We start from the raw sequence: 144,179 nt of genomic DNA, 5'->3' as shown, positions 1-144,179 counted from the left end.
AACCCACCCTTTAAACCTACACCCTGACCCCCCAAACCCTAATCACCCCCAGCCCCCCAACCCACCCCAAAAACTAAAAATACCCCGAGCCCCCACCCCGCCCCTAAAACCTAAACACCCCAACCCACCCCTTAAACCTAAACCCTGAACCCCCCTCCCCCCTAAACCCTGACCCCCCTCCCCCCTAAACCCTAATCACCTCGAGCCCCCCACCCCCCCAAAAAAACAGCCCCAGTCCCAGCCCAACGTACCTCATCCTTCATTGCATCGACTCCGACTCCCTTCTTCTGTACCTTAACCACCCATGTGCGTGCTTCAGACATGCGTGGTTAAGGTACCAAAACCAGGAAGTCGTGGAAAACGAAAGCATTGTTTCGCTTTCATCTTTCACGACTTTGTGGTTTCGGAGTCGTTGTTCCAGGTGTTTCCTTGTTTACTCACCTGATTTTGGTTACTAATGTATATATTGTGTATAATACTTACCTCCAGTAGGAGTATTGCCTGTAAGATATTTTTGGCCTTGTGTAGCTAAAATAAAGTACCTTTTATTTTTGGTAACACTGAGTATTGTCTTTTATTGTGTATAAGTACTGTGTGACTATAGTGGTATTGCAAGAGCTTTGCATGTCTCCTAGTTCTGCCTTGGGTGCTCTGCTAATGCTACCCCTAGACGGCCTAAGCTGCTAGACACTGTCTACATTTCACAAAGGTGGATCACTGGATCTGGTATAAGGTGTAAGTAACTCTGATACCCACTACAAACCAGGCCAGCTTCTCACATGGACCCTCCAGTAATTCTACAAACTGCAAGAAAGAAGCCAAGACGAGTTCTGCAACATTATATCTTGAGCTCCTGTCAGCAACTGCAACTGTTTCCAGATTGTGCATCCTCAAAAGACAGCCAATCTTCAGACTGCACCAGAAGAACGAAGGAATCTCCCTTGAAGTGAATGAGTCACTTCCCTGCTTCAGAAGGCACCCCTCTGCAACGACGACTGGCGGCGTGGGTCCCCTTTCCTGATGAAGTGCGTGGATCCAGCAACACGTGTGGTGGACTGAAGTGGTCCTGACGGTCCTAAGGTACAGTTGTCCAACTTTGGGGGAGGTAAGAGCTTGCCCACGCAAGACAGTACCCCGGGCACGGTGTGTTTTGCAGCTGCCAAGGCTTGTGTGTGACCTTCCACACAGCACAGCTCTGGTTCCTAGCAATCCTTCCTGCGACGCACAGCTTCCTGAGTGGTTCTCCGTTGGTGTGTTGTGTAGTGCTGTGTAGGAGGCTGACCTGGTTTGTAGTGGGTACCTTGGGTATTTACACCTTACACCAGGTCCAGTTATCCCTTTTTGGTGAATGTAGTGGTGTTCTAGCAGCTTAGGCTGATAGAGGTAGCTTTAGCAGAGCAGCTTAGGCTGAACTAGGAGACATGCAAAGCTCATGCAATACCACTTATAGTTACACAGCACTTATACACAAGTAAAGACAATACTCAGTGTCACCAAAAATAAAGGTATTTATTTGGGTGACACAGTACCAAAAATATCTTAGAGACAATACTCCTTCTGGAGGTAAGTATTATACACAATATATACATGTGAGAAAGTAGCCTCTTTCTAGCCTTGTTACCCCCACTTTTGGCCTGTTTGTGAGTATTTGTCAGGGTGTTTTCACGGTCTCACTGGGATCCTGCTAGCCAGGGCCCAATGCTCATAGTGAAAACCCTATGTTGTCAGTATGTTTGTTATGTGTCACTGGGACCCTGCTAGCCAGGACCCCAGTGCTCATAAGTTTGTGGCCTATATGTATGTGTTCCCTGTGTGATGACTAACTGTCTCACTGAGGCTCTGCTAACCAGAACCTCAGTGGTTATGCTCTCTTTGCTTTCCAAATTGTCACTAACAGGCTAGTGACCAATTTCACCAATTCACATTGGCATACTGGAACACCCTTATAATTCCCTAGTATATGGTACTGAGGTACCCAGGGTATTGGGGTTCCAGGAGATCCCTATGGGCTGCAGCATTTCTTTTGCCACCCATAGGGAGATCTGACAATTCTTACACAGGCCTGCCAGTGCAGCCTGAGTGAAATAACGTCCACGTTATTTCACAGCCATTTACCACTGCACTTAAGTAACTTATAAGTCACCTATATGTCTAACCTTCACCTGGTGAAGGTTGGGTGCAAAGTTACTTAGTGTGTGGGCACCCTGGCACTAGCCAAGGTGCGCCCACATCATTCAGGGCAAATTCCCCGGACTTTGTGAGTGCGGGGACACGCCTACACGCGTGCACTATACATAGGTCACTACCTATGTATAGCGTGACAATGGTAACTCCGAACATGTCCATGTAACATGTCTAAGATCATGGAATTGTCACCCCAATGCCATTCTGGCACTGGGGAGACAATTCCATGATCCCCAGGGTCTCTAGCACAGAACCCGGGTACTGCCAAACTGCCTTTCCGGGGTCTCCACTGCAGCTGCTGCCAACCCCTCAGACAGGTTTCTGCCCTCCTGGGGTCCAGGCAGCCCTGGCCCAGGAAGGCAGAACAAAGGATTTCCTCTGAGAAAGGGTGTGACACCCTCTCCCTTTGGAAATAGGTGTGATGGCTGGGGAGGAGTAGCCTCCCCCAGCCTCTGGAAATGCTTTGATGGGCACAGATGCTGCCCATCTCTGCATAAGCCAGTCTACACCGGTTTAGGGATCCCCCAGCCCTGCTCTGGCGCGAAACTGGACAAAAGAAAGGGGAGTGACCACTCCCCTGACCTGCACCTCCCAGGGGAGGTGCCAAGAGCTCCTCCAGTGTGCCCCAGACCTCTGCCATCTTGGAAACAGAGGTGTTGCTGGCACACTGGACTGCTCTGAGTGGCCAGTGCCATCAGGTGACGTCAGAGATTCCTTCTGATAGGCTCTTACCTTTCTTACTAGCCTATCCTCCTTCCTAGGTAGCCAAACCTCCTTTTCTGGCTATTTAGGGTCTCTGCTTTGGGGAATTCTTCAGATACCAAATGCAAGAGCTCACCAGAGTTCCTCTGCATCTCCCTCTTCACCTTCTGCCAAAGGATCAACCGCTGACTGCTCAGGAAGCCTGCAAAACCGCAACAAAGTAGCAAAGACGACTACTGCAACCTTGTATCGCTTCATCCTGCCGGCTTTCTCGCCTGTTTCCTGGTGGTGCATGCTCTGAGGGTAGCCTGCCTCCTTCTTGCACCAGGAGCTCTGAAGAAATCTCCTGTGGGTCGACGGAATCTTCCCCCTGCAACCGCAGGCAACAAAAGACTGCATCACCAGTCCTCTGGGTCCCCTCTCAGCACGACGAGCGTGGTCCCTGGAACTCAGCAACTCTGTCCAAGTGACTCCCACAGTCCAGTGACTCTTCAGTCCAAGTTTGGTGGAAGTAAGTCCTTGCCTCCGCATGCTAGACTGCATTTCTGGGTACCGCGTGATTTGCAGCTGCTCTGGCTCCTGTGCACTATTCCAGGATTTCCTTCGTGCACAGCCAAGCCTGGGTCTCTGACACTCTAACCTGCAGTGCACAACCTTCTGAGTTGTCCTCCGGCGTCGAGGGACTCCCTTTTCTGACTTCGGGTGGACTCCGGTTCACTCCTCTTCTAAGTGCCTGTTCCGGTACTTCTGCGGGTGCTGCCTGCTTCTGTGAGGGTTCCCTGACTTGCTGGGCGCCCCCTCTGTCTCCTCATCCAAGTGGCGACATCCTGGTCCCTCCTGGGCCACAGCAGCATCCAAAAACCCTAACCGCAACCCTTGCAGCTAGCAAGGCTTGTTTGCGGTCTTTCTGCGTGGGAACACCTCTGCAAGCTTCTTCACGACGTGGGACATCCATCCTCCAAAGGGGAGGTTCCTAGTCCTCTTCGTTCTTGCAAAACACCAAGCTTCTCCCATCCGGTGGCAGCTCCTTTGCACCCTCAGCTGGCATTTCCTGGGCATCTGCCCACTCTCGACACTGTCGCGACTCTTGGACTTGGTCCCCTTGTTTCACAGGTACTCAGGTCCGGAAATCCACTGTTGTTGCATTACTGGTGTTGGTTTTCCTTGCAGAATCCCCCTATCACGACTTCTGTGCTCTCTGGGGGTTGTAGGTGCACTTTACACCCACCTTACAGGGTCTTGGGGTGGGCTATTTTTCTAACCCTTACTGTTTTCTTACAGTCCCAGCGACCCTCTATAAGCTCACATAGGTTTGGGGTTCATTCGTGGTTCGCATTCCACTTTTGGAGTATATGGTTTGTGTTGCCCCTATACCTATGTGCTCCTATTGCAATCTATTGTAACTTTACACTGCTTGCATTACTTCCTTTTGCTATTACTGCATAATTTTGGTATTGTGTACATATATCTTGTGTATATTTGGCATCCTCATACTGAGGGTACTCACTGAGATACTTTTGGCATATTGTCATAAAAATAAAGTACCTTTATTTTTAGTATATCTGTGTATTGTGTTTTCTTATGATATTGTGCATATGACACCAGTGGTATAGTAGGAGCTTTGCATGTCTCCTAGTTCAGCCTAAGCTGCTCTGCTATAGCTACCTTCTATCAGCCTAAGCTGCTAGAACCACCTCTTCTTCACTAATAAGGGATAACTGGACCTGGTACAGAGTGTAAGTACCCCTTGGTACCCACTACAAGCCAGGCCAGCCTCCTACATTGGTGGCAGCGGTGGGATAAGTATTTGTAACTACTTACCACTTTGTCATATTGTACTTTTCATAAGAGAAAAATATACAAAACAAGTTTAGTGTATGTACACCTAACCAGAAAGTTTTGCTTTTCTTCTCTTACACTTTCTGCTAAGTGCTGAAAAGTACTCCTAAACTTTCAAAAAGTTTCAAAAAGTTTTTTTTTCCTGTTCTTTAAAAAGTCCTGAAACTTTTTCTCTTTTGTCACTGTCCCTAAACCTTCTTCTATCATGTCTGATGTAGGAACTTCTCTTAAAATGGTCAATACAACATATGACAATCTTAACTTTAAGAGCCTAAGGAGTCTCTGCATTGATAGAGGTTTAGTGGTAGGAAAGAACCCTTCTAGAGAATTTCTGTTTAACATGCTCATTGAGAATGATAAGGCCCAGGTTGGCCCTTCATCTGAGAAGTTGGTAGATAGCTCACACTCTGACTCAGGGGAGCCCCTTGAGGGAGGTGTACAGGGTTCTCTTCCTAATCTGCCCCTTAGCAAACCACATAGCAATGCTGGTAGTAATAGAAGCTCTCATCATAGTAGGGATGTTTTAGTTCCTGAAGGCCAGGTTGTTAGAGTGCAAGCTGTTAGGGACAGGTCTCCCTCTGTTAATTCCAATATATCTTCTGTGTCCAAGCATTCCCAACCCACCCACCCTGAAGACAAAATGTTAGAAAGGGAACTCAGCAAGTTGAGAGTGGAAGAGACCAGACTGAAGCTTAAACAGCAACAGCTGGCTCTAGACAGGGAATCCCTAGTTCTGGAGAAGGAGAGACAGAGGTTGGGGTTTGGACCCCATGGTGGCAGCAGCAGTATTCCTGATAGCAATCCTGTGAGAGAGCATGATTCCAGGAATCTGCACAAGATAGTTCCCCCTTACAAGGAGGGGGATGACATTAACAAGTGGTTTGCTGCACTTGAGAGGGCCTGTATGGTACAGGGGGTCCCTCAAAGGCAGTGGGCTGCTATCCTATAGCTATCTTTCAATAGAAAGGGCAGGGATAGGCTCCTTACTGTTAGAGAAAGTGATGCCAATAATTTTGCAGTTTTGAAGGATGCACTCTTGGATGGATTTGGCTTAACCACTGAACAATACAGGATTAAGTTCAGAGACACCAGAAAAGAGTCCTCACAAGACTGGATAGACTTTGTTGACTGTTCAGTGAAGGCCTTGGAGGGGTGGTTACATGGCAGTAAAGTTTCTGACTATGAAAGCCTGTATAATCTTATTCTGAGAGAGCATATTCTGAATAACTGTGTGTCTGTCTTGTTACACCAATATCTAGTGGACTCAGATCTGACCTCTCCCCAAGAATTGGGAAAGAAGGCAGACAAATGGGTCAGAACAAGAATGAACAGAAAAGTTCATACAGGGTGTGACAAGGATGGCAAGAAGAAAGATGGTGAGAAATCTCAGGATAAGCATGGGGATAAGGGTAAAATCAAAGATCCTTCTTCACATCCTAAACACTCTTCAGGGGTTGGGGATAAATCTAATTCTTCCTCTTCTTCACAACATACACACATTAAAAAGCCTTGGTGCTATGTGTTTAAAAATAAAGGCCATTGGCAAGGGGAAAAGTCCTGTCCAGGTAAACCCCCTGAGCCAACCACCACTAATACATCAAACTCTAGTGCCCCTAACAGTAGTGGTAATAGTGGTGGGACTACTGGCAACAGTCAAAGTAAGGGTGTAGTTGGGTTCACTTATGGGTCCATCATAGAAACTGGGGTAGTCAGTCCCAAGACAGTTTCTGTCACACCTAGTGGAATTGGCCTTGCCACACTGGCTGCTTGTCCCCTTACAATGGATAAGTACAGGCAGACAGTTTCAATAAATGGTGTTGAGGCCCAAGCCTACAGGGACACAGGTGCCAGTATCACTTTGGTGACTGAAAACCTAGTGCCTCCTGAACAACACATCATTGGACAACAGTACAAGATTATTGATGTCCATCAACTCCACTAAGTTTCTTCCCTTAGCTATAGTTCAGCTTAGTTGGGGTGGAGTTACTGGCCCTAAGCAGGTGGTAGTGTCACCTAGCTTACCTGTAGACTGTCTCTCAGGTAATGACCTAGAGACCTCAGGTTGGGCTGAGGTAGAGTTTTATACCCATGCAGCCATGCTGGGTATCCCTGAGGAATTGTTCCCTCTCATTTCTACTGAAATGAACAAGCAAAGGAGAGGAAAAGGCCTAAAAACTCAGGATCCTTCTCCAACAACAGGTAAAAAGGGTATCACAGTATCCCCTACCCACCCTACCATTCAGGATACCATTCCTGTGGTAGGAGAAACCTTTCCTCGGGTGGTACCTGTACCAAGCGAATCATCAGCTGGCATAGCTGTACTCCCTGAGGTGGAAGTACCTCTCTGTGGGATAACTAATATTGGTGAGAAAAAGAGCACCATTTTAGTTAACATGGAACATCCCTCCAACCCTCCCAGAGAAACTTTAGTGCAGAAACCCTGCACTGCCTCACAACACTTAGGACAGCAGCCCTGCCCTAGTGTGGAGCTCATAGGACAGCATCCCTGCCCTGCTCCAACTCAAGAGAAACAGCATCCCTGTTCTCTCTTACAGCCATATGGACAATGTTTTTGCCCAGCTATGACTTTACTGAGACAGCATCCCTGTCTGGCATTCCCATTACTAGAAATAGGTCCAGTGGACAATTCCCACTGTTCTAAACTAAAACTTACTGATAGAAACTCTGAAAATATATCTTGACATTGTTGGTTAGCTAAAAAACTTCAAACAGGGTGGTTTACATCCCCACAGGGAAGTAACCATATAGTGGATGATAAAGGGACTAACCAGTCTATTGCAGAGCTACTCTCCTCTTATCACCACTTAGACAATAAAGTCTCAACTGGCCAAGGTTAGCCTTATTGTCCTTCGTTTGGGGGGGGGGGGGGGTTGTGTGAGAAAGTAGCCTCTTTCTAGCCTTGTTACCCCCACTTTTGGCCTGTTTGTGAGTATATGTCAGGGTGTTTTCACTGTCTCACTGGGATCCTGCTAGCCAGGGCCCAGTGCTCATAGTGAAAACCCTATGTTGTCAGTATGTTTTTTATGTGTCACTGGGACCCTGCTAGCCAGGACCCCAGTGCTCATAAGTTTGTGGCCTATATGTATGTGTTCCCTGTGTGATGACTAACTGTCTCACTGAGGCTCTGCTAACCAGAACCTCAGTGGTTATGCTCTCTCTGCTTTCCAAATTGTCACTAACAGGCTAGTGACCAATTTCACCAATTCAGATTGGCATACTGGAACACCCTTATAATTCCCTAGTATATGGTACTGAGGTACCCAGGGTATTGGGGTTCCAGGAGATCCCTATGGGCTGCAGCATTTCTTTTGCCACCCATAGGTAGATCTGACAATTCTTACACAGGTCTGCCAGTGCAGCCTGAGTGAAATAACGTCCACGTTATTTCACAGCCATTTACCACTGCACTTAAGTAACTTATAAGTCACCTATATGTCTAACCTTCACCTGGTGAAGGTTGGGTGCAAAGTTACTTAGTGTGTGGGCACCCTGGCACTAGCCAAGGTGCCCCCACATCGTTCAGGGCAAATTCCCCGGACTTTGTGAGTGCGGGGACACCATTACACGCATGCACTATACATAGGTCACTACCTATGTATAGCGTCACAATGGTAACTCCGAACATGTCCATGTAACATGTCTAAAATCATGGAATTGTCCTCCCAATGCATTGGGGAGACAATTCCATGATCCTCTGGGTCTCTAGCACAGGACCCGGGTACTGCCAAACTGCCTTTCTGGGGTCTCCACTGCAGCTGCTGCTGCTGCCAACCCCTCAGACAGGTTTCTGCCCTCATGGGGTCCAGGCAGCCCTGGCCCAGGAAGGCAGAACAAAGGATTTCCTCTGAGAGAGGGTGTGACACCCTCTCCCTTTGGAAATAGGTGTGATGGCTGGGGAAGAGTAGCCTCCCCCAGCCTCTGGAAATGCTTTGATGGGCACAGATGCTGCCCATCTCTGCATAAGCCAGTCTACACCGGTTTAGGGATCCCCCAGCCCTGCTCTGGCGCGAAAGGAAAGGGGAGTGACCACTCCCCTGACCTGCACCTCCCAGGGGAGGTGCCCAGAGCTCCTCCAGTGTGCCCCAGACCTCTGCCATCTTGGAAACAGAGGTGTTGCTGGCACACTGGACTGCTCTGACTGGCCAGTGCCATCAGGTGACGTCAGAGACTCCTTCTGATAGGCTCTTACCTTTCTTACTAGCCTATCCTCCTTCCTAGGTAGCCAAACCTCCTTTTCTGGCTATTTAGGGTCTCTGCTTTGGGGAATTCTTCAGATACCGAATGCAAGAGCTCACCAGAGTTCCTCTGCATCTCCCTCTTCACCTTCTGCCAAAGGATTTGACCGCTGACTGCTCAGGACGCCTGCAAAACCGCAACAAAGTAGCAAAGACAACTACTGCAACCTTGTATCGCTTCATCCTGCTGGCATTCTCACCTGTTTCCTGGTGGTGCATGCTCTGGGGGTAGCCTGCCTCCTTCTTGCACCAGGAGCTCTGAAGAAATCTCCTGTGGGTCGACGGAATCTTCCCCCTGCAACCGCAGGCAACAAAAGACTGCATCACCGGTCCTCTGGGTCCCCTCTCAGCATGACGAGCGTGGTCCCTGGAACTCAGCAACTCTGTCCAAGTGACTCCCACAGTCCAGTGACTCTTCAGTCCAAGTTTGGTGGAGGTAAGTCTTTGCCTCCCATACTAGACTGCATTTCTGGGTACCGCGTGATTTGCAGCTGCTCCGGCTCCTGTGCACTATTCCAGGATTTCCTTTGTGCACAGCCAAGCCTGGGTCTCCGACACTCTAACCTGCAGTGCACAACCTTCCGAGTTGTCCTCCGGTGTCGTGGGACTCCCTTTTCTGACTTCAGGTGGACTCTGGTTCACTCCTCTTCTAAGTGCCTGTTCCGGTACTTCTGCGGGTGCTGCCTGCTTCTGTGAGGGCTCCCTGACTTGCTGGGTGCCCCCTCTGTCTCCTCATCCAAGTGGCGACATCCTGGTCCCTCCTGGGCTACAGCAGCATCCAAAAACCCTAACCGCGACCCTTGCAGCTAGCAAGGCTTGTTTGCGGTCTTTCTGCGTGGGAATACCTCTGCAAGCTTCTTCACGACGTGGGACATCCATGCTCCAAAGGGGAAGTTCCTAGTCCTCTTCGTTCTTGCAAAACACCAAGCTTCTCCCATCCGATGGCAGCTCCTTTGCACCCTCAGCTGTCATTTCCTGGGCATCTGCCCACTCTCGTCACTGCTGCGACTCTTGGGCTTGGTCCCCTTGTTTCACAGGTACTCAGGTCCAGAAATCCACTGTTGTTGCATTGCTGGTGTTGGTTTTCCTTGCAGAATCCCCCTTTCACAACTTCTGTGCTCTCTGGGGGTTGTAGGTGCACTTTACACCTACCTTACAGGGTCTTGGGGTGGGCTATTTTTCTAACCCTTACTGTTTTCTTACAGTCCCAGCGACCCTCTATAAGCTCACATAGGTTTGGGGTTCATTCGTGGTTCGCATTCCACTTTTGGAGTATATGGTTTGTGTTGCCCCTATACCTATGTGCTCCTATTGCAATCTATTGTAACTTTACACTGCTTGCATTACTTCCTTTTGCTATTACTGCATAATTTTGGTATTGTGTACATATATCTTGTGTATATTTGGCATCCTCATACTGAGGGTACTCACTGAGATACTTTTGGCATATTGTCATAAAAATAAAGTACCTTAATTTTTAGCATATCTGTGTATTGTGTTTTCTTATGATATTGTGCATATGACACCAGTGGTATAGTAGGAGCTTTGCATGTCTCCTAGTTCAGCCTATGCTGCTCTGCTATAGCTACCTTCTATCAGCCTAAGCTGCTAAAAACACCTATTCTACACTAATAAGGGATAACTGGACCTGGTACAGAGTGTAAGTACCCCTTGGTACCCACTACAAGCCAGGCCAGCCTCCTACATTGGTAGCAGCGGTGGGATAAGTATTTGTAACTACTTACCACTTTGTCATATTGTACTTTTCATAAGAGAAAAATATACAAAACAAGTTCAGTGTATGTACACCTAACCAAAATGTTTTGCTTTTCTTCTCTTACACTTTCTGCTAAGTGCTGAAAAGTACTCCTAAATTTTCAAAAAGTTTGAAAAAGTTTGAAAAAGTTTCAAAACACCAAGCTTCTCCCATCCGGTGGCAGCTCCTTTGCACCCTCAGCTGGCATTTCCTGGGCATCTGCCCACTCTCTACACTGTCGCAACTCTTGGACTGGGTCCCCTTGTTTCACAGGTACTCAGGTCCGGAAATCCACTGTTGTTGTAATGCTGGTGTTGGTTTTCCTTGCAGAATCCCCCTATCACGACTTCTGTGCTCTCTGGGGGTTGTAGGTGCACTTTACACCTACCTTACAGGGTCTTGGGGTGGGCTATTTTTCTAACCCTCACTGTTTTCTTACAGTCCCAGCGACCCTCTACAAGCTCACATAGGTTTGGGGTCCATTCGTGGTTCGCATTCCACTTTTGGAGAATATGGTTTGTGTTGCCCCTATACCTATGTGCTCCTATTGCAATCTATTGTAACTTTACACTGCTTGCATTACTTTCTTTTGCTATTACTGCATAATTTTGGTATTGTGTACATATATCTTGTGTATATTTGGCATCCTCATACTGAGGGTACTCACTGAGATACTTTTGGCATATTGTCATAAAGAATAAGTTATTTACCTTCGGTAACGCTTTTTCTGGTGGATACAATAACTACCTGTGGATTCCTCACCTAAAGAATTCTCCCCTCGCGCCAGTCCTCAACGGAAATTTCTTCTAGCTCTGCACGTCGACGATGACGTCACAATCGCCCGATTCCACGCAACGCCACATGACGTCATCGAGGCAATAAGAAGCCCTCGTCGACGTGCAGACGTCAGTTATCACCATTTTTTACGTGCCATAGAGGCGAACAGGTTAAACCTAAAAAGTACACATTCATCCAGAATAGATGAAAATAAAACATTTAATATAAAACTCAATAAAATTCACAGTTATGAATGCTCAATCCGAGACAGAAATAAATATATATATGTATAACTCAAGTCCAAAATGCCCCTTTCACTATCTTAATGTGCAAAGCAAAAGTATATACAATGAATACAACTATATACATGAAACAGCTATATACATATATTACAAGATCAAGGATGCGCACCCAAAGAGATCTTGGTTTGACCAGTCAGGCAACGGGGAGGCGGGTGGGACCGTGAGGAATCCACAGGTAGTTATTGTATCCACCAGAAAAAGCGTTACAGAAGGTAAGTAACTTATTCTTCTGATGGATACACCTACCTGTGGATTCCTCACCTAAAGAATAGAGTCCCCAAGCAGTAAAACCTCCGGTGGTGGGTGCCCGAATGGTCAAACCAAGAAATCTTGCAGCACCGAGCGAGCAAAATGGCCATCCCTCCTAACCTCAGAGTCCAAACAGTAATGCTTGGCAAAAGTATGGAGGGGTGCCCAAGTTGCTGCCCTGCAGATGTCAGCCACAGGAACACCTCTAGCCAAAGCTGATGAAGCTGCTTTGGCTCTGGTGAAATGGGCACGAATCCCCACAGGTGGATCCTTCTTCGCCAAAGAATAGCAGATCTTAATACATAGAATGACCCACCTGGATAGCGTTCTCTTGTGGACCGCTCTACCTTTCCTCCTTCCCACGTATCCAACGAAGAGCTGTTCATCCTGTCTGAACTCTTTCGTCCTGGCGACGTAGAAGCTCAGAGCTCTTCGCGGATCCAGCCGGTGGAGCCTCTCTTCCTCTTTGGATGGGTGAGGTGGAGGGTAAAAGGAAGAGAGGGTAATCGACTGCCCCAGGTGAAAGGGTGTAACAACCTTCGGTAGGAAAGCCCCCTTGGTCCTCAACACCACTTTGTCCTTAAAGAAAGAAAGGTATGGGGTTTCCACCGAGAGAGCCTGAAGCTCGCTAACCCTTCTGGCAGATGTTATGGCCACCAGGAAAACAGTTTTAAATACCAGGTACCGTAAAGAACAAGAATGCATTGGTTCGAACGGAGCCCCCATAAGAAAAGTTAAGACTAAGTTAAGATCCCACTGAGGCATAACGAATGGCGTGGGTGGATACCTATTAGTGAGTCCCTTTAGAAACTTTAAAACAATTGGGCGCCGCCCGCCATGCGGTTACCGCCGAATGACCGCACCGCGGTCAAAAGACCGCGGCGGCCATTCCAACTTTCCCGCTGGGCCGGCGGGCGACCGCCAAAAGGGCGCCCGCCAGCCCAGCGGGAAAGCCCCTGCAACAATGAAGCCGGCTCCGAATGGAGCCGGCGGAGTTGCAGGGGTGCGACGGGTGCAGTGGCACCCGTCGCGATTTTCACTGTCTGCTTAGCAGACAGTGAAAATCTTTGTGGGGCCCTGTTAGGGAGCCCCTGCACTTCCCATGCCAGTGGCATGGGCAGTGCAGGGGCCCCCAGGGGCCCCACGACACCCGTTCCCGCCATCCTGTTCCTGGCGGTAAAAACCGCCAGGAGCAGGATGGCGGGAAGGGGGTCGGAATCCCCATGGCGGCGCTGCAAGCAGCGCCGCCATGGAAGATTCCCTGGGCCAGGGGAAAACCGGCGGGAAACCACTGGTTCCCCTTTTCTGATCGCGGCTTTACCGCCGCGGTCAGAATAGCCCAGGAAGCACCGCCAGCCTGTTGGCGGTGCTTCCGTGGTCCCCGGCCCTGGCGGTCATGGACCGCCAGGGTCGGAATGACCCCCTTGGTGATTTAAAGAAGGACGGTTGATCAGGAAGGCACAGAAAAGCAGATAGTGCAGACAGATATCCTTTAACAGTGGCAATTGCAAAACCTTTCTGTGCCAGATGGAGTGCAAATGACAAAATGTCAGATAAACCAGCTTTTAAAGGATCTAAACTATTCTCTCCACACCAGCTTGTAAATTTAGCCCAACGATTAGCATAGATTGACTTGGTGGAGTGTCGCCTGGCAGATAAAATAACTTCCACCACATCTGGAGGGAGAGAAAATGAACTCAGATTGCCCCGTTCAATCTCCAGGCATGAAGATGCAGGCTCTGGAGGTGGGGGTGTAGAATCTGCCCCTGCGAGAGGAGGTCCACCCTGCAAGGGAGATGGAGCGGAGGGCACTGAGAGAGTTAGAGTAGGTCCGAATACCACACCCTTCTCAGCCAATCTGGAGCTATTAAGATGACTTGAGCTCGGTCTTGGCGGATCTTCCTGAGATCTCGAGGAATCAAGGGTATGGGGGGAAACGCGTAAAGCAACTGTCCCTTCCAGGACATCTGAAACGCGTCCCCCAAAGCTCCTTGAACCGGATACTGGAGGCTGCAAAATAGCTGACACTGCGCATTCTCTTGAGTTGCAAACAGATCTATTTGTGGATATCCCCACATCCGGAAGATACCCAGAACTAGATCTGGATGAAGACGCCACTCGTGATCGACCGAGCTGCGTCGAATGAGAATGCCTGTACGCATGTTCAGGACTCCGGCCAAATGATGTGCAACTAAGCAGATCTTGTGATCCTGAAGCCAGGACCAGAGATGAAGAGCTTCTCTGCAGAGAAGATACGACCCCATTCCTCCCTGTTTGTTTATATACCACATCGCGGCCGTGTTGTCCGTTAGAACTTGGACTGATTGACCGCGAATGGAAGGGAGGAAGGCCTTGAGTGCCAGACGTACTGCCCGCAACTCTAACAGATTGATATACAACTTCTGTTCCCCCGGAGACCAAAGGCCTTTGATCTCCAGGTCCCCCAGATGAGCTCCCCACCCTAGAGTGGAAGCCTCCGTTACCACCGTGGCCACTGGAGGAGGCAGCGAGAACGGCCTTCCTTGAGACAGGTTGTCGACCGCTGCCCACCATCGAAGATCCTCCGCAGTGTCTCTGGAGATCTTTATTGAATCTTCGAGATCCCCTTTGTGTTGAAACCACTGCCTGCGGACGCACCACTGGAGAGCCCTCATGTGCCAGCGTGCATGAGTGACCAACAGTATGCAAGAAGCGAACAGACCGAGCTGACGAAGGACCTTGAGGACTGGAACTACGGCTCCATTTCAAAACATTGGAATCAAAGCCTGGATGTCCTGAACCCGCTGGGACGGAGGAAAGGCCCGATTCAATGTCGTGTCCAATACTGCCCCTATGAACAGGAGGCGTTGAGAGGGCTCCAGGTGAGATTTGGGTACATTGACTGAAAAACCCAGGTCGTACAACAATTGAGTCATCGACTGGAGATGGCACTGCACGAGCTCCGGAGTTTTGGCCTTGATCAACCAATCATCCAGATAGGGAAACACAGCTATCCCCCCTTCTTCTGAGCTCTGCTGCTACCACCGCCATCACCTTCGTGAAGACTCAAGGTGCTGAAGTAAGACCAAAGGGAAGGACCGCAAACTGATAATGCTGTGATCCCACTACAAACCAGAGATACTTCCTGTGCGATTTGAGGATCGGAATATGAAAATACGCGTCCTGCAAATCGACTGACACCATCTAGTCTCCTTCGTTCAACGCCAAAAGAACCTGTGAGAGGGTCAGCATTTTGAACTTTTCCTGTTTGAGGAACCAATTCAAAATCCTCAAGTCCAAAATCCGTCTCAGTCGACCATCCTTTTTGGGAATCAGAAAGTATCTTGAATAACACCCCTGACCCCTCTCTTGCTCGGGAACCAACTCTATTGCACCTTTTTGTAATAGGGATAATACCTCCTGCTGTAATAGGAGAAGATGGTCTTCCGAACAGAAGGATGGGCGGGGAGGGAAGGTAGGAGGGAATTCCCGAAAGGGAAGAGCATACCCCCTCTTCACAATGTCGACGACCCAGGAGTCCGATGTTATGACCTCCCACATTGGAAGAAGAGATGCAAGTCTCCCCCCTACCGGAGACGAATGGACAGGGAGTGGTGGAGGACTACGGCTGCTTTCCTTGCTGCACTCCTCCCGAAGAAGAGGAAGAGGCAGAGTGCTGCAAGGTGGCTCCTCTCGTACGGACTCTGCCCCTGCCCCTGAAGGATCTGTAAGGCAGGGTAGAAGTAGATTGTTGTGGTCCTTGCAATCTTCCCCGAAAGGAACCACGTCCAAATCCCTTAAATCTCTGAAAGCCTCTAAAGGAGGATGAGGCCGACGACTGGAGTCCCAAAGACCTAGCAGTCGCTCTGCTTTCTTTAAAACGTTCCAGGGCAGAGTCAGCCTTTGTGCCGAAGAGCTTCTCTCCATCAAACAGAAGATCAAGGAGAGTGGCCTGCACGTCCGACGAGAAGCCAGATGACCGAAACCAAGACTGCCGCCTAGAGACTATGGTCGTGCCCATAGCCCTGGCCACCGAGTCCGAAGTGTCCAATCCAGACTGGATCACTTGCGTCGCAGCCGCCTGAGCATCCGCTAATAGTTGCAGCATCTCCTGGGACAAATTAGGGTGGCCCTTAGCCTCTTCCATAAGGGCATGGATGTAACGCCCTAGTATGCATGTGGCATTGGAAGATTTTAGGGCCATACTGCAAGACGAAAATGTCTTTTTAGCAGTATGGTCCATCTTTTTTGACTCCCTGTCCGCAGGGGCCCCAGGAAACGAGCCAGGAGAGGATCTGGATGAACAAGAAGCTTGCACCACTAGGCTCTCCAGAGTTGGTTGTCTGGTAAGAAACACCGGATCCCCAGGCGCCGTCCTGTACCGCCGAGCCACCGCCCTGTTGACCGCAGCGGTGGACACAGGTTTCAGCCAGATATCCTTAATGGGGTCCAGCAGAGCCTCATTGAATGGTAGAAGAGGCTCAGCAGAAGCAGACGTCGGATGGAGGACTTCTGTTAATACATTTCTCTTGAGCTCCATGGTAGGAAGGGGAAGATCCAAAAAGTCTGCAGCCTTACGAATGACTGCGTGGAAAGAAGCAGCTTCCTCCGTGACCTCTCCAGGGGAAGCCAGATCCCATTCCGGGGTAGTGTCTAGGCCACTAGCTGAATCCAGTCCCTGGAAGTCACCAGAGGGCTCTATAACTTCACCTTCCTCCAGGTGTTGCCTCGCGTACTCCTCTTCCTCCAAGAGATGAAGAGCCAGGCGTCTTGACTTAAGTCTTGACTCCAAGCCTGGAGTCGACAAGGCATCGGCCGATGCCGAAGATCTTCGTTGGCGCCGAACCTCGGATCCGTCTGAAGCCGGAGGCTCCAGATCCAAAGGGTTCTTAGACGTCGATCGGATCCGAGGCGAATCTGACGGCGCCGTAACAGGTGTATCCATCCTGGGCGACGTCATAGGCATCGGCGCCGCTTCAGGTGCAGCAGATAAAAACGGGGTGAACGGCACCGACCTGTAAGACGCCGGAACACCCAAATCAAAGGCCAGAGGGCCAGACGGACCTGCATGACTTCCACCCGGCATCATGGAAGTAAAGATGTTATACATAGCGTTTAAAAACGCTGCAGGATCCGATCCCGGAGTCGGGAAAGCCGGGTACTGCTGCTGCTGCACCGGCGCCGACAAAGCTGCTGAAGAGGGTCCAGGTAACTCCTGGCCAGGAGAACCCTCAGGCCTCTGGGGAGGCTCAACCTCAAAGACTGACCCGGGTGACGTCGGGGTCGTCGGAGTTGGAGGGGTGACGGTCAGGCTTATCTCCCACGTCGGACGACGCCGAGCCGACGGAGAAGCCGATCTAGATCTGGACCATCCCTTGCTCGATCGGCGCCGAGATCCATGATGGCGCCGAAAGTCACTATGATGGTGACGAGACCTCGAAGATCTCGACGAAGACTCCCTCCTATGACGCCTCTCCTTCTTCTTCTTGGACGGGGCCAAGAACAATTTCGCCTCCCTCTCCTTAAGTGCCTTAGGGTTCATGCGTTGACACGAACTGCATGCCTCGACCTCATGGTCGGAACTAAGGCACCAGAGGCAGTTTTCGTGGGGGTCGGTAACCGACATCCGACCCCCGCACTGGCTACAAGGTTTGAAGCCGGATTTTCTAGGCTGCGACATCGTAACCGCCGTTGGAAACAGTAGCTCCCTGTGAGCATCGAAGAATTAACCGTCATTCGGGCACGGAAAAAAGGGAACTGACGTCTGAACGGCGACGAGGGCTTCTTATTGCTGGATGACGTCATGTGGCGTTGCGTGGAGTCGGGCGATTGTGACGTCATCGTTGACGTGCAGAGCTAGAAGAAATTTCCATCGAGGGCTGGCGCGAGGGGAGAATTCTTTAGGTGAGGAATCCACAGGTAGGTGTATCCATCAGAAATAAAGTACCTTTATTTTTAGTATATCTGTGTATTGTGTTTTCTTATGATATTGTGCATGTGACACCAGTGGCATAGTAGGAGCTTTCCACTTCTAGTTCAGCCTAAGCTGCTCTGCTATAGCTACCTTCTATCAGCCTAAGCTGCTAGAAACACCTCTTCTACACTAATAAGGGATAACTGGACCTGGTACAGAGTGTACGTACCCCTTGGTACCCACTACAAGCCAGGCCAGCCTCCTACAGTACACTAGACACCAAAATTAGACAAGTAAATAGTCATATAACAATGCAAAAAGTTGGAAATCCTATAGAATGCAATGGGAGAAAATAGGTCTAGGGACAACACAAACCAGATACTAAAAAAGTGGAATGTGAATCAGGAATTCCCCCCTAGACAGGTGTAGTGTGTGCAGAATCGCTGGGAGAATAACAATACATTAAGGTAAGTAAATAACACACTACACCTCGTTTTTGGGATTTTGCAGCAGCCAACCAAGTCTGCAAAGAACAAGTGTTGGATTATTGGATCTGAAGACCTGCAAAGGAAAGGGACCAAGTCCAGAAGTCGAAAGAAGTTCCAGGAAGGACAGAAGCCCCTGCCAACCCAGAAGAGGGTGCAAAAGAAGAGTCCCCGGTTAGATGAAGACTGCAGAAATGCACCCTAGGAAGCTGCAATCGGGTTCCTGCATGATGCAAAAGATGTCCCTTGGCGTGAAGATCGTTGCAGATGAGATTTCGTGTTGGAAGGCGCCAACAAGCCTTGGCTACGGCAAAAGTGCGTTTTCATCAAAATGGCACTGGATGGACCCAGGAGGGATCTGGGGGCCTCACCTCTGTGTGATGAGGAAGAGGGGTCTCTCAGAACTTTAGAGAACCCTTAGGATGCCAGCCTGCACCCCCAGAAGCCGCAGGATCCGGGTTCAAAGGAGGTGCAAAACTCAGTTGATGGAGCACAACAAAAGAAGGCCCCACGCCGCCGGAGAACAACTCAGCGAGTTGAACGTCACAGGGTAGAGTGCTGGGGACCTGGGCTAAGCTGTGCATGAAGGAATTTTGCAAAGAGTGCACAGAGGCATCAGGAGGCAAAAAGACACAAAACACAGGTGTGCCGTCGTCCTCGGGGAAGGCAAGGTCTTACCTCCTCCAAATTGCGTCAGCAGGACCTCAGGACAGTCTATGTCGATGATGTCTACCCTCTGTGTCCTTAGGAGCGCCCTCGTCGCCGTGAGAGGAGTCCGGTCATCGCCTTGGAAGGTGCCTGCTTGGAGCAGGGGAGTGACTCCGTCACTCCACTGGAGATTTCTTCGGTCCTTCTGGTGCAATATGAAGACGGGGAGTCCACAGAGCATGCACACCGTGGAAACTGTTGCAGTTGCTGACTTGGAGCTGAGGTTGCTGAAGAAAAGTGTCTCTTGCAGACACTTTGTTGCAGTTACAGTGTTTCATGGAGCAGGCTGTGGTTGATCCGAGGTCAGAGGATGCTGAAGTTGTTGCAGAGGATTCCTGAAGGAAACTTGAAAGCAGAATCTGAAGAGAACCCACACAAGAGACCCTAAATAGCCCTGAGAGTGGGATTGGCTACCTTATAAGGTATGGACCTGCTGGCACTGGCCACTCAGAGCCCTCTAGAGTGCCCCCACACCTTGCAAAGCAAGATGGGTGAAGTCTGGGACACACCGGAGGAGCTCTGGGCACCACCCTTGGGGTGGTGATGGACAGGGGAGTGCTCACTCCCCTTTCCCTTGTCCAGTTTCCTGCCAGAGCAGGGGAGAAGGGGTCCCTGAACCTGTGTAGACTGGTTTATGCAAGGAGGGCACCATCTGTGCCCTTCAAAGCATTCCCAGAGTCTACTCCTCCCCAGCCTGTAACACCTATTTCCAAATGGAAAGGGTGTAACACCCTGCTCTCAGAGGAAATGCTTTGTTCTGCCTTCCTGGTACTGGGCTGCCCAGACCCCAGGAGGGCAAGGATGCCCTCACACGTAGTAATGTTGCATCAACCTTCTGCAAGTGAAGGTTAGACATATAGGTGACTTATAAGTTACTTAAGTGCAGTGAAAATGGCTGGGAAATAGTGTGTGCACTATTTCATGCAGGCTGCAATGGCAGTCCTGTGTAAGGGTTTGTCTGAGCTCCCTATGGGTGGCAAAAGAAATGCTGCAGCCCATATGGATCTCCTGGAACCCCAATGCCCTGGGTACCTAGGTACCATATACTAGGGACTTATAAGGGGGGTCCAGTATGTCAATCGAAATTGGTAAATGAAGTCACTGGCCTACAGTGACAAATTTAAAAGCAGATTCTCAGTGACACAGTTAGGCACTACACGGTCATACATATTAGGCCACAAACTATGAGCAATGGGGTCCTGCCTAGCAGGGTCCTAGTGAGACGGGCAGAACACACTGACATATAGGTCTTTATCTATGACCACTGTGACACAGTAAAAACACACTGACACACATTCTCAAACAAACCAAAAGTGGGGGTAAACATGCTAAAAAGAGGCTACTTTCTCACATGCTGCGTGGGCCTCCATTTGCACCTTCTTTGTCCCAGTGCTGTGGGACTCCTGTGCGTGCTGCCTGGTCTTCTGAGGGCTCTCTGAGTTGCTGAGAGTCCCCAATGTCTCCTCCTCCTGGGTAGAGTCCACCTGAACCCTCCTGGTCCAGGGCAGCCATTTTCCGCTAACCGCGTGCTTTGCGTGTGCCAAGGCTTGTTGGAGGAATCCAGCGATGCAAACCAGACTGCAGTCATCCATCCGGCTTGGGACATCATCTGCATCAACCAAGAACCTGCATTCTTCTTCTTGGGTGCAGTGCTGACAGTTCTTCTTCACCGGTGGTTCTTCTTTTGCACCTTCATCCAGGTTAGCAGGCGCTCCTGTTCTCCCTGGACTCTTCAGTGCTTCTTGGACTTGGTCCCCTTCTTCCACAGGTCTTCAGGTCCAGGAATCCATTGTTGGTGTCTTGCAGTATCTTCTGGTTCTTGCATAATCTTTTATCACGTGTTCTTGTGTGTTCGAGGAAACTTACTGTGATTTACTCCTGCTTTCCTGAGCTCTGGGGTGGGTTCTATTACTTACCTTTTGGTGTTTCTTACACTCCCAGCACCCCTCTGCACATTACACATGCCTAGGTGGGAAACCGACTTTCGAATTCCACTGTTTTATTATATGGCCAATTGCTATCTATTTTGATTTTCACTATTTGAACTGTTTTCTAACTCTTTTTACAGCTATTAGCTCATTCTAGTGTATATACTGTGTATATTACTTACCTCCTAAGGGAGTATAAGCTCTAAGGTATTTTTGCCATTTGTGTCACCAAAATAAAGTACCATTATTTTTGTAACACTGAGTATTTCTTTCATGTGTTTCAGTACTGTGTGACTACAGTGGTATTGCATGAGCTTTGCATGTCTCCTAGATAAGCCTTGACTGCTCAGCTACAGCTACCCTTAGACAGCCTGGCTTCTAGACACTGACTACATTTTACTAATAAGGGATAATTGGACCTGGTATAAGGTGTAAGTACCTTTGGTAGCCACTACAAACCAGGCCAGCCTCCTACAGTGAGTGAGTGCATGTATGGCTAACTGACTGAGTGTATAAGTGTATGTATGGGTTTCTGACTGAGTGCACAAGTGTATGTAGGGGTGAGTGAGTGACTGCAAGGGTGTGTGAATCTGTGACTGAGTGTATGTGTACTGTGTGAGTGAATAATGAATGAGTGAGAGCATGAATGCATGTATAGGTGAGTAAGTGAATGTGACAATGGTGCATGAATGACTGAAAGAGTATGAGTGCGTGTGTGGATGACTGAGTGAGTGCATGAGTGCATGAAGGGGCAAGTAAGTGAGTGTATGTGTGCATGTATGGGTGAGTGAGTGTGTGTGTGTGTGGTGAATTGATGACTGAATGTATGAGTCCATGAATGGATAAGTGAGTGCATGAGTACATGTCTGAGTGAGTGAGTGACTGCAAGAGTGTGTGTATGAGTGAGTGCGTGCATGGGTGCATGTATGGGCAAGTGAAAAAGTGCATGCGTGACTGAATGGCTGTGTGAGTGCATGTATGGGTAAGGAAATGGCTAGTTGAGTGCTGTATTGGTGACTGAGTGTATGAGTGCATTTATGAGTGAGTGAGACTAAGTGTGCATTTTTGTGTGAGTGAGTGTATGAGTCATGTATGTGTGTTTGAGTGAGTGTATGAGTGCATTTATGGAGGAGGTGAGCAACTACATGAGGGCTGTATGGGAGACACAAAGAGCATGTCAGCATTTATGGATGAGTAAGTGAGTGCATACGTGCATGTATGAGTGAGTGAGTAGGTGTATGAGTGAGTTGTATGAGTGTATGTATGGGCAAGTGAGTGAGTATGTGACTGGTGCATGGAATAATAACTTAAAGGTGAGAGCACAATTCATTCCAGTGTTACATTATTGTAAAAATTAAGCAGTATTTTGGTAACTACATCCAGAAGGATTGTAAGGTTATCAGAATATTATTACACATCATTTCGATACATGGTGAAGGGGTGCATAAGGGTGTGAGTGGGTCTGCGAATGGGTGCATCAGGGTGTGAGTGGATCTGTGAATGGGTGCGTGACAGTGTGAGTGAGTCTGTGAATGGGTGCATGAAGGTGTGACTGTGTCTGTAAATGGGTGGGTCAGGGTGTGAGTGGATCTGTGAATGAATGCGTGAGGGTGTGACTGGGCCTGCGAATGGGTGCATGAGGGTGTGACTGGGTCTACGAATGGATGTGTGAGGGTGTGACTGAGTCTGTGAATGGGTGCATGAGGATTTGAGTGGGTCTGTGAATGGGTGTGTGAGGGTGTGATTGGGTCTACCAATGGGTGCGTGAGAGTGTGACTGGGTCTGTGAATGGGTGCATGAGGGTGAGACTGACCCTGCAAATGGGTGGATGCGGGTGTGACTGGATCTATGAATGAGTATGTGAGGGTATCACTGGGTCTGCAAATGGGTGCGTGAGGGTATGACTGTGTCTATGAATGGGTGCGTGTGAAAGTGGCTAAGTCTGTGAATGGGTGCTTCAGGGTGTGAGTCAATCTGTGAATGGGTGAATGACAGTGTAAGTGAGTCCGCAAATGGGTGCGTGACAGTGTAACTGGGTCTGCGAATGGGTGTGTCAGGGTGTGAGTGGATCTATGAACGGGTGGATGAGGGTGAGATTGGGTCTACATATGGGTGTGTGAGAGTGTGAAAGGGTCTATGATTGGGTGAGTGAGAGTGTGACGGGCATGTAAATGGGTTTGTGAGGGTGTTAGTGGGTCTCTGGGTTCATGAGGGTGCGCCTAGGTCTGCTGATGGGTGCATCAGGGTGTGAGTGGATATATGAATAGGTGCATGAGGGTGTGACTGGGTCTGCCAATGGGTTCATGAGGGTGCGCCTAGGTCTGCTGATGGGTGCATCAGGGTCTGGGTGGATCTGTGAATAGATGCGTGAGGGTCTGAGTGGATATGTGAATGGGTGTGTGAGGGTATGACTAAGTCTGCAAATGGCTGCATGATGGTGTAAATGAGTATGTGAATGGGTGCGCAAGGGTGTGAGTGGATCTCAGAATGGGTGCATGAGGGTGTTACTGGGTCTGTGAATGGGTGCATGAGGGTGTGACTGGGTCTGTGAATGAGTGCATGACACTCTAAGTGGTTCTGTGAATGGGTACGTGAGTGACTGAGTGGGTTTGAAAAAGGATTTATGGCTCCCTCAGTGGTTCTTTGAATGGGTGCCTTAGTTTCCGAGTGCCACTGTGAGTGAATGAATGAGTGTATGGATGACTGTAAATCTGCAACACTGGAAAGAGAGCACAGCCCTGATTTACAATCTTTATTGAAAAGGAAAATGAGGTGAAAAGGGAGACATTTTTAGCCAATAGGCTGCCACTTAAAACATGAAAGAAAAACTGGCACCGTGCCTTTAAGACCCTCCAAGCCCACATGTATCTCATCATGCCTCAGAGGGGACAGTTAGGTCAGTTTGTTTTTACGGTGACATAAAATTTTGTGCCAGAGTGTGCAAGAGCTGCAAAAAACAAAATTCGTTCAGGGAGGTGGGAGGGTTGCTTTTGACTTTGATGAGGATTCCCCTAAACGAGAAGGATAAATTACTGACCCTTAATCCTAGTTCTCATCTAGGGGAATCCTCATCAAAGTCATAAATTCTGAATATTATCGCCCATACGTGGAGACTCCGGAGCATATACCAAACATATATTTAAAAATATATTTCATACAAATATGTATATACATATATATATATATATATATATAGAGAGAGAGAGATACGTAGAACACATATCTAAATATTTATGCAGCCTGTAGTAGAGGCTAAGAATGCCTACTTACTTTCCATTTTCCTTTAATAAACAAATAAAAGTTGAGGAGACATCCAAAGGCATTATTAGCTGATAGGCTGCATTAAAAGCAATAGCAAGGAAATACTGGCACTGTGCCTTTATGACCCCCAGGACCTCCCTTCTCCCATCATGCTTCAGAGGAGAGTGTTAGGTGACAGTTAGATCAGTAATTTACTGCAATGATATGAAGAACAGAACACAGGTATGTATGAACGGCTGCATGCAAGATTCGTCCAAGGAGGAGGGCGGGTTTCCTGATTTTGATGAGGATTCCCCTGGAAGAGAACTAGGATTACAGGTAAGTAACTTATCCTTCTATTCCAGGGGATCCTCATCGGACAGAATACAAGAAACTACTATCCATCTGGAAATGGTTTGTTTGGAGGAGGCAATGCCCGTCCTCATAGGGCCATAGTTTACAAACTGGTGGTAAGGCAGTCTAATGTCTTTGGTCTTGTCCAGAAAGAACTCTAGTACTCTCTTTAGATCTAAAGAGTGTAACGCTCTTTGCGCTGGTGTAGTCGGGTGGAAATCAGATATTACTTTGGGAAGGAAACTGAAGTGAGTTCTCATCACTACCCTGTTGGCATGGAACAATGTGTAAGGCTCTTTGGCACAGAGAAACTGAATCTCACTAACTCTGCCTGCGTGCTGAAGTAATAGCGACAAGGAAACCAGTCTTCCATGTAAGGTGCTGTAGGGAAGCCATATGCATCAGTTCAAAAGTTGGACCCATGAGTTGTGATAGTACCACATTCAATTTCTAAGGAGGAGAGCGGGAACAAACAGGAGGGAACACCTTCTTAAAACCTTCTAGGCAACCTTTAACAACAGGCATTTGAAAGAATGATCTTTGAGAAGGCCATTTTCTGTAAGCAGTAATTGCTGCAAGATGCACCTTAATAGAGGAAAACTCTAAACCTGATCTTGCTAAATAGAGGAGGTAGGTTAAAATGACATCCCCCTGACCCAGAATTGGATAATAATTATTTTTAATATACCACATGTAAAACCTTCTCCATTTAAAGGAGTAAGAACGTCTAGTCGCAGGTCTTTTTGACTCCTGGAGAACGTTCATGCTTTCCTGGGAAAGACTTAAGTGTCCGTATAGCAGGAATTCACCGCCCTCCTCAAGAATCTCTTGACAGTCTTGTCTGCTTCTTTTGTTGTTTGTCAGTAAATCTAGAATTAGTCCGAAAGAGCTCTGTCATGACTCCCTAATAAAGCAGAGGTGCTGGCAACTTCCATACAGGATGTGGAAGTGTTACACATCTTTTTGCCTAGTGAATCAGTATCTTTGCTGTCATTGTCTGGAGCTATTGTTGACGAGGATCCTTTTGCATGAGTTTTTCGTGCTGCTACAATGATCACAGAATTCGGAGGAGGATCAGCTGGTAGAAAAGTAGGATCCTGGTAAGGAGCCTTGTATTTTTTAAGAATGCAGGATGGAACAGCTTGTACAGATGTAGATGTTAGGAAGACTCAGAATCAGAGGTAGAAGAGGTGTAGAGGCCATTCTATGGTGGAGGGTTTCAAAGATGACGGATGACGAGGTATGAGGAGAAGCAATACCAATGTTCAACTTCACTGCGCCTCTAATAAGAACGTCATTAAAAGTGACAAGATTGTCCACCAGGAAACCCTTGCCGGAGGTGACTCAAATAATGTTGCCGAGTAGTCTCTTACAATGAACGAGATGTCGTGGACCAGAATATGGTCCTATGTCTTCTGTGAGATGTGGACCAGTGTGAGAGCATAGATCTGGTTGGCGCTGTCCTATGTGGAGACCTAGACCTTGTTCTCTGAGTTCGAGGAGACCTGGTCGGTGATCACCTAGTATGTGGACTTCTAAATCTCCGTGGTGTTATTTCTTGCACCTGAGGCCTCGATGCAGGTGAAACAGGAGAAAACGTACAAGGCAGAGCACGTTAAGGTGAGGGTGAATGTATAGTGACTTTGGATGGCGAGTAAATCTGGGAGTAATCAGACCCTGGACTCTGGTGAATGTCACTCAATTTATTGAGAGTTTCCTGAAGTGCCATTGATGAATGAGTAGTCACTATAGGTACAATTGTAACTTCTGGAGCCAAGGACCGGCATCTCGATGTCGTTATCTTTGAGCGCGATTTCGAACAGATCTCTATGTGACGTCGTCGCTCTCTTGACGATGATGGTTGTCGCAACGTCGGTAGATGCTTTGACGTTGTAATGGTGGTTAATGCAGCCGGTAGCAACGTTGAGTGCTGATGCAACCGCGATTGACTCAACGTCGAGCATGTGGCAGCCTTGCAACATCAACCTTCCCTGTGAAGACATGTGCCTCAACGACGAGTGTCTTGATGCCGAGGAATGGTGTCTTGAAGTTAACTGTTTCTTAGTTGACAGTGTCTTCGGCGAATGCCTCCACTATGATCATTCCGCCGCCAGCCTCTTTGACGTCGATGGAGGTAGTACTGGGCCCCTCGATGACGACACTGATGCCAAAGGTGATCATATAGGTATCTCCCTTGCTGCTGACTTCCTACTTGTTGACAGCAATCGAGAATTATATTTTTTATGTGCTTTTTCTATTTTCCCTCTATGTTGATGAGAGGAGGGCTCTTTTAAGTAGGTTTTTCATCCCCCAAGGCCACTTGAAGGTTTTAACTTTTCTCTCTCTTGCATGGCATGTAATCTTCTCTTTTCCGTATCCTTTAGGGTCCTCTTTGAGAATTTTTCACAATGATAGCATGTCTCAGGATAGTGTGAAGGAGGGAAGCAGACAATGCACAGAGTGTGGGTCAGATAGTGCCATTTTCCTGCCACAATAAGGGCAGTTGTTGAATAAAGATGGCATTTTGTGACTGAAAAGAAAAACATTTCAGTCAGAAAAAAAGTTAAACGTACACAGGATACTTTAAACTGTTGAATGAAGAGATAATCCTTGGATTTTGAAGGTACTTTTCTGACAAAAAGTCAGGAAAACTGAACAACTAATGCTCAGGGGTCCTCACTGAAGGAGCCGGTAAAAGAACTGACCTAACTGTCACCTAATAGTCACTTCTGAGTCATGATGGAATAGATGAGGACCTGGAGGCAAGGCACAGTGCCAATATTTCCTTGTTATTGCTTTTAACGCAGCCTATTGGCCATGCCTTTGGATGTCTCTTCAACTTTTGTTTTAATAAAAACTGTGATTTTTTGCACTCTATGCTCTCTCTCTCTTTTTGCCTGTTGTCAGTGTGCTTAGACTGTTTTCACTGAGATCCTGCTAAGCAGGACCCCAATGATTTTGCTCGCTCCTCTAAATTTGGTACTCTTTACACACAATAATTCACATACTGGTGTAGCCCTTTAAGTACCTAGTATATGGTACATAGGTACCCAGGGCATTGGTACACCAGGGGGCCACCCACGGGAGCTCATGCAAAATGTGTCTGCAGGCCTGCCATTTGCAGTCTGTGAAAAGGTGCATGCACCCTTTCACTGCTGGTCACTACACCAAGTCACTGTAAGTCACCCCTACGGTAGGCCCTTCCAGCCCTAAGGGCAAGGTGCAGGTTCCTGTGTATGTGGGAACCCCTGCAGGAGCAGAGGTACCCCTAGGAACTCCAGTTCCAATTCCCTGGACTTTAAAAGGGCGGGTAAGCCATCCTACCTGTGTACTGGCCATAGGTTACTACATATGGTCCAGCTACATAATGGTAACTCCGAACCTAGGCATGTTTGGTATCAAGCATTTCGGAATCATACCCCAATACTGATGCCTGTGCCTGTATTGGTGGCATGGTCCTACGCACTTTGGGGGCTCCTTAGAGGATCCCAGAGTATTGCTCCTACAAGTCTTTCAGGGTCTGCAAGCAGCCCACGCTTTTGCAGCCCCTCAGATAGGATTCTGCCCTCCTGCTTCCTGACGACCTCGAGCATAAGAAGGCGGAACAAAGGATTTCCTGTGGGAGAGGCTTGCAACCTCCTCCCTTTTGGAAATAGGTGTTACGAGGCTTGGGAGGGATACCCTCCCCACACCACCGCTTTGCTTCAAAGGGCACATTTGGTGCCCTCCTGGCACAATCTGTTTTTTACCAGCCAGGGACCCACTGGTGCGAAACTGCACAAAGGAAAGGGGAGTGACAATTCCCCTTCCATCACCACCCCAGGGGTGGTGCCCAGAGCTCCTCCAGTTGGCCACTTACTTCTGCTATCTTGAAAACAAAATGGACAGAGGCCCCTAGAAGCATCTGACTGATCAGGTTAGGCCGATGATGCCAGGGACCCCCTTTGGTAGGTGGTCATCTTGCAGAGTGACTAAGCCCCTTTTTGGGCTATTTAGGGGCTCCCTTGAGTGTGGGTTCCCAGATTTGGCATGCAAGACTCCACCAGGACTCCTTCACAATGACCTCTTCTTCTCCTAGCCACCGGAACCGCTGCTGGACACCACAGGAATGGAACAAGACTGCAACAAGAACAAGACCTTTCCCTCCAACATTGTTTCTGCGGCTCCTCTCAGCAACTTACAACATTTCCACGGCTGTGCATCCCGGTCGGCAAGAATTCCAAAGCAGCAAGAAGGAATCTCCCTTGGAGTGAAACACTCGAGCCCTACATCTGCAGGAACCTTAGGAAACAACATGTGGTTGCTGGCATCTGGACCTGAGAAGATTCTTCAACATAGGTGGTGGTTCTGAGGTGTCCTCTGGGTCCTCTCTGCCTTCTGTCCAACTTGGGAGACGGTGAGTCCTTCCCTCTTCCTCCAAGACAGAACCCCTGGGCAACACAACTGTTGAAGCAACCAAGGCTTGTTGACTCCTGCCCCAAGGAATCTTCAGGCTCCAAGTAGCCCCAGGCACCAGCACTCTAACTCTGCAAGGACAGTCTCATCTCTGCTGCTCCAGCAACATGGGACTCCTCTTCAGGTGTGCTGCCTGGGCCTCACTGACACTTACTGTGCCTGCCGCCATTGGGTTGCTCATGAGGGCTCCGACTGCTTCTGCTGGCTCTTCTGTCTTCTGAGGGTCAGCCCACACTCCCTCCAAAGGTGAGTCTCCAGGAGCTTTCTGGTTCTCTTCTACTCTGCAAATCTCCAACAGCTCCTGCTCCAGTTGCATTTCCTTGTGCTTATTGGTGGTCTTCCTGACCACTGACCTGTCTGCTATCCAGCGACCGTCGAGGGACAGCTCCTAGGTGACTTCAGGGACTCCTCTGCAGATCCTGGACTCATCAGCTGCACTTCATCCACCACCATTGGCCCTGTCTTCACCCACAGAAGGGTGAGCACTGCCTCCTGCCCCACCTGGACACTCCTGCATAAACTTTACTCTGTCCCGTTCTTTTGCAGGTCCACTTCAACCAGAATTCACCATTGAGTTCCACTGGCCTGGTCCTGTTTTTGCAATATTCCATTTACAGGTCCCCATGTTAGCCTATGGGACGACTAGGTAACTTACCCCTGCTCTCCTGGTCGCTTGGGGTCTTCTAGATACTTACTATTTGGGGATGCACTTTCTCCCAGCCCTTGGCTAACTACTCTAATCCTCTGTGGAGGACCTATTCTCACTTTCCACTTTTTACTGTATGGTTTGGCCTTCCTATAGGGCCCTTGCTATATTATGTTGTTTCCTAAAACTTACCTGTGTATATTTTGTGTGTACTTACCTCCAGAAGGGGGTTTGCTGATGTGTAGAGGCTGACCTGGTGTGTGGAGGACACTTATGTTGTTGGCATGTTGGCACCTTATACTTGGTCCAGGCAACCCTTATTAGTAACTGTTACAGTGTCTAGGAAGCCAGGGCTCTCTTTTGGTAGCTGTGGTGAGCTACCAAGACTTATCTAGGAGGAATGTCAAGCACTTGCAATACCACAGCAGTCACAGAGTTACTTAACACACATGAAAGGAACCACACAGTTTTGCAAAAATAAAGGTACTTTATTATAGTAACACTGGACGAGAATACTATAGGCAATCCCCCCTCTCTGGAGGTTAGTCTACACAAAATATACATATGTAAGTACTAAGGATTAGCATAAAGCCGTTATAGCAAGAAATAGCAAGGGCCCTCTAGGGAGACCAAACCATATACTAAAATAGTGAAATGCAAGAATGGGTCCTCCACCAGAGGATATAGAGTAGTTAGCTAAGGGCTGGGAGAGTGTGGAACCCCAAGAGGTGAGTATCTAAAAGACCCCCAGAAAACAGGAGAGCAGAGGTAAGATACCTGGTTGCTCCATAGGCTAACATGGGGACTTAGAATTGGAACAATGCAAGAACAGGACCAGACTGGTAGAAAGCAATGGTGTATTCCGGATGAAGAGGACCTCTAAAAGAAGGGGACAGAGTCCAGTTCAAGTAGGAGTGTCCAGGCGGGGCAGGAGGCAATGCCCACCATTCTGTGGGTGAAGATCCGGGACGGCGGTGATGGGCCAAGGTCAGCTGCGGAGTCCAGGAAGTGCAGAGAGGTCCCTGAAGTAATCTAGGACCTGTCCCTCAACGGTCGCCAGATTGAGGACGGGTCAGTGGTCAGGAGGAACACCAAAAAGCACAAGCAAATGCAAGCTGTTGCTGAAGAAGATTTGCAGGGCTGGAGAGGACCAGCAAGGTCCTGGGGACTCCACCCTTAGAGGGGAGTCTGGGCTGACCCTCAAAAGACAAGAGAGCCCACGAGCAACACACTGGCAGCAGACACAGTAAGTTGCAGTAAGGGCCAGGCAGCACACCTGAAGAGGAGTCTTATGTCACTGGAGCAGCAGAGAGAGGAGACTGTCCTTGCAGAGGTAGGGTGCTGGAAGCCAGGGCTACTTGGAGCCTGAAGATCTCTCGGAGCAGGAGTCAACAAGCCTTGGTGGCTGAAACAGTTGCGGTGCACAGGGATTCTGTCTTGGAAGAAGATGGAAGGGATTACTGTCTCCCAAGTTGAACAGAAGGCAAAGAGGACCCAGATAACCCCTCAGAACCACCACCTGTGTTGGAGAATCTTTGCAGGTCCAGAGAACAGCGGATCGCAGCAGCCAGAGGTTGTTGTCTTAAGTGGCTGCAGGTGCAAGGGAGTGACTCCTGCACTCCAACGAAGATTCCTTCTTGCTTCTTTGGTGCATCTAAAGTCTTGCCAATTCCAGACGAGGCACAACTGTGGAAATGATGCAAAGCACTAACAGGAGCCGCAAAAAGTTTGCAGAGCGAGGTCATCTCGGTGATACAGTCTTGTTCGTTTCCTGTGAAGTCCAGCTGCGGTTCCGGTGGCCAGGAGCAGTAGAGGTTCTTGCAGAGGAGTCCTGGTGGAGTCTTGCACGCCATATCTGGAGATCCACCTGCAAGAGAGTCCCTAAAAAGCCAAAAAAAGGGCTTGGCCACTTTACAAAGTGACCACTTATTAAAGAGGGTCACTAACATCACCTGTCTAATCTAACCGCTCAGACATACCCAGTAGCCTCTGTCCATCTTTGTTTCAAGATGGCATAATCATGTGGCTACCTGGAGGAGATATTGGCACCACCCCTGGATTGGTGATGGACACGGGAGTGTTCATGCCCCTCTCCTTTGTGTAGTTTTGCACCAGAGCAGGGACCATGGGTCCCTGGACTGGTGCAAACTGGATTATGCAAGGAGGGCACCAAATGTGCCCTTTAAAGAAAGCCGGTGGTGCTGGGGAGGCTACCTCTCCCCAGCCTTGTAACACCCATTTTCAAGGGAGAGGAGGTTGCACCCCTTTCCTACTGGAAATGATTTGTTCTGCCTACCTCTGCTTGAACTGGTTAAGCAGCAGGAGGGCAGAATCCTGCCCTAGGAGCTGCAGCAGTGGGTGCTGCTCGCTGGCCCTGAAGACTGGTAGGAGCAATATTAGGGGGTCCTCTAAGAAGCCCCCAGAGTGCATGGAATCATGCCACCAATACTGGCTTCAATATAGGGGTATACTTCTGACATGTTTGATACCAAACATGCCTAGGTTCGGAGTTACCATTATGTAGTGACCAATGGCCAGTACATAGCTAAAATGGCTGCCCCTCACTTACGAAATCCAGGAATTGGAACTTGAGTTCATAGGAGCATCTCTGCTCTTGCACGGGTGTTCACACATACAGGGACCTGCATTCTCCCCTTAGGGCGGAAAGGGCCTACCACAGGGGTGACTTACATTGACCTTGTGTAGTGTCCAGCAGTGAAAGGGTGCATGCACCTTTTCACACAGGCTGCAAATGGCATGCCTGCAGACACAGTTTGCATGGGCTCCAATGGGTGCCATATTACATGCTGTAGCCCATGGGGTACCTGTGGTGTACCAATGCCCTGGGTATACCTAAGTATCATATACTAGGGACTTACAGGGGTACACCAGTATGATAGCTGTGGGGTGTTAAGGGGTACCAAGGCTACCAAATTTAGAGAAGAGAGCACAATCACTGGTGCCCTGGTTAGCAGGATCCCGGTGAAAATTGTCTAAGCACACTGACAACAGGCAAAAAGTGGGGTAACCATGACAAAAAGAGTGACTTTCCTAAACCCTCGCCCTCCTCCCCACTCAGATGAAGGACAATAAGACTAACCTTGCACAGTTGAGTCTTCATTGTCTAAGTGGAAATATCTGGAGAGTCCATCTGCACTGTAGAGGTTACTCCAAGGACTATGTGAGAGAAAGTACCCTCTTTCTAGCATGGTTACCCCCATTTCTGGCCTGTTCATCAGTGTTTGTCAGTGTGTTTTTACTGTCTCACTGGGATCCTGCTAGTCAAGACCTCAGTTCTCATAGTTTTTGGCCTATATGTCAGTATGTTGTACTGTTTTGTCAGTATGCTTGACTGTGGTACTGGAGTTCTGCTAACCAGAACTCCAGTGCTTGTGCTCTCTCTGATTCCAAATGTGTACTTACATACTGGTAACCCAGTATTCCACTTCAAATTGGCATACTGAATCCCCCTTATAATTCCCTAGTATATATATTACCTAGGTACCCAGGTCATTGGGGTTCCAGGAGATCCTTATGGGCTGCAGCATTTCTTTTGCCACCCAAAAGGTGCTCATACAAACACTTCTTCTGCCCGAGTGAAATAGTGTAAGCACTATTTCACACCATTTTCACTGCACCAGGTCACTTATAAGTCACCGATATATCTAATCTTCTAGGTGCATAGTACCTGTGTGTGAGGGCACCCCTACACTAGCAGAGGTGCCCCCACGTCGTCCAGGCCCATTCTTCTGGACTTCATGAGTGCGTGGACACCCTTATAAGTGTGCACTACATATAGGTCAACACATATATTTAGCTTCACAATGGTAACTCCGAATATGGTCATGTGAGGTGTCTAGGATTGAGAAATAGTACCCCCAATCTGATTCTGGTATTGGGGGACCAATTCCACGCACCCTGGGGGCTCCACCATGGAACCCCAGTACTGCCATGTCAGTCTTCTGAGGTTTTCACTGCAGCCCCACCTGCTGCCACCTCACAGACAGGCTTCTGCCCTCCTGGGGCTTGAGCAGCTCAATCCCAGGAAGGCAGAACAATGCATTTCCTTTAGGAAAGGGGTGTTACATCCTCTCTCTTTGGAAATAGGTGTTACAGGCATGGGAGTGGTATTCTTTGAAGGGCACAAATGGTGCACTCCTTGCATTATCGAGTCTACACCGGTTCAGGGACACCCAGTCCCTGCTCTGGCGTGAAATTGGACAAAGGAAAGGGAAGTGACCACTCCCCTGTCCATCACCACCCCAGGTATGGTGCCCAGCACCCCTCCAGAGTGTCCCTTGGTTCTGCCCTCTTGTTTTTAGGATGGTCAGGGAACTCTGGGAGCATCTTTGTGCCCAGTGCCAGCAGGTGACGTCAGAGACCCTTCCTGATAGGTCCATACCTGGTTAGGTAGCCAATCCCCCTCTGAGTGCTATTTAGGGTTTCTCCTCTGGGTGTTTTTTCAGATTCGTTTTTCCAAGATTCCAGCAGGACTCCTCGGCAACCTCTGCTTCACCTTCTACCGTCTGATCAACCGCAGAACTGCTCCAGGAACTCTACAATTGCAACAAAGTATCCAAGAAGGCTACTGCAACTCTGTAACTTCAGTTCCTGCCAGCAACTGCAACAGTTTCCAGGTCATGCACACTCCGAGGACTGCCTGTCTTCATCCTGCACGAGAATCTCCCGTGGTGTGACAGAGTCACTTCCCTGCTTCAGCAGGCACCTCTCTGCAGTGACGACCGGTACTCTAGGTCCCCTCTGCTGACGATGAGCGTGGATCCTGGAACACAGGTGGTGGACCAAAGTGACCCAGACTGTCCAAAGGTCTAACTGTCTACATTTCGTGGAGGTAAGAGCTTGCCTCCCCGAGCCAGAGAGTACCCCTGTGCACGGCGTGTTTTGCAGCTCCTAGGGCTTTTGTGCGCTTCTCCAAGGAATCCTTTGTGCACAGCATAGCCCAGATCCCCAGCACTCTATTCTGTGACGCCCAGTTCCCTGAGTTGTTCTCCAGTGGCGTGGGATCCCTTTGTGTAGTGCTGTGACGACTGCTATTTGCAACTCCTTTGTCCCTGTGTCCTTGGAGTCCTGTGGGTGCTGCTTGGTCTTCTGAGAGCTCTCTGAAGTGCTGGGAGCCCCATCTGTCTCCTCAGTCCGAGTTGCGACCCCCAGCTCCCTCCTTGGTCGAGGTAGCGCCTTTTCCCACCAAACGCGTCTTCTGCATTAGCCAAGGCCTGTTGGCAGAATCCAAGGACGAAAACCAGCCTGCATTCTTCTACTCGATGTGGGACATCTCTTGCACCAAGCAGGAACCCGCAGCTGTCTCCTTTGGTGCATTTCTGACTTTTCCTTCTAACCGGAGAATCCACTTTTGCACCTTCATCCGGGTTAGCTCCTGTTCTTCCTGGACTCTTCATCTGTTCATGGACTTGGTCTTCTCTCTCCACAGGTCTTCAGGTCCAGGAGTCCATTATTGGTGTCTTGCAGTTTTGCTTGGTTTCTGCATAATCCTTAACCACAACTCCTAGTGTGGTCTGAGGAAACTTGCTGTATTTTACTCCTGTTTTCCTGGGCTCTGGGGTGGAGTACTTTATTTACCTTTGGTGTTTTCTTACACTCCCAATGCCCCTCTACACACTACTCGCCTAGGGGGGAACCAACTTTCGCATTCCACTATTTTAGTATATGGTTTGTGTTGTCCCTACGCCCATTTTAGTCTATGGTGATTTTCACTATTTACACTATTTTATGACTGTGTACTTACCTGATTTTGCTTATTAGTGTATATTTTGTGTGTATTACTTACCTTCTAAGGGAGTATAGCCTCTAAGATAGTTTTGGTCTTGTGTCACTAAAATGAAGTGCCTTTATTTTTGGTAACACTGAGTATTGTCTGACTACAGTGGTATTGCAAGAGCTTTGCATGTCTCCTAGTTCAGCCTTGGCTGCTCTGCCTACAGCTATCTCTAGACAGCCTGGCTTCTAGACACTGCTTACATTTCATTAATAAGAGATAACCGGACCTGGTATAAGGTGTAAGTACCTGTGGTACCCACTACAAACCAGGCCAGCCTCCTACACTATGTTCCACTGAATAGTCCATTCCCTGTATAGATATGGACCACCTCAACTATTTGGGATTTTCACCTTTCATTTGCTTAAGTCATAGGAGGATCTTGTGGTCTGCTTGAACAAGGAAATGAGTGCCATACATGTATGGCCTCAGCTTCTTCAACACAAAGACCACAGTAAAGGCCATCGTCTCAATGGTTGACCAACACTTTTCTCTGTGAGTCAACCTTCTACTTACAAAAGCAACAGGTAGATCCTGGTCCTCTTCATTAAGTTGAGGAGGTACTGACCCTAAACCTACCTCAGAAGCATGTGTCTGTACAATGAATTGTTTTGAATATTGTTAGACCCTGAATCCTTGGCGTGGTCTCCCCTGTCTATTTTGCCTCTGTGTCCCATATTTTTTTCTGTGTGCTGGTCTCTGATTTGCTGTTGTTGGTACTCTGGGCACTTTACCACTGCTGACCAGTACTAAAGTGCAAGTGCTCCTGTGTAAAATGTAGGTGTAATTGGCTTTCCCTGATTGCCACATTTGATTTACTAGTAAGTCCCCAGTAAAGTGCAATAGAGGTGCCCAAGGCCTGTAAATCAAATGCTACTAGTGGGCCTGCAGCACCGGTTATGCCACCCACATTAGTAGCTCTGTAAACTCGGCTCAGACCTGCCACTGCACAGTCTGTGTGTGCAGTATTAACCTGCCAATTTGACCAGACACATGTACCCACTTGCCAGGCCCAAACCTTCCCTTTTTATACATAAAAGGCACCCCTAAGGTAGGCCCTATGTAGCCCCATGGGCAGGGTGTAGTGTATGTTAAAGGTGGGACATGTACTGATGTGTTTTACATGTTGTAACAGTGAAATACTGGTAAATTCGGTTTTCACTGTTGCAAGGCCTATCTCTCTCATAGGTTAACACGGGGGCTGCCTTTCAATAATTTTAAAGTTCAGGTTCCCTTTGGGAGCAGATAGAAATTTTGAGTTTGGTGTCTCTGAGCTCACAATTTAAAAATACATCTTTGGGTAAAGTTGGTTTTTAAATTGTCAGTTTGAAAATGCCACTTTTAGAAAGTGGGCATTTTCCTACTTAAACCATTCTGTGACTGCCTGTTTGTGGATTCCCTGTCTGGGTCAGACCGACAGTTGGCCTGTTTGTGAATCCCCTTTACACAGTGAGACAAAGGGAGCAGGGGAGTAACATGCATATCCTGATAGACAATCTGAGCTAGAGTGGGGGGAGGAGTGGTCACTTACACCTGAATGGGCTGTGCCTGCCCTCACACAATGCAGTCTCTAACCCCCTTGTGTGTGTTGGGGCCTGGCATGGGCAAGGCAGGATCTGGTGAACAACATAGACTTTCCTTTGAAGTTTGCCTACTTCAAAGGCAGAAAGAGGTATAAGCAGTGGACCTAAGACCCCACATTTTCAGATTACTTCTGGGATCAAGAGGAACCTCTTGGAGTTGGAGGAGGAATACTGCCTCTTTGCCTGTGACTGCGCTTTGCTGGGTTGGCCTGTAGTTGCTGCTTCTGGCTGTAAGAGGACAAAGACTGGACTTTGTTGTGCATTCCTGCTTGTGAAGAATCACCAAGGGCTTGAGCTGAGGATGCCTCCTGTTTTGAAGTCTCAGGGCCATCAAAGACTTCCTCTGCCAGCATCTAGACTCATTGCTGAGACTCCTACCCTGCCAAGTGGTGCCTCATCCAGTCCCTGGGCCCCTGAAAGGTGTAGCTGGTGGAAAAGGACTGAAAATCCACGCACAGAACGCCGTGCGGGGAAATTTTTGAAGCACCATCTGCAATGCAGCTGATCAATGAGACACTGTCGGCTTCGCAGCTGAAATCGACGCTCCACCTGCATCGCGACTGGGAAATCAATGCATTGCAGCTGGAGAAACGACACACATCACCCGCCTGCAGCTACTGCTAACAACACAAGCTCCACGCAGCACAGTTTTCTAACACTGAGCGACCGGATTTTCCACGCATCATTCCCTGGGCGTTAAAGTCATCCCGACTCCACGCGGATACGAGGTGCCCCGTCCGCAAATCAACGCAGCACGACCAGAGAAGAAATGACACACGGCCTCCCTTGCAAGGAAGGAATCGACCCATCGCTGACTTTTCCAACGCATACTCGCCTGTGCCGCTTCATTTTTGACGCAAACCAGGTACTTTGTGCAAGATTATTGTTTCCATTGTTTTCAATGGAGCACAACTCTTATTCTTTTAAAATTCATATTTTGACTTGCGTATGTTGGATTTTTGTTGTTTTGGTCTTGTTTGATTTAGATAAATATTAACTATTGTTCTAAACTGGTGTCCATTTTGTAGTGTTTTCACTGTATTACTGTGTGTTGGTACAAATACTTTACACATTGCGTCTGAGTTAAGCCTGCCTGCTCGTGCCAATCTACCAAGGGGGTGAGAGGGGGTTAACCAGGTGTGTTTCTTCTTTGCCCTGACTAGAGTGAGGGTCCTTGCTTGGACAGGGGGTAACCTGACTGCCAACCAAATACCCCATTTCTAACAAAGATGTTGGGATTGGACTTGTATTTGTACTTGACATATAACGATTAAGTGTGCACTACTGTTTTCAGTGTGGACGTTTACGTGACCACAAACTACTTGTATTTGCTTTTTCTCTTTTTGGACTTTTTCTTGCTTCTATATTTTTGGTGATCTTTTCTTGAACTTTTCATTGGGAACTCTTTTTTTCTGCCTTGGAACTTTGCACTTTTGATTTGCCATCACGTCTTGATCTGGAGATGCACCAGCTGGAGCTCTTTTTGAGTTAGGGAATCTGGACAGTTACACAGTTGCTCAATTGAAACAGTTCCGTAAGGGTCTTGCCTGTCCCGTTAAGAGTTTTACCAGGAAGGAGGAGCTGCAAAAGGCACTGGGGGCCTGGGTGACAGCCAAAGAGGCTGGGGGCACACAGAGGAGGAGGAGGTGCAGAGTGTTCACAATGGTGTGGGGGATGTACCTGTTATGCCTGGGGGAGGGTCTCCAGGGCAAATAGCAGTGTGTCATCCAAGGGTCTGACTTCTGAAGGGTTGCAGGACGGACAGGCAGAGAGGGCTCACCAGCTGGAGTTAGAGAAGCTGAGGATGGCCATAGAAGAGAAAACAATACTCCTGGCTCAATAGCTTAGTTTGAGGAAATTAGATCAGTGGAGCCAGTCTAGTAGAGATGGAGGCAGCAGTACCACAGTGCAGCCTGAGAGGAGGCTGCACATTCATAAAGACCTAGTGAAGGATTACAAGAAGGAGGATGACATATACTTGTGATTTAAGGGGTATGAGTCTGCTCATCTGGTCCCTGAAGCACACTGGGGGGTGGGTCTGTGGAAGCACTTTGAGGTAGAACTGAAGGATACTCTGACATCCTTAGGGGATCCTCAGGGGCTCACCTACTCTATTATGAAGGACACCCTACTCACAAGATATGGTCCCACCCCTTAGCAGTACAGGGATAAGTTTAGGTCCTACAAAAAGAAGGAATACCAAACTTGGCTGGAATGTGTTGACTCTTTTTGCAGGTCACTGGATGGTTGGATGAAGGGCAGCAAGGTGACAACTTATGAGGGACTCTACAATTTGATTGCTTGGGAGCATTTGTCCATTCTTTGTTTTCAAGAGCTGCACCAGCACCTAATTGACAGCAAGCTGACTGACCCCCAGAAAGCGTGCACAGGAAACTGACTGGTGGGAGAGCACCAGGGTCCATGAGAGGTATGGGGGACACCATGCCAAGGGTGGGCAAGGTCCCCATCAGAAGACGTGGGGGATATGGGCACACAGGGGGAGTTCTCTAAAGGGCCCCAACCTAATCCCCAGGGTAAGGAATCCATAGCCCACAGTAGAAAAGAAGTCATGGATCTCTACAGTGAAACCTGCAGAGAAGGGTCCCTGCAAGAGCTTTGAATGTGATCAGGTGGGTCATATGAGGGGGGACCCCAAATGACCCAAGTGGACACCGGCACCCACTAGTGCATAGTCACAGGGTTTGACCAGTGTAGCTCTTGGGAAGGAATTGGTTCCAGGTGGGTAGGAGCAAGCTGAGATTACCCTTGTCTCACTAGGGGACAGTGAGATGGTCCAGAGGACCTTCATGCCTGAGAACACTAAGAAGTACAGGCAGTGGGTGACCGTCAATGGACTGAGGGTGGAGGCTCTGAGAGACACAGGAGCCATTGTAACTACAATGAGAAGTCACCTGGTGTCTGAACAGCAGGTAGTTACCCATGCACTTCACCAAGTAGTTGCAGTGGACAACTCAGAGTATCTGTGCAGAGTGGTGCAGGTTCCCTTTGAAATGGGGGGGTCCTCAGGTTCCTTGAGGATAGCTGTGAGTCTAACCATGCCTTTAGATTGTCTGCTTGGCAATGACCTGGGGATTCGCCTTGGAAGGAGGTGGAACACAGGTCTCACTTGGAGATGTTAGGTCAGCCCGGGTGGGTGTGTGTGTCCACCCAGTCAATGGCAGCCTGTCAGGCTGATCAGGAGACCCTGGAGCCTGAAAGGGCAGCACAGGTGTCTGTCAGAAAAAGGAGGTGGGCCAAGGGGTGTGGGAAACCGGCTCCAGAAGTTCACACGGTCCAGGAGAAGGATGAACCTGAGGGAGAAGCCCTGGAGCATACAGGGGAACAGATGGCTGAGCTGAGGGAGGTCCCTGAGCTGACGCAGTGGCAGCAGGAAGGGGGACCCACCAGGGAAGCATTTTGTAAGGCACAGAAAACATGCCCTACTCTGGAGGGTTTGCGGCAGCAGACCAGGTGTCTGGCAAGGAGTCTGGATCACATCTGATCTATTTGGAGGATGGCCTCCTCTATAGTGAGCCTAAGGTTCCTCAGCGTGGGTCCGCCCGTGTGCTGGTGGTACCCCAGTGCTTCAGAGCCTTCCTACTGGGTCTGGCTCAAGATGAGCCCTTAGCTGGTCATTTGGGGCAGGACAAGACCTTTCAGGGGCTTGTTACCCACGTTTACTGGCCCCAAATGCGTCGGCACTCAGATGCCCACTGTAGGTCTTGCCAAACTTGTCAGGCAATTGGCAAGAGTGGGGGGAAATGTAAAGCTCCCCTCCAAACTTTCCCTGTAGTCAGCACCCTCTTTGAAAGGGTTGCCATTGACATTATGGGGCCTCTGGACCCCAAGACATCTATGGGCAATAGGTTAATTCTGGTCTTGGTGGACCATGCAACCCGGTACCCAGAAGCCATTCCTTTGAGATCAATCAATGCCCCCGTGGTGGGACATGGGTTGATGAGTCTTTTTACCCAAATGGGGTTCCCCAAGGAAGTGGTATCTGATAGGGCTACCAACTTCATATCTACGTATATGAAGTCTCTGTGGAACAAGTGTGGGGTGACATAAGTTCACCACTCCTTACTACCCCCAAAAGCAATGGTCTGGTTGAGAGATTCAACCGAACCTTGAAAGGCATGATAATGGGCCTTTCAGAGCCCTTGAGGCGGAAGTGGGACATTCTCTTGCAAAGCCTTCTCTTCGCCTACAGGAAGGTGCCTCAAAAGGGTCTGGGATTTAGTCATCTTGAGTTACTGTATGGCCCCCTGTCAGGGGAACTTTGAGTTTGGTGAAGGAGTACTTGTATTCAATTACATGATGGCTTTTAGGGATCAGACAGCCCGCTTCCGGTCGCTTGCTCAGGACAACCTCGAAGCAGGCCAGGAAGACATGAAGTGCTGGTATGACCAGAATGCCTCTCTGGTTGAGTTCCAGCCTGGGCAAAAAGTTTAAGTGATGGCACCAGTAGAGCCTAGGGCTCTCCAAGATAAGTGGACTGGGCCTTCTGAGGTGGTGGAGTGCAAGAGCGAAGTCACCTATCTGGTGAACTTTCAGACTCCCAGGAATCCTTTAAGGGTCCTACATATGAACCGCCGGAAGCCTCACTTTGAACAGCCTGAGGTGACCATGCTCCTAGCAACAGATGATGGGGTGGGGGAAGAGAGAGAGCCTCTTCCTGACCTCCTGCCAGCTGAGGAGAAGGATGGGTCTGTGGAGGGTATGAAACTCTCCCCCTCACTTAGCCCAGAGCAACAGAGGGACTGTCGCCAGGTGTTGGGACAGTTTGCCTCCTTGTTTTTCGTGACCCCAGGGGTCACTCATTTGTGTACACATGATGGGGACACTGGGGACAGTCCTCCTGTAAAACATAAAGTTTACAGAGTTACTGACAAGGTTAGGGCTAACATCAAAATGAGGTATCCAAGATGTTAGTGTGAGGGTTATTGAGTTTTCCAGCAGCACTTGGGCAGGCCCTGTAGTCTTGGTCCCAAAGGCTGCTGCTCCTGGTACCACTCCAGACGTCAGGTTCTGTGTGAGCTACGGGGGACTCAATGCGGTTACCAAGACTGATGTGCACTACATCCCCCGAGCTCATGAGCTCATTGATTGGTTAGGCCGGCTGCCACATACCTCAGCACATTTGACTTAACGTCTGGGTATTGCCAGATTGTTGTGACTGAGGGGCCTAAGGAGAGCTCTGCATTCTCCACCCCAGATGGGCACTACCAGTTTAGGGTGATGCTCTTTGGGATGAAGAATGCCCCTGCCACCTTTCAGAGGATGGTTCACCAGGTTTTGGCTGGGCTGGATGATTTCAGAGCAGCCTACCTGGATGACATTGCTGTGTTCAGCTCCATGTGGGATAAGCACTTGCAGCACCTCTGCAAAGTGTTGGGGGCCCTGCAAAAGGTAGGCCTCACTATTAAGGCTAGTAAATGCCAAATAGGGCATGGTTCCGTAGTATACTTGAAACACCAGGTGGGGAGTGGCCAGGTGGCACTTCTATAGGCAAAAATTGATACTATTCTGGCTTGGGAGCCCCTCAAGACCCAGACTGATGTGAGAGCCTTTTTAGGTCTCACAGGATACTATAGGGGGTTTGTCAAGGGGATATGGCACTATTGTTGCTCCCTTGACTGAGTTAACCTCTGAAAAAGAACCCAGAAAGATGATCTGGACTGACGCTTGCCAGACAGCTTTTGATGCCCTGAAGGCAGCCATGAGCACGGCACCTGTGCTGAGAGTACCTGACTTCTCCAAGAAGTTTGTTGTGCAGACTGATGCTTCAGAGCATGGTGTAGTAGCAGTATTATCACAGCTAAACAAAGAGGACCTAGATCAACCTGTAGCCTTCAATAGCAGGAGGTTACTTCGCCATAGGGAACATAGGTGGAGTACAATTGCGCATGAAGCTTTTGCTGTGGTCTGAGCACCGAAAAAACTAATACCCCCGCTTGTGTGGGTCTCACTTCCAAGTTCAGATAGACCAAAGGCCCCTCAGATGGTTAAAGCTAGTGAGGGGTGAGAACCCAAAACTGATGGGTTGGTCTATCTCCCTACAGTGAATGGATTTTACGGTAGAACACCACCCTGGCACAGAACACACCAATGCTGATGTCTGTCCAGATTCTTCTGCCTTAGTGATGAGATCTCCCATGAGGTTGGGTAGTTCTCCCCACTTTCAGCAGGGGGAGATATGTGTTATACCTGGCATCCTTGGCGTGGTCTCCCCAGTCTTTTTTGCCTCTGCTTTCCATGTTTTGACTGTGTGCTGGACTCTGTTTTACTGTTTTTGGGCCTCTGGGCACTTTACTACTGCTGACCAGTGCTAAAGTGCAAGTGCTCCTTTGTAAAAATGTATGTGTCATTGGCTTTCCATGATTGGCACATTTGATTTACTAGTAAGTCCCTAGTAAAGTGCACTAGAGGTGCCCAAGTCCTGTAATTCAAATGCTACTAGTGGACCTGCAGCACTGGTTGTGCCGGCCACATTAGTAGCCCTGTAAACATGGCTGAGACATGCCACTGCTGTGTCTGTGTGTGCAGTTTTAACCTGTCAATTTGACCTGGCAAGTGTGTCCACTTCCAAGGCCCAAACCTTCCCTTTTTAGGGTCGAGCCTGCGTTGCATGCGCTCGCGCATGCATACCGCAGCGATACTCTTTTGTATTTAGAAAAGGGCTCGGAGCCCTGTCAACTTCACGTCAGTGTTTTTTATTGGTTCGTGGGCTTCCCTAATAAAATCTGCTTGCTTTCATTAGTTGAAGGCACGCATATGTCATGCCTTTTCCGGTGGCTAGCCCTCCTCGAGCGCAGCGACCAAGTACAGAAAACATGCGAGGCTCGCTGTTTTCCATCGGACTCGTGGACTTTTTTTTCTCTAATTTACAAGCGCGATCTCGCTTGGCAGAAGTCAAGCACTTTACACACTTTATTTCACTTTTTCGGGTTATGTACATAAATGCACTTTTGTTCGATAGGTGAAAAGTCGGGTTAGGAGTTTACAACGCGATCAGCTCTAGCATGAGCAAACGCGAGACCTGTTGCATTGTAAATGCTTGTTTATACATGTAAGGCACCCCTTAGGTAGGCCCTAGGTAGCCCCATGGGTAGGGTGCAGTGTATTTTAAAGGTGGGACATGCACTGATGTGTTCTACATGTCCTAACAGTGAAATACTGCCAAATTAGTTTTTCACTGTTGCAATGCCTTTCTACCTCGTAGGTTAACATGGGGGGTGCCTTTAAATAACTGTAAAGTGCAGATTCCCTTTGGGGGGAAATAGAAATTTCGAGTTTGGTGTCTCTGAACTCACAATTTAAAAATACATCTTTTGGTAAAGTTGCTCTTTAAATTGTCAGTTTGAAAATGCCACTTTTAGAAAGTGGGCATTTTTCCTGCTTAAACCATTCTGTGACTCTGCCTGTGTGTGGATTCCCTGTTTGGGTCAGACTGATAGTTGGCCTGTTTGTGAATCCCCTCTACACAGTGAGACAAATGGAGCTGGGGAGTAGCCTGCATATCCTAATGGGCCATCTGAGCTAGAGTGGAGGAAGGAGTTGTCACTTGAATGGGCTGTGCCTGCCCTCACACAATGCAGTCTCCAACCCCCTGGTGTGTGTATGGGGCTTTGCATGGGCAAGGCAGGATCTGGTGAACAACAGAGACTTTCCTTTGAAGTTTGCCTACTTCAAAGGCAGAAAGGGGTATAAGTAGTGGACCCAAAAAACCCACATTTTCAAATCACTTCTGGGATTAAGAGGAGCCTCTGCAAAGGAGAAGAAATGAAGAGCTGGAGGAGGGGTACTTCCCCTTTGCCTGTGACTGTGCTTTGATGGGTTGGCCTGCAGTTGCTGCTTCTGCCTGAAAGAGGACAAAGACTGGACTTTGTTGTGCATTCCTGCTTGTGAAGAATCTCCAAGGGCTTGAACTGAATATGTCTCCTGTTTTGAAGTCTCATAGCCATCAAAGACTTCCTCTGCAAGCAACTGGACTCTCTGCTGAGATTCCTACTCTGCCAGGTGGTGCCCCATCTAGTGCCTGGGGCCTTGAAAGGTGAAGCTGGTGGAAAAGGACTGAAAATCCACACGCAGACTGCTGTGCAGGGACATTTTCGATGCACCATCTGCAACGCAGCTGATAAGCGATGTGCCGCCGGCTTCACGGCTGAAATCAACGCTCCACCTGTATCGTGGCTAGGAAATTGACCCATTGTGGCTGGAAAAACGACTTGCAACACTCGTTTGCAGCTGCTGATAATGACGCAAACCCCATGCAGTGCGGTTTTCTAACACCGTGCGACCTGATTTTCCATGCATTGTCCCTGGGTGTCAAAGTCATCCCGACTCCGCGCGGATTCGAGATGCCCCGTCTGTAAATCGACGCATCGCTGACCCGCCCGGAGAAGGAACAACTCACAGCCTCACTTGCGAGGAAGGAATCGACGCATCGCTGACTTTTCAGACACTCGCCCGTGCAGCTTTATTTTTGACGCAAACCAGGTACTTTGTGCAAAGAATAAGTTACTTACCTTCGGTAACGCTTTTTCTGGTGGATAAAGTAACTACCTGTGGATTCCTCACCAAAAGAATTCTCCCCTCGCTCCAGCCTCGAGGTAAATTTCTTCTAGCTCTGCACGTCGACGATGATGTCACAATCGCCCAACTCCACGCGACGCCGTATGACGTCATCCAGGCAATAAGAAGTCCTCGTCGACGTGCAGACGTCAGTTATCACCATTTTTTTACGTGCCAAAGAGGCGAACAGGTTAAACCTAAAGAGCACATATTCATCCAAAATGAATGAAAATAGAACATTTATTATAGAACACATTCTAAATAACAGTAATAAATGCTCAATACCAGAGAGAAATAAACATGTACATATATAAACCAAGATCAAAAGGTCTTCTTTGAACTATCTTAATTCGTAAAGAAATTGTATATACAGTTATCATAACTATATACATGAATCAGTTATATACATATTTACAAGATCAAGGATGCGCACCCAAGGATATCTCGGTTTGACCAGTCAGGCAACGGGGAGGCGGGTGGGACTGTGAGGAATCCACAGGTAGTTACTGTATCCACCAGAAAAAGCGTTACCGAAGGTAAGTAACTTATTCTTCTGATGGATACACCTACCTGTGGATTCCTCACCAAAAGAATAGAGTCCCAAAGCAGTACTACCTCCGAGGTGGGTGCCTGAATGGTCAAACCAAGAAATCCTGCAGCACCGAGCGAGCAAAATGGCCATCCCTCCTAACCTCAGAATCCAAACAGTAATGTTTGACAAAAGTATGGAGGGACGCCCAGGTCGCTGCCCTGCAGATGTCAGCCACAGGAACACCTCTAGCCAAAGCCGATGAAGCTGCTTTGGCCCTGGAGGAATGGGCACGAAGCCCCACAGGTGGATCTTTCTTCGCCAAAGAATAGCAAATCTTAATACATAGAATAGCGTTCTCTTGTGGACCGCTCTACCTTTCCTCTTCCCCACGTATCCAACGAAGAGCTGATCATCCTGTCGGAACTCTTTCATCCTGGCGACGTAGAAGCTCAGCGCTCTTCGTGGATCCAGCCGGTGGAGCCTCTCTTCCTCCTTGGATGGGTGAGGTGGCGGGTAAAAGGAAGAGAGAGTAATTGACTGCCCCAGGTGAAAGGGTGTAACAACCTTCGGTAGGAAAGCCGCCTTGGTCCTTAACACCACTTTGGCCCTCATTCCGAGCCTGGCGGGCGGCGGAGGCCGCCCGCCAGGCTTCCCCCCTCCGAAATACCGCTCCGCGGTCGTAAGACCGCGGAGGGTATTCCGAGTTTTCCCCTGGGCTGGCGGGCGGTCTTCACAAGACCGCCCGCCAGCCCAGGGGAAAACTCCCTTCCCACGATGACGCCGGCTCGTAATAGAGCCGGCGGAGTGGGAAGGTGCGACGGGTGCAGTTGCACCCGTCGCGTATTTCAGTGTCTGCTTTGCAGACACTGAAATACTTTTAGGGGCCCTCTTACGGGGGCCCCTGCCGTGCCCATGCCATAGGCATGGGCACGGCAGGGGCCCCCAGGGGCCCCGCGACTCCCCCTCCCGCCATCCGGTTCCCGGCGGGAGAACCGCCAGGAACTGGATGGCGGGAGGGGGAGTCGGAATCCCCATGCCGGCGCAGCATTCTGCGCCGGCTTGGAGGATTCCTTTGGGGCAGCGGGAAACCGGCGGGAAACCGGCGGGAAACCGCCAGTTTCCCTTCTCTGACCGCGGCTGAGCCGCCGCGGTCAGAATGCCCCGCGGGGCACCGCCGGCCTGTCGGCGGTGCCACCGCGTCCCACGGCCCTGGCGGACTTGTTCCGCCAGGGTCGTAATGACCCCCTTTGTCCTTAAAGAAAGAAAGGTATGGGGGTTCTACAGTGAGAGCCTGAAGCTCGCTAACCCTTCTGGCAGATGTTATGGCCACCAGGAAAAGAGTTTTGAATACTAGCAAGCGAAAAGAGCAAGAGTGCATCGGTTCAAACGGGGACCCCATTAGAAACGTTAAGACTAAGTTAAGGTCCCACTGAGGCATAACGAATGGCGTTGGTGGAAACTTGTTAGTGAGCCCCTTTAGGAACTTTAAAACAATAGGAGATTTAAAGAAGGATGGCTGATCAGGAAGGCACAGAAAAGCGGATAGAGCAGACAAATAACCTTTGACTGTGGCAATCGCACAACCCTTCTGTGCCAGATAGACTGCAAATGACAAAATGTCAGATAAACTAGCTTTTAAGGGATCTAAACTGTTCTCTCCACACCAGCATGCAAATTTAGCCCAACGATGAGCATATATTGACTTGGTGGAGTGTCGTCTGGCCGATAAAATAACATCCACCACATATGGTGGGAGAGAAAAGGAACTCAGATTGCCCCGTTCAATCTCCAGGCATGAAGATGCAGGCTCTGGAGGTGGGGGTGTAGAATCTGCCCCTGCGACTGCGAGAGGAGGTCCACCCTGCAAGGGAGACGGAGCGGCGGGCACTGAGAGAGCTGGAGAAGGTCCGAATACCAACCCCTTCTTGGCCAATCCAGAGCTATTAGGATGACTTGAGCTCGGTCTTGGCAGATCTTCCTCAGAACTCGAGGAATCAAGGGTATGGGGGGAAACGCGTAAAGCAACTGACCCTTCCAGGACATCTGAAACGCGTCCCCCAAAGCTCCTTGCACCGGATACTGGAGGCTGCAAAATAGCGGGCACTGCGCATTCTCTTGAGTTGCAAACAGATCTATTTGTGGATATCCCCACACCTGGAAGATATACAGAACCAGATCTGGATGAAGACGCCACTCGTGGTCGGCCGAGCTGCGCCGACTGAGAATGTCCGCACGCACGTTCAGGACTCCGGCCAAATGATGTGCAACCAAGCAGATCTTGTGCTCCTGAAGCCAGGACCAGAGACGAAGAGCTTCTCTGCAGAGAAGATACGACCCCACTCCTCCCTGTTTGTTTATATACCACATCGCAGTAGTGTTGTCCGTTAGAACTTGGATTGACTGACCGCGAATAGAAGGGAGGAGGGCCTTGAGAGCCAGAAGTACGGCCCGCAATTCTAACAGATTGATGTGTAATCTCTGTTCTAGTGGAGACCAAAGGCCTTTGATCTCCAGGTCCCCCAGATGAGCTCCCCACCCTAGAGTGGAAGCATCCGTTACCACTGAGGCCACTGGTGGGGGTAGCGAGAACGGCCTTCCTTGTGACAGGTTGTCGACCGCTGCCCACCATTGAAGATCCACTTCAGTGTCTCTGGAGATCTTTATCGACTCCTTGAGATCCCCTTTGTGTTGAAACCACTGCCTGCGGACGCACCACTGAAGAGCCCTCATGTGCCAGCGTGCATGAGTGACCAACAGTATGCAAGAAGCGAACAGACCGAGCAGACGAAGGACCTTGAGGACTGGAACTACCGCTCCATTTTGAAACATTGGAATCAACACCTGAATGTCCTGGACCCTCTGGGGTGGAGGAAGGCCAGATTCAATGCTGTGTCCAATACTGCCCCTATGAACAGGAGGCGTTGAGAGGGCTCCAGGTGAGATTTGGGTACATTGACTGAAAAACCCAGGTCGTACAACAATTGAGTTGTCGACTGGAGATGGCGCCGCACGAGCTCCGGAGTCTTGGCTTTGATCAACCAATCGTCCAGGTAGGGAAATACCGCTATCCCCCTTCTTCTGAGCTCTGCCGCTACCACCGCCATCACCTTTGTGAAGACTCAAGGCGCTGAAGTAAGACCAAACGGGAGGACCGCAAACTGATAATGTTGTGATCCCACCACAAAGCGGAGATACTTCCTGTGCGATTTGAGGATCGGAATATGAAAATACGCGTACTGCAAATCGACCGACACCATCCAGTCTCCTTCGTTCAACGCCAAAAGAACCTGTGACAGGGTCAGCATTTTGAACTTTTCCTGTTTGAGGAACCAATTCAAAACCCTCAAGTCCAAAATCGGTCTCAACTGACCATCCTTTTTGGGAATCAGGAAGTATCTTGAATTACAGCCCTGACCCCTTTCTTGCTCGGGAACCAACTCTATCGCACCTTTTGCCAATAGGGACAATACTTCCTGCTGTAATAGGAGAAGATGGTCTTCCGAACAGAAGGATGGGCGGGGAGGGAAGGGAGGAGGGAATTCCCGAAAGGGAAGAGCGTACCCCTTCTTCACAATATCGATGACCCAGGAGTCTGATGTTATAACCTCCCACATCGGAAGAAAGTGGGCAAGTCTCCCCCCTATCGGAGACAAGTGGACAGGGAGTGGAGGAGGACTACAGCTGCTTTCCTTGCTGCACCCCTCCTGAGGAAGAGGAAGAGGCAGAGTGCTGCAAGGTGGCTCCTCTTGTACAGACTCTGCCCCTGAAAGATCTGTATGGAAGGGTAGAAGCAGATTGTTGTGGTCCTTGCAATCTTCCACGAAAGGAAGAGCCACGTCCAAATCCTTTAAACCTCCGAAAACCTCTAAAGGAGGATGAAGCAGAAGACTGGAGTCCCAAAGATCTTGCAGTAGCTCTGCTCTCCTTAAAACGTTCCAGGGCAGAGTCCGCCTTTGTGCCGAAGAGCCTCTTGCCATCAAAGGGAAGATCGAGAAGAGTTGCCTGCACATCAGACGAGAAGCCAGATGACCGTAGCCAAGACTGTCTCCTAGAAACTATGGTCGTGCCCATAGCTCTAGCCACCGAGTCTGAAGTATCCAATCCCGACTGGATCACCTGAGTCGCAGCCGCTTGAGCATCCGCCAGCAGCTGCAACATCTCCTGGGACAAATTAGGGTGGCCCTTCGCTTCCTCCATAAGGACACGGATGTAACGCCCCAGTATGCAGGTCGCATTGGATGACTTTAAGGCCATACTGCAAGATGAAAAGGTCTTTTTTGCAGTATGGTCCATCATCTTTGATTCCCTGTCCGCAGGTGTTCCGGGAAACGAACCAGGAGAGGATCTGGATGAACATGAGGCTTGTACCACTAGACTCTCCGGTGTTGGTTGTCTGGAGAGAAACACCGGATCACCAGGCGCCGCTCGATAGCGACAAGCCACTGCCCTCTTGACAGCAGCGGTGGACACGGGTTTCATCCAGATGTCCTTAATGGGGTCCAGCAGCGCCTCATTAAAGGGCAAAAGAGGCTCAGCAGAAGCCGGGTGCAAAACCTCTGTTAACAAATTTCTTTTGACTTCCGCAGTAGGGAGGGGAAGATCAAAAAAGTCTGCAGCCTTCCAAATAACAGCGTGGAATGAAGCTGCTTCCTCAGTGATCTCTCCAGGGGAAGCTAGATCCCACTCCGGGGAAGTGTCCAAGCCACTAGCTGTATCCACACCCTGGAAGTCACCAGAGGGCTCCAAAACTTCACCTTCCTCCAGGTGCTGTCTTGCATACTCTTCCTCCTCCAATAGTCGCAGAGCCAGACGTCTTGATCTAAGCCTTGACTCCAGACCCGCCATCGATAAGGCGTCGGGCGACGCCGAAGATCTCCGTCGGCGCCGAACCTCGGAACCGTCCGAAGCCGGACCCTCCGGCTCCACAGGATGCTTAACTGTCGATCGGATCCGAGGCGAATCCAACGGCACCGTAGCAGGTGTAGTCGGTCTGGCCACGTCAAGGGCATCAGCGCCGCTTCAGGTGCAGCAGATAAAAATGGGGTGAAGGGCATCGATTTATAAGACGCCGGAACGCCCAAATTAAAGGCCAAAGGGCCAGACGGACCTGCATGACTTCCACCCGGCGCAATGGAAGTAAAAATTTTAAACATGGCGTTTAAGAACGCCGCAGGGTCCGTTCCCGGAGTCGGGAAAGCCGGGTATTGCTGCTGCACCGGCGCCGGCATAGATGCCGAAGAAGGTCCAGGTAACTCCTGGCCAGGAGAACCTTCTGGCCTCTGGGGAGGCTCGACTTCAAAGACCGACCCGGGTGACGTCGGGGTCGTGGTGGGCGGAGGGGTGACGTCGGGCTAACCTCCCATGTCGGACGGCGCCGAGCTGACGGAGAAGCCGATCTTGATCTTGACCGTCCCTTGCTCGATCAGCGCCGAGATCCGTGACGGCGCCGAGAGTCACTATGATGGTGATGAGATCTCGAGGATCTCGAAGAAGACTCCCTCCGATGACGCCTCTCCTTCTTTTTCTTGGATTGAGCCAAAAACAATTTCGCCTCCCTCTCTTTAAGTGCCTTAGGGTTCATGCGCTGACAAGAGCCGCATGACTCGACCTAATGGTCGGAGCTAAGGCACCAGAGGCAATTCTCATGGGGTCACTGGTTACATGGTTTAAAGCCGGATTTCCTTGGCTGCGACCTTGTAACGTAGTTTGGAACAGTAGCTCCCTGTGAGCCTCGAAGAATTAACATTTACTCGGGCACGGAAAAAAGGGAACTGACGTCTGCACATCGACGAGGGCTTATTATTGCCTGGATGACATCATACGGCGTCGCGTGGAGTCGGGCGATTGTGACGTCATCGTCGACGTGCAGAGCTAGAAGAAATTTCCATTGAGGCTGGCGCGAGGGGAGAATTCTTTTGATGAGGAATCCACAGGTAGGTGTATCCATCAGAAATCATAGTTTTCATTGTTTTCTATAGAGTAAGACTCTTATTCTTTTGAAAATTCATATTTTAACTTGTGTATGTTGGATTTTTGTCATTTTGGTATAGATATTACCTATTTTTCTAAATTGGAGTGGTGTCCATTTTATAGTGTTTTCCCTCTATTACTGTGTGTGTTGGTACAAATACTTTACACATTGCTTCTGAGTTAAAAAGCCTGCCTATTGTGCCAAGCTACAAAGGGGGGGAGTGGGGGCTAACCAGGTGTGCTTTTCCTTTGCCCTAACTAAAGTGAGGGTCCTTGCTTGGACAGGGGGTAACCTTACTACCAAAGATCCCATTTCTAACAATTATTCAGAGCTTCTTAGAATGGGAGCAGAGCACATGGCCTGTTTTAGGTCATCAAAGGTTGTCTTGCAGATAGCGATCCATAAGTGGTTCTTGGGCATCATTTTTGGTGCGCGGTCATTTAAGGGGGCTACAATGGGGCCATACCCTTTTATGAACCTCTTGTAGTACCCAGTCAGGCCTAAGAAGGTTCTGGCATGTGTTTGAGTGGTAGGGGCAATTTAATCCATGAGTGTTTGGATTTTGCTCTGTAGTGGCTGAATATGGTCTCCACCTACCAGTGGGCCCAAATAAACCACCTTTCCCTGCCCTATCAGGCTTTAAGACGTCTTCCTTTTCTAAGGCTTCTAGCATAGTCCAGAGATGGACCAGGTGATCCTCCCTGGAGAAGCTAAAGACAGCTATATCATCTAGAAAAGCTGCACTGAAGCTTTCCAAGCCTTGGAAAATTTAGTTCACCAACCTTTGGAATGTTTCAGGGGCATTCTTCAAACCAAAGGGCATAACTATGAAGAGATAATGCACACTAGGTGTTGAAAATGCTGTTTTGGCTTTTGTATTATCAGATAACTTGATCTGACAATAGCCTGCAGTCGAGTCAAATGCACTGAGATAATTGGCTGCAGCCAAAGTATCTATCAGTTCATCTGCCCTTTGAATTGGATGGGCATCAGTCCTAGTGACTGCACTGAGGCCTCTGTGATGAACAAAGAACCTAATGTATCTTTTTCCTTTTTGGGAGTGAGGCTTGAGTCCCAAGACTACAAGACTAGCCCAAGGGCTGCCTGAAGGCTCAATAACTCTCAACTCAAGCATCTTTTGCACTTCTACTTTGGTACATTTTCTGGCATGGTCAGGTGGCCTATATATTTTGCTTTTTATAGACAGACAACCACCTGTATCAATGTCAAGTTCACATCAGGTGGTTTGTCCAGGTGTCAAAGAGAAGAGTTGGGAGAACTGACTGAGGAGACTTCTGCAGTCAGAATGTTGTTTGTCAGAGAGGCAGTCTGCAAGGACTACTTCCTCCACTGAACCATCAACTGGGTTGTGGGAGAAGAGGTCAGAGAGAGTGTCACTCTCTTCTTCCTTACCTTCATCAGTGGTTGTGAGCAAAGTCATGTCAGCCTAGTCATAGTACGCACCCTGTGGGGGCTTCTAGGAGTGCCCAGGTCCACCAAATAGGTGACGTCACCTTTCTTTTCCTCAATGGTGTGGGGACCACTCCATTTATCTTGGAGTGCCCTGAAAGCTACAGGATCCAGGAACAAACTATTTGTCCTGGCTGATAAACAGTCAGCAAAGCCTTACGGTCATGCGACTGCTTCTGCAGTTCATGGATGGCGTCTAAATCTTTGCGTGCTCTCTTCATGTACTCTGCCATTCTAGATCTTAGGCCTAGTATATAATCTACTATGTCTTGTTTGGGGGGTTTGAGAGATCGCTCCCAACCCTCTTTTACTACAGCAAGTGGACCCCTAACTGGATGCCCAAACAAAAGCTGACATGAACTGTAGCCCACTCCCTTCTGTGGAACTTTTTGTAGGCGAAGAGGAGGCAAGGCAATAGGACATCCGATCTCCTCCTGAGTGTTTCTGAGAGTAACATTATTATGCCTTTTAAGGTTTTGTTGAACCTTTGAACTAAACCATTTGTTTGTGGATGGTAAGGTGTGGTGAATTTGTATGTCACCCCACACTCCTTCCACATAGCTTTCAGATATCAGACATGAAGTTTGTGCCTATGTCTGACAACACCTCCTTAGGAAAACCCAGCCTGGAGAAAATCCAGAGGAGGGCCTTGGCCACTGCAGGGGCTGTAGTGTTCCTAAGAGGAATTGCTTCTGGGTACCTGGTGGGACAGTCCACTACCATCAGTATAAATCTGTTTCCAGATGCAGTTGGAGGGTCCAAGGGGCCAACAATGTCTATCCCCACCCTCTCAAAGTGTACCAAAAACCACTGGTAGTGGAATTAGGGGGGCATGTGTAGTGCCACCTGGCTTGCCTCTGGCTTGACAGGTCATAGGAGTGACAAAACTCCTTTGTGTTCTCAGGCATATGATGCCAGTGAAATGAGAGACCCGTCTGTCACGTCTTGCTTTGCCCCAAATGGCCTGTAAGTGGCATATCATGTGCCATGGTCAATAAGAACTCCCTAAACTTTTGAGGAATGACCAACTTCCTGGTTGCACCAGGTCTGGGGTCCCTTGTCTCAAGATAAAGGAGGCCATTGTCTCAATGGGCCTTGAGGGTCCCACTGATATCCCCTGCTTCCTGAGCTGCAGCTTGCTGTCTTAGGCTTGCCAGAGAAGTACAGGACTGGTGCCCAGGCTAAGTTCTTCCCTGGTGGTTCCTCCTACACCTAAGAGTTCAGCTGTATCAGCCTTAAGTTCCTCTGGTGTAGGTTTCACCAAGGGGTCAGATTCCTCTTCCAAAGGAGTGGCATCCTCACCTGAACCCAGGACAGGGAGTAATTACTTGCCCCGCTTGCGTTTCTTTTTGGAATTATCCTGGGCCATTTTTCCAGGCTCCAGGGCTCCTTGTTCTCCCTGTTTCTCGGCCTGTGCTCTTGTTAGTGCAAAGATATGCCCAGGGGTGCCCAGCATTGCTACTTGGCCTTCCAACTCCACTTCGGTCCAAGCTGAAGTCTCTAAATCGTTGCCCAGTAAACATTCTACAGGCAGATCAGAGGCTACTACAACTTTATTTGGGCCAGTAACCCCCTAGCTAAGATCAGCAACAGCCATGGGGTGTGTAGGAGGCTAGATCTCTATATAGTGTGCAAAGGTAAGCACACTGTGCAGGGAGTCCAGGCAAACACACATTCATTTACAGGGGTAAAAACTAGACCACTTAATGACCTAACTTTTATGGTAGCTTGGTCGAGCAGTTAGACTAAACTTAGAGAAGTGCAAGGCATTTGTTGTACTCACAGCATCAATCTTGTAACTCACACACTCAAAGGAATAAATCAAGACGAATTTATAAAAATACCTCAGATGTTTATATAAATTTTAAGACCAAGATCATCAGAACTGGTCAAGTACTTTTCTAGATATGAATTACGCACCATAGTAATTGATGGAGGATAACCTTTAAAAATACATATAAAATCACACAGTAGGTTTAACAAGTTCTTCTTTTGCAGAATGGGCGAGGTTTTCGTGGGCACACTGTACCAGCTGGAGAAGTTCAGGTGGCTCCCAGTTCCTGCGGCAGCAGCGAGACAAGGTCCCTGGAGCTGGTGCAAGGCCACTGCAGGGGACTATTTGGAAAAGCACTGCACAGGTAAGTTTAAAGGTAACTCCTGGGGGTCCCCAATGAGTGTTAAGGTCGCAAGGGGTAGGGCACAGCAGGTTTTTCGGGGCAGGACACATGGTGGCCAGGTGCAGAACGAATCGGTGATGAAGGAGCTGTGGCCATGATGCCCTCAGAAGCAGGATGTAAGTCAGTTCAAGAGTCGTTTGCAGGACAACAGGGGCACTCTGGCGGAAGGTCCGAATTGTTTCTGAAGTCCCTTGACTGGCACTCCCTCCTAGACCTTTTTTAGTGCTATCAAACATGGCACACTGGCAGGACTTGCCCTCGCGGTCGTTGGTCTGAAGTTTGGTCCTGCTGCGGCATCTGGTTCTAGAGTTAGCATCCGGTCAGTGAAGTGGACCTCACTGGTTTGTTGGTTCCTTGTGGATTTTAGAGTGGTATCTCCACTCTGGAGGGAGTTCTCTGGCAATTTGCAAAGCCTGGAGGCCCTCTAGATGTTTTTAGAGTTTTTCCAGCTGTCCAGCAGCTCCTCAGTTGCGATTGTTGGGTACTGGGTGCACAAGGCAGGGGTTGGCACCTTTTCTTGGGGCAGCAGGTCCACAGTTCTCGTGCCTTGGATCTTCTTGATGCTGGTCTTCTCCCATTGAATCTGAGTTCCTGGTCTAAGGATGCCCACTAAGTACTGTATTTAGTGGGGGTTTTAAGGTGGACTCTGGTAGTGACCAATGGGTCATCTACTATATGGTGGCTACACCCTCTAAGTGACCGCTTCCAGTGGGCATAGGTCACTTCCCTACACCTGATTGGCTATTTTCCTTCCATCCGAGATGTAGAAAAATTAAATGGATAGGTCACTACATTGAGGGTGTTGGAGGCTAGGTGAGTACACTTCTCCTGTTCTTTGTTTGGTTTTCCCGCCATTGCTCCCATCAAAACTCAAGGTTTGCAGCAGGGGCGGCCATTTGCTGCTATCAACAGGCCTGAAAGTTTCAAGTGCAGTAAGCCCTTTGAAGCTCACCAGTTGGGCAGTGCACATTTCTGAAGGGGTGTAAGCGGCTCACCCAGGAAGGGCCTTGTCCTGAATCCCAGAGAGTAGGAGCTCTCACCCCAGGGGTTCAGACTTGTGTCTGGAAGTGGCAGGCTGGTTGGAACCAGCCAACAACCATGCCAGGGTAGTTTTTGCAGGGGGTACCTTTTTAAGTGACCTCTGGGTAAATTGTATAATAAATCCAATACTGATACCAGTTTGGATTTATCATTCTGAGTTGTTTGATACCAAACAACCCAGGGTTCAGACTGGCCATCATGTATCTGTGAAACTCGTACTGACCAGTTGTAGGAGGGTGGCCTGGTTTGCAGTGGGTACCTTGGGTACGTACACCTTATACCAGGTCCAGTTATCCCTTATTAGTGAAATGTTGTAGTGTTCTAGCAAGTAAGGCTGATAGAGGTAGCTGTAGCAGAGCTGCTTAGGCTGAACTGGGAGACATGCAAAGCTCCTGCAATACCACTATAGTTACACAGTACTTATACACAACAAAAGACAATACTCAGACAATACTCAGTGTTACCAAAAATAAAGGTACTTTATTTTAGTGACACAAGGCCAAAAATATCTTAGAGACAATACTCCTTCTGGAGGTAAGTATTATACACAATATATACACCAGACACCGAAATCAGGTAAGTAAATAGTCATAGGATAGTGCAAACAATAGAACATACCACAGAATACAATAGGAAGAAATAGGTCAAGGGGCAACACAAACCATATACTAAGAAAGTGGAATGCGAATCACGAATTCCCCCCTAGACAAGTTTAGTGTGTAGAGGATCGCTGGGAGTGTAAGAAAACCACAAAGGTGAGTAAAATACCCCACCCCAGAGCCCAGAAAAGTAGGTGTAAAGTACTGCAAGTTTCCTTAGGACACACAACAAGTCGTGATTAGAGGTATTGCAAGAACCAAGCAAGACTGCAAGCAACAAATGGTGGATTCCTGGACCTGAAGACCTGTGAAGAGAGGAAACCAAGTCCAGAAGTCGCAGAAGATCCCAGGAAGGACATGAGCCCCTGCCAACCTAGAAGATGGTGCAAAAGAGGATTCTCCGGTTGTAATAAGTCTGCAGAAGAGCACCAAAGAAGATGGCTGCAGGTTCCTGTGTGATGCAAAGGATGTGCCACGTGGAGATGTTGGATGCAGGCGAGTTGCAGCACTGGATTCGTCCAACAAGCCTTGGATCGAGCAATGTCGCGGATTGCGTTAAAATGGCACTGCCTGGACCCAGGAGGAACCTGGGGGCCTCAACTCGGACTGAGGTGGGAGAGGGGGCTCCCAACACTGGAGGGGAACCCACAAATGACCAGGCAGCACCCACAGAGGTCCCAAGACACCAGGACAAAGAACATGCAAATTGCGGTTGCTGCAGCGCTACAAAAGACCGTCCCACGCCGCCAGAGAACAACTCAGCGAACTGAGCGTCGCAGGATAGAGTGCTGAGGACCTGGGCCAGGCTGTGCACGAAGGATTCTTGCAAATAGTGCACAGAGGCCTCAGCAGGTGAAGATGACGCAGTGCACAGGGGTACTGTTGCAAACGGGGAAGGTAAGCTCTTACCTCTGTGTCAAAGGGGTTCCAAGGAGCACGCTTGTCGCCAGGAGAGGAGTCGAAGAGAACCGGTCGTCATCTTAGAAGGTGGCTGCTGGAGCAGGGAAGTGACTCTGTCACTCCATTGGAGATTTCTTCAGTCCTTCTGGTGCAGGGTAAAGACAGGGAGTCCCCAGTGCGTGCACACCGTGGAAACTGTTGCAGTTGCTGGTTGGAGCTGAAGTTGCAGAGTCGAAGTAGCCCTTCTGGATACTTTGCTGCAGTTACAGCGGTTCCTGGAGCAGTTTGCGGTTTGTCCGAGGTCAGAGGATTAAGCAGTAGTTGCAGAGGATTCCTGATGAAAACTTGCAAGCATAATCTGAAGAGGAACCCACAGGATAGACCCTAAATAGCCCTGAGAGGGGGATGGATTACCTAACCAGGTATGCACCTATCAGGAGGGGTCTCTGACGTCACCTGCTGGCACTGGCCACTCAGAGGCCTCCACAGTGTCCCCACACCTTGGAAAACAAGATGGCTGAAGTCTGGGACACACTGGGGGAGCTCTGGGCACCACCCCTGGGATGGTGATGGACAGGGGAGTGGTCACTCCCGTTTCCTTTGTCCAGTTTCGTGCCAGAGCAGGGACTGGGGGTCCCTGAACCGGTGTAGACTGTCTTATGCAAGGAGGGCACCATCTGTGCCCTTCAAAGCATTTCCATAGGCTCTGGGAGGTTACCCCTCCCAAGCCTGTAACACTTATTTCCAAAGGGAGATGCTTTGTTCTGCCTTCCTGGGACGGAGCTGCTCAGATCTCAGGAGGGCAGAACCCTCTCTGTGAGGAGGCCTCAGCTGTAGCTGCAGTGCAAGCCTCAGAGAGCTGGTTTGGCAGTACTGGGGGTCCATGGTGGAGCTCCCAGGATGCATGGAATTTGCTCCCCAATACCAGATTTGGAATGCAGGGACAATTCCATGATCTTAGACACCTTACATGGCCCTATTCAGAGTTACCATTGTAAAGCTACATATAAGTATTGACCTATATGTAGTGCACGCATGTAATGGCCGCTCCGTACTCACGAAGTCCGGGGATTTGGCCCTGGACAGCGTGGAGGCACCTTTGCTAGTGCAAGGGTGCCCTCACACTTAGTAACTTTGCACCTAGCCTTCAGTAACTGAAGGTTAGACATATAGGTGTCTTATAAGTTACTTAAGTGCAGTGAAAATGGCTGTGAAATAGTATGTGGACTATTTAACACAGGCTGCAGTGGCAGTCCTGTGAAAGGGTTTGTCTGAGCTCCTTATGGGCGGCAAAAGAAATGCTGCAGTCCATAAGGATCTCCTGGAAACCCAATGCCCTGGGTACCTAGGTGCCATATACAAGGTACTTATAAGTGGGGTCCAGTGTGCCAATTGGAATTGGTAAATGAAGCCACTAGCCTATAGTGACTAATTTGGAAGCAGAGAGAGCATAAGCACTGAGGTTCTGGTTAGCAGAGCTTCAGTGACACAGTTAAGCATTACTGACGACACACACATTAGGCCACAAACTATGATCACTGGGGTCCTGACCAGCAGGATCCCAGTGAGACAGGCAAAAACATACTGACATTCAGGTAAAAAAGTGGGCAACCATGCTAGAAAGAGGCTACTTTCTCACACCGGTGTCCAACACATGCATTTAAAATGGCTGCTCTGCTCACTCACTATGTCCCAGGTTTGATAAGGACACAGTGGGGGCATATTGCTCATGCAGCTATGGCTTCACATACGGTATAGTACTCCCTGCCTTAGAGCTGAAAGTCCTGCCAGAGGGGTCACTTATCTATATTGCATGCAGTGTATAGTAGACAGGGCACCCATGCAGTGTGCCATGTTGAGTTTGCATTTTGGTATTGCACCAGGACACTCAGCCTGCAGTGGCAGAACTGGGGGCATCTGGATGCATGGCCCTAAAGGGTGGCACAATCAGTGCTGCTGGCCTTAGGGGCCTACTCTTAGTACCCCATGTCCTGGGTACCTAGGTACCATTTACTAGGGACTTAGAGTGGCAGCTAAAGGTATTGGCAATTTTTAGGGAAAGAACACTGGCACTGGGAACCTGGCTAGCAGGATCCCGGTGCACTCCATTCCATTCCATTTCTTTTTTTTTAAATCTGTTTATTCAATGCGATCCAAACATATTACAAAAGCAGCAGTACATTCCACATAGCTTGGTGAGAGAATACACATCTTCTCTGCACATGCATATCTTTTCGTATTTGTAATTTTTTGTTCAATACGATTACATTTTAGCGTACTGGCATACAACTTAACATTGTGTAACTTTTAACACTAGACATAGCAATTATTGTGCTTAAGTATATGTAATGGCGTCAGAAATAATGATGGTAGCAATAGGCTATACAGGCGCTAAGGGTATTGATGCTTTGCATGTGTTTACTGTGGTTAGGTATCAGTATTGGAGAAGGGCTGGCGGGTTGATGGCACGTGAGCTTGACGCTTCAGTTCGCGGTTGGGTGAAGCTCCTTTTAACAATTGCTTTTATGCTTTGGATAAGTATGGTGATTTCATGTCAGTACAGTGCTAGAGGAGCGTCTCATGGAGGATACGTGTCGTCTCTGGATTCTATTCTTACTACAAAAAGGTCCCAGCTTTCAGTTCCTCCCTGTATCTGACCCTTGTGTTGTAGCTGTCTTAATGTTTGAGCCTCTGCCGATGTGTAACTATGTAAGTCCCGCAGCCAAAGAGAGTGAGGAGGGGCGTTTGGGGCCTTCCAGTGTGTGGCGATCAGGTGCTTGTATATCACAAATGCTAAGTCTACAAACTTGTGGATGTGTTTATCTCCCTTTGTACGGCGACGTATGCCAAGCAGACAGGATTCTGGAGTAGGGGTTAGCACGTGGTCTACTACGTCTGCTGTGGTTTCGATGATGCGGCACCAGCCGGTATTTATCGAGTGACATTCCCAAACCATATGGTAAAACGTAGCTGCAGGAGTGGCGCATCTTGGGCACATTGGTTTAGAGTGTGGGTATATTTTATGGATACGGGCTGGGGAGAGATATGATTGATGTATGTAATTGAATTGCGTATATCTTAGCCTAGAGATACGGGATACAGACTTAATCGAGATAAGGGCTGCTTCCCAGGATTTCTGGTTAATTGGTGTAGCAAGGACAGTGTTCCAATGGTGTTTGGCCTGAGTTAAGGCTATGCAGTTACTTGCTAGGAGTATTTTATATAATTTGGTGACGACGCCTTTTGCGTCGCCCATAGAGAGTATTGCAGTAAGTAGAGGGGATTCATTTGGTTCGTTGGGACTACGTCCCCAGAGGTTGTGTAGGAGATTGTTATGGCATTAAATGTCAGGAAGGCCCCGGGTTGCATTACTTTCGCTGCCACCAAATCTGCAAACGTGATTGCTTTGGAATCTGAATAGAGGTCTCCCATGTTCAGGGTATTAGCCACACGTATATCATGATAGGAGGAAAGAGCATGAATGCCCGGCACCTGTGACATTGGTAGCAGGGAGAATAAGGGGGGATCAGTGTTCTGCCCTGCACATATCTCCGCCAGCAGTGTCTGGCCGTGTCCAGTAGAGGTGAATTATTTGGTGGGTAGGGGGGTCCTGCTAGCAAATATGCTAATGTCGTTTTTGGTGTTGTGTAAGCAGTTATTGCTATGGACTCTGGGGTGGGCCGTACGTTGAGCCACATGGTGACCCACTGGAGTTGGGCTGCTGCGTAATATAATTTGGGGTTCGGCATGCAAAGACCGCCTTCTTCTTGTGGGTACTGCGTAATGGCTAGTGCTACTCTGCGTCTATCCTTGCCCCAGAGTAAGTCAGTCAGTAAGGAATGTACTTTGTGAAAAAACGAGCGCGGCAAGGATAACGGGAGCACAGTAAAGTAATATAAGAATCTCTGTAATATTAGCATCTTGGCTATGGCTGGCCGGCCCATAGGTGATAGAGGCAGTGAGCTCCAGAAGGTCAAGGAGCCACGGGTGGAGCGGAGCAGTCGGTCTAGATTCCCTTCTCTTAGGTCTGACATAGAGAGATATACCTGAACGCCCAAGTATTTGAAGGTCTGGTGTGCCCATGGTAGTTGGTGTATGGGAAAAGACATTTGCTGCTCAGTGGGTATGCGAGTAAGCGGAAAAATACAGGATTTAGCCCAATTCACATGTAAGCTAGAGGCAAGAGCAAATGTATTCAGGATATGCATTACCCCAGTTAGGGAGGCGGAGTAAATGCGCAGGTATATCAGGGCATCATCTGCGTACAAAGATACTATATGATATGCATTAAATTCTTGTATGCCCCATTTGTGCGCGTAGCTCCGGAGCTTAACTGCGAGTGGCTCCATAGCTATTGTAAATAATAATGGAGAGAGCGGGCAACCTTGTCTGGTGCCTCTGCTGATAGGGAAAGCCTCCGATATTAATTGGCCAGTCTTGATGCGAGCTGTTGGTTTGGAGTATAGTGTAGCAATCCAGTTGATAAAGCCGCTCTGGAAGCCAAACGCTTTGATGGTACGGAAGAGATAATCCCAACCCAGCGTATCAAATGCTTTTTCTATGTTTAAAGACACGGTCACAGCTCCTGGTTCTGTGGTATTATGCATGATACGAATTAATCGTCTTATATTTAAGAAGGTATTTCTACCCGGAATGAATCCCGATTGGTCAGGGTGTATTAAGTTCGGTAGATGGGCGAGCAGTCTATTTGCTAGGATCTTCCCTAAGAGTTTGCAGTCGGAGTTCAAGAAGGAGAGTGGCCTATAAGATCTGACATCCAGTGGGTCACAGCCTGGTTTTGGTAGGACCACTATTAGTGCTTCGCGCATGGAGTCTGGCAGCTGTTTTCTATTGCATGCTTCGTTAAACACTTCTAGTAGGGGTTGCAGGAGGTGAGTGCTTTGTGAATTGTAGTATTCTACTGGCAGTCCATCTGAACCAAGGGTCTTGCCGCGTGCCATCTGGGAGAGGGCCAAGCGAAGTTCCTCAATAGTAATGGGGCCGTCTAATATGTCAGCGTTGCTGGTGACGTTTGGATTTTGGGGAATCTGCGCTAGTAAATCAGACAGTTGTTGTTCTTTAGGGGGGTGGTGGGTTGATATAGTGAACGATAATACATGTAAAAGGCCATGTTAATGTCAACCTGATTATTAACCACATCTCCTGTTTGTAGCCTGATCGCACCTATCGGCAAAGATTGCGATGGTTGACCAACCAGCCATGCTAACAGTTTGCCTGATCTGTCTCCTTCAGCGTGCTGCCTCGCTTTAAAGTGTCTGTAGTCGTGCCTGCTGAGTCTGATGTCAGTCTCTCTGTATTTCGTTTTCAGTGAAATTAGCGTTTCTGATGGGGTATTACTTGTTGAGGCCTTGATCTCTGCCTTATGCATGCTGGCTTCCAGTTTTAATAGCTCCGTAGTGAGCATTTTTTTGATACCTACAGATGCTGCCAGGTAATGCCCCCTGATTACGACTTTGTGGGCATCCCATTCAGTGGCGCGTGTTGATGAGTTTTTATTTAGAGAGAAATAATCCGACAGACACTTGGCTATCTCAGCATTATAAGGGGGGGTCAGTTAGGGCATCTGGCTGTAGGCGCCATGTTGGGATACGAGTGTGTGTGTAGCCCCAGAGCAAGGTGGCATAATGTGGATTGTGGTCTGATATGGTGTGGGCTAGATAGCCGGATGTACTTATCTTTGGGATTATGTCGGACGATGCGAAAAGCATATCTATCCTGGTGTAAAGTTTGTGTACTGGTGAATAGAAAGAGTATTTGTGTAATGTAGGATGGGTAGTTCTATAGATTTCACCTAGCCCATTGTTGGGAGCCCAATCTGCTAAGTCGAGCGACGCACATTTAGCTGGGGCGTTGGCTACTGGGGGGGGTTGAGTGGTCTTTCAGAATATCTAAAACACAGTTAAAATCTCCTCCCCAGACAGCATCTGTTGCAGGGTCACAGAGCATACTATTGTTTAGTGTCCAGAGGAAGTCGTGTTGATTTACATTGGGACGGTATAGTGCTATCAGGGCGATGGGGCTACCGTCTAATGCTCCTTCTAGGATCACGTACCATCCATTTGGGTCGCTTTGTACACGAGACATAGTATATGGGACCCCGGGGGCTATCCAGATTGCTACTCCTCTGGCATATGTTGAGGAGGTGGTGCCATATAGTTGACCCTTCCATTTTGCTTTGGTTTTTTCGAACGAGGGCGTGGCTAAGTGTGTTTCTTGCAGCATGGCAATGTGTATCTGGTGCCTCCTGAGATATGCATAGATCCGTTGCCGTTTACTTACGGACGCCATGCCCTTTACGTTCCATGTGAGTATTTTATAGTTTGAGGTGTATCGCTGATTTTGAGAAGCCATGGAGTGTATGTGGGTCAGCACGTAAGCGTAGCATCTTTGCGTGCCAAAGTCCACATATATTGGTGATATATTTTGCGCCTATTGTGCCTAGTATTTTTGCCTTAGGATTGTGGGACTTGTCCTTTAAATTTGCATTGTGGTGTGACGCCTTGCTATTAATATATGTCAATACGTGTAACAGGGAAAAGTCCCATTTAACTATAACAATAACATTTACTATTCTTAACATTAACTGTGATTGTGGCAAGAACAGGGTTGATACAGGACTTGCTATCCTGGTGTAACGGTCCTTATGGAGCGGGGGTGCTCCAAGATCGTGAGTTCCAGACAGCAGTGACCCCGACCCATTTTGCACATGTTGGTGCCACTGCCGTCCAGGAGCGGCAGCAAACCGAGCAGACCAGCTGAGAGAGACAATAACTCGGTAACATGCCTCAACAGTATCCATATAGTAGTAGTGGGTGAGTCACGTTCCCATATGTGGGGCAGAGAAACTAGCAGATTTCGTCTGCTGACCGTGGGGTGAGGCTGTGGCCGCGGGCAGATTCTGCTGAATCTGAGTTTATCTCTAGATCAGGGTCTGCTTCCGATTGCGCAGAAATAGATGTTGGGGATGCATTGGCAAAGCGTGATGTAGTCTGTAGCAGTAGTGAACGTTCTGCGCAAGACTGTTCAGGGGTAGGTTTGGTATCTTGTTTTCTGTGGGGTCTGCGTTTATCCCTCGGAGGGGGACTTTTGTCTGTGGAGGGTATCGGGTCGGCTAGGCCTTTTGCGTGTAACCATGTCCAGGCGTCTTCCGGGGTAGGGAAGAAAAGAGTACGGGTGTTGTCTTGTATTCGAAGTTTGGCAGGAAACAACAGGGAGTATTTGATGTTATGGTCTCTTAGCCGCTCTTTGACACGATAAAATGAATTGCGTTTTTTTTGCACCTCCACTGTGAAGTCTGGGTAGGCCGATATTTGCGTATTCTCAAAGTGCATTGGGCCTGACTTACGGAACAGTTGTAGTATGAGGTCTCTGTTGCGGTAGTTCAGGAGTCTTGCTATTAAGGGGCGAGGTTGTGTGCCCAGTGGCAAGGGCCTTCCAGGGACCCTATGGGCGCGTTCTATGGAAAAAAAACATTGGGACATTGTTCTTCAAGACCGACTCAGTTAGCCATTGTTCGATGAATAGTTCTGCACTGGGGCACTTTCAGGAAAACCCACAAACCGGATGTTGTTTTGGCGCGATCTGCCTTCAGCGTCTTCGGCTCTGTGTTTTAGTGCTTCCACCTCTGCTGTTACAGCTCCCAGTCGTGACTGGATTTCGAGTATGGATGGTGTGAGGTGTGACGTGTCTTTTTCCAGCCCAGCAACTTTTTCAGCCAGTGCCTGCTGGTCTGTTCACAGCAGGTTAACATCTTCGATAACTGAGCCTATTTTCGCTTCCAAAGTTGTTTTAGTGTCTAGTATAGCTTGCAATACCCTTTCAAATTGTGTTGAATGTGTTTGCAGTGTTGCTTCCATTTTCTGTAGAGCTTGATATGTGTCTGATACCCCAATTGGTGGGGGCGATGTATCGGGTCCATGGCTCCTGGAGGCGCAAGTGGGGTCTTTGGTTTTTCCATTGGGTGACTTCTGTACAATGCTATTATGATAGTTGAGTCTTGCGCAGTGTCAGTTGGTTTATATTGTACTAGCTTGACTTTTTTATGCGGGTATCGTATTTAGGATGGTGCAAGGGGGCTTTAGAATGTCCTGGTACTTGAGTGTATTGGGCAGCTGGGTTTATTATTATTACAGGAGCTCAGTGTATATAAATTCGTTACACGGTTTCCACAGGTTACTCTCTTGTGGATGGTAGAGCAGACACTATTTGGACCAGCTACTCCTGTAGTATTCTTTTTTCTGCTCCTGGTTTATCCATTCACTTCCTGTGTTAATGTGTTATACATTTACAAGTACCTGCCTGCTTAGGACTGCCATTCTCCAGTATGATGTGCTTTGGAGTCTTATGTTCTCGGGGTATAAGAGCCCTCCCGTGACACCAATGTTGTACTTGTTTGCAGCCCCACGTCTTCTGCTGTGAGGAAACTGCAGCGTTACAGGCCAGCGGCTTTCATATAGCCCTCACTCAGACTTTGGGGGCCCGCTCGGCACCCCATGGTTCCCGCTATGTCCGTCTCTGGCGCTGCACACCCTCCAGGGAGACGCGAGGAGCCCGCTGGGTGCACACGCGCCGCGTCGGGGCACAGGCCGCAGCGCTGGACGGGTGCGGCACCGCCGGACGGGCGCGGCACCGCCGGAGCAGGGCCTCAAGATAAGAGCAGCAGCGCAGCTTCGCGCCTGCTCCGCCAAGCCTCGACTCACCACAGGTCGGGCTCAGGTCCTCGAGCGCGACACCAGCGCAAGCCGGGCCCAAGCCTGCGCCCTAACAGCGCCCGGGTGCCCCACAGAGCGAAGACGCCTCGAGGTAGGACGCCCCGCACGCCGCACGGTTCGGTTGCGCTCCAGCCGTTCCACTCAGCTTTATAACCGCTGCAGCTCCCAATTCGATGCCACTTGTAGCGGCGGCGTCCCCCCGACTGAGGAGGGTGGCATCAGTCCCCGCTAAGGACACAGGCGCCTGGTTCAGGATAACTATTTTGGGCCGGGATCGGAGCTGCAATTTATGCGTCCGTCCCGGTCGCAATGTTGGACACGCCCCCACTCCATTCCATTCCTGTGGCCAAAAACCAGGCAAAAAGTAGGGGGGTACTCCAACAAAGTGCCAGTTTCCCACAGGGTGGCTCTGAGTGTTGTTGTGAGTGTCAGTAACTTGGTAAGTGGAGACCACTGAGGCAGTGTTGGTCTCTGAGGGTGGTATTGACCGTGCCAACCTACCTGCTTGTCCCCTTAATATGGGTAAGTACAGGCAGCATCCCCTTATCAATTGTGCTGAGGTTGAGGCCTACAGGGACACAGGTGTGAGTATCACAATGGTGACTGAAAAACTGGTGTCCCCTCAACAACACCTACTTCGTCACACTTCCCAAGTCACTAACGCTCAAAACAACACTCAGGGCCACCCCATAGCCCTAGAATTGGTTAAGATGGCAGACAAATGGGTTCTCACCAGAGTGGGCAGAAAAACGCACACTGGGAGTGACCAGAAGAAGAAGGATTCTTCCAAGAATTAGAACAAAGGTGGGGACAAATCTAAAGACAAGAAGGAGTCTTCATCAGGCCCGCAAAACTCTTCTGGGGGTGGGTTTAAATCCTCTTTCTCATCATCGTTCCAAGAGAAATCATGGTGCAACATTTCTAGACAAAAAGGACAGAGGGCAGATGACAGCACCTGTTCAAAAAAGAGCAGCAAGCTTGCTACCCCTAGTGGCCCTAGCAATAGCACAGGTAGTAGTAGTCAGTCCAAGGGTGTAGCTGGGTTCACCTTGGGAACTGCAGTGGGATCTGGGTTAGTCAGGGAGACCACAGAGGCAGTGTTGGTCTCTGAGGGTAGTATTGGCCTTGCCACTCTAGCTGCTTGTCCCCTTAATATGGGTAAGTACAGGCAGCATCCCCTTATCAATTGTGTTAAGGCTGAGGCCTACAGTGACATAGGTGCCAGTGTCACAATGGTGACTGAAAAAGTGGTGTCCCCTGAAAAACACCTACTTGTCACACTTACCAAGTCACTAAGGCTCACAACACTTAGGGGGTCATTACAACCTCGGCGGTCTTTTTACAAGATCGCTGAGGGATCGCAGTGCTGAAGACGCCAGTGCAGGCGGTTTTCCGCTCGGCACATTATGACTGCTGGCAGCCCTCCGTCCTTTTCCAGACGGAAAGCCGCCAGCAGCCATACTGGCGGTCGGCGGGGAAGTGGAGATTGCTCCACCACCACGTCAACGTAACACCGCCCACCGAATCACGATCTGTGCGGTGTTCTGTTGACAGGGTGCTGGCGGCGGAGCAGCCCCCATGGATCCCGTCCCCTCCCGGAGGATCAACGGACCAGGTAAGTTGCTCATCCGTTAGGGGAGGGGGTGGGGGGGTGTTGTGTGTGTGCATGGGGGTGTGTGTGTGAGTATGTAGAGGGTGTGTGTGAGTGCATGTATGCATGCAGGGGTGTTGTGTGTTTGGAAATGTGTGTGTGGCTGTCTGTATGGATGTGTGCATGTATGTCTGAATGTGGGTGTGTGTGTGTGACTGTGTGTGTGGCTGTTGGCATATTTGTTGGTGTGTGTGCGGGTATGTGTGTTGGTGGTGCCTGCGTGCGTGTCAGGTGTGAATCAGTAATGTGATGTTGGGGGTGGGGGTAGGGGTGGGGAGGGGGGTCCTGCCACCTTTGAGGGGTGGCAGGGGGGTGGGGGGGGGGTGTCGAGGAAGGACTCTGGGTGGGGGAGACCCCTATCAGTGCCAGGGAAGGAATTCCCTGGCACTGATAGTGCTCACCGCCATGGATTTCATGGCGGTTCCCAACCCCATGAAATCCATGGAGGTGAGCAGGTTCATGATACCGTCGGCGGTAGTGTGACGGCTGCCGGGCTGGAGACCCAAGTCTCCAGCCCAGCGGTCGTCTCCGCCCTGGGGGTCTGATCGGAGAAGTGGCTGATGACCATGGCGGTAACCGCCATGGTCATAATTCCAAATTTTTTACCGCCAGCCTACTGGCGGTAAAACCACCACTTCTCCATCAACCGCCAGGGTCGTAATGAGGGCCTTAGTGCCACTACATGGCATGCAGGGTAAGAAATGACCTCCCCCCTCTCCAGGCTTCAGGTGAGGATCCCACCCCTCATGGAGAGGAATCTGCCCCTTGGGGGGAACCTACACCAGAGGAGCTTAAAGCTGATCAAGCTGAGCTCTTAGGTGTAGGGGGACCCACCAGGGAGGAACTTAGCCCTGGGACAGAAGACCTGTCTTTCTCTGGAAAGCCTGAGACAGCTTCTCAGGAAGCAGGGGATGTAGGAAAGTACCCTCTTTCTTGGCATGGTTACCCCGATTTTCTGCCTGCTGTCAGTGTGCTTGACTGTGTTCACTGGGATCCTGCTAACCAGGACCCCAGTGTTTATGCTCTCTCTCCCTTAAATGTGGTTGTTGGTTGCTTTTAATTGGAATACTGGGGCCCCCTTATAGGTCCCTAGTATATAGCACCTAGGTACCCAGGGCATTGGGGTTCCAGGGGATCCCTATGGGCTGCAGCATATATTTTGCCACCCATAGGGAGCCAATGCAAAGGCTTCGGCAGGACTGCCATTGCAGCCTGCGTGAAAAGGTGCAAGCACCCTTTCACTGCCATTTACACTGCACAGGGTCACTTATAAGTCACCCTTATAGCAGGCCCTGCAAAGTACCTGTGTGTGAGGGCACTCCTGCGCTAGGACCTCCAGGACCATTTTCCCTGACTTTGTGACATAGGTCACTACATATGTCCAGCTACATAATGGTAACTCCGAACTTTGCTATCAAACATGTTGGAATAATACCCCAAGGCTTTTGCAAGCATTGGTTGTATGATTCCATGCACCCTGGGGGCTCCTTAGAGGACCCCAGTATTGCCATTTCAGCATTCTGAGGTCTTCCAGGCAGCCCCCCAGTGCTATCACCTCCCAGACAGGTTTCTGCCCTCCTGTTGCTTGAAAAGCTCGAGCCCAGGAAGGCAGAACAAAGGATTTCCTTTGGGAGAGGGGGGTTACACCCTCTCCCTTTGGAAACAGGTGTTACAGCCTTGGGAGAGGTAGCCTCCCCAAGCCACTGGAATGCTTTGAAGGGCACTAATGGTGCCCTCCTTGCATAAACCAGTCAACACCGGTTTAGGGACCCCCAGTCCCTGCTCTAGCACGAAACTGGACAAGGAAAGGAGAGTGGCTACTCCCCTGTCCATCACCACCCCAGGGGTGGTGGTCAGAGCTCCTCCAGAGAGTCCCTGGGTTTTGTCATCTTGGATTCAAGGTTGGCAGGGAACTCTGGGAGCATCAGGGGTGGCCAGTGTCAGCAGGTGACGTCAGAGCCCCCCTACTGATAGGTGGTCACCCAGCTAGGTGATCTATCCCCCTTTCAAGGATATTTAGGGTCTCCCTCTTGGGGTGGTTCCTCAGATTCAGATTGCAAGACTCCAGTAGGAATCCTCTGCATCCTCCACTTCGACTTCTCACTGAAGAAACGGCATCTGGACCCTCTACAAACTCTACAAGCTGCAGCAAAGAAGCAAGATGCCTTCTGCAACATTGTATCTCTGGCTACTGCCAGCAACTGTTTCCTGGCCCTGCATCCTCTGAAGACAGCCCATCTTCAGCCTGCATCAGAAGAGCGAAGGAATCTCCTTCAGGGTGAAGTCGTCACTCCCCTGCTTCTGCAGGCACCAACTGCAACGATGACTGGCTTTATGGATCCCCTATCCAGCTGAGCTGCATAAATCCTGCAGCACGGGTGGTAGACTGAAGTGGTCCCGACGGTCCTCTCTTCCAGCTGCCCCACTTTGGTGGAGGTAAGCCCTTGCTTCCCCATGCAAGACGGTACCCACATGCACCATGTGTTTTGCAGCTGCCAAGGCTTGTTTGCATCCTTCCTCCAAGTCCTTCATGCACCTTGTGGCTCCGGCCCCCAGCACTCTATCCTGCGATGCACAGCTTCCTGAGTGGCTCTCCAGCAGCGTGGAAGCCTTTGCCGTAGTGCTGTGTGGGCCTCTTCTGTAACTTCCTTGTCCCTGTGCTGTGGGACTCCAGTGTGCGCTGCCTGGTTTTCTGTGGGCTCTCTGAGATGCTGAGGGCCACCTCCTGGTAGAGTCCACCTGGTCCTTCCTGGTCCTGGGTCATTTTCAGCTAACCACGAGCTTTGCGTGTGCCAAGGCTTGTTGTGGTGGACTCTGACAACGCAAACCAGACTGCAATCCTCCATCCAGCGTGGGACATCACTTGCACCCTCCAGGAACCCGACTTTGTCTTCTTGGGGGTAGTGCTGACTTTTCTTCTTCACCTGTGGTTCATCTTTTGCACCTTTATCTGGGTTAACAGGTGCTCCTGCTTTTCTTGGACTCTTCTGTGCTTTTTGGTCTTGGTCCCCTTCTTCCACAGGTCTTCTTGTCCAGGAATCCACTGTTGGTGTCTTGCAGTCTTCTGGGTTTTGCATAATTCTTCTTCCCTTTTCTGAGTGTGTTCTGGGAAAGTTACTTTGATTTACTCCTGCTTTCCTAGTCACTGGGGTGGGTTCTAGTACTTACCTTTAGGGTTTTCTAGTACTCCCAGCTCCCCTCTACACACTACACCTGCCTAGGTGGAAGACCGACTTTCACATTCCACTTTCTTAGTATAAGGTTTGTGCTTCCCCAGGCCCATTTCTAACTATGGTGATTTTCACTAATTGCACTGTTTTCTAACTGTTTTTATGCCTATTTCTGCATATTAGTGTATATAATTTGTGGATTAGTTACCCCCTAAGGGAGTATAGTCTCTATGGTATTTTTGGTATTTGTGTTACCAAAATACAGTACCTTTATTTTTGTAACACTGAGTATTTTCTTTCATGTGAGTGAGTTCTATGTGACTACAGTGATATTGCATCACCTTTGCATGTCTCCTAGATAAGTCTTGGCTGCTCATCCATAGCTACCTCTAGAAAGCCTGGCTTCTAGACACTGCCTACATTCCACTAATAAGGGATAACTGGACTTGGTATAAAGTATAAGTATCATAGGTACCCACTACACACCAGGCCAGCCTCCTACTCGGATATCAGTGGGACCCATAATGCCTCCTTTATTTTAAGGCAAGGGACCCCAAACATGGTGCAACCAGGAGGTTGGTCATTCCTCAAAAGTTTAGGGAGTTCCTGTTGACCTTAGCACATGATATCCCCCTGCCCGGCCATTTGGGGCAAAGCAAGACTTGTGACAGACTTAGCTCTCACTTTCACTGGCCTCATATGTCTGAAGGCACAAAGGAGTTTTGTCGCTCCTGTATTACCTGTCAAGCCAGTGGCAAGGCAGATGGCACTCAAAAGACCTCCCTAATGCGGCTCCCAGTGGTTGGGGTACCCTTTGAGAGGGTGGGGATAGACATTGTTTGCCCCTTAGACCCTCCAACTGCACCTGAGAACAGAATTATACTGGTGGTAGTGGACCATGCCACTAGGTACCCAGAAGCAATACCCCTTAGGACTACCACAGCCCTTACAGTGGCCAAGGCCCTCCTGGGAATTTTCTCCAAGGTGGGTTTTCCTAAGGAGGTGGTGTCAGACAGAGGTACAAACTTCACAAACTTCATGTCCGCATACCTGAAAGCAATGTGGAAGGGGTGTGGTGTAACATATAAATTCACCGTCCCTCACCATCCACAAACGGTTTAGTTGAAAGACTCAACAAAACCTTAAAAGGCATGATCATGGGACTCTCTGAAAAACTCAGGAGGAGATGGGATGTCCTATTGCCTTGCCTCCTCTTCACCTACAGGGACGTTCAACAGAAAGGTGTGGGCCATAGTCCATTTGAGCCTCTGTTTGGACACCCAGTTAGGGGCCCACTTGCTCTTGTAAGAGGGGGTTGGGAGCAACCTCTCAAACCCCCCAAGCAAGACATAGTAGATTATGTAATAGGCCTATGATCTAGAATGGCAGAGTAAATGAAGAGGGCAACCAAAAACCTTGAGGCCATCCAAGAACTGGAAAAGCAGTGGCTTGACCAAAAGACTGTTCTGACTGTTTAACAGCCAGGACAGAAAGTGTGGGTCCTGGAACCCGTGGATCACAGGGCACTCCAGGATAAGTGAAGTGGCCCCCACACCATTGTGGAGAAGAAGGGTGACATCACCTATTTGGTTGACCTGGGAACTCCTAGAAGCCCCCACAGGGTGCTTCATGTGAATCGCCTGAACCCTTATTATGACAGGGCTAACATGACTTTACTCATGGCCACTGGTGAAGATCAGGAAGAAGAAAGTATTCCTCTACCTGACCTCCTCTCCCCCAGTTGATGGTTCAGTGGAAGAAGTAGTCCTTGCTGATTGCCTCTCTGACCAGCAACAATCTGGCTGCAGAAAGCTCCTCTGTCAGTTATCACAACTCTTTTCATTGACCCCTGGACAAACCACCTGATGTGAACATGATATTGACAGAGGTGACAGTCTGCCCGCAAAAAGTAAAATCTATAGGCAGCCTGCCCATGTCTGAGAATGCATCAAAGCAGACGTGCAAGAAATGCTTGCATTGGGAGTCATTGAGTCTTCAGACAGCCCTTGGGCTAGTTCTGCAGTCTTGGTACCCAAGCCTCACTCCCCAAATGGAAAAAGATAAATTAGGTTTTGTGATGATTACAGAGGCCTCAATGCAGTCATCCAATTCAAAGGGCAGATGAACTGATAGATACTTTGGCTGTAGCCAAGTATCTCAGCACATTTGACTTGACTACAGGATATTGGCAGATCAAGTTACCTGATGCTGCAAAAGCCAAAACAGCATTCTCAGCACCTGAAGAATGTCCCTGCAACATTTCAAAGGTTGCTGAACAAAGTTCTCCAAGGCTTGGAAAGCTTCAGTGCAGCATATCTAGATGATGTGGCTGTCTTTAGCTCCACCTGGGAGGATCACCTGGTCCACCTTGGAACTATGCTGGAGGCCTTAGAAAAGGCAGGCCTCACTATCAAGGCATCCATTTGCCAGACAGGGCAGGGAAAAGCAGTTTATTTGAGTCACCTGGTAGGTAGAGGTCACAGTTAGCCACTACAGGGCAAAATCCAAACCATAGTGGATTGGGTTGCCCCTGCCACTCAAACCCAAGTAAGAGCCTTCTTAGGTCTGACTGGGTACTATAGAAGGGTCATAAAAGGGTCTGGCTTTATTGCAGCCCTCTTAAATTACCTCACATCCAAAAGGATGCCCAAAAAAGTCTTATGGGGAGCTAGCTGACAGAAAGCCTTTGATGACCAGAAACAGGCCATGTGCTCTGCTGACATTCTAAGAAGCCATGACTATTCAAAAAATTAAGTGTCCAGACAGATGCTTCAGAGGTAGGGATAGGGGTCATACTTTCTCAACTCGATGAAGTGGGCCAGATCAACCTGTTGCTGTTATAACTAGAAGGTTGACCCGCAGAGAAAGGTGTTGGTCAGCCATTGAGAAGGAGGCCTTTGCTGTGGTCTGGGCCTTTAAGAAGCTGAGGCCATACACTCACTTCCTTGTTCAAACATACCACAAGACCCTCCTATGGCTTAAGTGTGCTTAGACTGTTTTCACTGTGATCCTGCTAACTAGGCCCCAGTGATGGTGCTCTCTCCCCTAAATTTGGTTGTCTTGGTACTCTTTACACCCCACAATTAGCATACTGGTGTATCCCTGTAAGTCACTAGTATATGATACTTAGGTACCCAGGGCATTGGTACACCAGGGGACCCCCATGGGCTGCAGCATGTGTTATGCTACCCATGGGAGATTGTGCAAACTATGCCTGCAAGCCTGCCATTTGCAGCCTGTGTGAGAAGGTGCATGCACACTTTCACAGATGGTCACTACACCAGCTCACTGTAAGTCACCCCTATGGTAGGCCATTCCAGTCCTAGGGGCAGGGTGCTGGTCACTGTGTGTGTGGGCAACCCTGTAAGAGCAGAGGTACCCCTATGAACCCCAGTTCCAATTCCCTGGACTTCGTTAAGTGCTGGGTAGCCATCCTAGCTATGTACTGGCCATAGATCATTACCTATGGTCTAGGTACAGAATGGTAACTCTAAACCTAGGCATGTTTGGTATCAAACATGCCAGAATCGTACCCCAATACTGATGCCCTTATTGGTGGCATGATCCCATGCACCCTGGGGGCCCCTTAGAGGACCCCACAGTATTGCTCCTACCAGTCTTTCAGGGTCTGTGAGCAGCCCACGCTGCTGCAGCCCATCAGACAGGATTCTGCCCTCCTGCTGCTTGACCAGCTCAAGCAGAAGAAGGCAGACAAAGGATTTCCTGTGGGAGAGGGGTGCAACCTCCTCTCCTCTGGAAATAGGTGTTACAAGGCTGGGGAGAGTTAGCCTCCCCACACCACCGGTTTGCTTTGAAGGGCACATTTGGTGCCCTCCTTGCATAATTCGGTTTGCACTAGCCCAGAAACCCCTGATCCCTGCTGTGGTGCGAAACTGCACATAGGAAAGGGGAGTGACCACTCCCCTGTCCATCACCACCCCTGGGGTTGTGCCCAAAGCTCCTCCAGGTGGCCATGTGATTCTGCCATCTTGAAAACAAGATGGGCAGAGGCCCCTAGGAGCATCTGACTGGTCAGATTAGGCAGATGACATCAATGACCCCCTCTGATAGGTGGTCACCTTGCAGAGTGACCAAGCCCTTTTTTGGGCTATTTAGGGTCTCCCTGGCGGGTTGGTCCTCAGATATGGCATGCAAGACTCCACCAGGACTCCTCTGCATTGACCTCTTCTGCTCCTGGCCACTGGAACCACTGCTGGACTTCACAGGAACCGAACTATACTGCAACACCGAGACAACCTCTCCTTGCAACATTGCTTCCACTGCTCCTGTCAGCAACTTGCAACATTTTCATGGCTGTGCACCATCTGGGGTCTGCAAGACTTCATCTGCACCAAAGAAGCAAGAAGGAATCTCCCTTGGAATGAAGGACTCACTCCCCTGCATATGCAGGCACCTAAGGCAACGACGTCCGACTGCTGGGATCTGCTGTCCTCTGGACCTGCGAAGATTCTGCAACACAGGTGGTGGTTCTGAGGGGTCCCATGGGTCCTCTCTGCCTTCTATACAACTTGGGAGACGGTGAGTCCTTGCCTCTTCCACAAAGACAGAACCCCTGTGCACTGCAACTGTTGAAGCATCCAAGGCGTGTTGATTCCTGCTTTAGGGATCTTCAAGCTAAGTAGCTCTGACCCCCAGCACTCTAACTCTGCGAGGAAAGTCTCCTCTCTGCTGGTCCAGTGATGTGGGACTCCTCTCCAGGTGTGCTGCCTGGGCCTCACTGCGACTTATTGTGCCTGCTGCCAGTGGGTTGTTCGTGAGGGTTCTGACTGCCTCTGCTGGTTCTCCTGTCTTCTGAGGGTCAGCCCTGGACTTCATCTACCAACGTCGACCCGGATCTTCACCCACAGAAGGGTGAGTATTGCCTCCTGCCCCACCTGGACACTCCTGCGTGGACTTGACTCTGTCCCCTTCTTTTGTAGGTCTTCTTCATCCAGAATCCGCTGTCAGGTTCCACCAGCCTGGTCCAGGTAACATACATTTGCTCTCCTGATCACTGGGGGTCTTCTAGATACATACCTTTTGAGGTTCCATTCTCACCCAGCCCTTGGCTAAGTACTCCATTTCCTCTGGTGGAGGACCAATTCTCGCATTCTACTTTTTTGTATACGGTTTGGCCCCCCCTATATGGCCCTTACTATTTTATGCTACTTCCATGTGTATATTTTGTGTGTACTTACCTCCATAAGGGGGTTTGCCTATAGTAATCTGTTTGGTGTTCCTGTAATAAAGTACCTTTATTTTTGTAACACTGTATGGTTCCTTTCAAGTGTGATAAGTTACTGTGTGAGTACTGTGGTATTGCAAGTGCTCCACGCTCATCTTAGATAAGTCTTGGCTGCTCACCACATCTACCACTAGTGAGCCTTGCCTACCTAGACACTGTAACACCATAGGTGTCCACCACACACTGGGCCAGCCTCCCACATATAGTATATATTTTTAAATATTTAATTGGTGAATGCTCTGGGGTCCCCACGTATGGGCAGGAACATTCAGTGCTTTTGACTATTGATGAGGCTCCCCTAGAAGAGAACTAGGATTATAAATAACTGAATATTCCGGCCCACGTGTGGGGACCGTGGAGTATACATTAAATATATATATATATATATATATATATATATATATATATATATACATATATATATATATATATATACATATATATATATATATATATATACATATATATATATATATATATATACATATATATATATATATATATATATATATATATATATATATATATATATATATATATATATATATACTAGAAGATGAGGGATCACAAGAAAACAACAGCCAGCCAGGTCAAAGATCTGGATCCCAAAGGATGTAAAAAGTCACAAGAAAATGCAATATCCAAGAAAGAAGGGACTCACACAGATGATCTCACGAAAGAACAAAAATATATTTCCACTACAACTTTACAGCTTCCGCCTTCCTCAGGTAGTACAAGATGATTTGCTCAGTGGCTGCACAGCTGACACTGCTGGATTTTCAAAAAGCATCATGAGTGAAGATTCCAATTGGAATATTGAATCAATGCAGTCCTGAGAACTCTTCAGAGATGCAGAAATCAAGTGGTATTGTCAGTGATGTTCAGTCCATCTGGATGCAGTGATTTTAAACGGTACATCCAGAAGTTTTCTCTGATGTCCAGTAGTTCTTCCTTTAAGACATGTTCCACAGGGAAAATCTTCAAATCTGATAGTAAATGGTCCACAAGGTTAAAATGATTGGCTACAGGTTGGTCAAGTTTCTTGTTAATTATTGCTGATTTGTGGTTCCTGAATCGTGTACGGAGGTCATTCACTGTTTGGCCTACATATTGTTTTTTTACAGCTTTGGCACTGGCACTGAATCATATAAATAATGAAGGTTGAGCGACATGTAAGATGCTGTCTTATTCCATAGGTCCTTCTTGTAACAGAGCTAGTTACTGATGATGTTTGTAAAAGGCATTCACATGTGATGCACCTTTTAGAATCATAGCAATGAACTCCTGTATTTGTTACAGCTTGCTTAAGTTCAGCTCTCACAATAAACAATTGTAAATTGGGAGCTATGTGGTAAGCAATGACTGGCGGTTTTAGAAAAAGCTTTTACAATTTTTCACAAGTAGATAGTAAGGGAAAAGTTGTTTGTATTATATTTCTGTATTTAGGAGCTGAGGGATGTTAGCCAACCACAAATGGGATTCTGTCACTTTTGTTTCTTCTGTTGGTATTCCAAATAAGTGCTTCCCTGGGTAACTGCAAAGACTTGTCAATTTGCTGCAGAAGGATATGCAGAGAATAGCCTCGCTTTTTAAATAATGCAACAAGCTCCTGTAGGTGATCTTTACAAGCGTCTTCATTGCTGGAGATGCACCTTTTTCTGAGTGCTTAGCTGTAGATGATGTTGAGTTTAATGTGGCGTGGGTGACATGAAGTCCAGTTTACATAAAATGAGCATATGTAGGCTTGTGGTACAGATTAGTTATAATTGTTTTGTTCATGAATGGTGAGTAACACATCCAGAAAAGGGAGATGATTCTTCTGTTTAGTACTGCTGCTGGTGAATTTGATGGTAGGATGGATACTGTTTCTAAAAGCTATAAATTGCTCAAGTGTTCTGCTTCCTGCATTTCATATTATAAATATGTCATCATTGTATCATAGCATGCCATGTTAGAACTCACAAGTATATAGTCCTCCAGTTTGCCCATGAAGATATTTGCATAGGAAGGAGCCATCCATGTGCCCATGGATGTCCCGTGTATCTGCGGATAGTGTTTACCATTGAAGGTAAAATTGTAAACTCTTGCAAAGTTGGTAAGCACATTTGTTGATGGTTTTTTCACAGTTCTTTTATTCAGAGCTTCAGATAATGCCATAAGCCCATCATCATGTGGTATATTGGTGTATAATGATGTAACGTCAACTGTAGCCAGAAAAGTGTCATCATCAAATGTGTTGGTTTGGTTTAATTTTTCAATAATCTGAAGGAAATGACTGGTGTCCTTAACAAATGATGGACGTTCTTGGACAATGGGCTGGAGGTACAGGTCGACAAATAAAGATAGTCTCTCAGTGACTGTATCATTGCCAGAGATGATTAGGCGGCCAGGATTGTTCATTTTATGAATTTTTGGAAGCATATAAAATCTCCCAGGTCTTGGTCTGGGATGAACAAGTATATCTGCTGTTGTTTCATCAATTAGGTTTAAGCTCCTGTACTGTGTAATCATGTTCTTAATTTATTTGTTCAAGTCTTCTGTGGGATCAATTTGTAAGTGTTGGTATCCATCAATTGTCTCATTCCCTCCTCAATATAATCACATACTTTCATAGCAACCACTGCACAACCTTCGTCTGACTGTTTTATAATTACATCTGTTCTCTGTTGAAGGTGGTGGAGAGCTTTTCTTTCCTCTCTGGTAATGTTATCAAAAATCCTTTTAGGTGTGACATGTGAAAACTGGCACCATGCCTTTAAGGCGTCCAGGACCTCCAAAATCCCATCATGCTCCAAAGATGCCAGTTAGGTCAGTACTTTTCTACGATGTCATGAAGAACAAAACACCGACATGCATGGACTGCTGTGTGCATGATTCGACTGGGGAGGTGGGTGGCGTGTTTATTACTTTGATGAGGATTTCACAAGAAGAAAACTAGGATTACCGGCAAACAACTTATCCTTCTCTTCTAGGGGATCCTCATCAATAGTCATAAGCACCTAATAGAGTAGCAAGCCTATGCCACACCCCTGAGGACAAATCAATAGCAAAAACAAGCAGCTGCTATCATCAATGGGATAGATTCTGCAAGGAGGCCCGCCCTACTTGGGTGTCTGTCTCTGTATTGGAATCTAGACAGTAATGTCTTGTGAAAGTATGAACCGATCTTTAAGTAGCAGCTTTGCAGATTTCAGAGGTGGGAACATTCCTTAGTAGGGCTTTTGTTGCCACCTTGCCCCTCTTATAGTGAGCTCTCAGTTTGGTAGGTAGCTGGTTATTGTCCGATTGGTAGGTAAGTAGAATACAAAAAACTATCCATACAGAAACGGTCTGTTTAGAGGAGGCGATACTTGTCCTCATAAGGTCAAAGTTAACAACTAGACAATCAGATTGCCTGATGTCTTTGGTCTTGTCCAAATAAAATTTCAATTCCCTCTTAAGACCTAATGAATGCAATGCTCTTTCCGCTGGTGTAGAAGGATTAGGAAACAATGTAAGGAGTGAAATTACCTGGTTAATGTGGAAATCAGACACAACCTTGGGTAGAAAACTTGGATGAGTTCTCATTACCACCCTGTTCGCATGGAATACTGTGTAAGGTTCATTGGCACATAGAGCCTAAATCTCACTGACTTTGCGTGCCGAAGTAATGGCCACGAGAAAATAGTTTTTTCACATAAGGTATTATAGGGATGCTTTATTTATTGGCTCGAAAGAGGGGCTCGTGAGTTTCAAAAGCACCACATTCAATTCCCAATGATGAGAGGGAGAACAAACAGGTGGAAACACTTTCTTCAGTTCCTCTAAAAAATCTCTTAATACAGGCATTTGGAGGAATGACATTTACATAGGGGACTTCCTGTATGCGGCACGTGCTGCAAGATGTACTCTAATAGAGGTAAATTGTAGACCTGATTTGACTAAATGGAGGCGATAAGGCAAGATTACCTCCTCCTGCCTTAGGATTGGATAGAAATTATTTTGGGCACACCACATATAAAATCCCTTCCACTTAAAAGCGTAGGAATTCCTGGTTGATGGTGTTAGACCTGTCAGCCTTAGGTCGGTCACCCTCAACTTTTTGCCTGCCTCCCTCCACTTTTTGACACAGTTTTTGCTGGTTTTCGGACTCTGCGCACTTTACCATTGCTAACCAGTGCTAAAGTGCATATGCTCGCTCCCTTAAAACATGATGACATTGGCTCCTACCCAATTGACATACTTAATTTACTCGTAAGTCCCTAGTAAAGTGGACTGCATGTGCACAGGGCCTGTATATTAAATTCTGCTGGTGGGCCTGCAGCACTGTTTTTGCCACCCACATAAGTATCCCTTTAACCATGTCTCAGGCCTGCCAATGCAAAGTTGTGTGTGCAGTTTCACTGCCACTTCGACTTGGCATTTAAAAGTACTTGCCAAGCCTTAAACTCCCCTTTTTCTACATATCAGTCACTCCTAAGGTAGGCCCTAGGTAACCCACAGGGCAGGGTACTGTGCAGATAAAAGGCAGGACATATACCTATGTGTTTTATATGTCCTGGTAGTGGAAAACTCCTAAATTTGTTTTCCACTGCTGTGAGGCCTGCTCCTTTAATAGGCTAACATTAGGGTTACCCTCATATACTGTGCGAGTGGTAGATTCTGATCAGAAAGGAGTAGACAGGTCATATTTAGTATGGTCAAAATGGTAATACAAAATCCTGCTGACCGGTGAGGTTGAATTTTATATTACTATTTTAGAAATGCCACTTTTAGAAAGTGAACATTTCTGTGCCTTACAACCTGCCTCCAATCTACTTCTGGGATGGGCTGGTTGACACTCCCTTGTGTATTTCACCTAGACAACCACAAACACATCATGCACAGTCACACCTACACACATCTGCATACTGAATGGGTCTTCCTGGGCTGGAACGCGGGGGGCCTGACACTTACATTTCAAAGGACAGTGGCCTGTCCTCAAAAAATGGACTGTCAAACCCCCTACTGGGACCCATGCAGACAGGGTTGTACTGAAAGGGGACCTTGTGCACTTCAAAACCACTCTTTGAAGTCTCCCTCACTTCAAAGGCACTTTTGGGTATACAAACTGGATCCCTGACCCCACCAACTTAGACACTTCCTGGGACAGACACTCTGAACCAGATCCTGCAACCTGCCAAGAGGAGCTGCCTGGCTGTCCAAAGCACTCACCTGGACTGCTTTGCTGTGAAGGACTTATGCCTTGCTGTTGCCCTGCTGCCTTGCTGGCCTCTGGCTCTCCTGAGAAGTGCTCTCCAAGGGCTTGGATTGAGGCTGCCTCCTATTTCCTGAAGTCTCAGGGCCAAAAAGACTTCACCTCTCAAAGGAACTCCTTGTGTGGCGAAAATCGATGCCCAGCCTGCCTGAATCGACAAACAGCCTGCTTAGCGGTAAAAGAATCACTGCATTGCCGTACCAGAACAAAGCAGCCCGGCTTACCCAGTGGAGATCGATGCAGCGCCAGTGTTGCAACCAGAACTTTGACGGACAGTTTACTGGATCGATGCATCGTGACAGACACTCCGACACATCGCCCACCAGATCAACCCAGTACCTGTGACTTCGTCCTGCATGCCGAGGATTTCCACGCATCGTCCATTGGTGTCAAAAGACCCCAAATCGCAAAGAGGATTCAAGCCTGCATGCCGGAATTCGATGCAAGGTCCTTGCCGCATGGAAAATAATTGACGCATCACCCGGCAATCCGACGCACACCCTACGTTTTCCTCACATATCCTTCTATGCGGTCTCCTTGGTGTAATTTTGACGCATACCAGGTACTTTGTTCTTGCACAAGACACTTGTTGCTTTTTAAAGACTCTTCTTATCATTACAAAAGTGATAATTCAACTTGTGATTATCAAATCTTGATTGTTTTGACCTTAATTTATCAGATACATATCTTATATTTATCCAAAACTGTGTGGTGTTTTTTTTGTGGTGTTTTCACAGTGTTATTGCATGATTTATTGTACGAAGACTTTACACATTGCCTTCTGAGTTAAGCCTGACTGCCCACTGCCAAGCTACCAGAGGGTGGGCACAGGATAATTTAGATTGCGTGTGACTTATCCTGACTAGGATTGTGGTCCCTACTTGGGCAAAGGTGTATACCCCTGCCAACTAGAGACCCCATTTCTAACAGATGGTATTCTGGACTCATTAAAAATGTTCATACATTCCTGTGAAAGACCTAAAGAACAAGTTACTTACCTTTGGTAACAAATTATCTGGTAGAGACATATTCTAGTTGCAGATTCCTTACCTTTAAATTTCCTTCATACTGGATCTGGAGATTTTTCTTCGAGCAGTACTCTTGCGCGCTGTCTGGTGGCATCGGTCGACTTTGCTTGCTTTGTCGTGGTCGGTGTGATGACATCACAGTCATATGTAGGAGCCACCCCAGCACACTGACATCAGTTCCTTTTCCCGACTTTCCATTCCAGAAGCGCGGAGCCATGAAGAACACTGAGATTGGTGCACCAGAACTCAGGACCTGAAAGGAAGTCTCTGTCCATAAAAATCAGTTTGCAGAGCGAGGAGGATGGGTGGGTTGGCAAAGAATCTGCAACTAGAATATGTCTCCACCAGATAATTAGTTACTGAAGGTAAGTAACTTGTTCATCTATTGTTCATCTGATAGAGACTACTAGTTGCAGATTCCTTACTTTATAATAGATTCCCAAGCATTACCACCCCCGGAGGTGGGTCTACGAACCAAGATCATACTAGGAAGTCCTGCAGGACCGAACAGCCAAAATAGCCGTTCCTGAGGACCTGACTGTCCAGACAGAAGTGTTTGGCGAACATGTGCAGGTATGCCCACGTTGCTGCCTGGCAGATATCCAGGATTTGAACTCCACGTGCTAAATCAGTGGTGGCAGCTGTTGTTTCGGTGGAGTGAGCACACAAACCCTTAAGGGGTTGCTTCTTAGCCAAAGCGTAGCACATTGTGGTGCAGAGAACAACCGATCTGGAGATGGTTCTCTTCTGTATCGCCTGTCCTTTCTTCGCACCCACATAACCCACAAAGAGTTGATCGCTCACCTGTAAGTCTTTGATATGATTGAGGTAGAACACAAACGCTTTTTTTGGATCCAGAAGGTGAAGTCTCTCCTCCTCACGAGAAGGATGTGGAGGTAGATAAAAAGTAGGTCGGGCGGTGGATTGGCCTACATGAAAGGAATTGACTACTTTAGGGAGGAAAAAGGCCCTACTACTATACCACTTGGTCAGGATGGACAGAGATAAAGGGTGGCTTCGAAGAAAGAACTTGTAGCTCACTCACTATCCGTGCCGAGGTGTTGGCCACAAGGAAGGCTGTTTTAAATGTGAGGAGCAGAAGAGGACAATTATGAAGAGGCTCAAAGGGAGCACACATGAGGAATATAAGTACCAGGCTCAAATCCCACTGGGGCATTATGAATGGTATAGGCGTGAATATACGGGTAAGACCTTTAAGGAATTGCGCCACAATGGGAGATTTAAACAAGGAAGGTTTATCATGAAATCTGAGGAAACCAGAGATGGCAGATAGATAACCCCTAAGGGTGCCCAAAGCGGAGCCCTGCTGTGCAAGAGAAAGCATAAACAAGAGGACCTCAGACAGAGGTGCAGAAAGGGGATCAATGGTTTTGTTGGTACACCATGCCACAAATGTATGCCAACAACAGGCGTATACCGTTTTGGTAGAGGGATGCCTGGCTGCCACGATAACATATCTTATCAAAAAAGTACATTGTTCCAAAGAAGTGACACCAGCGATAAGTATGGTTCCCTTAGAAGCAAAAGCCCTCAAGTCTCATCCTTGGGCTTGCTCCACGCCAGACTAGTGCTGCAATGTCTGACGGGACCCACATTGGGGTCACTAAGCCAAACTGCTGTGCAGAACAAAAGAAAGGAAAAGTTGAGAGAAAAGGGGAGTTAAAATTGACTCAGCTCCCCCTAGGAGAATCCCTTTAATTGAAATCGGTGAGAGTCGGTCAAGATTAAAAAAGAGAAAAGTGAGTATAGGGGAGATGATGGCCCCTCTCCTCTTACAAAAGTGGTTGAGAAGGATTAGTTACTTACCTGTAAATCCTAGTTCTCTTCCAGGGGTATCCTCATCAAAGTCATAAACATTGAATATTCCCGCCCTTGTGCGGGGACCCCGGAGCATATATATATAAAATACATACATATTATCATGTGTAAAACAGCAATGCAGGCTATAATCATAAATAGGCTAAAATGCTTTATTTCTATGCAAGTTTTTTTTTTTTTTTTTTTTATATTATATTATAAAATCACAATAGATCATAAATATCTACCTAAGCCCCAAAAACTGGACTTAGGGAAGTAAACAGCAGTAAATAGCAGAGAAAAATAGAAAAAACCACATTGAAAAACAATGAAGCATTCTTAGCCAATAGGCTGCATGCAGGTTAACACAGGAGAACCATAAAAACTTTGGCACCGTGCCTTTAAGACCCTGAGCACCTCCAGTATCCCACCATGCCTCAGGGGTGAAGGGAAGGTGACAGTTGGTTCACAGTTAGGTCAGTACTTTTTTACGGTGACAATCTGTGTAACTGATCAGAAAGATAATCTGTCCTGCACTTCTAGGAGACTTAAGTCCGGGGAGGAGGGTGGGTTGTTTATGACTTTGATGAGGATACCCCTGGAAGAGAACTAGGATTTACAGGTAAGTAACTAATCCTTCTCTTCCAGGGGATCCTCATCAATAGTCATAAACATTGAATAGATTAGCAAGCCCATCCCTAAACTCTGCGGACTGTCCGAAAGAAGTGCAGGAAAGAATACATATTCATGCAAATAGATTTCTAAGAGAGGCCTGCCCCACCTGGGCATCCGCTCTTGCATCCGAGTCTAAACAGTAATGCTTAGTAAAGGTATGCACAGACTTCCATGTAGCAGCCTTACAAATCTCGGAAATTGGTACATTGTTAAGGAGGGCAGCAGTAGCCGCTTTTCCCCTTGTGGAATGCGCTTTTGGCCTAGCCAGTAATTGCTTATTAGCCAGTTGGTAAGTGTTAACAATACAAGACACAATCCATCTTGATATAGTTCGTTTAGACGCTGCCTCTCCTGTTCTTAAATGACCATAATTCAGAAACAAATGGTTAGAATGTCTAATCGGTTTTGTTTTGTCCAAATAGAATTTCAGCACTCTTTTTAAGTCTAAAGAATGCAATGCTTTCTCAGCCGGAGTCTCCGGATTGGGAAAGAAAGTCGGTAAAGATATAGGCCCTCATTCTGACCTTGGCGGTCGGCGGAGAGGCGGCGGTCGGACCGCGAACAGACCGGCGGTATTAAAAATGGCATTCTGACCCTGGCGGGAACCGCCAACACAGCCCGCCAACTTAACACTCCGACCGCCACAGCGGTACAAACAAACAGCGCGGCGGTTCCCGCCAACAGCCCGGCGGCAGACAAAGTACCGCCCACCCTATTACGACCCACCAATCTGCCACCTTTTCCGGGGCGGGAGCACCGCCGATAAGAACACGGCGGAAACAGACTACGAACGGGAAAACGCTCACCTCTACGCACTCCACGCGAGATTCCGGCAGTATGGAGCCAGAGTTACAGGTCATCCCCGCACTCCTATTCCTCCTCATATACCAGGAGCACGCCCGGCGGCGCGGAAGACATCGGTGAGTACTGCACCTACGACACAGGGGAGGGAAAAGATTACCGGCACACACCCACCCACCCACACCCACTACAACACACACATCAATGCATTCCCACAGATCACTGTCACAACCCACAAACCACCCCCCTCCGAAATAATGCAAAGACCAAAAGAAGAGATCATAAACGGGCAGATATATTGAAATATGTACGCCATTAATCCCAAAAAATAAATAAACTATGTACAAAATATATACAGCTACTAAATGTAGTCCAACCACTGTCCGTGGATCACAGGGGTCCTGTGCAAAGGGGCAAGGCCCAGTCCCACGACAAGAACTCCACGGAGAGAACACTGCAGGGGCATCAGCAAGAAAATCGGACAGGCACCTCAGGGGGAAGGGAAGGGGGGGCACCTCAGCCACTTGAGTACACGACGCCAGATCCACGAGGGGACTCCATGACCACTGGCCCATCCTGGGGAGAGCAAAGCCACAGTCCATACAGTCCATACAGTGGGTGGCCTGCCCACTGGGCCATCCTGGGGAGAGCAAAGCCACAGTCCATACAGTCCATACAGTGGGTGGCCTGCCCACTGGGCCATCCTGGGGAGAGCAAAGCCACAGTCCATACAGTCCATACAGTGGGTGGCCTGCCCACTGGGCCATCCTGGGGAGAGCAAAGCCACAGTCCATACAGTCCATACAGTGGGTGGCCTGCCCACTGGGCCATCCTGGGGAGAGCAAAGCCACAGTCCATACAGTGGGTGGCCTGCCCACTGGGCCATCCTGGGGAGAGCAAAGCCACAGGCAATACAGTCCATAACAGACCCCACTGCCACTGGAGGAGGCAAGTTGGCCAGAGGACATCCTGCAGCCCTGCCCGAGATAGATCCTGCCCTGGCACGTCTGCCAAAGGGCCAGCGGTTCTTGCCCTGAAGGGCCCAGTTCTGCGGTTCTTGAGACGGCGGGGCCCAGTTCAGCGGTTCTTGAGACGGCGGGGCCCAGTTCAGCGGTTCTTGCCTTGAAGGGCCCAGTTCAGCGGTTCTTGCCTTGAAGGGCCCAGTTCAGCGGTTCTTGAGACGGCGGGGCCCAGTTCAGCGGTTCTTGCCTTGAAGGGCCCAGTTCAGCGGTTCTTGAGACGGCGGGGCCCAGTTCAGCGGTTCTTGCCTTGAAGGGCCCAGTTCAGCGGTTCTTGCCTTGAAGGGCCCAGTTCAGCGGTTCTTGAGACGGCGGGGCCCAGTTCAGCGGTTCTTGCCTTGAAGGGCCCAGTTCAGCGGTTCTTGAGACGGCGGGGCCCAGTTCAGCGGTTCTTGCCTTGAAGGGCCCAGTTCAGCGGTTCTTGCCTTGAAGGGCCCAGTTCAGCGGTTCTTGAGACGGCGGGGCCCAGTTCAGCGGTTCTTGCCTTGAAGGGCCCAGTTCAGCGGTTCTTGCCTTGAAGGGCCCAGTTCAGCGGTTCTTGCCTTGAAGGGCCCAGTTCAGCGGTTCTTGAGACGGCGGGGCCCAGTTCAGCGGTTCTTGCCTTGAAGGGCCCAGTTCAGCGGTTCTTGAGACGGCGGACGGTCTATGGGCAACTGCTAAATGCCTGGTGGTGCCCTCCTGGGCAGCGGGGATGGTGCTCCTTCACTGCCCACCTGGGCTGTGGGTGGTGGGGCCCTCCTGGCCAGCTGGGCTGGGTCCTCCCTGGGCAGCGGCTATGGGGCTGGTGGGCTCTCCCGGGGCAGCTGTGCCGGTTCCTCCCGGGGCAGCGGCTATGGGGGTTGTGGGCTCCTCCTGGGCAGCAGGCCTGCTGCCTGACCTCTCCAACTTGCTGCCCTTGCCCTCCTTAGTCGTCGGCCTGTGGCCCTTTCCTCCCTTTGGAGCTGTGGCTGGTGACTGTCTCTGGGTGGTGTCCGGGGGGGATGTAGAAGGCGGGAGCCTGCGGCGCCCCTTCCGCCTTCTGCTCCTCTTCCCAGGGGGTGGGCTGGCTGTCCCCTTGCTGCTGGGCGAAGATCCAGACATGCGGGCTGGCGGGCTCCAATACCCCTGCACCCTTGTCAAGGGGGCTGCAGGGCTGGTGGTGGCTGAGGTGCTCTTCTTACCCCGACGAGAAGGAGGGGGGGGCTCAGGGTCAGGAAAGAAGTTAGTAGTGGCGAGGAAGAGCTTCTTGGGACAATGGAGAGTGGTAGGTACAGTGGGAATGGGAGTGGAGGGAGAGGATGTGGTTGTAGGTGAGTCACGTTTGCTGTCTTTGGGTGCAGGTGCAGGAGGGATAGGCTGTCGTGAGGTGGATGGCTGTTGGGTGGGTGGGTGGCTGCGTTTGTGTGGTGTGGAAGAGGGGGTGACAGACACAGTGGGAGAGGACACAGGGGACGTGTAAATGGCAGTGGGGGTGGTGACTGCACGTGTGCGGACTGGAGTGGAGGGTGTGCTGGTGATGGAAACACTGGCTGATGGTGAGGTGAATGGAGGTGTGAGTGTAGACGTCACAGGGAGGGAGGAGGGAGACGAGGAGGTGGGGGTCACAGAGGTGGTAGTGACTGTTGGCATGTCTGCATCAGAATGTTGCGTGTGTGAATGTCTGCGTGATCTGTGGTGCTTATGTTTGGATGAGCTTCTCTTGGGTGTTGAGGTGTGTGCAGGCTGGTCTGATGGTGTGGGTGGGACAGGCAGAGGAACAGGAGACTGGGAGGAGGGAGTTAGTAGAGGCAGGCAGGAGACAGGGACAATGGCTGCCGTCAGTGCTGAGGCCAGAGCCTGGAACGATCGCTGATGGGCAGCCTGACCCGAATGAATGCCCTCCAGGTACGCATTGCTGCGATGAACCTCCCTCTCCACCCCCTGGATGGCATTCAAAAGGGTAGTCTGCCCAACAATGAGCGTTCGGAGGAGGTCAATGACCTCCTCACTGAGGGCAGCGGGGGTAACAGGTGCAGGGCCTGAGGTGCCTGGGGCGAAGGAGATGCCCGGCTTCCTGGCAGAGCGGGCACGGGGCGAACGCTGAGGGGCTGCTGGGAGGGCGGAGATGGTGCGCTGGGTGGCGGCTGTACCTGTAATGGCGGGGGGCACGGATGGTGCCACCCCCGCAAGGGAGCCCCCTTCCGAGGACGTGTCCGTGTCGCTGCAGGCTCCAGTCGTCCCTGTCGTGGAGCTCCCCTCGCCCTCCGTCTCACTGGTCCAGTCTGACTCTGTGGCATGGCCCTCCTGGGCCATGTGAGATGCAGCTCCCTCCTGCCCGATGCCACTTCTCCTCCGCCTGATGATGCTGATGCACACAAGCACAGAAAGACAAACAAAAAGGGGGGGGGAGAGAGAAATAAAGGGATATTGATTACATGGATCTCCGGTACAGTTAGCGGACATGACAGACACAGATGCCCCCTGCACTAAGTTGCGCACTTGGGGTCCGCTACGCATTCCGTGGAACATGCCCTACACGCCTAGAGTTGACAACTGCACCCATGGATGACACGGCCCAGGGATGGCTGTACTGACACACTACTGAGGGTGGTGGCTGGGGACACAGGGGCTTACGGGGGTGCCCAGCCTACAGATATCGCCCTGGCCTAGGGGGACCCACAGCCCTCCTCCCCCACCCAGACACCTCCACTGCGCAACAACAGAGTAGATAATGCTTGGACTCACCCCCTTGTGTCTGCTGTGCTGCCCTCACGCGCCCATCCAAATCAGGGTAGGCCACCGCCAGGATCCGGAACATCAGGGGGCTCAGTTGACGGCAGGCACCCCGCCTACGTTGGGAGGCCATCCCCAGCAGAGACTCGGCGGTCTTCTTGGTCCCGCGGCGGATGTCCTCCCACCTCTTGCGGCAGTGGGTGCCCCGTCGATGGTGGACCCCCAGGGCCCGGACTTCCTTGGCGATGGCACGCCAAATCCCGATCTTCTCATTGGCGCGGACCTATGTGACACGTACAGGGAGGGAGAAATACCACGTTCAAGTTACTCAGCATTTTCCTTTCCAGTGGCCCAACGCCCCCCATCCCCGCCAGGCCCCCCGCCAGGCCCAACATGCCCCCCATCCCCGCCAGGCCCCCCGCCAGCCCCAACATGCCCCCCATCCCCGCCAGGCCCCCCGCCAGGCCCCCCGCCAGCCCCAACATGCCCCCCATCCCCGCCAGGCCCCCCGCCAGGCCCCCCGCCAGGCCCCCCGCCAGGCCCCCCGCCAGCCCCAACATGCCCCCCATCCCCGCCAGGCCCCCCGCCAGGCCCAACATGCCCCCCATCCCCGCCAGGCCCCCCGCCAGGCCCCCCGCCATGCCCAACATGCCCCCCATCCCCGCCAGGCCCCCCGCCAGGCCCGACATGCCCCCCATCCCCGCCAGGCCCCCCGCCAGGCCCCCCGCCATGCCCAACATGCCCCCCATCCCCGCCAGGCCCCCCGCCAGGCCCAACATGCCCCCCATCCCCGCCAGGCCCCCCGCCAGGCCCCCCGCCATGCCCAACATGCCCCCCATCCCCGCCAGGCCCCCCGCCAGGCCCAACATGCCCCCCATCCCCGCCAGGCCCCCCGCCATGCCCAACATGCCCCCCATCCCCGCCAGGCCCCCCGCCAGGCCCAACATGCCCCCCATCCCCGCCAGGCCCCCAAGCCAGCCAGTGGCCCCAAATCCAGATAGAATTAAACTCACTTGTTGGTCTGGAGGACCGTAGAGTAGCGCATACTGGGGGAGGACCCCATCCACAAGTTTCTCCAACTCCTCTCCAGTGAAGGCAGGGGCCCTTTCCCCAGTCGCAGCAGCCATTGTCCCTTCCAGACCGAGGTCACAGCAACACTTGCAGTATAGGTCCTCTCCTGTGAAAGTTCAAGTCGCAAGTGGATAAGTAGATAGAAAATGGCGGTCACGTCCGCGGCGGTGCGTACCGCGGCGGTGCGTCCCGCCACCGCCGGCGCCCTTCGCCATTGGCTCCTGAAACCCATAGGCTTTAATGTTAACCAATGCGGCTTCGCGCCGCGGTCTTCGGCCGCCGCCCGCCGCGGTGTGCCACGCCAGCGCATTGACCTCACATCCCATTGTCACACTTCACAGGTCAGGCAGCCGCCATTTCCAGGGCCCACATGGCTCAATTTCAACTGCGTCACACAGGCCTAGGCCTTGCATAGCCACTCAGACACGCCATTCACTGCATAGAGAATCGTATACTGTGCTAGCTGTGAGTACGTACCTGTGGGTTGCCTGACTGTGTGCTCCATGTTGTCCTTCCTAGGCACCGTCCGCTGGGTTGGGCGAGGAGACGGATGAATCCTCCCGTGTACCGACCGCTGGTGGACCTGTCGACAATGGAAGAACGCCACATTATCCTGACCTACCGTCTTAACCGTGCCACTATCCATGAACTGTGTGCCCGGCTGGAGCCCGACCTGATGTCCCCCATCCGCCAACCCACAGGGATTCACCCTCTGGTGCAGGTCATGTCAGTACTCCATTTCTTGGCAAGTGGGTCATTTCAGACAACCGTGGGAATTGCTTCTGGGATGTCTCAGCCCATGTTTTCAAAGGTGTTATCCAGAGTGTTGTCTGCCCTGATGAAATCCGTGAGGAACTACATCATTTTCCCTGAGGTGGGCGAACTGGCTACAGTGAAGGGTGATTTCTACGCCCTTGGACATATTCCCAACGTAATTGGTGCCATTGATGGGACCCATGTGGCTTTGGTTCCCCCAAGAGACAGGGAGCAGGTGTACAGGAACAGAAAAAGTTACCATTCAATGAACATCCAGGTGGTGTGTTTGGCTGACCAGTACATCTCGCATGTAAATGCCAAATTCCCAGGGTCAGTGCATGACGCCTACATCCTGAGGAATAGCAGCATCCCTTACGTGATGGAACAGCTACAGAGACACCGTGTATGGCTAGTGGGGGACTCTGGGTACCCCAACCTGTCGTGGCTACTGACCCCAGTAAGGAATCCCCGGACCAGGGCAGAGGAACGGTACAATGAGGCCCATGGGCGTACTAGGAGGGTGATCGAACGCACCTTTGGCCTCCTAAAGGCCAGGTTTCGCTGCCTGCATATGACCGGTGGATCCCTAATGTACTCACCTAAGAAGGTGTGTCACATCATCGTGGCCTGCTGCATGCTTCACAACCTGGCTTTGCGCCGCCAGGTGCCTTTCCTGCAGGAGGATGGTCGAGACGGTGGTGTTGTGGCAGCGGTGGAACCTGAGGAGAGTGACGAGGAGGAAGACGACGGGGCTGAAACAGACAACAGGGACAGAATCATTGAACAGTACTTCCAATAGGACACAGGTAACATTTCAAAGATAATTTAGTAAATGTTAACTACTCTGCAGCATCTCTGCTGCCTGTCTATTTGCCCCAGTGTATGATGACTGAGTTTTGGCTTTTCCCTCCCTATTTCAGATCTGGGGTCCCCACTACGAGTCCTGTGCTTCGTTTCCCCATGGACTACAGCTTTGTGGCAGCTGTTTGTTGACTTCACCATGTACAAGGACATATTTGCACTGTCATGTCAATTACAATCTATTGAAATCACAGCCAGACTCCTGATATTTTGGTGCAAAATAGGTGTTTATTGAAGTGCTCAAAATGGGATGGGTGGTTTCAAGTGGGTGGGGGCTATGGTGAAGGAATGTCCATGGCAGAGTCCAGAGTAACAGTCACACAGGTGCATTGTCCAGAGGCCTGTGGAGAGATGGAGCATGGGCAGTTCGAGGATGGACAGGGTGACAATGTGGGACAGTGGGATGACATCAGGTGGTATCCATTGCTGGCGGGGGTCTTGACATCCTACTCTGTCTTGCGAGATCTCAGGGCCCTCTTGCGGGGTGGTTCTTCTCCTGCAGGAGGTGGGGGTCTGGTGGGCTGCTGCTGTGCGGGGGCCTCCTGTCCACTAGCGCCGGCGGAGGTGGATGGCTGTTCTTGGTCCCGGCTAGTGGCAGGGGCCCTTGGGTGTTGTTCAGTGTCCGCCCTGCTGTTTACGAGGTCCTGCAGCAGCCCTACCATGGTAACCAGGGTGGTGTTGATGGCTCGGATGTCCTCCCTGTACCCCCGATAGTGTTCCTCCTGCAGGACCTGGATCTCCTGGAACCGGGCCAGTACCGTCGCCATCGTCTCCTGGGAGCGGTTGTATGCTCCCATGATGGTGGTGAGGACCTCGTGGAGAGTGGGTTCCCTGGGCCTCTCCTCCCCCCCCTGTCGCACAGCTGCCCGCCGAGTTGCCCTGTTTCCCTGGGCCTCTGCCCCCTGGCCGGTGTGCCCACTACCACTGCCCCCAGGTCCCTGTTGTTGTTGGGGTGGTGGGTTATCCTGGGTGCCCTGTAGTGGTAGACACACCGCAGATTGACGCGCCCTGGAGACAGAGGCATGGGCCCGCTGGGTGGGAGCTGTGCTGGTGTTCCCAGAGGGGTTAGGGTCTATAGTGGCCTGTGCCTGTGTGAGGGGAACCGACTGTCCAGAGGTCCCCGATGGTCCGGGCTGGTCATCGGTGTCCAGATCGACAGAGCTGCTGTCATCGCTGACGGCCTCTTGGGTGGGGGGTGTGGATAATTCTGGCCCCTCCGCCGCGGTGTGTTGACGGTCGGGTCCTGCAGGGGTATAGAGGTATGGTTATAGTTTAAATGTGTCGCATATGGGTGTATCTGTGGGTTCTCGTGTCCCCAAGTGCTGGCATTCGTGTGTGGGGGCTTTGGTGAGGGTGGCTTGTGGGGGGGATGTGTATATGCATTGGGCATGCTTTGGTGATGGGTGTCCATGCTTAGTGGACGCATGCAGGCCTAGGTTTTGGGATGTGTGGGTTGTGATGGTGAGACATTGGCGGGGAATAGGTGTGCTGGGGGTGGGGGTGAGGATGGTGTTGGGGGTGAGGATGGTGGTGGGGGTGAGGATGGTGGTGGGGGTGAGGGTGGGGGTGAGGATGGGGTTCGAGGATGGGGGTGAGGGTTGGGGTCTGATTTGGCATGCAGGTGGGGGGGAAGCAGTATTGAAGCTTCAACTTACCAGTATCCATTCCTCCGCCGACTCCTGCGAGGCCGTCAGGATGCAGGATGTTCAAGACTTCCTCCTCCCATGATGTGAATTGTGGGGGTTGAGGTGGGGGTCCTCCGCCAGTCTTCTGCACGGCGATGTTGTGCCTGGATACCATGGAACGCACCTTCCCCCGTAGGTCGTTCCATCGCTTCCTGATGTCTTCCCGATTTCTGGGGTGCTGTCCCACTGCGTTCACCCTGTCGACAATCCTCTGCCATAGCTCCGTCCTCCGGGCAATGCTGGTGTATTGTATCTGTGTGCCGAACAGCTGGGGCTCTACACGAACGATTTCCTCCACCATAACCCTGAGTTCTTCGTCTGTGAAGCGGGGTTGTCTTTGGGGTGCCATGGGGTGGTGTGTATGATGTGTGGGGTGGAGTATGTGTATTTAAGTGAGTTGAGTGTGGTGGTGTGTGTTGTTTTGTGTGTGGATAGTGTGTGGGTGATGGTGTTGAGTGGCTGTGGCTGTTATGTTTTGGATGCTGGTGTCTCGCTCTTGCCTTCTTTACGAATTTGTAAGCGTAGGGGTTTGTGGGTGATGTGGGTGGGTGTTTTATATTGTATTGTGTGTGTGGGAGTGGTGTGTGTATGTGTATCAGGTGTGTGGGATTCAAATCGTCCAATGTGGGTGAGTTTTGTTCGTTTGTGTGTATTCTGACCGCGCCGGTGTGTCCCGCCAATGGAATACCGCGTTTGAATGACCGCCGCGTGGATTCGTGGGTCGTAATGGGATGGGCGTATTTCTGTTGGCGTGGCGGTGGAGGTTTGGTCACCTCCACCTTTCCGCCGACCGCTGGTCTGGCGGTCTGTTGTGGCGGTCGGATTTTCGGAGGTTTGCCTTCTGCGGGTCAGAATGACCGTGGCGGGTTTCCGCGACCGCGGCGGGATTATGGAGGATTTCTGACCGGCGGTAGGCGCCTTTTACCGCCGAGGTCAGAATGACCACCATAGTCTGATTGATATGGAATTCTGACACCACCTTCGGAAGGAAAGATGGGTGAGTTCGCAGAACCACTCTATTATCGTGAAAAACCGTGTACGGTTCTCTACAAGACAGAGCCTGAATTTCGCTGACCCTCCTCGCTGAAGTAATGGCCACCAAAAAAGCCGTCTTCCACGTAAGGTGCTGTAAAGAGGCCTTGTGGATAGGTTCAAAGGGAGGGCCCATAAGTTTTGACAGGACTACATTCAGTTCCCATGGAGGAGAAGGTCTCCGAATGGGAGGAAAAACCTTTTTCAAGCCTTCTAAAAAATCCTTGACTACAGGTATCGTAAAGAAGGATTCCTGAGAAGGCGACTTACGATACGCTGTAATTGCAGATAAATGAACCTTAATAGAAGATACCTGCAGACCAGACTTCGCCAGATGAAGTAAATAGGATAGTATGACGTCCTCCTGAGCTCGTATGGGATTTATACCTTGTTGAGAGCACCAGATGTAAAATCTCTTCCACTTAAAAGCGTAAGAACGCCGCGTGGAAGGTCGTTTTGACTCTTTCAAGATGCTCATGCACTCCTGTGAGAGCCCTAGGTGCCCATACTGTAGGAATTCAGGAGCCATGCTGTCAAGCTCAGAGAGGGAAGGTTGGGATGTAGGATTCTGCCTTCCATCCTGCTCAGGAGATCCGGTCTGCACGGCAACCTCCTGTGAGGTCTTTCCGATAAGTTGAGTAGGTCCGTGTACCAGAATTGGCGGGGCCATTGTGGCGCTATCAGAATCATTCTGGTTCTGGATTTGTAAAATTTGTTGATTACTGCCGGTATGAGGGGAATCGGTGGAAAGGCGTAGAGAAATGTCCCTGACCAGTTGATCAACAGGGCATTCCCTTGAGATCCCGGACGGCAGAACCTGGACGCGAAGTCTGGGCATTTTTTGTTTGTTTCGTCTGCAAAGAGATCCAACTGAGGTCGACCCCATTGACCGAAGATGTCCTCGACGACTTCGTCGTGTAGCACCCAGTCGTGCGCGTCTTCCAGATGTCTGCTCAGGAAATCTGCCTCTACGTTTTGCTGACCTGGCAGGTGTACCGCTGTGATAGACATTCCCCTGGCCAGGAGCCAATGCCATATCGTTTGGGATTCTCGAGACAGAGGTAGTGATCTTGTTCCCCCCTGTTTGTTCAGGTAATACATTGTGGTTGTATTGTCTGTCTGAACTAGGATAGATTTCCCCTGAACCAATGGAGAGAAAGATTTGAGAGCCAGATGGACTGCTCTGAGTTCCAGTAGATTTATGTGATAGTTCTTTTCCTTGTCGGACCACAGACCCTGAGCTTGGAAGGAACCCAGATGAGCACCCCAACCCTGAAGAGACGCATCCGTCACCAGAGTGTCGACTGGAATTGTCTGGTGAAACGGAGAACCTATCGACAGGTGAGGTCTGTGCATCCACCATTGTAGTGATTGAAAAGCCACTGTTGGTAGTCGAACTCTGTCCTCCCAGTGACCAGTCTTTTGGCTCCAATTGTTCTCTAATGCCTCCTGAAGGGGCCTCATGCGTAGCCTGGCATTCGGGACAATGAAGATGCATGAAGCCATGGAGCCCAGAAGCGATGTCACCTGACGAGCTGTAGGTGCATCGGCTGTTAATAGATGTTGACACTTCCTGTGGATTGACAAAAGTCGTTCCTCCGAAGGATACACTCTTTGGAGCTCTGTGTTTAGTATCGCTCCCAGGTAGCGGAGGTTTTGTGTTGGAATCAAGGTTGACTTGTCGTGGTTGATTTGAAGACCTAGAGACTCGAAAGTTCTTAGAACGATATCTCGATGTTTTCTCGCCTGATCCGGAGATGAGGCCTTCACTAGCCAGTCGTCCAGGTAGGGATAGACGAATATTTTTTGTCTTCGAAGGTGTGCCGCTACCACTGCTACACATTTTGAAAAGACTCGGGGTGCAGACTTCAGGCCGAATGGAAGGACTCTGAATTGGTAGTGCTGTGACGCTATCTGGAAACGTAAAAATTTCCGATGTTTGGTTGCTATTGGGATGTGAAAATATGCATCCTGTAGATCGATGGAGCACATCCAGTCTCCCTGATGCAGTTGCGGGACAATCTGGTGAAGGGCTAGCATCCTGAACTTTTGTTTTCTTATGTACTTGTTCAGGAGCCGTAAGTCCAGAATTGGTCTGAAGAGGCCCTGTTGACCTTTTTTCGCCACCAGAAAGTAACGGGAGTACACCCCTTTTCCTTTTTGTGCCGGAGGAACCTTTTCTACAGCTTTCTTTTGTAGGAGTGCGAGAACTTCCTTGCGTAGCAGGCTGAGATGAGAAGGAAAACACCTTGCTGGCGGCAAGTGTGGAGGAGGTTTTTTGAAAAGGAGAGAATAGCCATGTTCGACAATATTGAGCACCCATTTGTCTTTTGTGATTGAGTGCCACTCGCGAAGATGATGCGTAACACTTCCCCCCACCGGAGTGGTGCACAGTGCTGAGGGAAGCAATGCCTCATTGCTTTGATGGCGTCTTTGCTGTAGACTGTTGAGGTCTACTTGACCCTCTGTCTCTTGTGGGTCTACGTGCCTGAAACAGGGGACGTCCCTGTCGTTGTTGTGGCCTTTGAGACCAGTGAGGGGTTTGAACCCTCTGCTGGAATGGTCGTCTGTCATACGGCCTGTACCTCCGCCTGAAGTCTTTTTTACGTTCCAGGCCCACTGCCCTCATCGTGTCGACTTCCGTTTTCATTCGGGCCATCTCTTCATCCGCGTGGGTACCGAACAACGAACTCCCGCTGAATGGGAGGTTCAAAATGCGCTGCTGTGCTTCCTGCTTCAGACCCGTGAGCCGTAGCCAGGAAGACCTCCTAGCGCAGATTCCGTGCGCATACCCATGCGCAGCCAAATCCGCCCCGTCCGCCGCCGCGCTGATGACCTGGTTAGATACTAGGCCCCCTTCCTGCAAGATTTCCTGGAAGTCCTGTCTATCTTCCCTGGGCAACTTTTCTGTAAATCTGTGGAGTGAGTCCCACAGAGAGCGGTCATATCTGCCCAGAAGTGCTGAGGCGCTGGAGACCTTCATAGCAGATGCCGCCGTACCGCACATCTTTCTCCCCAGAGAGTCTAGGTGTCTGCTCTCCTTATCCGGGGGGACTGTGGAAGATGATGCCACAGAGTGTGTTTTTCTGGCTGCGGCTAAGATCACAGAGTCCGGTGGCGGATCCTTCCGCAGGAATAAAGGATCTTGTTCCGGAGCTTTGTATTTCTTTTGAATCCTAGCCGGGGCAGACTTGAGAGTGGCTGGAGACAGAAAAGTGTCCATAGTCGGTTGCAGCAAACCCGGTACTAGTGGCAGCAGTTTTCTCGAGACTGATCTGTGTTGTAGGGTCTCAAAGATAACTGAGGATGAGGTGGCCGGCTCTGGTACCTCAATATTTAGCTTCTGCGTTCCCCTTAGAAGAACCTCATTAAAAGTGGTGATATCATCCACCGGGGAAATCCTAGCAGGTGGAGAATCTGTGAGTGTGGGGGAGTAGCGCCCCACAGACGATCCTGAAGAAGACCAAGAAGGTGATCTTCTGCGTGGTGTTCGTGACCTGGTTCTCCTTCGGGAACGGGACCTGCTCCGAGAGGCTGTAGCAGAGTGTGCAGGTCTTGTGGTCGGCTGACGAGAAGCAGAACGAGCCCGTCCTGCTCTAGCTGTAGGCGATGGCGTTCTCGGTAATGAGGCAGTAGGAGAATACATCCTCGAGTATTGTGAATCCGGGGATGCTGTGATGGGAGAAACATGCCCCGATGCTCTGGAATGGGATGATGCACTCCTTATAGAGACCACCGGTGAGGGAGCTTTGTCCGCTGGCTCCACTGCCTGTGACACCGCTGAAGGTTGTGCCGACGTCGATTGTATCCTCGACGTCGAAGGTTGCGCTGGCTGGTCTGCTCTCGACGTCGAATGTCCTGACGTCGGAGGTCTTGCCGTCGAGTGTCTTGACGCCGATCGCCTATCACGGGACCTGGACCTACTCGCCGTCGTGTGTCTCGACGTTGAGTGGCGAGTGGTCGACGGCGGATGTTCATGCCGTCGAGGTGTTTTTGGTGTCGTGTCCTTCGACGCCAAGGGGTGAGACGTTCTCAATGGCGAACGGGAGCGCCGGAGATGACTCGACGCCGAACGGCGGCCTGCCGTCGACGGAGATGTACCCCTGTGTCCATGCTTCGACGTTTTGTCCCTCGACGTCGGTCTGGTCGCCGTCGACGGCGATCTATGCCGGTGAGACGGTGGTGCCGATGACGTCGATGGAGAATAAACAGGTACAATCCTACCTGTCGACGTCGAACGGGCCATTCCTTCTGCTGTAGGTCTGGGAAGTGAAGAGGATGTTGACTTTTTCCTCTCCTGAAGCCCATGTAGCCTGATCTTCTCTCTGTCTTTGAGAGTCCTCCTTGACATGTTCTTACAATACTTGCAGGTGTCAGGACAGTGACTCTGTGGCAGGCAGACAATACACAGAGAGTGTGGGTCTGACTGGGCTTTCTTCTTCCCACAAGAGGGACATTTTACAAAAAGAGAAGGCATTTTTCTGTCAGAAAAAAACCTTCCTAGCTCAGACAAAGATATTACTTGTCGAGTGAAAAGTGAAAAACGCTTTTTTAAAGAATTTTTCTGAGGAAAACTCAGAAAAACTGAGAGCTCAATGCTCCAGGATCCTCTCAGAAGAAGCCGGAAAAAAGAACTGACCTAACTGTGAACCAACTGTCACCTTCCCTTCACCCCTGAGGCATGGTGGGATACTGGAGGTGCTCAGGGTCTTAAAGGCACGGTGCCAAAGTTTTTATGGTTCTCCTGTGTTAACCTGCATGCAGCCTATTGGCTAAGAATGCTTCATTGTTTTTCAATGTGGTTTTTTCTATTTTTCTCTGCTATTTACTGCTGTTTACTTCCCTAAGTCCAGTTTTTGGGGCTTAGGTAGATATTTATGATCTATTGTGATTTTATAATATAATATAAAAATAAAATAAAAAAAAACTTGCATAGAAATAAAGCATTTTAGCCTATTTATGATTATAGCCTGCATTGCTGTTTTACACATGATAATATGTATGTATTTTATATATATATGCTCCGGGGTCCCCGCACAAGGGCGGGAATATTCAATGTTTATGACTATTGATGAGGATCCCCTGGAAGAGAAACACTATTTCTTATGCCACTCTAACAGTCAACATGTTTCGCGCCTTACCTTGTCCATACAGATCTAATGGCACTTCTTCAGGACTGAAACAAAATCTTCTCCAACAAAAAAAGACAGACACAATGATCAATAACGATAATGCTCTTGGCACAGATATCTTATAGTAAGACTCTACTCACTGAATTGTTCAATAAGTTCTTACAGATGAACCATACCTGGAATCAAAAAATCAAAAAACAAAAAAACAAAAAAGTTTTAGTGTAATACTTGAAAGTAAAAAAATGCAACCCCCATTATTCGGGGAAGTATCTGCAACTAAAGAGATATATTAAGGAACTTCTGGAACGCTACATAATTTAGGGCAGTTTCAAAGGAAGATAATCATTAGTAAAATGCTTACCACCCAGTTTGTGGCACGGTCTTTCTCAAGGGCAGGCGAATTTACGATTAGTCATAATTGCTAAAAAAGGAATAATGTGAAAGAGAAACCAATATGAACCCACAAAATACAAACAAGTATATTTGTTTATCCTTCCACATGCTAAGAAAGACACAATTTATCTTCTGTCTACCATTATCCGTAGTTTAAGAAACAGGGCATATATATGTAACCAAATAGAAATTGAATAGAACACAATACAGACACAGACCAGAAGAAAAAGAAAAACTAAATTGAGGACATCAAAGCTGGAGCACGGTTATCTCTCCACTGCATGAAATGTTAGCAGAAGATAGAGATATAAATATAAAGAACAGCTGGAGCACAATAGTCAATACGAGGCCAACTACACGGGCCAACATGTCTACGAAGAAACCACCTCTCATACCCCAACTCAAAATGGAGATTCCCGCCTGTTAACTACACAGGCGATCTAATCGCAAAGGAGGCAGCGTCACGTAGGTCAAGTTTGTTACAAATATCCAGGAAGCCGCGTACCAGAAGGATCACGGTAGCACAATGATGGAATAGGAGAACAAATAAATAACAACGGAGAGACCTCTCTTCCGAATAAGCCGAGCGCGGAGGCAACTCCCACTTATATCCGGCTAGCCTGCTTACTGTGGAGGTCGCGGTTATCACAACAAACACAGAATAAATACCTTACAATGGAGGATCCTCTCTTCCGGGGTCTCCGAGCACCACCGAACCTCTGAAAGACGAGGGATGCGGTAACCTAGGCACAAAAGGACACTCGGGTGATCAGCGTCCAATCAAAAAACAGAAGGGGAGGGACTAGTTGCTGATTCTGAACATAATAATAAACAAAGGACTAAGTTGTTCATGCGACGAGTTCCCGTGCCCGTAGTAAACTGGGCAAAGTTCACAGAATACTGTTATGCTCATAGTCGCACAGCTACTGGATCAAGGATACCAAAAGCCTATAGAGTGTGAGTGTAATTAAATAAACTGACTACTGAGTGGATGTATTCGACTGGTCAGTGAATACCTCAGGGCTAAGGTGTGAGATTACAAATCAATTGACTGACTTCTCAATAGGGGAGAAAAGACAGGGTACTGAAAATGAGAGTCCCACAAATTGTAATTCACACGCAATGATAAAGAGGGGATACCCCAAAAAATTAAGACAAATCATCATGTAAAGAAAAGGAACTGAAAAATAACGTAATTGCCAAATATCTGAGTAAAAATATGCTCCAAAGAGCTATTAAGATAGGACGACTACAGTAGCAAGAGTTATCTAGAACCTCCTGCAATGCTCAGCCAAGTAATGTCATCATTAAGGCCCTGAGTATGGGTACCTAATCTGAAGACCCAACGTTGTTCAACTCCAAAGAGCCCTCTTGTCGATGATTGGACAACTTCCGAAACTATCCACCAAAGGCCATCAGGAGTGTGGTTGACATCGCAGTAAGGGATACTTAATTTAGTTGTCAGACGACCGCATCTGATGTTACTTCTTTGCTCATTTATTCTAATCTTGACTGGTCTTGTGGTCATACCTATATAGCGTAATCCACATGGACAGCGAATCATATATATAATCAAACTTACCACCCAGTTTGTGGCACGGTCTTTCTCAAAGGCAGGCAAATTGACGATTAGTCATAATTGCTAAAAAAGGATTAATGTGAAAAAATCTATCCATATATTAGAGAAGACTTTGAAGCTGATACTGCATCACGGTCCTCGGAAGATTCTACCTCTTCCAAAAATAATTATCAGAGGTCTAGTAACAGTTCATCTTCTGATGGCTGGAGTACTGATGAAGGAACACCTCAACCATAATATACTTTTCCGCATTTCCCTATGCAACAGGCTCCTATGTGTCAACCCCCTTATCCTTTTTTCCAACCACGTCCCATGCCACCCTACCCCCCTTTTTTAGGCCGAGGCTGGGGCAGAGGAAAAAGCAGGCGGAGAGGAAGAGGAAGGCATGTCCATTGGGCACAGCAAGAACCACAGATGATAACACGGAGCCAAGGGAAGATACCACCAATGAGAACTTAGTTGTTAACCTGTCGACAAGACCTCTCTCGACAGAAGAGAATTCAGTCCTCAATAAAGTTCTAAGCTTTGTCCCTACCCCCTCAGACGATCTCTTTAGAACCAACTGCGAATTGGCCAATTTTTTTAGGAAAATCAGACTGCATTTCTTCTTCAAAGATCAACCTACGAAATCACAAGCAGAAGACACAGGCTTAAGAATTCCCTCTACTTTTGTTCCACCAGTAGCATCTGTTCCTTGCGATGTCCTGGCCTTTGAGAAAGCAGCTGTGTTGGAAGTACAGAACACACAACCTAAGCGCGCTTTTTGCAATATCTCCACAAAAGAAAGAGTAGCTTTGAAAACCCTTTGACAAGATCAGTCCGTTGTCATAAAACCAACAGATAAGGGTGGAGCCATTGTGATTCTAGATTCGGCCACCTATAGAGCAGAATGTCTCCAATTATTGAGTGACTCGACTTACTATACTCCTATCTCACGTGATCCCACGGAAAGACTACGGTGCCAGATTCAAGCACAGATCCATGAAGCAGTTTTAGAACTCTTGGATAACGCAAAAGGAGGCAGAATTTCTGGACTCTAAAAATCCACAAATTCCTTTTTTCTACTGTCTTCTCAAGATTCATAAAGGTACCAGTCCACCTCCTGGCCGTCTAATTGTGTCAGGTATAGGGTCATTGTTGGAACCCCTGTCCACTTTCTGTGATGTGTTCTTACAACCCATCGTGAGAGAATCATCCACTTTTCTTAAAGATACTAAGGAGGTTCTTAATTTGATTGAGTCAATCAACGCGACAGAAACAGTACAGGCCTTGATCACTCTAGATGTCGAGTCATTGTGTACCAACATCCCTCATCAAGAGACATTAAGAGTGGCAGAGACAGCTCTTTTAAACAAGACATTGACCACCAATACACTGATACATTTTATTATGCAATGTGCCACCCTAGCACTTACAGAAAGTTTCTTCCAGTTTGAAGCACAATTATACCATCACATTCACGGAACATCGATGGGCATTACCTTTACCCCTAGTTTAGCCTGTCTGTACGTATATGACTTTGAACAACGGTTTATCCTTAACAAGACGAATCCTTTTTCTGATAACATCAGAGTTTGGCGAAGGTACACTGACGACATTCTAGTCATATGGCACGGGGACATCCAACTAGTCCCTTCCTTAACCGACTGGATCAACAGTCTTGATCCTTTTTTGAGGGTCACATCTACAGTATCCACAGAGAGCATTTATTTTCTTGATCTTACTATTACCATTACAAATGGCAAATTGCAATCCTGTACTTATTACAAGGATACTGACCATAATAGTCTGCTCCTGCATGAAAGTTACCACCCTAAGGCTTTACGAGATAACCTACCGTATGGTCAGTTTTTAAGATTGCGTTGGACCTGGAGCAATCTATCCACTTTTGAACAACAAGCGGATGATCTGTCTCAGAAACTCCTTCAGGGACATTATCCGACTAATATTATCAAGATGGCCCGGAAGCGAGCTCGTAATAACAACAGAGAGGCCCTATTTGCACCTACTCAGAAAAGCACGGAACCTCGCTTGACCTGCGTATCCACTTTTTCTCCAACTGTGAATTTCCTGAAGAAATTGATCAAAAAACATTGGTCGATCCTTACTAGCGGGAGAACTAATATACCAAAACCCTTGTTTGCCTTTAAAAGAGCACCTAATATAAAAGACTCAGTCGTGCATACCAGACCATTACCCATTGATAAGGACCGTGACCAAAATCGGTTATGGTCCTTGCCACCAGTTAAGGGTCATTTCCCGTGTGGCAATTGCAATGTTTGCTCCCTCACTGAGCGTACAAAAATGGTCATGTTGGAACCCATTGGCCCATGGTATCTCAACAAACATACCAACTGCAATACTTCTAATTGTATATATATGATTCGCTGTCCATGTGGATTACGCTATATAGGTATTACCACAAGACCAGTCAAGATTAGAATAAATGAGCATAGAAGTAACATCAGATGCGGTCATCTGACAACTAAATTAATTATCCATTACCGCAATGTCAACCACACTCCCAATGACCTTTGGTGGATTGTTTTGGAAGTTGTCCAATCATCGACAAGAGGGCTCTTTGGAGTTGAACAACGTTGGGTCTTCAGATAAGGTACCCATACTCGGGGCCTTAATGATGACATTCCTTGGCTGAGCATTGCAGGAGGTTCGAGATAACTCTTGCTACTGTAGTCGTCCAATCTTTAAAGCTCTTTGGAGCATATTTTTACTCAGATGTTTGGCAATTAAGTTATTTTTCAGTTCTTTCTCTTTACCTGACGATTTGTCTTACTTTTTTTGGGTATCCCCTCTTTATCATTGTGTATGAATTACAATTTGTGGGACTCTCTTTTTCAGTACCCTGTCTTTTCTCCCCTATTGAAAAGTCAGTCAATTGATTTGTAATCTCACACCATAGCCCTGAGGTATTCACTGACCAGTTGAATACATCCACTCAGTAGTCAGTTTATTTAATTACATTCACACTCTATAGGCTTTCGGTATCCTTGTTCCAGGAGTTGGGCAACTGTGATCATGACAGTATTCTGTGAACTTTGCCCAGTTTACTACGGGCACTGGAACTCATCGCACTCTGTTTTTTGATTGGACGCTGATCACCCGAGCATCCTTTTGTACCTAGGTTACTGCATCCCTCTTCTTTCAGAGGTTCAGCAGTGCTCGGAGACCCCGGAAGAGAGGATCCTCTGTTGTAAGTTATTTATTCTGTGTTTGTTGTGATAACCGTGACCTCCACAGTACGCAGGCTAGCCGGATATAAGCTGGAGTTGCCTCCGCGCTCGGCTTATTCGGAAGAGAGGTCTTTCCGTTGTTATTTATTTATTCTCCTACTCCATCATTGTGCTACCGCGATCCTTCTGGTACGCGGCTTCCTGGATATTTGTAACAAACCTGACCTAGGTGAGGCTGTCTCCTTTGCCATTAGATCGCCTGTGTAGTTAACAGGCGGGAAACTCCATTTTGAGTTGGGGTATGAGAGGTGGTTTCTTTGTAGAAGTGTTGGCCCGTGTAGTTGGCCTCGTATTGTGTTATTGTGCTCCAGCTGTTCTTTATATTTATATCTATATCTTCTGCTAACATTTCATGCAGTGGAGAGATAACTGTGCTCCAGCTTTGATGTCCTCAATTTAGCTTTCCTTTTTCTTTTTCTTCTGGTCTGTGTCTGTATAGTGTTCTATTTTATTTCTATTTGGTTACATATATATGCCCTGTTTTTTACATCTACGGATACTGGTAGACAGAAGATAAATTGTGTCATTCTTAGCATGTGGAAGGATAAACAAATATATTCATTTCTATTTTGTGGGTTCATATTGGTTTCTCTTTCACAGTATTCCTTTTTTAGCAATTATGACTAATCGTCAATTCGCCTGCCCTTGAGAAAGACCGTGCCACAAACTGGGTGGTAAGCATTTTACTAATGATTATCTTCCTTTGAAACTGCCCTAAATTATGTAGCGTTCCAGAAGTACCTTAATATATCTCTTTAGTTGTACATACTTCCCTGAACAATGGGGGTTGCATTTTTTTGACTATTAAGTATTACACTCAAACTTTTCAGTTTTTTTGTTTTTTGATTTTTTTATTCCAGGTATGGTTCATCTTTAAGAACTTATTGAACAATTCAGTGAGTAGAGTCTCACTATAAGATACCTGTGCCAAGAGCATTATCATTGTTTCAGTCTTTTTTTGTTGGAGAAGATTTTGTTTCAGTCCTGAAGAAGCGCCATTAGATCTGTATGGACAAGGTAAGGCACGAAACATGTTGACTGTTAGAGTGGCATAAGAACGAGTTACTTACCTTCGGTAACGACTTTTCTGGTGGATACATTAGCTACCTGTGGATTCCTCACCTAATGAATACTCCCATGGCGCCAGCATTCGACGGAAATCTTCTTCCTAGCTTCTGCACGTCGACGAGGACGTTACATTAGCCCACGCGACGCCGTCTGACGTCATACAGGCAATAAGAGGTCCTCGCCGACGTGCCGACGTCAGTACCAACATTTTTTACGTGCATGAGAACAATAACCCAATGCAATGAAAGATCAAGGCAACATCCCATAACATTGTAAATCACACAACATTGCAATAAAATGGCTGTAGATTTAATATAACTCCTTTTTTTTTTTTTTTTTTTTAAATCAAAACAAATATACACTAATTATGTATATACACAAAGATGGAATGGTTTCTTACCTGTAACTCCAGTTCTCTCGTAGGGGTATTTCCATGATAGTCATAAGCACTGAATAGTTCCGCGCGCCTGCGGGGACCCCGGAGCACTGTTGTGTAGCATATTCTTAAGTGCAATCATCAGCTCCTTGACAAAAAAGGTCTGTGAAAAACACTTAAGAATAACAATGTGCAGCCTATGTGAACAACTACACAGACCAAATTGTTAGAAGAAAAAACAGTTGTAGTGTAAATTCACGTTTAAACCTCTATTTATTCTATAAATACATAAATAAATACATTCTCATATTTTATTTACACCTCTCATGAGAATAAAACTATGTAGGGCAGTGTAGCCCATAGGCTGCCATTATACAGAATGAAAATAGAGCTGTGCCTTTAAGAAAGTAAAATCTTCCTGTTTCCCATCATGCACAGCAAAAGGCAGTTGCCTCAGTTCTTTTTTGGAGGCTATTAACCTGACATGAAGAAAAACAAAACATTTGTTGGAGTACCAACCTCCATAATATTCATGTTCTATGTCAACTCCACCGGGGAGGAGGGAGGGTTGCTTATGACTATCATGGAAATACCCCTACGAGAGAACTGGAGTTACAGGTAAGAAACCATTCCTTCTCTCGTAGGGGATTTCCATGTATAGTCATAAGCACTGAATAGAGTAGCAAGCCCATCCCCATAACCGCGGTGGAGTAGATATAAGAATACTGAGAAAAACATGAATCATGCAAACAAATTCTTGAGTAAAGCCTGCCCAACCTGAGCATCTGCCCTAGCGTCTGTATCAAGGCAGTAATGCTTAGTAAAGGTATGGACCGACCTCCAAGTGGCAGCCTTGCATATTTCTGCCAAAGGGACATTTCTCATCAAGGCTACAGTAGCTGCTTTCCCTCTGGTAGAGTGGGCTTTTGGCCTACCACCAAGGGATTTGTTTGCTAACTGATAACATAACATTATACATGAAACAATCCACCTGGATAACGATTGTTTAGATGTGCCCAAACCTGTTCTGATTGGGCCATAGTTAATAAAAAGCTGTTGTGATTTTCGAAAGCTTTTTGTCCGGTCCAGGTAAAATTTCAAGACTCTCTTTACATCCAGAGAGTGCAGAGTTCTCTCAGCAGGGGTAGCTGGATTCTGAAAGAAAGTCGGTAATGAAATTGTTTGGTTCACATGGAAGTCGGAGACTACCTTAGGTAAAAAATTTGGATGAGTTCTCATTACCACTTTCGCAGAATGAAAAACCGTGTAGGGTTCCTGAGCGCAAAGGGCCTGGATTTCGCTGACCCTACGCGCTGAAGTGATTGCCACCAGAAAAGCAGCTTTCCATGTGAGATGCTGCAGCGATGCCTTATGTATCGGCTCGAATGGCGGCAGCATCAGACGTGATAAGACAACGTTCAGTTCCCATGGAGGAGAAGGCTTTCTAATGGGAGGAAAAACCTTCTTTAAACCTTCTAGGAAATCCTTAATAATCGGAATCCGAAAAAAGGAAGTTTGTGAAGGACTCTTTCTGTATGCCGTTATCGCCGCCAAGTGAACTTTTATTGACGACAGTTGTAAGCCCGATTTTGCCAAACTTAACAAGTATGGCAGGATAGATTGTTCCCCACAGGAAACCGGGTCAATGTTGTTGTGTAAACACCAAATGCAGAATCTCTTCCACTTGCTTGCATAGGCTGATCGTGTGGAAGGGCGCTTTGCTTCCTTCAGAATTTCCATACAGTCCTGAGGTAGGTTCAAGTGTCCATATTGCACTAGCTCAGGAGCCATGCTGCCAAACTCAACGATGAGGGGTTGGGATGAGATATCTGCCCTCTGAACTTCGTGAGAAGGTCCGGACGATATGGTAGCCTGATGTGTGGTTTGAGTGACCGGTGAAGAAGGTCTGGGAACCACCACTGGCGTGGCCACTCCGGAGCAATTAGGATCATTTTGGTCTGAACATTGGACAGCTTCTGGAGGACCGCCGGAATCAGGGGAAGCGGTGGAAAGGCGTAAAGAAATGCTCCTGACTAGCTTATCCACAGGGCATTCCCCAGTGTCCCTGGATGGTAATATCTGGAGGCGAAGGTTTGGCATTTTTTGTTTTCTGGGGTTGCGAATAGGTCTGTAGAGGGGGTACCCCAGAGTGCGAAAATGGAATGAACGACGTCGTCGTGTAGTACCCATTCGTGGTTCTCGTCCATTACCCGACTGAGGGCATCCGCTTGAACATTCTGGATGCCGGGCAGGTGAGTTGCCACTAGTGACAGGTTCCTGGCTAGAAGCCAATGCCAGATTGTCTGAGCCTCTCTGGATAAAATTCTGGACCTGGTGCCTCCTTGTTTGTTCACGTAGTACATAGTGGCCACGTTGTCTGTCTGGAGAAGGAGAGTTTCCGTTCTCAGAGAGGGAAGGAAGGCTTTGAGCGCAAGGTGGACTGCGCGAAGTTCCAGCAGGTTGATGTGATAGAGACTCTCTCTCTGTGACCACTCGCCTTGGACTCGAAGATGTTCCATGTGCGCCCCCCATCCGATCAGTGACGCATCTGTTACGATGGTTTGAGATGGAGGCCGTTGTTGGAACGGAATCCCCACCAAGAGATTGCTGGGTAAACACCACCACTTGAGGGATTGTAGGGTGTGAGGAGAAAGAAGGACTTTGTTCTCCCAATCGTCCCTCAGTTGACACCACTGATCCTCCAGATTTTCCTGCAATGGTCTCATATGGAGGCGAGCATTGGGAACCAGATGGATACAAGACGCCATCGAGCCCAGTAGAGAAGCTATTATTCTTGCAGTGGCTTGAGGTCTTTCCTGCAGTTGTTTGCACTTCTGGAGAATCGATAACCGTCGTTCCTCCGAAGGAAACACCTTTCCTAGCCTGGTATCTACAATGGCCCCTAAGTAATGCAACCTCTGAACAGGTGTTGCTGTAGATTTCAGGAGATTGACTTGAAGACCAAGTTTTTGCAGCAGTTGTAGAGTCCATTCGAAATGTTGCTGTGTCTCGAGACAACTGGAGGCCTTTATGAGCCAATCGTCTAGATAGGGGTAGACGAATATTCGCTGTTTCCTCAAGTGGGCGGCTACTACCGCCATGCATTTGGAAAAAGTTCTTGGCGCTGATTTTAGGCCGAAAGGTAGAACTGCAAATTGGTAATGGCGTTTTCCGACGGTGAACCTTAGGAATTTTCGATGTTTCTTGGTTACTGGGATATGAAAGTAAGCGTCACAAAGATCTATCGCACATAGCCAGTCGCCCTGACGTAGATGTGGATAAATTTGGTGTAAGGCTAACATCCTGAATTTTTCTTTGCGAATCCATTTGTTTGCTGTCCTCAGATCTAAGATGGGACGAAACTCTTGTTTGTCTTTTTTCGGTACAAGGAAATATCTCGAATAAATCCCCTTCCCTTGTTGGCTGATGGGAACGGGTTCTATGGCTCTTTTTTGCAATAGGATATTGACCTCTAACTGTAGAGCTTCGAGATGGCGGTTGGCTGTTTTGGGTGGAACAGATGGTGGAGAACTGGTGAATCTGAGAGCGTAACCATGTCTCACAATATTCAATACCCAGGCGTCTGTTGTGATGCGTAGCCACTCGTCCAGATGATTTGAGATACTTCCCCCTACCGGAGTGGATAACGGAGGAGGGGGAAGCAAAGATTCAGGGCTTAGACGTGGGAGCCTGTCGAGTTGCCTGAGTTTGAGGTGTTGAACGACCCCTTGTCGACCTTCGCTGAGTAGAGAAACCCCTTTGATACTGCTGTTGTTGCTGCTGCTGGGGGCGCGAAGACATCCAGTGTGGCGACTGATACCGGTGGGTGAAAAGTCGTCGTTGATATGGCCGGAAAACCTTTCTTTGTTCTTTCGGTCTTTCCATGCCTACCGCTTTCAAGGTATCTAGTTCAGCTTTCATTCTAGCCATCTCGTCATCGGCATGAGAACCGAACAAGGTGGAGCCCGAGAAAGGCAGGTTTTGTATTCTCTGCTGCGCTTCAGGTTTGAGTGATGTAAGTCTCAACCATGCATGCCTTCTGAGCGCTATCCCGTGTGCATAATTGTGTGCGGATAGCACCGAAGAGTCAGCTGCAGCACTTATAATTTGGTTAGACACCATGGCTCCCTCACCCACGACCTCCAGGAAATCTTCCCTTTTATCCTTAGGAAGATGTTCCGCAAACTGCATTAAAGAGTCCCAGAGGGCACGGTCGTACCGCCCTAATAACGCAGTAGCGCTGGCTGCCTTCATCGTGACGGCTGCAGTAGAGCATACTTTTCGTCCTGCAGCATCTATCTTTCTGCTCTCTTTATCTGGAGGTGAAGAAGAAGATGGTGAGGTTGAATGCAGTTTCTTTGCCGCTACTATGACCACCGAATCAGGAACTGGGTCCGACCTCAAGAATAGAGGATCTTGTTCTGGTGGACAATATTTTTTAATAAGTCTGGAAGGAGCAGACTTTGTTGCGGCCGGTGCAAGGAAAATATCCATTGCTGGTTCAAGGAGACCTGGAACCAGTGGAAGCAAAGGTCTGGAAGATGTCCTGTGATGCAAGGTCTCGAAGATCACTGACGTCGATGGGGCAGGTACCGCCAGCGGGATGTTCAGCTTGGTTGCCCCTCGTACTAATACCTCCTGGAACGTATTCACATCATCTATGGGGGACACTCTCGGGGACGGTGAGTCCGATAGGGTTGGAGAGTAGTCCCGTGTAGACGAAGAAGAACGCCTGTGATGTGAATGCTGAGATCTCTGTGAGTCATGACGGTGCCGAGAGGAAGAAGAGCGTCTAGAGGAATGTCCCGAACGTCTTACAGACCGCGTTGGAGTCCTCAAAACAGACTCTGAAGGCGGAGCCGGAAGAGGCGCCGTAGGTGTTACCGGCGTCTGTGGCAATGGTGATTGTCGAGGAGAGAGTTGTGGAGACGCTGGAAGGAGGATGAGTGAAACCGAGGATTCTGAGGTTGTATAAACCCTCCTAGGTCTTTTTGATTGTCTCGACGTCGACACACTCCTCGACGTCGAAGTACGGTGACGGCGAGTGCCCTTCGCCGTCGATTCTTCTCGCCGTTGAGAATCTCTCGACGACGACCCTCGACGTCGCCGTGATGACGGTGAACGTCTACGACGTCGAGCACCCCTCGACGTTGATCGATCTCGCCGTTTCGACGGCGAACCGGATTCAGATCTCCTCGACGTGGAACGTCCTCGCCGTGTCGACGGTGACCCAGATCTCGACGGCGAAAGTCCACGCCGTCTCGACGGCGAAATCGTCGTCGACGGCGAGCGATGTCTCTTTCTCGCTGGCGAACCACTCCTCGACGGCGAGCATGTTGGCGCCGTTCCTTGCCTCGACGTCGACGCCCTCGACGTCGTCGGAGACCTGTGCCGTTTTTGAGCCGGTCTGGTCGGAGTTATAGAGGAACCAGTGTGAGCCCTGGTAGAAGACTGACCTTCTCCTCGCTCTGTGGTAGAATGACCACTTTTCCTCCTGTCCTCTTTCGCCTGGAGTCGGATCTTCTCCCTGTCACAAAGGGTCCTTCTGGAGAAGGTTTTGCAGATGTCACACGACTCCGGTTTGTGGCTGGATGGAAGGCAAATTATGCAGACCCGATGTGGATCTGTTTTGGCCTTTTTTCTGCCACAAGAAGGACATTTGTCAAACAGTGAAGGCATTTCTGAAGTAGAAAAACCTCAAAATTCTGTCAGAATCTAACAGAAAAAAGCAGAAAATTATCACTCAATGTTAAAAACGTCGAGTGAAAATGAAATTCAAAAGATTTTAAATGAATTTTTGTCACAAAAGGATTTTGTGAGGTAGAGCTCAATGCTTCAGGGTCCTGTCAGAAAGGAGCCGGAAAAAAGAACTGAGGCAACTGCCTTTTGCTGTGCATGATGGGAAACAGGAAGACTTTACTTTCTTAAAGGCACAGCTCTATTTTCATTCTGTATAATGGCAGCCTATGGGCTACACTGCCCTACATTGTTTTATTCTCATGAGAGGTGTAAATAAAATATGAGAATGTATTTATTTATGTATTTATAGAATAAATAGAGGTTTAAACGTGAATTTACACTACAACTGTTTTTTCTTCTAACAATTTGGTCTGTGTAGTTGTTCACATAGGCTGCACAACAGTGCTCCGGGGTCCCCGCAGGCGCGCGGAACTATTCAGTGCTTATGACTATACATGGAAATCCCCTACGAGAGAAATATATATATATATATATATACAAGTATCCATATATACAAAATCTATTGCAGCCTTAAAGACCAAGAGGAGCACACTCAAGGATTACTTGGTAAGACCAAAAAGGCAACGGGGAGGCGGGTGGGACCGTGAGGAATCCACAGGTAGCTAATGTATCCACCAGAAAAGTGGTTACCGAAGGTAAGTAACTCGTTCTTCTGATGGATACAACTAGCTGTGGATGCCTCACCTAATGAATAGAGTCCCAAAGCAGTACCACGCCCGGTGGTGGGTGCCTAAATGGTCAAACCAAGAAATCCTGCAGCACTGACCGTGCAAAATGACCGTCCCTTCTGACCTCAGAGTCCAAGCAGTAATGCTACGCAAAAGTGTGAAGGGACGACCAAGTTGCGGCCTTGCAGATGTCGACCACAGGAACACCCCTAGCCAAGCCGAAGTGGCCGACTTAGCCCTGGTGGAATGAGCTCTAATACCATCAGGAGGATCCTTCTTTGCTAAAGAGTAACAGATTTTAATGCAAAGAACAACCCACCTGGAGAGTGTTCTCTTGTGGACTGCCTTTCCTCTCCTCTTGCCCACGTATCCGATGAACAGCGACCCTCCAGCCTGAAATCCTTCGTTCTATCAATGTAGAAGCTTAACGCCCTCTTTGGGTCCAAGCGATGTAGTCTCTCTTCCTCCTTTGAAGGATGAGGCGGAGGATAGAACGTGGACAAAGTAATTGTCTGGGCCAAATGGAAGGGTGAAACAACCTTCGGGAGGAAAGCAGCCTTGGTCCTCAACACCACCTTATCCCCATAAAAAGTTGTATAAGGGGGTTTTACCGATAAGGCCTGCAACTCACTCACTCTCCTTGCAGATGTTATAGCCACCAGGAAGACTGTTTTAATAACTACCTTAAGTACCTTAAGGGGCAAGAATGCATAGGCTCAAAAGGGGACCCCATAAGGAAAGTCAGGACCAAGGACAAATCCCATTGAGGCATAACGAATGGTTTTGGAGGATATTTATTTAGAAGACCTTTCAAGAATCTAAGAACAATAGGGTATTTAAATAACGATGGTTGGTCTGGAAGACAAATGAAGGCTGACAAGGCAGACAAGTAACCTTTAATAATAGCCACTGTACAACCTTTCTGCGCTAGTGACAAAGCAAAAGACAAAACATCTGACAGATGAGCATGTAAGGGATCAATCTGTCTCTCTCCACACCACATAACACATTTAGACCACCTATTAGCGTAGATAGATTTAGTGGAGTGTCGCCTGGCCGCTAATATAACATCCACTACATCAGGCGGGAGAGAGAAGGAACTCAGGTTGCCCCGTTCAATTTCCAGGCATGTAGGTGCAGACTCTGGAGGTTGGGGTGTAAAACCTGCCCCTGCGACTGCGAGAGGAGGTCTGTCCTGAGAGGGAGACGGAGCGGAGGGCACCGCAAGAGTTGGAGAAGGTCGGAGTACCACACCCTCCTTGGTCAATCCGGAGCTATTAAGATGACTTGGGCCCGGTCTTGGCGAATCTTCCTCAACACTCGAGGAATCAAGGGTATGGGGGGAAACGCGTAAAGCAACTGGTCGCACCAGGTTATTTGAAACGCGTCCCCCAACGCTCCCTGCACCGGATACTGGAGGCTGCAGTATAACGGACAGTGCGTGTTCTCCAGAGTGGCAAACAGATCTATCCGAGGAAACCCCCACATCTGGAAGATTAAACGGACTTGATCTGGATGGAGACGCCACTCGGGGTCGGCCGAGAAATGGCGACTGAGACTGTCCGCACGTACATTCAAGACCCCGGCCAGATGATTTGCTACCAAGCAAATCTGATGGTCCTTTGCCCAGGACCATAGTCGAAGAGCTTCTCTGCAGAGAAGGTACGACCCTACTCCTCCCTGTTTGTTTATGTACCACATCGCGGTAGTATTGTCCGTCAGGACCTGTACCGACTAACCACGAAGGGAAGGGAGGAAGGCCTTGAGAGCCAGACGTACAGCCCGCAACTCCAACAGATTTATATGAAAAATCTGTTCCTCTGGAGACCAAAGCCCTTTGATCTCCAGATCCCCCAGATGAGCTCCCCACCCTAGAGTGGAAGCATCCGTTATGACCGTGGTCACTGGTGGTGACTGCGCGAACGGCTTTCCTTGTGAAAGATTGTTGCCCGCAATCCACCACTTCCTCCTTTGTGTTGGGACCACTGCCTTCGGAGGCACCACTGAAGAGCCCTCATGTTCCAGAGAGCATGCGTGACCAACAGTATGCAGGAGGCAAACAGACCGAGCAGACGAAGGACCTTGAGGACTGGAACTACAGCTCCATTTCGAAACATTGGAACCAACTCCTGAATATCTTGAATCCGCTGAGGCGGAGGAAAGGCTCGATTCAATGTTGTATCCAGTACTGCCCCTATAAACAGGAGGCGCTGAGAGGGCTCCAGGTGAGATTTGGGCACGTTCACCAAAAAGCCCAGGTCGAACAACAACTGGGTTGTTGACTGCAGATGATGCGACACAAGCTCCGGGGAATTGGCTTTGATCAACCAGTAGTCCAAGTAAGGGAATACTGCTATCCCCTTCCTTCTGAGCTCTGCCGCAACCACCGACATCACCTTTGTGAAGACTCGAGGTGCTGAAGTAAGACCAAACGGGAGGACCGCAAACTGATAGTGCTGCGACCCTACCACAAACCGGAGATACTTCCTGTGCGACTTGAGTATCGGAATATGAAAATAAGCATCCTGCAAGTCGACAGACACCATCCAATCTCCCTTGTTCAACGCCAAAAGCACCTGAGCTAGGGTCAGCATCTTGAACTTTTCCTGTTTGAGGAACCAATTCAAGATCCTCAGATCCAGGATTGGTCTCAACCGACCATCCTTCTTGGGAATCAGGAAGTACCTTGAGTAACAACCTCGACCCCTTTCCTGCTCTGGGACCAACTCCACCGCGCCCTTTGAAAGGAGGACTTGAACCTCCTGTTCTAACAACAGGAGGTGTTCTTCTGAACAATAAGATGGGCGGGGCGGGATGTGGGACGGAAACTCCCGAAAGGGAAGGGTGTAGCCTTTTCCCACAATGCTGATAACCCAAGTGTCTGATGTAATAGTCTCCCACTTGTGGAGAAAATGCCGTAACCTTCCCCCTACAGGAGAGGAGTGAGTGGGAAATGGTGGAAGCCTAAGGCTGCTTTCCCTGCTGCACCCCTCCAGAGGACGAGGAAGAGGCAGAGTGCTGCTGAGAGGCTCCCCTGGTGCGGGCTCTACCCCTCCCTCTAAATTATCTATAGGGGAGGGAAGAGGTGGGTTGCTGGAATCTCCCCCGAAAGGAAGAGGAGGGAGAGCCACGTCCAAATCCACGAAACCTCCTGAAGAATCTGGAGGAGGCAGAAGAAGGGGCTTGCAGTCCTAATGATTTGGCTGTGACCCTGCTTTCTTTAAACCTTTCCAAGGCCGAATCCGCTTTGGCTCCAAACAGTTTGTCCCCATCAAATGGGAGGTCCAACAGGGTCGACTGCACGTCCGCAGAGAACACTGAGTTTCGGAGCCAAGCCTGTCTCCTCGCCACCACAGCCGTGCCCATCGCCCTAGCCACTGAGTCGGTCGTGTCCAGCCCAGACTGGATAATCTGGGTTGCGGCAGCCTGGGCATCCGAAACAATGTTCAAAAGTCCCTGGGGAAGCTCTGTAAATGAAGATGATATGTCGTCCATAAGAGCATGGATGTATCTCCCCAGAATGCAAGTCGCGTTGGTGGCCTTCAACGCCATACTGCAAGACGAAAATATCTTCTTGGATTGTGCGTCCAACTTTTTGGAGTCCCTGTCCCCTGGTACCGTCGGGAAAGATCCAGGTGCTGACCTAGAAGAACAGGAGGCTTGCACCACCAAGCTCTCCGGCGTAGGGTGTCTAGACAGAAAGCCAGGGTCAGATGGCGCAGCCCGATATCTCCTGGCCACATCCCTATGAACAGCCGAGGAAGATACTGGCTTCTTCCACACCTCTAACACCGGATCAAGCAAAGCCTCATTGAATGGCAAAAGAGGCTCCGCTGCAGTAGAGGCCGGATGTAGTACTTCAGTCAGCAAATTCTGCTTCGGCTCTGCCACCGGCAAAGGCAGGTCCAGAAAGTTAGCTGCCTTTCTTACCACAGCGTGAAAGGTAGCAGCCTCCTCCGTATACTCCCCTGGAGATGATAGGTCCCACTCAGGGGAAGTATCCAGCCTACTGGCTGTATCCAGACCATGAAATCCATTGCCAGAGTCCTCAACCTCTCCTTCCTCCAAGACTCGTTAGTATTCTTGCTCTTCCAAAAGACGAAGAGCACGCCTTCTCGAGTGCAGTCTTTCTTCAATACGCGGAGTCGACATGGCCTCCGCCGACGTCGAGGAAGGAGCCGGACGAAGAAAGTCACGTCTTGGAGTCCCCGATGGACCCGCCGGAGTCACAGGACGAAATCCTGAAGTCGACGGGATGGAAACCTCCAGGGCCAAAACCTCTGTAGCCACCGGAGAGGCCACCGGTGCCGGCGCCGAGCCCACATTCCCCAAAGGGAGAAAGGGCATAAAGGGTGCCGGCCGTAAAGGCGCAGGACCACCCAAGGAAAAAGCCAACGGCCCCGAAGGACCAGCCGGAGCACCGCCTGGAGCCATCTGCTGAAAGATGGTATACATCGCATTCAGAAATGCAGTATTATCGGCTCCAGGGGTGGGAAAAGCCGGATACTGGGGTGCCTGGATCGAAGGTGACCTCGACGCCAGCCTCGACGTCTGTGACGCCGGAGAAAACACCTGAGGCTGCGTCACCTCAATCACAGACGCCTGTCCAGGCGAAGTCGGTGACGCCGGAGAAGGCAACGGCGTCGATGGATGTGGTGTGACCGTGGGACTGACCTCCCAAGTCTTCCGACGCCGAGCCGAAGGCGACCTCGAACGAGACTCCTTGCTGGAATGGCGCCGTGAATCCCTTCGGCGCCGGGAGTCTCGATGACACCGATGAGACCTTGGCGAAGAAGACTTCTTATGATGTTTTTTCTCTTTCCTCTTCGACTTCGCCATGAATAGTTTAGCCTCACGTTCTTTCAGGGCCTTCGGATTCATGTGCTGACATGAATCACATGTTGCGACATCGTGGTCGGAGCTTAAGCACCATAAACAGTCGGAGTGAGGATCAGTAATGGACATCTTGCCCCCACACTCTCGACAAGGCTTGAAACCCGACTTCCTCTGAGACATTATTACCGCAGAGAAAATCCACGCAGCAGAAAATACACTGTAACTATGAAAGTAACAGTAGCTCCCTCGAAGATAACCGTTTCGAATGCACGGAAAAAAGGAAACTGACGTCGGCACGTCAGCGAGGACCTCTTATTGCCTGTATGACGTCAGACGGCGTTGCGTGGGCTAATGTGACGTCCTCGTCGACGTGCAGAAGCTAGGAAGAAGCTTTCCGTCGAATGCTGGCGCCATGGGAGTATTCATTAGGTGAGGAATCCACAGGTAGTTGTATCCATCAGAAGAAACAGTGTTTCTCAACCACTTTTGTAAGAGTAAAAGGGCCATCATCTCCCCTATACTCGCTTTTCTGTTTTTAATCTTGACCGACTCTCACCGATTTCAATTAAAGGGATTCTCCTAGGGGGAGCTGAGTCAATTTTAACTCTCTTTTTCTCTCCACTTTTCCTTTCTTTTGTTCTGCACAGCAGTATGGCTTAGTGACCCCAATGTGAGTCCCGTCAGACATTGCAGCACCAGTCTGGCGTGGAGCAAGCCCAATGATGAGACTTGAGGGCTTTTGCTTCTAAGGGAACTATACTTATCGCTGGTGTCACTTCTTTGGAACAGTGTACCTTTTTTTATAAGATATGATATGATAAAGGAGGACGTACACTGGACCGGTTAACCTCCTTGTCCCCGTTTTTTGGTGAGTTTGCCAAGATAACATCATAAACTTCGGGCAGAACGTCAAAAGCTATCAACTGCCGCTGCTCAATCTCCACATAAGAAGAGGGAGCGAGTGCCGCCTTGGAAACTCCAATGTGCAAAACAGCTGACATTGTGCGTTCCTGTGGAGGCAAACAGATCTAACCAAGGCTCTCCCCACTGCTGAATGAGACCTTGTGCCACCTCCGGATAGAGACGCCATTCGTGATCGACCATGCGTTGACGGCTGAGTCTGTCTGCTCTGATGTTCAGAGAGCCTGCCAGATGTTGAACCACCAAGGAAGTGCCCTGACGTTCCAGCCATGTCCAGAGAGGCAGAGCCTCCTGACAAAGGGTCCATAACCCCACCCTGCCCTGCTTGTTGCAGCACCACATGGCAGTGGTGTTTTCCGTGAACACCTGCACCACTTACCCTTGGAGAGAGGTAAGGAATGCTTTCAATGCAAGCCTGATCGCACTGAGCTCCAGAAAGTTAATGTGGAGCCCAAACTTCCCTGGAGACCAGGTGCCTCTGATCTCTGCCTCTCCCATGTGGCCACACCATCCCATCTGTCACCACTGTCTGATCTGGTCGGGGACGGGAGAGGGATCTGCCTCTGACTCAATCTCAGTTTGTTAACCACCACTGCAGAACTTTCCCATGTCAATCCGAGAACTGGACCATGTCAGAGAAACTCCATGGATGCTGGGCCCACTGGAACTTCAGGTCCCACTACAGAGCCCGCATATGCCATCTGGCATGTGTGACCAGCCGGATGCAGGATATCTCCCTCTGGAGGTATGTACACACAGAATATACACTAATAAGTACTCAGGAAAAGCATAAATTAGCCAGGGCCATATAGGGGGGCCAAACCATGTGCTTAAAAAATGGAATGCGAATGGGTGTCCCCTACCAGAGAGTATGGAGTAGTTAGTAAGGGATGGGGAAAAGTGGAACCCCAAAAGTTAACCCCAGCAGCCTCAGAGTCATTATCACTGAAACCCAGGATAGAGGCTGAAACATTGCTATCATCGCTTGAATATCCTGGACTCACTGCTCGGAAGGATAAGCCAGAAACTGCACTGTGTCCAGAACAGCTCTGATGAAAGGGAGCATCTAAGAGTGAGTCAGGTGTGACTTTGGCACATTTATAGTGAACCCCAGCGAACACAGGAGGTCTGCTGTAGTCTGGTAATAGGAGGTGACAGCATGGGTTGAGCCCACCTTCAACAGCCAGTCGTTGAGATAGGGAATGACTTGAACCCCGAGCCAGCGTAGATGAGCTGCGACCACCGCCATCACTGTTGCGAACCCCTAGGGGTACTGGTAAGGCCGAAGGGGTGCATGGTGAACTGAAAGTGCTTGTGACCTACCACGAACTGCAAGTAACATCTGTAGACAGGCAATACGGGAATATGGAAATAGGCGTCCTACAAGTCCAATGCTATCATCGAGTCTCCAGAATCCAGGGCAGAAAGGATCTGAGCCAGAGGTGGTGGACTGGGCTGACTCCTGCCTTCCTGATCCACAAGGACATTGGATCCTCCAACCTCAGCCACGCAGAGGCTGTGCAGCATGCTCGGCACGGTGGCTGGAGATAAATGGACATGGTTAGGTGCCCCTTCTGTAGCTATGAAAGGGGCAAAAAGCAGACTGAGGGGGGCGAGGTGCAGCTGCGAGGTCAAGGGACCAAGCCGTAGCCCGGGACTCCTTAAAGCTCTTGAGTGCTGAGTACGCTTTGTCTCCAAAGAGACGGGTGCCATTGAAGGGCATGCCCATAAGTGAATGCTGGGCATCCCCCGAACAGCCAAACGTCCTCAACCAAGCATGATATTGAAGGGCCACTATTGAAGCAACTGATCTGCCCAGTGAGTCAGTGGTGTCCAGTCCACATCGAATCGTGAACTTGGCTGCATCTCTCCTGTATGAAGCTGGCCCAGTGAGTGGTGGACATCTATGGTGTTACACCTTATACTGGGTCCAGGCAACCCTGATTAGATAGTGTTACAGTGTCTAGACAACCTGGGCTCTCTAAGGTAGCTGTGGTGAGCAGCCAAGACTTATCTGGGAGGCATGTGAAGCACTTGCAATACCACAGTAGTCACACAGTAACTTATCACATATGGAAGGAACCAAACAGTGTTGCAAAAATAAAGGTTCTTTATTATAGGCACACCAAACTAGACTACCATTGGTATACCTCCCTCTGGAGGTATGTACACACAGAATATACACTAATAAGTACTCAGGAAAAGCATAAATTAGCCAGGGCCATATAGGGGGGGCCAAACCATGTGCTAAAAAATGGAATGCGAATGGGTGTCCCCTACCAGAGTGTATGGAGTAGTTAGTAAGGGATGGGGAAAAGTGGAATCCCAAAAGTTAAGTACCAAGATGATCCCCAGCGGCCAGGTGCAGAGGGTTTAGTTTCTTATCTGTAACTCCATTTCTCTCGTAGGGCTATTTCCATGATAGTCATAAGCGTAGAATAATTCCCCGCCCACCTGCGGGGACCCCGGAGCACTTTTTCCAATATAACTTCTTAAGTGTGCCTGTTTGCTTTACTTTAGAAAGGCCTGCCAAGACACATAAGAATGTTCCCATGCAGCCTATAGGAAGGGCTACAGTGTTCAAGCTTCTTCATTCAGATTGTCCTTGAAGTAAAAGCATTAAAATGCTTAACAAATGAAAGCCATTTTTCAGACAAATTTCTTTCAAAAATTTCTTTTATTTCACAAAAACCCCTAAGAAGGAGTACAGAGCAGTGTAGCCCATAGGCTGCCATTAGTAATGAAGAAAAAGGATACTGTGCCTTTAAGAATAGCCAGCCCTCCAGTATCCCATCATGCTTAGAGAGATTCTGTTACCTCAGTTCTTTTTGCAGGTAGTTATTGGCTGACAATGAATATAAACGTACTAAAGTCATCTAACTGCTCCCCCGGGGAGGAGGGAGGGTTGCTTATGACTATCATGGAAATACCCCTACGAGAGAACTAGACTTACAGGTAAGAAACTATACCTTCTCTCGTAGGGGATTTCCATTTATAGTCATAAGCGTAGAATAGAATACCAAGCCTATCCCTTAATCTGCGAAGGAGCAGGTAGAGTAATCAGTGAATATCTTCTCAAGCAAAAAGGTTTCTAAGAGAAGATTGTCCTACTTGAGCATCTGCCCTAGCATCAGAGTCTAGGCAAAAATGTTTAGTAAAGGTGTGAACCGATCTCCAAGTCGCAGCTTTACAAATTTCTGCTAATGGAACATTCCGCAATAGAGCAGTGGTAGTCGACTTGCCTCTGGTGGAATGTGCTTTAGGTTTACCCTGTAAGGTTTTCTTATTTAGTTGATAGCACAATAAAATACAGGAGACTATCCATCTCGCTATTGATTGCTTCGAGGTGGCTAAGCCAGTACGGACAGATCCATAATTAACAAACAGTTGTGAAGTTCTCCGTAAAGGATTGGTCTTATCTAGATAAAATTTCAATACTCTCTTAACATCTAGAGAATGGAGAGCCCTCTCAGCTGGAGTGGAAGGGTTTGCAAAGAACATAGGTAGGGAAATCGACTGGTTAATGTGGAAGTCAGATATGACCTTAGGTAGAAATTTTGTATGTGTTCATACGGCTACTTTAGAAGAATGAAATATTGTGTAGGGCTCGTGTGCACAGAGGGCCTGGATTTCGCTGACCCTTCTTGTTGAAGTGATCGCTACTAGAAAGGCCGTCTTCCAAGTGAGGTGTTGGAGGGATGCCTTGTGGATGGGTTGGAATGGGTGTTGCATTAGACGTGAACGGGCCACATTAAGTTCCCATGGTGGTGAAGGGCGCCTAACTGGAGGAAAGACCTTCTTTAACCCCTCTAAAAAATCTTTTATTACTGGAATCCTGAAAAAAGAGGTTTGCGAAGGAGTCATCCTATAAGCAGTTAAGGCTGCCAAATAAACTTTCATTGAAGAAAGTTGCAGGCCCGACCGTGCCAATTGTAACAAGTAAGGGAGAATGACATCTTCTTTGCAAGATGTAGGATCTACCCCCTTAGAAGAACACCAGATGCAGAATCTTTTCCACTTGAAGGAGTACGCTGAACGAGTAGACGGCCTCTTCGCCTCCTTTAAAATGTCCATACAATCCTGTGGCAGGTTTAGGTGACCATACTGGGCTAGCTTAGGAGCCATGCCTCCAAATTCAATGAGGAGAGATTGGGATGCCTCATTTGTCCGCCGAACTTCGTCAGGAGGTCTGGTCTGCAGGGTAGTCTGACATGGGGCTGGAGTGAACTCTGAAGGAGATCCGGGAACCACCACTGTCTCGGCCACTCTGGTGCAATGAGGATCATTGTGGCTGATGTCATCGAGAGTTTGAGTAGGACTGCTGGGATCAGCGGAATTGGTGGAAAGGGGTACAGAAATTTGTTGGACCAGTCTATCCACAAAGCATTCCCCAGCAATTCTGGGTGGTAAAACCTGGCGGCGAAGTCGCAGCATTTCCTGTTTTCTTCTGTAGCTAATAGGTCGATAGAAGGTGTGCCCCACAAATGGAAAATGTCTCGAGTGACGTCTTCGTTGAGCACCCACTCGTGATTCTCTTCTAGGACTCTGCTGAGGGCATGTGCTTGCATGTTCTGAACCCCTGGAAGATGGGTTGCCACTATGTTCAATTTCCTGGCCAGGAGCCAGTGCCATATTGTCTGGGATTCTTGAGACAAGATTCTGGATCTGGTGCCCCCCTGCTTGTTCAGATAGAACATAGTGGTGGTATTGTCTGTCTACACCATCAAGTTGTCGGCTGTGATTGAGGGTAGAAATGCCTTGAGAGCTAGGTGTACCGCTCGTAGCTCTAGGAGATTGATGTGGTATAGTGATTCCTTGTGTGTCCATCGACCTTGTATTTGAAGGTGATCCATATGAGCTCCCCATCCTAGGAGAGAGGCATCTGTCACAATAGTCTGCGTTGGAGGCTGTGCCCGGAATGGCATCCCCTTTAGTAGATTGGTTGGCGAGCACCACAAAGTCAGAGATCTGATTACATGGGTGGATAGGCGAATTCGATCCTCCCAGTTCCCCGACAACTGATTCCATTGGTCCTCCAGGCATTCCTGAAGCGGACGCATGTGGAGGCGAGCGTTGGGTGTCAGATAAATGCAGGATGCCATGAATCTGAGAAGTGAGGAGACTGTTCGCACTGTTGGGTGACGCATTGATCGGAGAGCCCGACACTTCCGGAGAATAGATAAGCGTCGTTCCTCCGAAGGACACACTTTTGCCTGCAGTGTGTCTATGGTAGCTCCTAAGTAATGTAACCTCTAGACAGGCACTGTCGTTGACTTGTGAAAGTTGATATGAAGACCCAGTTGGTACAGGAGGTCGCAGGTCATCTAGAAGTGCAGTTTTGCTTCTGCATAAGTGGCTGCTTTGATTAACCAGTCGTCGAGATACGGGTATATGAAAATTCGCTTTCTCCGGAGGTGAGCTGCCACCACCGCCATGCACTTTGAAAAGGTTCTGGGTGCAGACTTGAGACCGAATGGTAGGACCGTGTATTGGAAGTGATCTTGACCTACCACAAACCTCAGGAATTTCCGATGTTTCTTCGCAATGGGGATGTGGAAATACGCATCGTGTAGATCCACTGAGCAAAGCCAGTCTCCTTCCTGAGTCTGAGGATATATCTGGTGTAAGGATAGCATCCTGAACTTTTCCTTTCGGATCTATTTGTTGGCAATTTTGAGGTCTAGAATGGGCCTGAATTCGTGCTTGTCCTTCTTTGGGATGAGAAAGTATTTTGAGTAAATACCCTTCCCCAGTTGGTTGAGGGGAACCCATTCTACTGCTCTCTTTTCGAGGAGGATGGAATCTTCCGCCTTTAGGAGATCGAGGTGAGCAGTCGAGGGTTTTGGCGGGATAGCCGGCGGTGGTGTGGAAAACCTGAGACAATATCCATTCGGTACAATGTCTAAGACCCAAGCCTCTATTGTAATTTTTTGCCTCTATACCAGGAAATTGGTGACGCTTCCCCCTACCTGGAGTGGTTAACGAAGTTGGGGGGAGAAAATTCTCATGGCTTTGAGGTGGTAGGGTGTCGGGTGCTCTGAGTGGACTGATAGGCCGATCGACCACTCTGTGCCTTACGCTGGTGCTGGTAGGGTCGCTGGTACTGCTGTTGAGGCCTCGTAGGGGCCCATTGAGGGGCTTGAACCCTCTGTGTGGTATAGCGGCAATGGAAAGGACGGAAAGACCTACGTTGCTCTTTAGGTTTGTCCAATCCTACTGCTATTAATGTGTCCACCTCAGCTTTCATCCTTGCCATTTCATCATCTGCGTGTGAACCGAATAATGTGGATCCTGAAAATGGCAGATTCATAATTCTTTGCTGCGCATCTGGCTTCAATGACGTGAGCCACAGCCATGAATGTCTTCTCAGCGTCACACCATGGCAGTAAGAATGTGCTGAAAGCAGAGACACGTCCGCTGCTGCGCTTATGCTTTGGTTGGAGACCCTAGCACCTTCTTTAGCTACTTCTAAAAAGTCCTCTCTGTGATCTCTTGGGAGATGGTCTGCAAATTGCAAGATGGAATCCCACAAAGATCTATCGTACCTGCCCAAAAGGGCTGTGGCGCTTGCAGTCTTCATAGATGACGCAGCCGAGCTGTAGACTTTACAGCCTGTCGAGTCCAATCGTTTACTCTCCTTATCTGGAGGAGAGGTGAAAGATGGAGAGGTTGCGTGAGCTTTGCAAGCCGCCAAAATAACTACTGAGTCCGGTGGCGGATCAGAGCGCAAAAAGACCGGATCTTGCTCCGGAGGGCGGTACTTTTTCTGTAGTCTCAATGGTGCAGGTCTTGTCGTAGCCGGTGTTGGGAAAACCTCCATAGCGGGCTCCAAGAGGCCAGGCTCTAGGGGAAGTAATGGTCTGGCAGCTGTACGCTGTTGTAGGGTTTCGAAGATGACGGACGTAGATGGCGTAGGGGCGACCATTGGTATATTTAGTTTCGACGCACCTCAGACCAGTACTTCATGAAAGGTGTTAATGTCATCCACCGGTGAGGACCGAGGAGGAGGAGAGTCCGATAACGTAGGGGAGTAGTCTCTGGTGGAAGATGAAGACTCCCTCTCATGCTCCCTTGAACTTGATCTGCGCCTAGATCTGCAGTGCGATCTTGATCGGGATGAGTCATGGCCATGGCGTGAACAGTGGCACGATGTAGAGCGCGGTCTAGATGGTATATTAGCCGGTACTTGAGGCACCGGAAGCGGTGCTGGTTGTGGCAACTCTTGACCCATTGGCTGGGGTGACGTTGCCGGTAGATCTGGATGAAGAGAAACATGCGGAGAAGGACGAGAAGAAGTTGACGAAGGAAGCAGCACTACTGAGGAAGAGTGTTCTGATGACGAATAAATTCTCCTCCTCTTGTGGCTCCTCAACGTCGATGGTCTTCTCGACGTCGATGGACTCCTCGACGTCGACCTCCCTCTTCGCTGTGCGGGGTGTCGACCCATGACGTCTACGTCGGCTCCGACAACGCCGATCTGCTTCTCGACGTCGTGCGCCTTCGGGTCTTTGACGCCGTACGGTGCCTTGACGTCGAATGGTGACTTCTATACGACATTGAGCCGAACCTCGACGGCAAGCATGTTGGCACCGTACCTCCTCTCGACGTCGACCTTCTCGGCATCTCTCAGACCTTCCACAACCACTGGAGGCTGAGTTATGAGCCCTGGTGGAAGACTGACCTTCCCCTCGCTCAGAGGTCCCACTGGTTCCTTGGCGTCTTCTCTCTGCTCTCCCTTGAAGGCGAATCTTCTCTCTGTCACGTAATGTGCGCCTGGAGAATGTCTTGCAGATGTTGCAGGAGGCAGGAATATGTGATGAAGGCAGGCAAATAATACAGACCTCATGAGGGTCTGTTTTGGCCTTCTTTCTGCCACATTTTGGGGATTTGTCAAACAAGGAAGGCATTTTGAGTAAAAAAGCCTTAAACTTCTGTCAGAAAACTTCAAAATCTAGTAGAGAAAGATAAAAGACATAGAATGAAGCCTTTTTTCTCAACGTTTCTCTATATTTTTGAAGGAAAAAACCTATAAAGGTTGAGCTCAATGCTCCAGGGTCCTGTCAGCAGGTGCCGGAAAAAAGAACTGAGGTAACAGCCTCTCTCTAAGCATGATGGGATACTGGAGGGCTGGCTATTCTTAAAGGCACAGTATCCTTTTTCTTCATTACTAATGGCAGCCTGTGGGCTACACTACTCTGCACTCCTTCTTAGGGGTTTTTGTGAAACAAAAGACGTTTTTGAAATAAATTTGTCTGAAAAATGGCTTTCATTTGTCAAGCATTTTAATGCTTTTACTTCAAGGACAATCTGAATGAAGAAGCTTGAACACTGTAGCCCTTCCTATAGGCTGCATGGGAACATTCTTAAGTGTCTTGGCAGGCCTTTCTGAAGTAAGGCAAACAGGCACACTTAAGAAGTTATATTGGAAAAAGTGCTCCGGGGTCCCTGCAGGCGGGCGGGGAATTATTCTACGCTTATGACTATACATGGAAATTCCCTACGAGAGAAAGGTAAGTTACCTGGTCGTCCAATAGGCTAACATGGGGACATTGTGATTGGAAAAATGCAGAACCAGGACCAGACTGGTGGAACCAAAGGGCAGATTCCAGGCAAGGAGGACCTGCAAAAGAAGGGGACAGAGTCCAGTTCACCCAGGAGTGTTCAGGTGGGGCAGCAGGCAATTCCCACCCTTCTCTAGCTGAAGATCTGGGTCGGCAGTTGTAGGAGGCTCACCTGGTTTGTAGTGGGTACCTTGGGTACTTACACCTTATACCAGGTCCAGTTGTCCCTTGTTACTGAATGTAGTAGTGTTCTAGGAGCTTAGGCTGGTAGATGTAGCTATAGCAGAGCAGCTTAGGCTGACATGCAAAGCTCATGCAATACCACTTATAGTTACACAATACTTATACACAAGTAAAGACAATACTCAGGGGGTCATTCTGACCCCGGCGGGCGGCGGTTGCCGCCCGCCTGGCGGGAACCGCCATTTGGCCGCTCTGCGGTCAAAAGACCGCTGGCGGCATTCTGACCTTCCCGCTGGGCCAGCGGGCGCTAACAATGTTAGCTCCCGCCGGCCCAGCGGGAAGGGGGCCTGCAACACTGAGCCGGCGGTGTTGCAGGTGTGTGACGGGTGCAGTTGCACCCATCGCGCTTTTCACTGTCTGCTAGGCAGACAGTGAAAAGCAGGCTGGGGCCCTGTTAGGGGGCCCAGGACACCCGTTCCCGCCAGCCTCTTCCTGGTGGTGAAAACCGCCAGAAACAGGCTGGCGGGAAGGGGGTCAGAATACCCAAGGCAGCGCTGCTTGCAGCGCTGCCCTGGCGGATTCGCCCAGCCGGGGGTAAACCCGGTTTTCTGACCGCGGCTTTACCGCCGCGGTCAGAATGGGCATGGAAGCACCGCCAGCCTGTTGGTGGTGCTTCCGTCGAGGGTCGGAATGACCCCCTCAGTGTTACCAAAAATAAAGGTATTTATTTGGGTGACACAGTACCAAAAATATATTAGAGACAATACTCCTTCTGGAGGTAAGTACTGTACACAATATATACACTAGACACCAAGATTAGACAAGTAAATAGTCAACGAACAATGCAAACAGTAGGAAATCCTATAGAATGCAATGGGAGAAAATAGGTTTAGGGGCAACACAAACCATGTACTAAAAAAGTGGAATGTGAATCACGAATTCCCCCCTAGACAAGTGTAGCGTGTGCAGAATTGCTGGGAGAGTAAGAATACAGTAAAGGTAAGTAAATTACCCTACCCCAGAGCCCAGAAAAGCAAGAGTAAAGTACTGCAAGTTTCCTTAGGACACACTACACCTTGTTTTTGGGATTTTGCAGCAGCCAACCAAGTCTGCAAAGAACAACTGCTGGATTATTGGACCTGAAGACCTGCAAAGAAAAGGGACCAAGTCCAGAAGTCGAAAGAAGTTCCAGGAAGGGCAGGAGCTCCTGCCAACTCAGAAGAGGGTGCAAAAGAAGAGTCCCCTGTTAGTTGAAGACTGCAGAAATGCACCCTAGGAAGATTCCAGCAGGTTCCTGCATAATGCAAAAAATATCCTACAGCGTGAAAATCGTTGCAGATGAGATTTCGTGTTGGAAGGCGCCAACAAGCCTAGTCTATGGCAAAAGTGCGTTTTTCATCAAAATGGCGCTGGATGGACCAAGGAGGGACCTGGGGGCCTCACCTCTGTGTGAGGAGGAAGAGTGTGTTTTCATCACTTTAGCGAGCCCTCAGGATGCCAGTCAGCACCCCCAGAAGCCGCAGGATCTGGGTTCAAAGGAAGTGTAAAACGTGGTTGATGCAGCACAACAAAAGAAGGCCCCGCGCCACCGGAGAACAACCCAGCTAGTTGAGCATCGCAGGGTGGAGCACTGGGGACCTGGGCCAGGCTGTGCATGAAGAAATTTTGCAAAGAGTCCACAGAGTCCTCAGGAGGCAAAGAAGACACAAAACACAGGGGTACCGTCGTTCTCGGGGAAGGCAAGGTCTTACCTCCTCCAAATTGCATCAGTAGGACCTCAGGACAGTCTATGTCAATGATGTCCACCCTCTGTGTCCTTAGGAGCACGCTCGTCGCCGTGAGAGGAGTCCCTTGGTACCGGTCGTCATCTTGGAAGGTACCTGCTTGGAGCAGGGGAGTGACTCTGTCACTCCACGGGAGATTTCTTCAGTCCTTCTGGTGCAGGATGAAGACAGGGAGCCCCCAGAGCATGCACACAGTGGAAACTGTTTGCAGTTGCTGTCTTAGAGCTAAGGTTGCTGAAGAAAAGTGTCTCTTGTAGACACTTTGCTGCAGTTTCAGCGTTTCTTGGAGCATGCTGTGGTTGATCTGAGGTCAGAGGATGTTGTTGCAGAGGATTCCTGAAGGAAACTTGCAAGCAGAATCTGAAGAGAACCCACAGGAGAGACTCTAAATAGCCCTGAGAGGGGGATTGGCTACCTTATCAAGTATGGACCTATCAGGAGGGGTCTCTGACATCACCTGCTGGCACTGGCCACTGACAGCCCTCCAGAGTTTCCCCACACCTTGCAAAGCAAGATGGGCGAAGTCTGGGACACACAGGAGGAGCTCTGGGCACCAACCCTGGGGTGGTGATGGGCAGGGGAGTGGTCACTCCCCTTTCCTTCGTCCAGTTTCCTGCCAGAGCAGGGGAGAAAGGGACCCTGAACTGGTGTAGACTGGTTTATGCAAGGAGGTCACCATTTGTGCTACCCCTCCCCAGCCTGTAACACCTATTTCCAAAGGGAGAGGGTGTAACACCCTGCTCTTAGAGGAAATGATTTGTTCTGCCTTCCTGGGACTTGGCTGCCCAGACCCCAGGAGGGCAGAACCCTGTCTGTGAGGTGGCAGCAGCTGTAGCTGCAGTGCAAGCCTCAGAGAGCTGGTTTGGCAGTACTGGGGGTCCATGGTGGAGCCCCCAGGATCCATGTAATTGGCTCCTCAATACCAGTTTTGGAATGAGGGGACACTCCATGATCTTAGACATGTTACATGGCCATATTCGGAGTTACCATTATGAAGCTACATATAGGTATTGACCTAAATGTAGTGCATGCGTGTAATGGCGTCCCCGCACTCACAAAGTCTGTGGAAATGGCCCTGAACTATGTGGGGGCACCTTTGCTAGTGCATGGGTGCCCTCACACTTAGCAACGTTGCACCTAACCTTCAGCAAGTGAAGGTTAGACATATAGGTGACTTATAACTTACTTAATTGCAGTGAAAATGGCTGTGAAATAACATGTGCGTTATTTCACGCAGGCTGCAATGGCAGTCCTGTGCAAGGGTTTGTCTGAGGTCCCTATGGGTGGCAAAAGAAATACTGCAGCCCATATGGATCTCCTGGAACCCCAATGCCCTGGGTACCTAGGTACCATATACAAGGGACTTATAAGGGGGGTCCAGTATGACAATTGAAATTGGTAAATGAAGTCACTGGCCTACAATGACAAATTTAAAAGCAGAGAGAGCATAAGCACTGAGGTTATAATTAGCAGAGCCTCAGTGACACAGTTAGGCACTACACAGGCATACACATTAGGCCTTAAACTATGAGCACTGGGGTCCTGGCTAGCAGGATCCCAGTGAGACAGGCAAAACATACTAACATATAGGTTTTTATCTATGAGCACTGGGGTCCTGGCTAGCAGGATCCCAGTGACACAGTAAAAACACACTGACAAACACTCACAAACAGGCCAAAAGTGGGGGTAACCATGCTAGAAAAGAGGCTACTTTCTCACAGCGTTGATGGATGAAGTCCAGCTGCTAGTCCCAGGAGCTGTAGAGGAGTTCCTAAAGTCATGTACGAGCTGCCCCTCGACCACTGCCCGACTGCAGATGGGTCAGTGGTCAGGATGGCCACCAACAAAAACAAGCAAATGCAAGAGGAGCTGTTGGACGTTTCGCAGAGTTGCGGAGAACCAGCAAGGTCCTGGGGACTCGACCCTTGGAGGGAAGTCCAGGCTAACCCTCAGGATGCAGGAGAGCCAGCAGAAGCAATCGGAGCACCCACAAGCAACCTACAGGCAGCAGGCACAGTAAGCCGCAGTGAGGCCCAGTCAGCACATCTGAATAGAAGTCCCACATCGCTGGAGCTGCAGAGAGAAAACTGCCCTTGCAGAGGTAGAGTGCTGGGGGCAGGTGCTACTTGAAGCCTGAAGATCCCTTGGAGTAGGAGTCAAGAAGCCTTTGTTGGTGCAAAAGTTGCGGTGCACAGGGATTCTGTCCGAGTGGCAAAGGCAAGGGCTTCCAGAGGACAAGGGGATCCCCCAGAACTACTCCCTGTGTTGGAGAATCTTCGCAGATCCGGAGGACAGAAGATCCCACCAGCCAGAAGTTGTTACCTACGAATGCATGGGAGTGACTCCTTGAACTCCAAGGGACATTCCTTCTTGCTTATTGGTGCAGCTGAAGTCTTGCTGACCCCAGAGGGTGCACAGCTGTGGAAATGTTGCAGAATGGTGACAGGAGCCACTGAAACAATGTTGCAAGAGAAATCTTCTCAGGCGTTGCAGTCTTGTTCGGTTCCTGTGTTGCCCAGCAGCAGTCCCAGAGACCAGGAGCAGAAGATGTCTTTGCAGAGAGGTCCTGGTGGAGTCTTGCATGACAAATCTGGGGACCCACCCTCAAGGGAGTCCCTAAATAACCCAAAAAGGGGGTTGGGTCACTCTCTGGAGTGACCACCTATTGGGAGGGGTCTCTGATGTCAGCTACCTGGCCTACCCAGTCAGATGCTCCCAAAAGCCTCTGCCCATCTTGGTTTCAAGATAGCGAAATCAAGTGGCCACCTGGAAGAGCTCTGGGCACCACCCTAGGGGTGGAGCTGGTCAGGGGACTGGACATTCCCCTTTCCTTTGTGTGTTTCGTGCCAGAGCAGGATCCAGTGGTCCCTGGACTGGTGCAAACTGGATTATGCAAGGAGGGCACCAAATGTGCCCTTCAAAGCAGTCCGGTCGTGTGGGCAGGCTACCCCTCCTCAGTCCAGTAACACCTATTCCCAAAGGAAAGGAGGTTGCACACCTCTCCTACAGGAAATCCTTTGTTCTGTTGTCCCCTGCTTGAGCTGGTCAAGCAGCAGGAGGGCAGAATCGTGTCTGAGGGGCTGCAGCAGCGCGGGCTTCCCACAGAACCTGGAAGACTGGTAGGAGCAGAACTGGGGGATCCTCTAAGGAACCCCAAGAGTGCATGGAATTATGCCACCAATAATGTAATCAATATTGGGGTATGATTCTGACATGTTTGATACCAACCATGTCTAGGTTTGGAGTTACTATTATGTGGCTGGAACATAGGTAGTGACCAGTGGCCAGTACATAGTAAAATGGCTTACCTGCACTTACGAAGTCCAGAGAATTGAAACTGGAGTTCGTACATAAAGGGGTGCCCACACACACAGGGAGCTGCACCCTCCCCTTTGGGCTGAAAAAGGCCTACCATAGAGGTGACTTATTGTGATCTGGTGTAGTGACCTGTAGTGAAAGGGTACATACACCTTTTCACACAGGCTGCAAATGGCAGGCCTACAACACCGTTTGCATGAGCGCCCATAGGCGGCAAAATACCTGCTGCAGCCCATTGGAGACCCCTGGTCTACCAATGCCCTGGGTACCTAAGTATCATCTACCAGGGACTTGGAGGGGTACACCAGTATGCTAATTGTGGAGTGTAAGAGGTCCCAAGATAACCGAATTTGCAGGAAGAGCACAATCACTGGGGTCCTAATTAGCAGGATCCTAGTGATAACAGTCTAAGCACACTGACATCAGGCAAAAAGTGGAGGTAACCATGCTTGGAAGAGGGGACTTTTCTACACAGGGTATAGGAAAATACAAGTCATGCAAGTTCAAGGATGCCATCCAGTCTCTTGGGACTAAGGCTGACAGGATCAGAGTCATATTGAGCATCTTGGACCTGTCCTTCCTCAAAGAGAGGTTCAGCAACTAAACGAACTAAAGCAGTTTGGTAGCAACACTAGTAGGGACGAATAACTGGGGGATTACTGTCCCTACTGGGTTGAACAGTTTCTGCTGGACCATGTCCATGGCCTTGAAAGGACTACCTGCTGAATTTCTGTATTGGTGTGGACATTTCTTGCTTGTGTTAATAACCCCAAAGATCTTAGTGTGGCACAACTATCCTTGAATCATTCTAGCTCTGAATCAACCTTTTCTCCAAACAGCGTGGAACCGTCAAACGGCACATGCTTTAAAGGTGCTTGCTTGTCTGCAGGAAACCCGGTTCATCACATCCAGGAGTGCATTATAGGCAGGTAACTGGTGCCCATAGCTCTGATTATGCAGTTTATATTGTCCAGGCTGGTCTGGAGCACATATTTAACTGTGTGTTGACAACTGAGGACTTCTGGGACTGCGAAAAACATGTTGTTGGCCATGTTCCATAATGTGTGGGTAGACCTCATCAAAAGGCAAACTGCATTAATAGATTTGGAGTGCCAAATGGGCCAAAAAACATCCTCTTTCTGAAAGCATTAATTATTTTCAATTCCTTTTCCAAACGATAGGTCAGAAACTAATTTGGGTTAACCTTACTTATAGAAACTTGAACAATCAGGTTCTCAGGTGTAGGATACTTACTTAGGAAACACAGATCATCGGAAGCTGGTCTTTACTGCATAGCAACTGGTCGACTGACTGGCGGACACGTGCATGATTTAGACCATGAAGCCAGATGTGCATTAGTGAGGGTTTCAGTTACTGGCATTCGTGTATCAGATGATGCTGGCTCTGCTTGTAGAATATCAGCCACCAGATTTGTTTTTGTCTCTGTAGTGAGCCACTGCAATTCTGGTGCTTACGCTGCCCTTCAAACCATCTCTTCACATGAAGCACAATATAGGGTGAATACTCTGCCGCTACCAGTGTCGGGGCAGAGTAGTGGATTGGAATCTTGCTGTATAACCACTGGCTGCCGTTTTATAATTTCACAGCGCAACATAGGCCTGTTTTGGGCTGCCATTGGTTTCGGTTCAGACATCAGTCTCAGGATCGGATCATAGATTGGTGCCAGTGTAGTCCTTGTTAAAGCTAGTAAGGAAGGAACTGACATGGACCTCGGCACTGGGGAAGCCAGTGCTAGAGTTGCGAAAGGTTCAGTAGCAGGCTCTGTGGGCTTAAACAGCATCACAAGCCGGCCTGGTGACAGACGTCCAAATGGAGATCCCAGCAACTTCGTGATGGAGACACCTGCTCCTCCGTAGGGCTTGAAGATACACCAGACAGAGAGAAAATCACACCAAAGATCTGCATCGTGCCCTCCCTGAAGCCTATTGTTTTCTGCAAGGTTGACAATGGATCAGAGAATATGAATGCCCTCGACCCAAGTGCAGTATGGGTTGGAGTTCAGGAAGCATTGAAGGAGTGAAATCCTTTTCTTAACGCCCTTGCACCTTCTCGCTAGACTTCAAGTGGTGGGATAAGGGTGAGACTGACTTGGCTTTCTTGTGCTTGTCTCGAGACTACTACTGGGACCTACTGGAAGGATCTGACTTGACCTTACCAGAACATTTGAGCGAGATGTGGATTATTGGTTGGAGTGGCCTCAAGCCTGGGAAAATGATTAGGCCTACGACTTGTGCTTCCACTGCGACCTCTTCTTGTGTTGAGTGATACAGAGTTTGGTCTCCCACTTCTGAATTGTCTCGGGCACATGATGCCACTCCTGCTGCACAACTAGGGGCCATATTTATACTTTTTGATGCAAAACTGCGTGAAGCAGTTTTGCGTCCGACGCAGTTTTGCATCAAAAAGTTTCACGCCGGCTAACACCATTTCTTTGCGCCACCCGGGCATCAAATTTATACTTTGACACACGGTGCCGAAAAACCACTGGTTAGAGTCTTTCTTTTTTACTCAAACCAATGCGTCACGTCGTAAAGAAAAACAATGTTAACGCAGCGAAAATGACTTTAATCCGGTTTACGACATCGCAAACTGGATACGCGCCACTTTTGACGCAATAGCGTCAACAAGCGGTGCAAACACAGCAAAATGTGTAAAGGAGCCCCAAAATGGATCCCAGAAGCTATGAGAGACCCCAGGAAGATGACAACCAACCAGGAACTAGCCAGGAGGACCCACACAAGACCCAGGAGAAGGAGAAGAAGAAAAGGAAGTGTCAGTTCAGTGCAGAGGAGCATGAAATACTGGTGAAAGAGTTGACGGAACACCAGCACCAACTTTTTGTCACCTCTAAATTGGCAATTGGGAGGAGAGAGGCAAATTGGCAACAAATTGTCAATAAGATCAACAGTATGGCAAAAGTACGGAGAACAGTCACCGAGTGGAAGAAACGCTGGCATGACTGCAAGTGCAGGACCACGGAAAAGATGGCCAGGAACAGGAAGGCAGCACTGCTGACTGGCAGTAGGAGTCCAGCACCGCAGGAGGCCCTGGACCACATGGAGGAGATGGTGGCAGCCATCATCCCTGAGGAGATCGTCACAGGGATTCAAGGACAGGACAGCGCAGACTACCAGGATACAACACAGATGCAGGGTAAGTGGCATGAGAACTAAAATGCCTAATTGTTAACTGCAAGCAGAGGCGGGTACATATCTACTACACAATGAATGTAAGCCATGACAATCAGGTAGTGGAAAGGGAAAAAGGGCACAGCACAGGGTCATGGGCTGTACAGGGCAACCCTGGGGCACAGCAGAACACTACACCAACAACCTTTGCATGGGGGTACTCAGCCATGCCAAGGATGTTGGAAAAACAAAGCCAGTCCAGGAGGGTAGGGTATAATGTAAAACTGGCCTGCTGTCACACAACAGCTGGAATTGTCGCTACATGAACTAGGGCTTAATTTCCAGTCTCTGGCCATATCCGCAAGTGGTATTTACCATTGACAACAGTTGCCACTACCACCTCTGCTGTGTGTGCAGGTCAAGTAGGTAATGGCAGTTATGTGCCCCTGGATCAAACACACCCAAATTAGAGGGTTCAGGATGACAAAGTTATCAATCCCCTGTAATGAATATAAATGTGCAAATCCTGTCAAATGCCCATGTCCATAGGCGCTACTAACATCAGGTATTGTATGTAACATTGTGAGGTACACAGCGGTAATGTCATACCCATGCTGCACATGTCAGGGTCTACCCTGTGCCTGGGTCACAATAGCTGCAATGCCACCATGCAACATCTCAAGTGTCATAGTGCTAAGACAACAGCATTGAGGGGGAGGACATATATTTCCAGCTGGTGAAACACACCCACACCCGCACAGTCATAAGAGGAAATGGAACACTGCTAAGACCATCAGTGCAATCCAATGTAGCACACATTGCCCAACATCAGCAGTACACACTACCAATGCTGGCACCTGTATCGTGCCACGCCAATGCTATACATAGTATATGCTAGGCCTCAGCAACATATAGGTGGATGTGAAATATCAGAGACTGGGTCAGTTCCAGATTGTTAAGTGTGGTGCAAGTGCCATCAGAACACCCAAGCCAGTGATAATGGAAGTAGACAGAGGGTTGAGTAGGACAATAAGGTGGCAACATACAATTTGGGCAGCACCTACACCTAGAGGGTGTGACGCAGGAATTTCCCCAAACTGCCCACACTACATGTGACATGCAGGTTGGGCATAGGCCTGGGAGAATGCTAATCTTAATGACAGTCACAATGAACAGGAACCAAGATCACAATGTGCAACTAATAGGAAGTCAGGCACATCACATTACAAATGCCACAACACAGACACACTAATTGTACAATATCTCATTGCAGAGGACGATGGCTCTCCTGGGGATATGCCTGTCCTGGACTTCTCTGATGACATGGATGACGACCTGACAAATATCAGCCAACAGACCCTCCAAGATGTCCTTGGAACCTTCCAGACCCCACCTTCAGTCACAAGGAGGAGCACAGAAGTAGCAGCCATCACAGAGGACCCACCCACCACCTCAATTGTAAGACCTGCCAGCTCCAACCCAGCAGAGGACTCTGACGATACTGGCACCAGCTTTGAGAGGACTGTAGTTGGAGTACAGCGGGAGCTGGCCAAGGAGGTGCTGGTGGGGATGGAAAATAAGGCAGTCAGCCTTGAGGGGGTGCGTTCGTGCATGATGTCATCTGTAGAACAGGCAGCAGCCATGCAAGGGAGAACATCTATCCTACAAGAACTTCAACAAAATGTGAAGGAAATTAGCACAGCAGTAAGGAAGTTGCCACAACACCTTGCACACCAAACCTTTCACTGAGTGCACAAATTCAATATTGGCGCCCTCAGGGCCAACCTGGCTCCCTACCACAGTGATGTAGCTGCTATCCTTAAGAACCAGCAGCTCCTCCTTGCTGCAGCACTGCCCTTACTAGCCCCAAAGTTGGCAGCTACCAGGATATCTGACTCCACTTCTTCAAACACTGAAGTGTGTGTTGCCCCTTCAAACCCACCACCACCAAGGGCAGGCAGAGGAGACAACACACAGATCAGAAGATGAAGACATGGAACAGATCACCTTCACCCGTAAGACTGCCCAGTAGCACAAGTCCATGCCAAATCCTAGGTCCTGTGCTTGTTAAAATGCCAGTCTTGCAACAGCTGCTCACGTGCACTGTTCTCTAGCCCACTGCTTACCTTGACACTATCACCTGTGATTGTCTCTCACTACCTCATTGGCAAGTCATGTTCCTCTGCACTGTATGATACTTCACCCCAGCATGTCCAATGACATGTCCCATTGCACCTGTGTAGTATCACAATAGAATGTGTCACACTAATGGACTCACAATCCTGGACTATGTAAATATTGCACTACAGCACTTTAAAATAAATAGACCTTACACAACCACTTTGTCTCTGTGTAATGTGACACATCAACTGTGTAGGAGATTAGTGATGCATGTCACATGCTAATGGCCATAGAATGTCAATACAACTGCCTTAAAAGATTGTGGGCTGATAACTATGCACTGGGGTCTGGATTGTATCATCATCTGCGCTTCCTGAGGGTTATTTCTGAAGTAAATAGAAAAATAACAGTAAAATGCTGTGTTGGACAGGAAAAGTCTGCTTCAAGGGAAGTTTAAGCAGAAAATCAATGTGTTCAAATTTTCCTTCCAGACAATCTTTAGGTATGTGACATCTGAATATAAACTTTCATCACACACACACACCATACAGCAGGAATGGATGTGTACGAGTGTGTGGACAAATATGTAACCTGGCAGTACAATGTAAGAAATGATAGGAGTGAGTTATGTATACTATACTACATAGGATTATACCATCACTCACCTTATCAGGGTTCACATGAACATCAGGCTGCAGGCAGACGTTCCACAGTACCCAAGATTCCAAATCTGGTCTCAAACTATGACAGATTGAAAACCTATATCCAAACTTAACAACACATTGGGAACCATAGTAACCTTGAGTGGTGAGTTCAATGGATAGCAGATGCATAGAGAAGTAGCTTTGGTGTAGCTGCCAATGTGACAGCTCAATTGGAATTGGGAATAACCATGTCAATAATGGGATTTGGATGCAGGATGGAACAGAAATGCTAATACTAAATTGACACTGTTCAGCCATGCCAAGGCCCTCATCCCCAAGCATATGACATACTGTAAAGGAGTACCTAAATATTTATTAACAGTAAAAAAGGATACTAAAACTAAGGGAAACACCTTAACTAATCTAACCTATCCTAACTACACATTAAACACAACTGGCCCTAACTACCCTAATCTAAACTTTCTTATCACATTTAACTAAACACTCTCAACATCAACCCCCTGCCCCCCTTACATGACGGGACACATGTAGGACAACATATACTAACCTAAACACATAGGCCCTCATTCTGACCTTGGCGGGCGGCGGAGGCCGCCCGCCAAAGTCCCGCCGTCAGGTTACCGTTCCGCGGTCGAAAGACCGCGGCGGTAATTCTGACTTTCCCGCTGGGCTGGCGGGCGGTCTCGTTCAGACCGCCAGCCAGCCCAGCGGGAAAGACGCTTCCACGATGAAGCCGGCTCGGAATCGAGCCGGCGGAGTGGAAGCTGTGCGACGGGTGCAGTTGCACCCGTCGCGTATTTCACTGTCTGCGCAGCAGACAGTGAAATACATGTAGGGGCCCTCTTACGGGGGCCCCTGCAATGCCCATGCCAGTGGCATGGGCACTGCAGGGGCCCCCAGGGGCCCCGCGACCCCCCCTACCGCCATCCGGATCTCGGCGGTCCGACCGCCGGGATCTGGATGGCGGTAGGGGGGGTCAGAATCCCCGCGGCGGTGCAGCAAGCTGCGCCGCCGCGGAGGATTCAATGGGGCCGCGGTACACTGGCGGGACCCCGCCAGTGGTGCCGGTCCGACCGCGGCTTTACCGCCGCGGTCGGAATCCCCATTGGAGCACCGCCGGCTTGTCGGCGGTGCTCCCGCGGTCCTCCGCCCTGGCGGTCAAAGACCGCCAGGGTCAGAATGAGGGCCATACTATCTTATCCTAAACAAATATATTTTTTTAAAATATTTTTTGGTATTTTTATTATTTTTATACACATAAACCCCAACATCATCACCCACCCACCCACACAAAAACACATGTTAAGATATAATACCCTCCCCCCAACCCACTTATACTAACTAAACTAACAGCCTATTCTAACCTAACACTAAGCCCCCTAAACCCACTAAATATAAGAACCAGGAAAGAGGAGGGAGGGGAGAGAATCATGGCTGAGGGTACAACATTCACAAGTTTGCCCTCCACAGGATCTTCTTTATCCCACGTAGTCTCCTGCTATTGCAGGACACCTTCTGCTGCAGCCTGCCATCCTGCGCAACCTCCGTTGTATGTCACGTCGCAAGTCCATAAATTCCGCATTGTCTATGACTGCAGCAGGGGTGGTCTGTGTGCCACTACTGGATGGTTGTGCTGGTGCCGGTGCCATGCTTGGAGGGGGAGGTGCAGGAGCTTCTGTTAGGGGGCCAGGAGCGGATGATGTAGAGGGACCTGCAACTGTGGCTGTCATCCTTGGTGCGACTTGGGTCGGAGTGGTGGTGCTGGAGGTGGTGGCTGTTGTGGTCAAGGATGGGCCCCCTTGGGCAAATGCCCTCCAGAACCCTGTGGCTCTCTCATGGCGATAACGCCGTGCCATGTTGCGGAACCCAGACTCCACATCTAGAATGTGGCGGTAACGCATCGCCCTCCTCTGGAATTCTCTGATCTGATTGGCATCCATGTTGGCAGCTGTAATAATAGAGAAAGCCAAATCTGAGTTACATCATTGTGTGATACATCTATTGATGATATTCTAACACTTCCTCAAAATTAGCTTAAACAGTCCAAATCCCATTACAGATCATAGATTGTCCCTGAGGAATGACATGCCAACGCAGCCTATACATCTCCTATCTAACAGCACAGCAATGTTCTAAAAGGTGTGTAACTACTTAAATGATCTATGCATCATTGTTCTGCCATTAGGCACATAACAAACGCTGCAAGTACTCCACATGTGACAGGCCAACTAATGACTATCTTTTGGAAGACAATCAAGGGCCACAAGATCAGTGATTTGTAAATGGATTTGCTAGGACAGTATGCAGTTGCTAATCATGAGGGGGGTATCCTTGTTTGGAACAAATGAATGTTGAAATTACATGTCTGTCTTCTACACTGGGATCCTCACACCTAGGTACACATATTTCATAAACCTAACCCTGTGCCTTAGGGTAGGATGGACATGCAACATATACTTTCAAACATCAAGGACAGCCAGGAAGCTGTGGACAGCTGTCCATGGGTTTAGTCAGTCCACCACTGGTAAGGAGGGCTGCCAACTAGGATAGACACAAACATTGGACAATCACATCCACATTTATGTTCCTAATTGTGGACAATTGTCAACATCATTTGATCTCACTAATACCTTTCCAAAAACCAGCACATAGATGCAAGCACCCATCTGGGCTAAGCTGCATGCACCCATATGACATTCTACTCAAGTGCCACATACACGTAGCACAACATGTGGAACTAGATGCTGCTAGGAAGTCAAACATACAGTCCTACATGTTCATTAGTTAACAAGGAGGATCAAGTTTGTGGATAATAGTTTGGCATCAATAGTCTGTGTGAATCAGGGTATGACTTGCTGACTAAATCATGAAAATGCCTACCTCCAAAATTTTCATTGTCATTAATGTAGCAACTAATATCACCCTGTTCACCTGCCCATGCCTACAGTGCAGCACTAGATACCCAAAATATAACTCTCCACCACTGATTGTCCAACTCAGAAATAGAACAAAATGTCAAACTCCTGTCAAGTCACATGTCAGATCATGTGCCAGCACATCATACCTTGCTATGTGTCCGACACACAGGAGTCAATCACACAACAGCTGAAAACACAACACAGAACTAACATATCAACACTCACTGGATATGTCTGGGTCTGCAAATCGAGCCACTTCTCCAATTGTGTAGGGGGCTGGTCCACCTGTAAAACATGGAAGGATGAAATGGGCTCAATGTCTGCTCACTGTACAAAACATGAAACAAAAACTCACTGTGTGTGACATGTTATATGATAGACCAGCACCTCAGGCCTGTAGACACCCCAACAGACATACCACTGCAAACATGTATTGGCCCTGTCACTCCAGTGAGTGATAGACACACATATACACACATGCTCTGGCCCTAACAATCATGTGGTGACAAACATGAATACTCAATTGGGTGCAGATTTATTTAGAGAGGGTACTCCATTTCTTAATTTGTTGTTATGAGAGACATGCAAAGACACATTCCAGGTGCACTGCAATACCAGTCACTCAGGTATTGTGGTTTGTGCATCAAGGGACAATCAGTTACTGTGTGATGTGGGGTGACTTTAGCTCATGAATTATTATGCTTTCTATGGTCCATTATATGTGGGCCTGTGTTGTCTGTAGGTCACATATGCCACATTGTCAGTGTACCCACAGCCGTACATGCCCCCTATGAAACCATGATGGCAGGGATCCTCTGTGTTACTTCATGACAATGTTACGCTAAACATGGATTGGCCATTCATTTAAATCAAAACAACAAAGAAATATATGCTGACAGTGTCTAATTTGATCATCCATGACAGAATGCATGGGCACAGGTGTAGTCATTGCACCTGAAATGTGTTACTCATGGCCCTGTGTACCTATATCAGCTATTGTAAATCAGAGGTAGCCACATTTATCACCTTACATTTGCAAAGTTGGGTGATCTGTGGTTATACAACAAAATTACACTGTCCCCTAATTGAAACATGGTTTAGCAAATGTCCAACTGTGGCAATCCTGATGAGGTAGGTCTAAATGTGTATGCACCTTAGGAATGGCAGCAGTCACATGAATGCTGGTCTGCTGATCTTAGCATACACCCATATCTGTGATAGCCTTCATACTGAGAAGTTAACTGTTGTACTTATGCTGCACTAGATCAGCAGGGGTGTACCAAACGTAAACTAGCAAACTATTCCGTCATTTAAAATGTATGATGGAAGCATTCAGGGGTCCATTGCACAACACCATGAAAATAAATATTTTGCGACCATACATTCACCAAGTTCAGGGATCCCATGATGCCAGATGACCCATTAACTTATGAAAATGTCTTGGCTATAAAGTGACACAGATGGCAAATGCATCAGCTCTGTACCAGCAATTGTGCCCAAGGCAAATTAAAAAACATAGGACCAATGAACATAGGGCCAGATATTCTTATTTTTTTAATGTGTAGCATTTGCTTCATGTTTTTATGCTACAGCTATGGAAAGTAGCACCA

This window comes from Pleurodeles waltl, chromosome 4_2 (genome assembly GCF_031143425.1).
Source record: "Pleurodeles waltl isolate 20211129_DDA chromosome 4_2, aPleWal1.hap1.20221129, whole genome shotgun sequence".
Classification (NCBI taxonomy): Eukaryota; Metazoa; Chordata; class Amphibia; order Caudata; family Salamandridae; genus Pleurodeles; species Pleurodeles waltl.
The sequence above is the reverse complement of the archived record's forward strand: the minus strand, read 5'-3'. Positions refer to the sequence as shown.